Genomic DNA, 110,627 nt, shown 5'->3' with positions numbered 1-110,627 from the left:
CCATTGAATAGAGAGGAAAAAGAGTACTTAATAATAAACGGTAATAAAAGCATTTAAAACTTAATAAACTGGACTCATACTCTACCGCAGAGGTTGCGACATCTACCGCAGAGATTCAGAATTACGATTTAGACCGGACCTGGTACCAGTTTCTGTCCACACACGCATATTTAGACCAGTCCTAAATTTGGTCCAGACCTGGTTCGCTCTTTTAGACCGTGCCAAATTAGACCGGTCTAAACTAGACCGGTCTAATTTGGAACGGTATTTTTGCCCGTGTGAACACTTGGTCCGGTCTAAATTGGACTTGACCAAATTTAGACCGGTCTAAATTTCGGCGTGTGAACGCGCCTTTATATTGATTGATAGCGCTGTTACTGGTTGGTGAATTTTCAATCAGCTGGTAATTTAAGATGACCTCTGAATTCTTATTGGAGATTTGGAAATGCTCTATGTTTTCTCAATTGGGCCATTCAACTTTTTTCCGATTTATGAAAACTGACTCTATTTTTTATTATGTACCTATTCCCAAATGAACGTACATGTACATGAATTTAACTTACCATAAGGCAGACATGGTGATAGAATGAAAGAGTTGTTCGGGACAACTGTTTAATTCACATTAGTTTATTCATCTCGGAACAATTGCGGTTACTTGCCCTTTAGGCCAAAAAAGATACAGTCAAATCCGCTTAATCCCGATTTTGGTCTTAGCCAGACAATATTTACAGTCCACTTGTTAATAAATATACAAGAAAATTACTTTTTACCCGGATTTCCCGTAAACCGGATCAATTTTGTTGGTCCAAATGATCAGAATTAAGCAGATTCCACTGTACCTTGTTGCTCATTTCAGCCGTGTGCGATAATCTTAGGCTGAAAGACCCATTAAAATAAACAGCTCCTGCCAGGAGGCTGAAAATTAGTTCTTGGTTTATGAAAAATGAAATAAAAACGTCAGGGCGATGTCGAAATGTTTTTTTGTAATTTTTTTTTTCATTTTATTGGAGTTCGAACTAACCGGTACTGGGTGTCTCAAGTTAGACTACAAAGTTGAAAAGACCTGTCTGTCTGCCTTGGTCTTGGTCCTTCGTGTGAATCAACCAAGATATTGAAGGCATGTTGAAGGCTGTAAAAGACATTTTTGACAATGTTTTCAATCAGTGGGATATTCCAGATATAATGTTTATCAGTTCTGAGAATGCCCACGAACCTCTTTATGACACATTAAACTTAAGAAAAATTAAAGAAGGGTTGCTTCCAAATATATTTGTTAAAAATAAAAATACTGCCTGCCTGGTCAATATTTCCAAACATTTATGTTTCTTTTTTAAATAGATACAGATAAACACCTGCCTGCCGGGTTATTTTTAGGGATTATGAAAATGAGAAAAAAGGTTAAATTTTTTGGCCATATATTCATGCAAATGTATGTGATTTAATTCAATGTTATTGCATTTGTTTGTTATGGCATTGATTATTTATTCTTTCTTGTTTCCAGGAGAGAAGCCATTTACATGTGGCCATTGCTCAAAAAGTTATGGAGACATGAAAAATCTGAAGAAACATCTTATAAGGCATGCTGAGGATGCAAATACTGGACAGATTTTAGGTCATATAGTTATACCCACTCCACCAGAATTTCAGAAGAAAACTCGAAAGATTGCTCCAAAAATCTTGCCCGATCCACTGCCACAATCATCAGCTTCAGCTCAAGACGTTGAAGAGGATTCTGAACCTGAAATTATAGACACTGACACTGATAAATATATCAATAAGGATTATACGTCAACTCAAAGTTCTTCTTTAAAATCTAATGCCTGTGAAAATGATGAAATTGAAGAATCGCCACTTTTGGATATGGCATTTGAGCAATGCCCTGGTGACATTGTAGAACCATTTTTTTCTGAAATGCCAGGCATACCATCATCTGATGATGAAGTTTTGAATGTCTCTGGGGAAAATCAGTTTTTAGTCAGTAAAGGTTTTGGTCTTCAGGATTCTGAACGAGTACCGATGTCAAATACATCGCTAATCGATCAGGCCTGGGATTCATCTTTAAATCTTGGCGATATCACGGATAGTATGATTGAAAACAACAACTCAGAAATGCGTGAACTATTGAACACCATAAACATTTTGCCACCAGGGACGACTTCGGAGAAAATTCAAAACTCATTAAGCTCTGTTGCTACTCAGTCACCTCAGCCAGTAGTTGCTTCCGCTTTATCTCCTACTTACCAAAATGTTCTAGCACATCCAGTCATGACAACTGCTTTTAGGTCACCACATGTACCAGTTACCATGACCCCCAATCACTTTGTAATTGGCCCTGCTATTAATAATGGTACTATCCATGAAATTGCAAAACTGCAAGCAAAATCGGTTGCCAATGAAAGCAGACAAGTATGTTGTGAAAGTGATAAAAAGAAATCATCAATTGAAATAATCTCAGAAAATGGGGAAATGTGTCTACGTAGATGTACAGTGCCATCGACTGAACTCCCCAAGCATGACCAGATGAAGGGAATGAAAAGTATGAATGAAAGGAGTAAAAAAGTGATTGTTAAACGGTTAGTGATTAAAAAAGCTGATATGGTGCCATCAGAAATTACTGATGGCACAAAGCCTGAAATGATGTCTCGTGCACTTCAAACTTCATCAACAACTGATGCTAGCAAAACTGATGAGATGACTGTGCCTCAGAATGATGTCGGAGAATTGAACTCAAAATATATTGTTGATTCGCAGAACATGATGGAGAACCTGACTGAAATTGTAATCAATAATGACCATGGGAAAAATAAATCAGAATTACAGGAATTGAATCTAAATGACAACTTAATTAACATTGATTCAGTACAGGGGGGAAGCAAAGAGCATGTTTCTGATTCTATCAGAAAATGGCACGAAACTCAAGAAAATCAACAATCACATGAAGGAAATTCAAAAGAGAGTCAAAGCTTCTGTGGTGGATGTGCAGATCATGTTGAACCCACCAAGGTAACAGCTGTGAATGAGAAAACCACCTCTGGTGAAGAAAACGAAGTGGTAATGGTTAGAAACACCATACATAGTCCATCAGCATTGGTTTCTTCCAGTGTCAAGCATAAAGAAGTAATGAGTTTGATAGATGACAGGAACAATGGGAATGATGATGAAGTTGTTGATGCCAACAGTTCGGATATTCTCAGCAGTAGTGATCCTATGGTTGAAAATGAAATGGTTGAAGCAGATGGTTATCATGACATGAAACCCATATCTGGTAACAATGATAATTCAGAGAATTTTGATAAGCCAAAGCCGTACATCTGTGATATCTGCCACAAGAGTTTCCAGTTGCTCACTAATCTACATCTGCATCAGCGTTCTCATAATGGGGAGCGACCCTATGTGTGTCATGTGTGTGAGAAATCATTCACTCATAAATCAAATTTGAATCGACACTTGAGAATTCACAGTGGTTCGAAGCCATATGTTTGTGGCTACTGTGGTAAAGCTTTCGTTCAGAGTTCAGGCTGTAAAGAACACGTAAAGATCCACCTACGCGAATCTGGATCTTTGCCACCATTGTGCACTTCGAATGAACTAGCGAATAAGCCATACCAATGTTCACAGTGTCTGAAACGATTTCCAATCCAGAAACGACTTGTCAAGCATGTATCATGCGTGCATAGTGGTAAAATGCATGTCTGCAATGTTTGCGACAAATCATTTGTACGAATTGAGCACTTTCGACGCCATTACAAAACGCACACAGGTGAAAAGAATTTCAAATGTAAACATTGTGATGCAAAATTTGCAGAAAACTATGACCTTAAAGTTCACATGCGTCGACACCAGAATGTGAAACCATTTGAATGTCAGCATTGTCAAATGCGATTCTGTCGCACAGCAGATCTGCGCAAGCATGAATCACGGCATGAACGGGCTCAGAGTGGTGGCTTGCCATTCCATCCACGGATATCTACGAGAAAACGTCTACAGAATAGCAATGATAAAGAGCTCACAGATTCAACCGAAATAGCTGGGGAAATAGTTCTCACAATGCACTCCAAAATAAATCCGGAATTGCCAGAAATGCAAAAGCGAGATGTCAATAATGCGACACGCGGAAGCTCATTTCTACCAAATCATGAAACTAATGTAATTCATGCGGAAACTATTGTAAAGCCCAATGAGGAAGATATTGGTGTTTCAAATAGCGTAGAATATGTAATCCTCGATGATCATGATATTGGTCACGATAATAACAATGTTTTATTTGTTGTTGAACCAGATGAAAATAATGTTGTAATTCAGGCGCAGTGATATGTATTCGTGCCAAGTAGAATGGCCGTTGACGGGGGTCGTGGCTTTTCCTATATATGATGAACCATTTGCTGGTCGGATAAACGTTCAAGCCGAACAAAAATGTTGGGTTGTGTTTTGTCTCCTCATTTTCAAATATTCTTCTGTACCAAAGCCAGAATAAGTCGGAGACTCACTTGAATCTAGTATATTTATAGCTCAAATGATTACTTGCTACCAGATACACACTATGACATCCAGTTGTTGATACACGTAAACCATATGTATAACACGTCTTCAAATTATATCTTAATATACTGTAGTGTGTAAGTCTCACCTCAGCAATCGCTATATAAGTAAATTTACATGGTAGCAATGATATATGTAATATGACTGAACTCTGTTTCTTTCAATAGCTTGAAAATCCAACATTATACGTATGTACAGATATATTTACTTTTTACAGTTAAAATGAGGAAGCAACCGAAAACATGTACAAGGGAATTTTATTTGAAGTGCTGAGTTGCTCACAGCCAGTATACCGTGCATTTCTTGATCACTAGGGTTTGTTGGCAAAAGTATGAAAGGTTACATTGTTCATTCTGTGATAGTATGATGATGATTATTCACACTGTGATAAAGAACGTAGTAAGGTTATTATTAGTAATGCATCTTATATTTTGTATACATGAAACATGATTGTGAATGAGGAAAATAGAAATTTGAAAAGAAAACAGCAGGAAAAATATATACTAAGCTTGTAAAATGGAAAATATTTACAGGTATATACTAGTTTCACATTATGATTTTTGTGATATGATAATGTCCATTGCTGTCTGGCCTTGATTTCGTCTGTACTTGTGATATTGTTTCAACTCTCAGAAGGTGGTGCTCAGGTAAAAATTGATCAATATGACAGGGAAATAATGTGATAAAAGAATGTCTTAGGAGCCTCTTGGTATCATGGGTTAAGGTACAGTAATAACTTGTTATGTGGTAGCCATTTTTATCGTAGAATAAAGAGTGAGTTGTATATTTTTATTAAATCCTCAACTGTGTATAGAAATATTCATCCTTGGGAATTTAAAGAAAAATGTCTGCGAGTATGCCTGAACAAACTGTAGAAGAATAAATTGCTTGCACCTATAGTCCTATGCTTATATAAGTATTAAGCATGAGTATGAGTATGCGCTACAACGTGGCGTTATTGTGAGTATGCATGATTTTCATCTATCCCGGTTTATAGTGTTATCTAAGTTCATATGATTATTTTCCTATGCTTATTATAGTGTGCTTGTAAGATAAATCGACAAACCTATGTGATGAGATGTATAACCCTAGTATTATTCGCATTTATTGAATTTTCTCATTGGCAATGATCTGGACATCCAGAAGTTGGAAGGTGTTATTATGACCCAATTTCTTCACTCAAAAATCACCATATTTTTTCAAATGAATCTGTTAAGACGCTTATTCCATAACTGTTGCAGAGCAGATATTTTGGATGTTCAATTGATTAGTGCATTTGGAACACTAACTGTATGTATCGGCGACCTGACCTGAGGCTGAAAATGAGGAAATATATACATGTATATATTGTTTCTATGATGATATTTTATCAAGTTAAGCATGAATGTGTTTACAAAAGTACGTTGAATTTATATAGTTTACCATGTATGTATCAAACATTACAATACGTAAAGCTTTAAGAAGTCAGCTTAAGGAGATCAGACATTTTCTATTGGCATTATCATTTCCACACAGCCTTTTGGACCTTCATATTTATGAGTCTAACTCCGTCTTCTGATAATGTTTGATCTATCAGGCTACTATTTGTTAATTGTTCTATATTTTATCATTAAACATCAAAACTGAAAAACCTAACGTTTGTTCTAATTGTCAGTACATGTAGTTGTGGGATGCTTCGTGAGAGGACATTGAGTGGAACGGAATGTATCTGGCACGAGGAAATTTGTAAATTCCTAAGGATTTCTTCCCATGCCCTTTTTTTGCTATGATGAGGTACAACCTCGCCTCACTTGGATATACCTTATTCGTTCAGATCCCTTCCCCACTTGCTTTAAAATTATCTCGGTCCAATTTTGCCTGACCCACTTTGTCCGAGTAATGGACGAGGTTTGCTGTGCATGTTTAAAAGGCATTATCGGTAAATGCCTTTACTCCATGATGTGCTTTATCCTCGAATCCCTAACATACATTAATATATATGTATTAAATCCTTAAATTAAGCGAATGCGCTTGCCGAGCGTATAGCTTCTCAACCCGCTTGCATTCGGAGCATAAAAACCGCCCACTCCTTCACATCCGCTTCCCAGGGGTTGAACATCGATTATCACGTGAACCCGGTGTAAACTCATTGCTGGTAGGCAATACCAATATCAATAGATGTTGGTTAGATTGATGGGAAAATATCTCTGAAAGTAGAAATTTCTGTGAAAGATTTTCAAAAATGTGTGATATTAAATTTTACGAATATGTATGAAGAAAATGTTAATGTTCATGTTCTTTCTGTCTTATATTTTGAAGCCCAGGCACATACTATGGTGGCTGATTCGGGCCACGTAAAAAAATCACACACATTGCTATTCTTTTTAAAGACGCCTAAAAGTCATTTTATCGCGCAATACAACGAAAATTACCGCGTTAACACGAGAAAAAGTCGTTTCATCGCACGATAAAACGAAAATTTTTCGTTTTAATGCCAGGTTAAAACTGGAGAAAATTATCGCAATGAAACGGATTTGTTTTTGTTTTACATCGCGATAAAACGAAAAAAGTATAATTTACCGCTTTCTCCATTTTCCGTTTTAACGTGACGATAAAATAAAAAGGCTCGTTTTATCGCGCTTTTGATTACGGATGTCTACCCTATGTTCCTCAACACGTTGATTATGATTGCAACCCGTTTCATCATGTTACAATCTTTACAGGGCATAGACCCCAGACTCAATGAGCTCACTATTCGGTTTGTTTTTAGTTTAAACATTGTGGTGAGTTTATTATGATATTGGAAGACTAATCTAGAGTCAATGGTGTTTAATACCGTTCCAAAGTGGGTAAATACGGGATTACAATATTCCTTTGAGCTCTAAGTTTTGTGGTCAAATCTTTACATCCAAAGTGAGAAGTCCTGGCTTAAAATACGCTTTGTTCAATATCTTTTCTGGGTAAGCCAATTTCTTAAGAGCAGTTTTTATATGTTTGATTTCATTATCTAAAAACATTTGATCACAAATACGAAGAGCTCGAAGGAATAATCCTTGTGCTATCCCAATTTTAATGTTTTAAAGGAGTAAATGAGAAAAAATGGAGATTAGCTTCAGCGTCCGTTGGTTTTCTATAAACGGAGAATTTCAAATTGGTTTTGAAATCATGAATGAGTACATCAAGAAACGGTATGCGGTTATTTTCTCCCCACTCAAAAGTGAAATTCAAAGTCGGATATAAAGAGTTCAAATAAAGTAAGAAACCGTTTAAATCAAAATCAGGGGAAACTAAACAGAGAATATCATCGACGTAACGTCGCCAAAGTTTGGGTTTACAATCGGTGTAAAGAGGAAGAATTTCACTTTCAACGTGTTCCAAAAATAAACCAGCTAAAACAGGGGAAAGTGGATTCCCCATAGCCATACCAAAAGTCTGTTCATAAAAGTTAGAACCAAATTGGAAATATAAGTTTTTAGTACATAGTTCAATAAGACAATTAACCGGTATCTATCGAAGGCAACCTTCGCCTAAGAAAATCTAAGGTAGGTTCCATAGGAACATTAGTAAATAAACTAGTAACATCAAAAGAAATGAATTTATCATGCCCAGGAATAACATTTTTAAGACAATCTTGCAAATCCTGATTGTGACGCAAGTGAGAGTTCGAAAATGAGCCGAGAACTGGTGACAAAGTTTTTGCCAAATACTTAGAAAGTCTGTAGGATGGCGAGTCGCAATTCGATATGATCGGTCGTAGCGGAATGTCCTTTTTGTGAATGAATTTTTGGTAGTCCATGAAGATAAGGAAGCGACGGGATTTAAATTTGTCCAGCGTTTTAGAAACTTTGTCGTCTTTGAAGTTGGCGATAATGTCCGGAAGTCCTTTATTGAATTTGTTTTAAATGATTTAAAGCGGGTTCGATTTAAAAGTTTTTTGTATACTTCCTGATTGTTGAGCAGATCTTGTATTTTAGAATTGGTATCCATAATTGATACATGCGTTATTTAAGCCGGGGTGTGAGTCGTGCACTACGTCATCGATATAGGTGTTTCAAAATAACAACGACAATGTGAATTTTGTAATAACTCATAACTATGACGTAGGCCTAGTGCAAGTCCTCTCAAAAATAATCAACAAGATTTATCAAAGAGGGAATACGAGATATGAAATGTATTACATTATTCAAAAAGGACAAAATTCACACTGTTATTCAGAAACGCCAACATTGATGACAGTGCACATCAACTCGCACTGGAATACCTAAACGGCATAGTAGTAATCAATGTATAGTTTACACATTATTAACGGCTTTTGCGACGTCAAAAAGACACGAATATGATCGCCAAATTTCACCATTGCAAATTTCTTAGGAAACGTCGACAGTGTTTGACTTGCACCCATAAACTAAAAATCGCGTTTTTACGACGTAAAAATTGCCAGGCCCCTGCACGTCAAAGGGAACGATTCGAGAAAAATATGGTAGTCTGGGCCGACCGTCGTTTCCGTTATTTTCAAGTTTTTCAATAATTTAACATCCATACCTTAATTGAATAATTGGATTTATTTCATTTCTATGTGACGGGTCGTAAATTCCTGCTTGAGGTTTCTGTGTCACAAGTTAATTGGGGTCCTGTCTATGAAACCGGCCCCTGGAGATTAGAGTAGCGGACGAAACAGCTCGTCGAACATGCAGAGCAAAGAAGGACCTGCCACAACAGATATACTTGAATAAATAATCACGTTTAATTACTACAATTTAACTCCAGAGATGTCATCAGACCGATGACCAGTCTCAAACTGGATCTGTTGCCGCCAAAAATCATAATACAAAACCACACTGTAGATGGCAGCACCTAAACTCCCGGCCTATTTACTAGTGTAAGTCTTACAGTGAAAGTCTACTAAAAAACAACGTTCTCCCTCACGTATAAAATCTTCTAATAACACTCAAACTCACTCAAATTTTCCGTTGAAACAACACTCCAATACTTACACTCAAACTCACTCTTACATACTCCCACCCCCCTTTTTTTAAACAGATCGGAGCCAGATCTTACTCGCACATTTTCAAAATAGCCGCAAGAAGAGAAGGGTTACCACTAATAGACGGATCTTTACTTGCTGTCGTCAATAACTGAACTTTTTGCTCCTATGTCGGAATGATAGCACCTACATGGTAATCAGCAAACATAACAGGCAGTAAACCTGTCTAACCCTAGGCAGTACACTTTCGACCGAACTTTCTCCGTTAACGACGGAATCAACGTCGGCTTCAACGAACGATATGTTACTGTCAGAGGTAGCAGTACCCATACTAGCATCAGTACCACTAGGATCACTCTCGCCACCAGACTTCTGAGTGTCAACGACGAGTGAAACTGAGCTTTTATCACTGGACTTAGTTGTCTCAACGTCGAGAACTGTCGGCAACGCCGTCCCATCCTCAGATGGAGAATTTTCCATAAATTTCATCTTGGAATCAGTTCCCCCCGTGTTCCTTCTCCGCTAATATGAAGCCATCGACCTCGTCGTCTCCATCCGATGATGGGTCTTCCACGATCTCATGTGACGAGCCAGTCACTGAAGATTTCACATTCGACTTATAAGATATTTCCTCAGGTTTTGATTGGGAAAAAGCACAGTAGAGTAGCACTTGACGAAACAGGATCCCCTGCCTCCGACGAAGGACGCTGGCTGTACTGAAAATTGTTTACAGGTATACTAGGATTAACAGTTTCACGTTTTACATCATTTTCGCGATTCAAATTACACAGACTATCGGTATGCCCTTCCTCAATGTCCGACAAGTTTACAATCCTACGACCAGCCACCAAGTCAACACTCGTGACCGAACAAAGGACAGCACCGACCGGAACGGTTACAGCCTTCAACGTAGGGTTTTTAACACGCACAGATATTCGTCTTACTGGCGCTCCTCCAGACTCCTGGGCGGAGGGAATAACCATTTAACCTGACGGCAATTCATTGCCGAAAGAAGATGTCATAAGAAGGGACTCATAGTCGATATTTTTCAACCTTACGAGCCCACTGATGGGGGTTTCGACTCCGCTGGGAATAGAGACGGATTTAGTGGTCTTTACAACATCCCGAAGCTCCCGAATTCGATGATCGTGGGCTTTGCTCCACTCGGGTGGCAGAGAAGAAAAGTCTGTGACACGGTCCAAAACGTTGGTGCCCAAAAGTAAAGGAACCTTACGATGAAATTCAGTTGACGATACTACGAGAGCCGGAATATCAAGATTCAAAGTGTTACATTGCGCCGAAACCACCACATAACCCGTATACGACAAAGACGAGCCATCCACCGTGGTGACTTCAATTAGATCGGTTAAAGGGTATATATGTTTCTCATGAAGATAAGTATTTACTAAGTCGTGCGACACGGTAGTTACCTGGGAGCCACTATCGATCAAAGCTCTACAAGGAACGTTATCGCACTGAACCTCCACTATGTTAGCGGATCCAACAAACCGACACGAAAACTCTACACTAGGGCCTGAATTAAGGGTTTCTGCATCGGACACCCCCACGCAAAGACCTTCTCATTGCCATGAGAATTTGCGACTCGGAATAGTTGGGATCCTTCTGGAGTGCCCTAACTTCCATTTTCCACTCCTGGAAGGTTAATTCCTTTTTCGCGGTAGGGTCACCCGAAAAACTCCCAAGAGTGGGTGCCCTAACCATAACTGCAGAACCTTGAAATGTAGGAGCCGGACTGATGGGTACCGGAGCCGGTTGCAGCGGCGGGGAACTCCCCAACTCACTCTCAAGCTTTAGGTGTCTTGCTCCTTTTTGCGAGCTGGCGGAGAAGAAAATATTCTACACCCCTGTACTATTACCCCGTATTCTACACCCCTGCACTATTACTCCGTATTCTACACCCCTGCACTATTACTCCGTATTCTACACCCCTGCACTATTACTCCGTATTCTACACTCCTGCACTATAACCCCGTATTCTACACCCCTGCACTATAACCCCGTATTCTACACCCCTGCACTAAAACCCCGTATTCTACACCCCTGCACTATAACCCCGTATTCTACACCCCTGCACTATAACCCCGTATTCTACACCCCTGCATTATTACCCCGTATTCTACACCCCTGCACTATTACCCCGTATTCTACACCCTGCACTATAACCCCGTATTCTACACTCCTGCACTATAACTCCGTATTCTACACCCCTGCACTATTACCCCGTATTCTACAACCCTGCACTATAACCCCGTATTCTACACCCCTGGACTATAACCCCGTATTCTACACTCCTGCACTATTACTCCGTATTCTACACTCCTGCACTATAACCCCGTATTCTACACCCCTGCACTACAACCCCGTATTCTACACTCCTGCACTATAACCCCGTATTCTACACCCCTGCACTATAACCCCGTATTCTACACCCCTGCACTTTCACCCCGTATTCTATACCCCTGCACTATAACTCCGTATTCTACACCCCTGCACTATAACCCCGTATTCTACACCCCTGCACTATTACCCCGTATTCTACACCCCTGCACTATTACTCCGTATTCTACACCCCTGCACTATTACTCCGTATTCTACACCCCTGCACTATAACCCTGTATTCTACACCCCTGCACTATAACCCCGTATTCTACACCCCTGGACTACTACCCCGTATTCTACACCCCTGCACTATAACCCCGTATTCTACAACCCTGGACTACTACCCCGTATTCTACACTCCTGCACTATAACCCCGTATTCTACACCCCTGCACTATAACCCCCGTATTCTACACCCCTGCACTATTACTCCGTATTCTACACTCCTGCACTATTACTACGTATTCTACACCCCTGCACTATTACCCCGTATTCTACACTCCTGCACTATAACCCCGTATTCTACACTCCTGCACTATTACCCCGTATTCTACACTCCTGCACTATAACCCCGTATTCTACACCCCTGCACTATTACCCCGTATTCTATACCCCTGCACTACTACCCCGTATTCTACACTTGGGCCCAGAATCTAAGTGATCCATTAATTTGCTACTTAAAATTAGTTCGTTTTCCTATGAATTAACTAGTCGAGTCTTACAATCACAACTGTGCAACTGGGATTTGACTCGACTAAAAACCGTTGAATTTTGGATCATGATGAAACAAAAGTTAATCGTAGTTTTGGTTTCGATTTCAATTTTTCCAATTTTACCCTGACCAACCAATGCCTGACTGGAGAAAGGAGAGAAAAAAGAGAGGGGGGAATAGACAGAGAGAGCTAGAAGGGAGGAGGAGAGAGGGAGGGAAATTGTCTTAGTAGTTTTGAAGCGTCTCTATTATTTCACCATTATCATGAATGAAATGAATTAGACAGTTTTTAAATGGATAATAGGCAGCAGACAGACAGAGACAGCAAACCTGTTTTTGTGTGGGAAAAACGTTGCGTCATTTGATTTTAACCTTTTATAAATAAATTTCCTTTTAATGAGCATTTCATACATGATATAGGTCGTACACAATCAACTCAGGTCCTTATGTAGACATTCACTACTTGTTTTCATTGACTTGAATCTGAAGCTCGGTGCGCAGTGGTACCATGACGACACGTATGACGCAACCACAACTACAGGCATAACGCGTTAAATCGTCTCTCCACAACAACATAGTCAGAAGAGTTTCATTAGTTTAAAGAAGGTAAGTAAAAGAATCACCACCTGATTATACGCTGCGCAAGACATACCACATGATTTATAGCATTGCAATTGCTACCATCACTGTCGTTAATTGGGTGGACAATACCTCCCAGCCCCCAAAGATTGTAGCTCATAACATGGTCTACGATTGTGGCGAGTGTTTCTATGTGAGTAGTTGTATTCGTTCACCAGGGGCGTTATTCGTTCGCCAGGGGGCGTTGAATATTGAAATTTTCAAATTCTAAAATATTGAGATTCTCATGAATTTGACCAAGTGAGCATGGTGACCCTGAAACCCTAGTTATCTTGCATCGATCGCTCAATTTCATTTGCACTTTGTATTTTTTTTCGATAAAAATCTATGTAATGAATGATAAAAAAATAAATCATTATCATGATTATTATTAAAAATCCCAAATTTTTCTAAAGGTTTTTAACTAAACTGATTATATTTTCATTTCAAAATATTCATAAAAAACACAGGCCAGGCATTGGTTTTCAGTGTGAGCAACTTGTTTAAGCCTAGCTGGTCGATACTATAAGTATTTTATGTTTTCACTTTGTGATTCCAGTAACTCACACCAGGTGTCTCTCTATTTTCAGAGTAAATCATGGCGCTTCAAAAGTCGATGAAGAACATTGAGACGCACAAGACAATGTTAACTGATCTTGTCGCTAATATCAGTAACACAACACAGGAGAGGATGGCTGAACTACAGAATGTAGAACAAGATGTTAAACTATCTGTGGACAACATGAAAATACAACTAGATGTTTGGTATGAGGAGTACAAGTCAAAGATTGATATCAGGCGACAGGAATTACAGGAAATCTCGAAGGATGCGCTGAAGAAGGTGACGAAATGTTTGAACAAGTTGACGATGTTTGAGTCATCATTAGTTAACATGGAACAAGGTAAAATAGATATAGAGGACATAGAAGAGTTCACTAATGATCATATACAGTTAGCTGTTGGAGATGTTGATGCATTGGTTGAAGCAACTCAAGTTGAAAATGTGAATATTTGCTTCAATCCTACTGAAGTAGTACTTTCAAAATCAGTTGTTCTGGGAGAGTTGGATGAGAGCACAACTACTCGACAGGGAGCCGTGGGAGGGGTCAGAAGTGAGGCGGTAGCTGCGATAGAAGATTGTCCGCATAAAACCTTCGAAATTTCCGAATTCAGGAGAAATGAAATTTTCAAGGATTATCATCTAATGACTGCATTGCCGAATGGTAACATAATGCTTGATAGAGATTCAGTTATAGATGAACGACTTGTCAAAGTTGATACTGATTCAATATTTGTAAACATGTCGACTCTTTCTGTAGTAAGACTAGATTATGAAACTGATTCTTTGTACGCGTTCTGCAAAGATACGGATAAGATAAGCGTCCACCGGTTTAACTTAGTAACAACAGCGGCAACAGCAGCAGCAGCAACAGCAGCAGCAGCCGGGCGACAGGTTTACAAATGTACCGGGTTTGTCCCAACATTGCCAGGGATCAACAGCATCGATGCTTGTTTCATTACAAACAACCAGTTATGCATTGGCTGTGGTGATGTACTGACGTATTTCAAAATCAAACCTCTCACCGCAGAAGCAGATGCCAATACCAGGTTTATTGAGAAACAATCAAAGATGACGCTTACCGTTGATAGTAAGATCAGAGATGTTATAACAACAATGAACGCAGAAATTATTCTTGTCTGTTATAACATAATCCAGAATGGCAGCATAGAAGAAGCAGTTCTGTATCATGTTACACAAGATGATGCCCAACTAACTGTAAAACATAGAATGAACCTTTGCGAAAAGGGAACATATTCATTTGTCCGTCTGTTTTGTCCGACAAGTTCCTACATTATTGCATTTATTTCTCTCGGCAACAGTAAGACACAGGTTTGTCAGACAAGAGTTAATACTGATGGTAGTTTATCGGATCCAAGTTCTATTGGCGAAATCAACGTATCAATGTTTCGAATTTGTCGTTTGAAATCCGACCCCAACACAATTTGTGCAAGTGATTATAATACCAAGATAGTGTCGTATCGGGTCACAGAATCTGGAGCATTAGAATGAATACAACAAGACACGAATAGTACTATATAGGTTTAACTAGTTTATTTGACGCACGAGAGATTTCGTTACTAATGTATAGAAGCTTCATCATCCACCTGATAGTAATTGTAAATATGCGTATCTTGATCAAAGGTCGAAAAACTAGTAAAAAAAAAACTAGTCACCTATAAAGTACTATCCGTCTCTTCTATTCTACGCCCGGTTAACACCAGGCTAATTTAAGAATTGTTTAGGTGTAACACGATATGAGGAGAGAATCCCACAATGATAATAAAAAGTCCGAAAATGAAACTTCGAGATAGTAGTTTATTTCAACGTTTCGACTATATCCTAATAGTCATCTTCAGGAATAATGAGATACTACAGAAATTATGAGATATATATACAATCCAGAGACAAAGAGACTAATTCAAGTAATCAGAGATGATACAAACTAAAGGAAAATTAACGTAGAAACAGTTACACGCTAAAAAAGATTAAAGGGAAGCAAACTAAGGGGTAATTATAAACAACAATAGTGAGTATAAATATAAATGAAACTTATAGTCAGTAGTAAAAAGAAAGACAAACTAGGGGGCACTTAAATTAAAACTAAGGTGAATACAAGTTAAGTCAGAGACGAAATTGATGAGAGAACAAATAACAAATAATCAAAGGGGAAAACAAGTGTTGAGTTTAACCAGTTTACAGAGTAATTTTGATATAAGTTTATTATGGGGTGAAAAACCATTGTTAAGGTTTACAACGTTGTTCGAATTTTCAATAATTAATGCAGATTCCAAAATATGTCTTCTAGTTTTATCGCTGCAAGGGTAAATTAATTCAGCATTAGCAAAATCAAAATTGTGTGAAGTCTGAAAAACATGACTAGCAACTCCGCTATAGGAACTATACAAACAGTTATCACTATAGGCTTATAGGATCGTTAGGACTAGTTATCATTTATAGGATCGATGACATGTGGGACCAGTAACACAGTCATGGCTCTTGAGACGACCGGTCTAAGACCATCAGTTCTGCGGTATAACGTAACAACATGAGACCAATATCAAGATTCAAAAATATTTTTGGACTTAATAAGTCTGTGAAACTGGGACCTGGATCACTGGAACCAATTAGATGTTCCAAGGTTATTTTTGTTCCGATTTCAACAATGAATTACTTTTTGTCTTCGGAATTTAATAATGTATTAAATTAGCATTGAGAAGAAACTTGTTTTTGAAATTTTTCTACCATATATTCGACAGATACTAATGTAATTTAACTGTGCATTGTTTTCAATATAATTTTTTAAACTGTAATCATTATGTTTTGCCGTCGGTTTCTTGAACAGCTAATTCTATAAAAACACAACACACTTCGAGTAACTCACATACTTTGGCTGAGTTCACTTTATTTGCACTTTTTTCCAAAAGCTTTTCATTGACTTCTATTGAAGGTTTCTGTCAAAATCAGACACGTGACCTGTGTCTTACTGTCATTTTTATTTTCTCTTGAAGTATGTTTTCATTTATGATATCAATAATAATTTTCAAACATTTCTGTATTAGTGATTATAACAATAGTTATAGTTGTTACGATTTAGCTATTTCGGCTAAATAGTAATGCTGTTTGTAAAATATTTTTCATGTAACTTTAGGGCAGAACATCTGCTGTGTTTATAACATTTAGTGTAGATCGACATTCAAGACCCTTCAAACTGGCATCTTTAGGCTTCATTGTTCCAATTCATAGTATCCATTAGGCTTATTATTATATAAACATTGGTTAAAACCATGGTCTTGAGTGGCGATCTCTCTACTTGGAGAGATTTATAGAGTATTGTAGTTATAGTATTGTATAGAATGTTGGTGAGTTTATTTAGTAATTAACTAATGGAAAGAGATTGAGACTTGGGGTGATATTCTGGGGATAAAAAGGGCTAGTTCAGTAGATTCGGGGAGAACGAGACCGAGGAGGAAGGGAACTGGAGAACGGGACCAAGTAAGAGAGGAGAACGGGAACTAGTAGAGTAGTAGAGAGAGGAGAACCGAGAGATCAGATCGGGATCGTACGGGATATTAGCCGAGGGATTGGATCTGGATCAGACGGGTCGACTATAGGATTGTAGCCACACCATAGAAGAAATTATATATCGGGTAAACATATATCATACTATACCAGATAAAGGCAAACTACTGAGTTAAGTTAAGTATACTTTTTATATCCCGGATTCTAGAAGCTAGGGCAATCGGTTATAAATAGGTTATCGGTAGGAAGAGTTACCGATAGGTAAAATATATAACATAAGTCGTTCACTTAAGAGATATCGTAGCGAAAGCGACGACCACTAAGAGCGAACACTTAAAATCGTTTCATAGTTATGTGTTCAGAGTTTCTATCGAAAATAGAAAATTCAGGAAATTCATCACATGTTCCCAGCTTTACCACTCCACACAACTAGCCTCACATCCCCCGTTAGCTCCCACACGGATTCGTAACCTGGAAACATTGCTGACGCTGTTTGTCGTCTGAATTAACCGTACCACAAACATATATAGCCCTTATAGTTCAGGCCTAAACCATGAGGTAAAATAACCTGAATTCGAGCTGGCTTTCCGCTTGGTCAACTAGAGGAACCTAAACGTAACTGGTTGTCTGATATTATAAATCGGACCTTTGAGGTAGAATAACCCAGACTGAATGACTGGTTCAATGGGTGGTAGTGGCGATTGTGGAGATGGTGGATGAGAAGGTGGATAGGGGGATGAGAAGGTGGAAATAGTGGATAGGGATATGAGAAGTTGGAAATAGTGGACGGGGGTCGATTTGATGGTGGATAGGGGGATGCGATGGTGGAGATGACGGTGATTGAATTGTTAGTCGTAAGGGTGGTGGAGATGGCAGGGGTGATGGTGATGCAGGAGATGGTGGTGATAATGGTAACGATGGTGAGGCTGATGAAGCTGGTGGGGATGGGATGGGGTAGAGCATGGTTATGATGGTGATGCATGAGATGGTGGGGATGGGGAAGGTGGTGGTTATGCTGGAGATGATGGCGGAGATGAGGCAGATGGTGATGCTGATGGTCGTCCTGTCATCCTGTTGACAAGTCATCCAGTGTTGACCGGTCATCCAGTTGACCAGTTGTCCAGTTGACCAGTCGTCCGACCAGTATACCATGTAACCTGTACAGTCTTCGAATCACGTCAAAATAAAGAACCGAATCACAACCAACGCATCGAATATGTTCCTACACCCCTGCACCATAACCCCGCATTCTTCACTTGGGCCCAGAATTTAAGTGTTACATTAATTTGAAGCTTAAAATTAGTTCGTTTTCCAATGAATGAACTCTATTCGAGTCTAACAATCACAATTGTGCAACTGGGATTTGAATCTTGAGTCAACTTCAACTAAAAACCGTCGAATTCTGGATCATGATGATACAACGATTAATTTGCTTGAAAATAATTCAAAAGATTCGTTTCAAAAAATGTAGACACATGAAACTTGATATAAAATTTGCAAATAAACTCCGAACTGTGACTCTTCAAAAGAGAACCTCTTTCAATAAAACCACTAACAATACGAGGTGCGCAAAATTTATAACAAATGAATTTGCTTGAAAATTTAAAAGATGCTTAAAAAATGTAGACATAAAACTTGATATAAAGTCAAGGGAGGGAGTCAAGGGAGGGAGTCAAGGGAGGAGTCGAGGGAGGGAGTCGAGGGAGGGAGTCAAGGGATGGAGTCAAGGGAGGGAGTCAAGGGAGGAGTCAAGGGAGGGAGTCAAAGGAGGGAGTCAAGGGAGGAGTCAAGGCAGTTTTTTTCATATAATCCAATTTATTGACATCAAACTGAGATAAGATACAAAAAAGAACCCGTCACGCTGTAATAAGTCAAGTGAGTTCCTAGTCAGTAACCTGTCTGTACGGTGTAGTTTCACGATCGGATATTTTAACGATAGTTTGCAGTTGCTGGTCTCACCAAAGTGAACTCATGTCATGTGTTCATTTATGCTGTTTTGGTTCTTGGTTCCCAATACAGATCAGCACTTTATCTATTTTCTCTATTGCAGATTGATTGATTGACAGTGATCTGCACAATGGACCCTTCAGCCCCTTCACCCGCTTAGGGAGGGTAAATACACGGTTCTATCTTACACCTCTCTTGCTAAATATCATCGAATTCATGTTTGAATTATTTTTTCAGCCATGAAACAGCCACCAGGACCGCCAGCTATGTATTCAACTCAAGCACCTTACGGGGCTCCACCAGGGGACGCTACATATCCACCTCAACCCGGAGGTCAGTACCCCCATCTCCCCCTCCGACCCAATACGGTTCGCCTTATTCACAAACTCAGTACTCTTCTCCGTATCCACAGACACAATATTCATCCCCCCAACAATACGGGCAACCTGTGATAACGCCCCCTACTGGATACGCGGCTAATGCTGGGAATACAGTCGTTGTCGTAGGAGCTGGATGTCAAGCGTGTCAGGTACGTTTACACCGCCACCTAGTGGCTGATATGCTTACAGCGCCACCTAATGGTTGGTACATCAACAGCGCCACCTAGTGGCCGATATGCCTACATCGCCACCTAGTGATTGGTACATCAACAGCACCTGGCCCATATGCTTACAGCGCCACCTAGAGGCTGGTACATGTACAGCGCCAACTAGTGGCCGATATGCTTACAACGCCACCTATTGGTCGGTACATTTACAGCGCCACCTTGTGTCACACGTGACTGATTGATTGTTGTTTTTTTAGGCCGGCACGTACGTTGAAGAGTTCACGGCCTGCGGTATAATCCTAGCGATTCTATTTTTCCCTTGGAGAATTTTATGTTGTTTGTTAATGAGAGAACGAGTAGCTGAATGAATTTAAAGAAGATGGTGTCTCATCCTGTAGAACATTTAGCTACTGGCAACAGTACCTTGATATGGTTAGATTGCTCCTCGAATTTATTAAAGCTGAAAGAGATGCCAACTGGATGAAACATCTGCAATGTTCAGTAAATATGTAGCCATATTAATTTGTAGCGGATCATCAAAATTATACCAGGTGAATATTCTTTAACACGCTTTTATAAATATCATACTATGTTAAGTATCATCTAATATTTTTATTAATAACAATAATATAAATGATAATAATCATAGTAATGATAATGATAATAATGATATACAATAAATGATAATAATTGAATTTAGCCATTAACACGGACAACTATTTTGGTATGTACGATCTTGGTATACACTATTTCAAATGGCTTCCAGTGTATATCACCGAAATGTATAATTTACCTGAGATAGTTGAACTCTCATTTGAAAATGGACAGCATTCTGTCAGTAGGAGTGTCAGTAGGAAGTTCAGTTGTGTCTCGCCTGATATGTTACTTGAACAAACACTCAATCGCGATGCGAAAACATGTCTGATAGGGAGATCAAGGAATCCCGGAGCCATTGATAAGTGAGTCTTTAACTCTCTCGTAAATAATAATCATATCTGGAATATCGACTAAATCTATCTCGACATTTGCACAATAGAACCAAACTCCCAAACTGAAAAGACGTTTGAAGGTAATGAAATAAATATCTTTCTTTCTGGTGGATTAAGTCAGCACATATAAGGGGAGAAATGGTTTCAAAAGCAAAACAACAGATCAAATTTAGTAATTCATCACAACATTATAAAGACAGTACTGCAAGTAGAATCAGAAAGGACTCTGAAGATATAAAAAAATATCAGAAGTACTGTATCCGAAATGACGAATCCTTTCACCTTGAAAAAAGAAACAGAAACAATTGTAAACCTTTCAACAGGTAGCTAGTTAGCTAGTGCAAAAAATCAATTACATTTTCTAGAAAACCTTTATCAAATTAATATACTTGATGTTGAATATTTTAGACTAGTTCATGATAATTTGATTCACTGAAGAGTAAACATGGATGCATATTTTTGATATTTCAGGTATCTCACTTGAATTAGACGCAAGTGAAAAGCTCGCGAATATCCTTCCAATTGGGCAAACAAGGGTTGAACAGTATGTAGAGGAACGGCTGATAACGGGAAGAGTGAAGATTTCAGAAGTGATCAAAAGAACAACCTTAAAAACATTCGCAACTTCTACAAAACCACTGAATGTTGGGAAAAAGCCTTTCCGCCTGGAAACAAGTGCACACAACATATTCTCTAGGCTACTTGTTGCAGCCAGGGCTAGGGATGTTGATTTGCAAGAGGTCTTCTCCTGAATTATTATCTGTACCAATGTCCATTGTAGAAGTATACGGGTCACTCTATAAATCCCCAAAGAGCAAGCTTATGAATGTGATAATTCTGAAACTGAAGACTGTCTAGTACCCGATGCGTTGGATTCGATTTATGAAGTTGTCGACGGCATGGTGATTCTTCATTCCTTGAATGTGGCTGGCCTTCAGAACTTCGGAGAATTAGCCGATAGATTTGTTGATATACTCTGGTATAGTAATTGCCGACGTGTGCACGTCATTATGGACCAATATCGAGAAACTAGCCTAAAAAATTTGAAAGGTCAAACAGAGCAACTGTCAGTGGAATCATAATTATAAAAAACATCACCACGAGAACACCAGTCCCCAAACAGTGGCAAAAGTTTCTATCTTGCGGATCCAACAAACATCATCTGCTGCAATTCCTGTATTCGACTATGTTGAACTTGGCAAAAGATTCACTCGTTAGTGACACTGTGTTGGTCCTAGCTGGATTTATTGAAAATTGCTGCACTGCAATAACCAACGGAGGGTCGGAAAATGTTAAGTCTTTAGAGAGCACGCAGGAAGAAGCTGATACACAAATCATCCTTCACCTGATGTATCTGAGTTCGCTTTCCGACAAACCAGTTATCACAGTCAATTGCACAGACACGGATGTTTTCATTCTGATGATACATTTTTTTAGCCAGCTGAATGTAAGTGACATAAACATGAAAACAACTCAAGGGATGATATCGATGAGAAGAATTCATGAAACATTAGGAGATATGGCTAACTGTGTATTGGCATTGCATTCGTTGACTGGCTGCGATTCAGTGTCAAGTTTTAAAAAGATAGGAAAAGTGAAACCATACAAGCTGTTATCCCGGGGACTTTCAAAGTATATATGCTTGGCATCATTGGGTTCCTGCATTGGTGTTAATGAAGACTGTTTGCTTGACTGCAAAAAGCTCATAATTGCATGTTATGATAGAAGTCCTAACAACGAAGAAGAAACATCTTTGGACGTTATTAGGTATCGGCTGTTTTGTAGGAATGAGTAATAGGGAAAGTGGGCTTTCATACCAGAGGTCGAGAGGTCGAGACACCACTCATCACAGAAAGTATCAGCGAATTAAGAAATAAAAATAAGTTTAGAAAAATTAAATTTTTTTGCTTTTTTCCAAAAATAAACACACTTTTTAATATAAAAGCGCTAATAAAATGATAAAATTGTTCAATATTAAAAGTGTGAGTAAAGTGTGAGTAAAATAATTTAGATTTTCAATGTTAAAAGTGTGAGTAAAGTGTGAGTAAAATAATTTAGATTTTCAATATTAAAAGTGTGAGTAAAGTGTGAGTAATAATTTTGCTATATAAATGAAAGAAGAAATGGAATTTAAAATTGAAATAAAAGAATTGAATGAATTATTTTCACTATTTAACATTAAAAATTGTATCTCAGAAAAAAATTTAGTATATGGAAGACAATATAAAATTAATAATATTACTGTAATTAATCAAATAGTATTAAATGAAACATATTTAATAACTGAACTAATCGATACTTTAGATAAAGGCGCCAAAAATCCTAAAATATTTAATACAGTTTTAAATTATAAAGGTAATTTAGATGAAAACATAATAAATATTCTTAACTTTCCTTATTACAACTGTCAAACAATTTATCATTTCAACTGTCAAACAATTTATCATTTCAACGGTCAAACAATTTATCATTTCAACTGTCAAACAATTTATCATTTCAACAGTCGAACAATTTAACATTTTAACAGTCGAACAATTTAACATTTTAACAGTCGAACAATCTAACATTTCAACAGTCGAACAATTTATCATTTCAACTGTCAAATCATTTCAACAGTCGAACAATTTATCATTTCAACTGTCAAACAATTTATCATTTCAACTGTCAAACAATTTATCATTTCCACAGTCGAACAATTTATAATTTCAACTGTCAAACAATTTATCATTTCAACTGTCAAACAATTTATCATTTCAACTGCCGAACAATTTATCATTTCAACAGTCGAACAATTTATCATTTCAACTGTCAAACAATTTATCATTTCAACTGTCAAACAATTTATCATTTCAACTGTCAAACAATTTATCATTTCAACTGTCTTATCATTTCAACAGTCGAACAATTTATCATTTCAACTGTCAAACTATTTATCATTTCAACTGTCAAACAATTTATCATTTCAACTGTCAAACAATTTATCATTTCAACTGTCAAACAATTTATCATTTCAACTGTCAAATCATTTCAACAGTCGAACAATTTATCATTTCAACAGTCGAACAATTTATCATTTCAACTGTCGAACAATTTATCATTTCAGCTTTCAAACAATTTATCATTTCAACTGTCAAACAATTTATCATTTCAACAGTCAAACAATTTATCATTTCAACTGCCAAACAATTTATCATTTCAACTGTCAAACAATTTATCATTTCAACTGTCAAACAATTTATCATTTCAACAGTCGAACAATTTATAATTTCAACTGTCAAACAATTTATCATTTCAACTGTCAAACAATTTATCATTTCAACTGCCGAACAATTTATCATTTCAACATTCGAACAATGTATCATTTCAACTGTCAAACAATATATCATTTCAACTGTCAAACAATCTATCCTTTCAACTGTCAAACAATTTATCATTTCAACTGTCTTATCATTTCAACAGTCGAACAATTTATCATTTCAACTGTCAAACAATTTATCATTTCAACAGTCGAACAATTTATCATTTCAACTGTCAAACAATTTATCATTTCAACTGTCAAATCATTTCAACAGTCGAACAATTTATCATTTCAGCTGTCAAACAATTTATCATTTCAAATGTCAAACAATTTATCATTTCAACTGTCAAACAATTTATCATTTCAACTGTCAAACAATTTATCATTTCAACTGTCAAACAATTTATCATTTTAACAGTCAAACAATTTATCATTTCAACTGTCAAACAATTTATCATTTTAACAGTCTATTAGATATTTAAATCGTTTAACTTAATTCAATAATTATTTGACTATTTAATTTATTTTCAATGTAGAATTGTTACTCTTTACACCTGTTTTATGTTTAATTGTTTGGTAATGCTTTGATTTATGTGATTTTGAATATTTACCTCCGCAATAACAATGAATTTTTTCATTAGGATTAAATCTTTTGAATTCGTTCTCTAAATCACATTGAATTGCGATATCTTTAAAAGATTTACTATTTTCTAAATCACACTGAATTGCAATATCTTTAAAAGAATTATTGTTTTCTAAATCACATTGAATTTCAATATTTGATGTATTTTCATTATAAATAATTTGTTTATTATCAAAATTACAATAATATAATTGTCGTTTTTCAATTCTTAAGTCTATCCTATCATTACCTTTTGAAAGTATTATATCACTTTCTCTTTCATTAAAAGGAAATTTAAGAATATTTATTAGGTTTTCATCATATATCGTTGATCAGATGAGCGCGTGACAGCTGCTCTCTGAGTCTCCTGGAAAACTTCAAATTATTCATGGAATTTAAGATAATAATCCTATGTCAAGTGTTCAGATGTGTTTATGAATATGCTGTGATTATGCTCGTAACTGTAGAACGAAGAAAGTGGAAAAATCGAAATGTTACCGGACTTTTATTGGACTTATATTCTAGAATGGATTTATTTTCTGTCTGCCACCATATTTAGTGACCCTGTATATTCTATGTATACAGTAGCTGAACTGGTTGAACTTAAACTACCAAATCACGGATCTTTATTACCTAAATTGGAAGGACATTTGAGGGAGCTTAATATTTATAAACGGTGTGCGACTAGGCGTGGTAAAAGGGCAGGCAGACATAGTAGAGGTCAAGCATGTGCTAATGTGACAGTTTGGAATGCTAGATCTTTAAGAGGAAAAGTGATTCCTTTATGTGAATCAGTCTGTGAAAACAAATCTGCCCTTGCTATTGTGACTGAAACATGGCTGAGAGGGGATGATGCTGATAATATAGTTATCTCTTCTTTGAAGAATCAGATTCCCGGATGTAACTTTATTCATAGACCAAGAGTTTCAAAGACTGGTGGTGGAGTGGGATTATTGTATAGAGACGGCTTAGGTGTAGAAGCCAATGAGCGAGTGGAATTTCAGTACTTTGAACACTTGGATGTATCAGTTGCTTATCAATCAGTTACTTTGAGGGTCATTGTGATTTATAGACCTGACCCACATCCAAGATTTGTTAGTGAGTTTGTGAATGAGTTTGGTTCTCTTCTCGAGCGTGTGGTACCGGAAACAGAGCATCTCCTGATTTGTGGCGATTTCAACATCCATGTGGACAAACCAGACAATTCAGCTGTTGCTAGTTTTTTGCTGCTTTTGGAAACTTTTGGTCTGGTTCAGTTAGTACAGGAACCAACACATGTGAAGGGACATATAATAGACTTGGTGATTGTTCCATCTGCGAGTAAGAGTTTGATCTCTGATGTGCGCGTTGATCCATCTTTGCCACCGGATCATTTTGCGGTTCAGTTTAGTTTATCAGTTGATAAGCCACGCCATGCAAAGAAAACTGTCACATTCAGAAGGATTAAGGACATTGATTATAATGCTTTCAATCATGACATCAAACTCTGAACTCTTGTTAAATCCAAACGAGGACCTGGATGCATTGGTCGAACAGTACAATTTAGTGCTCGGCTGCATCTTGGATAAACATGCTCCGGAGATCACCAAATCAGTTGGAGTTAGGCCCGACACTCCGTGGTTTAATGATGAGATAAAACAGGCTAGACGTGTTAGACGGAAACTTGAACGAAAGTGGAGAAAGGACAAAACAGAGATTAACAGACAGCTGTTTCGTGCTCAGAGGCAAGCTGTTTGTAATATCATTGAAAATTCGAAACTTGAATATCACAGGTCAAAGATTTGTTCTGGAAATAGTAAAGAGCTGTTCCACTTGGTCGATAACCTTCTTGGCAAGGAAAAATGTTCACCTTTGCCTGAACACTCGGACCCAAAAAAACTTGCTGAGGAATTTTGCTCGTTTTTTATGCAGAAGATCGCAACTATTCGCGAAAGGCTTGACTTAGTTGATGCTGTATCATCCGAGGATACTTTAAATACCAATGTTCAAGTCTTCAATAGTTTTGTACCAGCTACCGGAGATGAAATAAAAAAGCTGGTGTTATCGCTTCCGTCTAAGTGTTGTTCTCTCGACCCCATTCCAACAGTTGTAATAAAGGGGTGTATCGAGTCATTACTACCTGTGTTAGTGTCCATAGTAAATAAATCGTTGGAGAGTGAGCAGTTTCCTACTGCTTTGAAATTTGCGATTGTGAAGCCACTTCTCAAAAAACCCTCAATGGACAAGGATGCCCGCGGGAGTTTCAGGCCTGTTTCTAACTTGAGCTATTTGTCCAAGCTAATCGAACGTGTTGCAGCTGTGCGTCTCATCACTCACATGACACTAAACGGTCTCTACGACCCGAACCAATCGGCGTATCGAAGAGGCCATAGTACTGAGTCGGTATTAATGAAAGTAACTGACCAGATTCTTACATCATTGGACTCTGGCCATGAAGTGCTTCTAACGTTATTGGATTTAACCGCTGCTTTTGATACCGTTGACCATACGATCATGCTTGAAAGGCTCCGAACGTGTATTGGAGTGAGTGATGTGGCATTGTGCTGGTTTGAATCCTATCTGCAGGGGAGAACTCTTTCACTCTACATCTCCGGTCAACTGTCGGAATCCGTTCCTCTCCAATTTGTTGTGCCGCAGGGATCAGTGCTAGGCCCTATATTGTTCACTTTCTACACCCTACCGCTGAGCAATGTGATGCGTGATCATTCCTTGGATTATCAACTGTTTGCTGATGATAATCAGCTTATTGATACGGTTGCGCTCGGTGATCGCACTCAGCGTGATATAATGGTGAAAAACATGGAGACCTGTATAACGGATATTAAATCATGGCTTACTGTTAATAAGCTCGCGCTGAACCCTCCAAAGACGGAGGCTGTGAATCTTGTGTCTACGAGAAAAGTTGGATCAGTGCCTGAGATTGAAGTAGACGGTGTTCCGATTACAACCTCTGAGTCTGTTAAGGACCTAGGGGCTTGGTTGGACCAGGGTGTGACTATGCAGGAGCATATTAAACGTACTTGTAAAGCTGCTTACGCGTCTTTGTATAAAATTGGTCGCATACGCCGATTCTTGGACCAAAACAGCACTATAAAATTAGTTCGTGCTTTCGTCCTGTCCCGTCTTGATTTCAACAATGGAATACTTTACGGACTACCAGCAAAAACATTAGCGCCTCTTCAGCGAGCACAAAATATGGCAGCCAGATTAGTGTGTCGTAAAAGGAAGTTTGATAGAATAACACCTATTCTCATAGATCTCCATTGGCTGCCTGTCCAGGCTAGAATCGAGTTTAAGATCTTGTCAACCGTACACCGTTGTATCCATGGATCTGCTCCAGTTTACTTGTCAAATCTGCTACGTAGGGTAGAGGGGCGCACTCGTTCTTCTTCCAGCCTTGCTTTACACGTTCCTCGTTCTAAATCCAAATATGGCGACCGTGCCTTTTCTAGCTGTGCGCCCTACCTTTGGAATAGACTACCCATTTCCATTCGTTCCACCGTTGACGAAGGATCTTTTCGCAACGCTCTAAAGACATATCTGTTTTTGCAGTATTTCCAGGAGATAGCGCTTTGAGCGTGGGATACTGCGGAAAAGCGCTTTAAAAGAACTTTTTATTATTATTTATTATTATCTAAATTACCTTTATAATTTAAAACTGTATTAAATATTTTAGGATTTTTGGCGCCATTATCTAAAGTATCGATTAGTTCAGTTATTAAATATGTTTCATTTAATACTATTTGATTAATTACAGTAACATTATTAATTTTATATTGTCTTCCATATACTAAATTTTTTGCTGAGATACAATTTTTAATGTTAAACAGTGAAAATAATTCATTCAATTCTTTTATTTCAATTTTAAATTCCATTTCTTCTTTCATTTATATAGCAAAATTATTACTCACACTTTACTCACACTTTTAACATTGAAAATCTAAATTATTTTACTCACACTTTACTCACACTTTTAACATTGAAAATCTAAATTATTTTACTCACACTTTACTCACACTTTTAACATTGAAAATCTAAATTATTTTACTCACACTTTACTCACACTTTTAATATTGAACAATTTTATCATTTTATTAGCGCTTTCATATTAAAAAGTGTGTTTATTTTTGGAAAAAAACAAAAAAAATTTAATTTTTCTAAACTTATTTTTATTTCTTAATTCGCTGATACTTTCTGTGATGAGTGGTGTCTCGACCTCTCGACCTCTGGTATGAAAGCCCACTTTCCTTATTACTGGAATGGCTGTAATAATCTTCCCCCGACAAACGACAGTTTTATGCAGCATTTGCAAAGAGCTAACTATCAAGCATTCATTTGGAGGAGTTCATTGATACCTATTCCTCAGATACCAAACCCTGTTGGAAATGGCTGGAAACTGGATCATGATAATAAACTAACTGTGAAATTTGGTGCAAAAGACTCAGCTCCAAAGTGTTTAACTGAGCTATTAGAATGTGGCTGCAAGGCAAACTGTGATAGTGGTCGATGCACTTGTTCTAGGAATAACATGTTGTGTATTGATGCACGCGGCTCCAATAAAAACTGTAAAAACAGACAATCGCCAAAACGGGATACTGATACTGATGACGAATCGTAAAATGATGTTTAGTTTACATGTAGATAAAATAAAATAACTATAAGTAACATGAAATATTTACAAATACATGATGTAAAATTACTTATTATTACTGAATAATTTATTACACAGCTCTTCTGGATAAATCATTGAAAGTTCAGGTATCTTAATGATAATATACTGACATGAACACATGGCGATCTTAGTTTTGATACTTAATTGCAGTCCGATGTCAGCAAATCTTATTTTAAATGACAGGTCGCCCTCAAAAACATAGGAATAGACACAAAAATTTTAGTCCTACCTCGATTGGTTGCAGAGACATGGTAAAAAATTGCATTTCCAGTGATGCATCTTATCATCTATTGTTGTCTATGTAACCATGGAAACGACTATTTTCATCTATTACCAACAATGGACATGAAGCTGTTATCATAGACTATCATTTAATCCATGCAAAGTTATCCTGTATTTTGAGTTAATTTTGTAGGAATAATCAATCTCACTGAACCATGGAGAAAACGCAAATTATGGAAAGAACCGCTAAGTTCAGAGGTAAATACCTATATGAAGTATTTATATTTCATAGATAATGGTTGACAGTTATCTGCAATAATATTTTATTTTGAAATTTTAAGGCTACATATCATAGTTTACCAGTTATTGCTTATTTTGTTGATGCTCAGAAATAAGGTTAAACGAAAAAAGAAAAGCACCGTCGTCACCTTGACAACCGATTATTGCAACACTGCACCTGTTGTCAGGGTGACAACACCCAGCGTCCGAAGCCCCAAGATGTTGTCCTTCCATCGGTACCAAGAAAGTCCGTATGGCTCGCCGATTGAACAAAATCTATTTTCTAGCCATCTTTTTGACAGTCATCTCCCATACTAAAATGCTGTTGTTTATCGTCCAGGTTACCATAACTGTGATACAAATTATCGAGATCGTCACAGTCCTCAATTTTTTTAGCTTTTTGGGTCTCCTCCGAAGGAAGGCTAAAAACTGTCAGCAATAACCGTTCATTTTCTTTAGTCATGATTTCACCTTTCAGACAACTACCCGAAGCATGCGATTGCTGATTGAATTTATATACAGCTGAAGAGAGCTCATCACTGGATGCAAATAACAAATAAAACCCATGGCTAAAACTACAAATGTTTTGTACCGAGTACGGTTCGAATGCCTTAATAAGGAAATCCTCAGTTATAATTTTTGAGGCGCCGATAGTACAAACATACGCTACTCTATCGCACAACGATGTCATGTTATCGAAAAATCACACACGCAATGATTATGACTACGTACGCCTGCATATGCATATAAGAAACAAACATGCAAACAAAACACGCTCACATTCCAAAATTCACCAGAATCGTTGGTAGGACACCAATCTCGGGCCCAATTACCACGAAAATAATCGGATGTCAAATTTCACAACACAAAAACAACGTACGCGAATAAAGCGTGTTACGCACGGCTAAGCCAAAAACACAAAATATAAGCAAATGAATATAAAGCACGGATGGCAACTGCCACTACACAGGATTATTCGTACAAATAACAAGAACACAAGCAAAGAAAAAAAATTATGATCATGTAAATAACTAAACAAATTAGTACAGTAAATAGAATCAATAACCGTGTCAAGCTGAGCGGACAAACTGTCGGCAAAATTTGAACAAACGCCGCGCAAATGAACTGCTCATCTTTATTCAAGTTTACTGCACCGCCGCGCCTGAGCGAACACAGGCATTCAGACTGAAACGATTTCGCGATTTGAGACAGATGACTATGGGCGGCCATCCCCGCCAAACAGACGCTAAAGTCATCACGTGAAGGATTAACCCATAACGTGAAGTACGTATAATCTCATAAGGTGAAGGATAATGCCATGACGTGAAGGATCAACCTTAATCTGAAGGGTAAACCCATAACATGAAGTATAATGTTGTAACGTGTAACGTATTTTACACTTAAACCCATTACAGGTATTAGAGGGATAAAAAATAACACAAAATTTATGGATGTTATATAAGCTTAACACTGTAGAAAATTTACGAATTCAATAACAAAATAAACTTGTTTAGATGAATAAACAGAAATAACACAGTTACTGCAAAATCTTTAGGTGAATGTGCAAAGAGATCAATCAAGATATATTCAAAATTATAATCATTTGGGACTTCAGCAAAAAAAAATTGCCTTTCGAATACAAGGGACGGACAACGAATGATAAAATGCGACTTGGAAATAAGCCACCGTAATGTGCTGCCACTGTTTTGTAACGGTAAATTCTAAAACCATACAGGAAATGATCTCACGTGTATTTTTCAATCATGGCGAACAATAACAACACTAACAACAACGATATGGTTTCACGGAAACAATGATGCCGTTAGGAGCGGTGGTTTAGCCGAATTGTGTAGGGTTACGGGATATTGATTTCACGTCTGCCGGTGTAGAATGTACGTTACGAAAAATAATGCTAGGTCGGGCAGCATCCCTCGAGATGATCAAGATCAAGATGGAGAAAACGGTTTCCAAAATTTCATTCCACCTCCGCATTTGATGACACTGACGGGAGCCGGCGGAGGAGGCCCTCCTTCATCTTACCATAATCTGAACAGTATGAAATATATTGACCCAACTTTGTCATCAGAAACCGATCGGCAGGATGTGATGCGGACTACGACGCCTGGTTTTCGGTCATATGCGGATGGCCGCTTCAAACCTGACGAGTTACCAGATGGGACATGTATGGCACCGTCGAGGATCGTACAAACGAAAGATACTGAATTTTCATCAGTTCGGAAAGCGTCAGTACGTACTTCAGGTTGTTACTGATTCAGTATAATTAGGTCGAGGCCTACTTGATCAAGAAGTGCCTCAAAAGCAACTGAAAATCAATGATCAATTATTTCATTGCCGCCCTCGCAACCAGCATGAGGTTAAGGTTTACTGTCTGTCACACATGCTCTTCGTGCGATGTTTCGTTCCATTATTTTTAACGAAGAGGCTATTCATACGGACATATACAAATAATTCCGGAGGCTATTCGTACGCACCCGTACAGATTGCTCTGGAATTATTCATACAGGAAGGGGTAGGGTTAGGGTAAGGTGAGGCTACATCTAGTTAAAACATTCGGCTGACTGTCAGCGAGCTCGGTGGTCTAGTGATATGATGCTGCGCTAGATATTTACTGGCCCGGGTTCGAGTCTCGCTTGATCCACTATATTTTTCTCTAACTCTATTCTCCACACTTTCCTTGATTTCTCTATGTCGCGCACATTTGTGTGCATGCGCGGCGTTAATCAGCCAATCGGCGACAGTTATTAGTGTACAGTCCCTAGTTTCGTACGAATAGCCTCCGGAGTAATCCGTAGGGTTCCTACGAGTAGCCACAGCATATTTTTGATCAGTCGATCCACCTTTATTATGCATGAATATGTGCAGTAAGGATTTTTTGCATTTTAGACATAAAAAACGATTTTCTGGAAAGTTGTTTATGTTTTCATGAATCAGCGATAGTATACTCAGCATACGCTGAAAAAATCACTCTGCTCGGAGATGTTGCTGTAATGTCATTACCTGTTCGTTAACATATATCACAGGCCTAGGCCTAGGTGGTGCCACATTACGGCTACGGAGGCCATTTTTAAGCTTTACGCAAGCGTATTCTAGGTAGACGATCGCTGATAGATGAAAACAATAACAAGTTGATGTGAATTCATGGTTTTTTTTTCTGAATGCAAAATCCTATTGATGTATGATTTACACAGACCAACTGATTATTAACAAAAATGAAATCTGAATATCTTGGGAGGACCCCATGCCTTTCGTGTTGCTTCACACTCGCATTGATGAATTCCACCTTAACTTAAAGTTGGACCAAATCAAATTGTTTCCGCCGGGCCTGTGCATCCACTACACTGTGATTCAGTTGATGCTGTATGTTCCGATTTTGTCGTTAGCCTAAATGGCAATCTTTTGAAAAGTGATTCATGCGTAAGGACTGGGTGTATTGATTAACGATTAATTCATTCTTACGTTTCAAGATTAATCTCATCATCAGAGAAATCGTAATGAAAAATGATAATGATAAACAGTATTTCCAGAAATATGTATTTTTCATTTTTGTTTCTTTGATGATATGAGATTCACTTTAATCTCATTAAAATCGTGTCATCAATTGTGGGATTGTTTATCAACTTCTGAAACCGCGAAGACATCTACTTATCGACAGGGATGGGGTTGGAATTCCAGAAAAATGATTTGGGATTGTTCTCTAAATGTCTGGAAAAGTAATTTAATAGTCATTAAAGGTTTTGTTCTCAATTAAAAGTGATTTTACCGGAGTAGATTATTGTGGTTTCCTCAACTTGATGTTATCCTCAAAAATCACTTGTTATAAAAAAAAATCTAGTAAAGTTTATTCTTAGTTGATATGATCTATGCTGGCGAATTAGAGAGGATATCAGTAGGGATAGAGAACCACCATGGAAAATCGATTACGATGTGCTGTTGGATATTTGTCCTAATGAGAAATTTCTTTCCCTTTTATTACCCTCATTTAATGTTGTTTTGATATTACTTTCTTTGAAGTACATTGGATCATTTATGGTTATGGGACCAGACCAGAATGCGAGAACAGAATTTGTGAGACAACAACTTCAGGAAATGAGGGTAAGTTAACGATAAAATAGTGGGGCAACATCGATGTATTCAATTCTAATTAGATTGAGCTTGGGCTTATTAAAGATAAGTCAGGCCTAGTCTTAGCTTAGGTCCCTATGTCTTTTGTCATTAGGCCTATGGAATTACTCGCAGTGTTCTCGCTGAGGGGCACTTTACCGCCACGCAAATAAAAGATAGCCATGCTTAAAAAAATTCTGCCATGCTTAAAAAAATGATTGGGAGTTTATTTACTTATCTGGCTTTCTAAGACTGTCAGGTTCACATGCTCAATTTTATTACTGGTGCATCAATAATTGTATAAACACATTCTCATTGTTACTTAGTAAAGCCTCTATACGTCAATAATTGTCTACTGAACTGCCGTGGTAGGGCCTATAAATATCCAGGGATTTCCCCGTGCGTTAAAAATAAAAGAAATCAATGCCAATAAAGGTCACACCGCATCAATTTTCCTATGAGACAAAAAATTTTATCATCATAACTTATCAAAGTCACCAAAATATTTTGCAAATCGAAATTTATAAATGCTTCCTCTAAACTGTTAATGATGAAATTGAATTATATTGACAGATATGAGAACATGGAACTATTTAATGCACGTAGGCCTAAGCCTACCAATATATGGCAGAAAAGTGCCTCGAAGTAGCCTAACTACCGACAATGGCTGCTACATGAAAATTACCGAATTTAAACTAGTTAATTATGGCCCCCGAATGCTGGGAAAACGTATCTAAGCACCTATAGATATTAAGTTTTTCCAGGGGAGTACCCCCGTTCCTGATATGGGCTGGCGCCTTAGGCGCTCGTGCCGCCATGCTTTAATTTCGAACCAGCGAGAACATTGACTCTTTAAAGAATGCTTATGCAGAGCGCTGTCAACTATCTTCATGGTAGTCGAAATCAGGATTCCTGATTTCGCCGGAATTCGTCCCCGGGCCCACTGTATTTGAAACACGTCAAATTCTCCAACTGTAGCAAACTTGGCATATTTTGTAACCACAATCAATTGCAGAATTAAGCTTGTGAAATGCTCAATGATTATGGTGAGTTTCTAGGTCATTGGTGTCTGTATATGTTCATTAGGGGGCATTGAATAATGAAAATATGGTATTTCATATATATTTCTACCTATGCATATTTTGTGACCACAATCGATAACAAAATTCTAGTTCATGACAATTTCTATGATTTGTGATTAACCTCAAGCTCATTTGTTACTGTATTTGTTCTCCAAGGGGCATTGAAGATTGAAATTGTCGAGCATTTCACCAAGTCTGTATTGTGTTCTTGGATACCTAGTTTGCAATTGTGTCCCTGCCTTTTATCAAAATGTCCCTAAAAATCATTCTTAGAAAAACCCCCCAGTGTATATTAAATGTTGGTCTGCCTCTGAATTATGGTAATATGTGACCCTGACCAATGAAGTGTCTTTAGTCCCTGACAAAACTTGAATATTCTGAAAATGTATTTATGAACCTGTTCTTTATATTGTAGAGTGTACCAAAAAGTAAACCTATTTTACTTGTGATATCATTGTCTGGGATCAAAGTTTGTAGTAGTAAAGGAGAGGTAAGACAACTGTTGTGAAGCAATTACTGCTGAGATTTTGAAGGATCAGTATAGGTCTGGCATTAGTTATTCTTCCATCTTTAGTTATATCACTTGTTGCTGAAATTTAATCAATTGAAGATTCAGTTGTTGTATGCCTAATACCTATAAACAATCAAGACACTGATGTTACACAAATGTAAATCAACATTTGAATTTATTATAATCTTACCTATTTGGTACCATAATTTGAATAGAATTAAGAGAAAACTATGCGTGAATTGATCAAATCTATTGGTGCTTTCACAAATTTAAATTGAATTTGATTCGATTTAATCATATATGAAAATCAATTCAGTAACTGTCCGTGTGGCAAAATAAAAATCATATTGCAAATTGCAAATCAGCCTCTTCCCTTTCATGATTTAGACCTTCGGAAGCAAATCATCAAATTGTGGTGTCTTCAACGAACAAAACAACAAATAAAATGTTTGTTCAGCAAAACATTAAAAAATCTTCATTGTAATGTTGAATTCTAAATTATTTCATGTATATTCGTTATATTTTTAATGAAAAAGCAGACAATTATGCAGTACTTGATAACTTCAACTAAGAAGTTCCCTAGCCTGTGAGACTCTAGTTCATTTTCCCATATGGTCTGGAGCTTTTGGTTTTCTCAGCAATGGCTCATATCAATGGACCTCTTATGTTATTTCGGCTAAAGATATTGGTTGCATTGTAAAGCATACTACTTAGTCCATTAAAAAAGCGAGGCCAACCAATTCTTAAGGCTGATATTCATCTCCCTCATGCAGGTGTGCACTGCAAAAGCCGATGTTAAGAAATTTAGTTCTTGTTAGTATGTATGGTCGTAGTGCCCCAGGCTTTAGGTTCTTATTTTCAAATACTGACAATAAAGTGAATAGACACACTTGTAGTCTACATATAGATAAGCTTCATGACAGATGAATTCTGTCTATGATTGACAATAGTCGTGCCTGTCTTATTGATATGAATTAAATCAGCAGCCTATCCTGATGAGATAATTTGTTGATAAATCAAAGATTCATTGTTTGTGACTGATAGAAATGCCATACCATATCATATATATTTAATCAAAAATTCATAAAGGCAATTCATATATCCTGTTCGATAAGGCTGTTATTTCATTCAGCAGTCATTGTCGATTTATAAAACCATGCTGAATGAGAATAATAGGAATAGATGGCCCCTTAGGTCGTCTGGGTTAGGATCAGTTTCATCAGGATCTCCTAAGGAGTAAGTTGAAATGACCGATTATGGGTCCATAGACTACAAGCCCCTGCAATATGAAATGATTGATGAGTCAGTACCACTAAGCCATTCGAAATTGTTAGATCATTCACATCAATTATGTTCATCCAGCTGTAAAAAATTAAGAAAAAGCTATTTCATTCCAACGTAAGGGAACCTGGCATAACAACTAGATATATAAAACAAGCCTTCATGCATTAGTCTTGTGACAGAAATTAATTGCACGAAAGTAATTTCACTTTAAAAATTCAAATTTCCAATATAACTGTCTATCAACAGGCTCCAAATAGAAAGCAACGCATGCCTAGGGGAATATATCTGCCAGTAAAGTTAATAAAAAACACTTAAGTGCCAATATGAAATTACCTACCTCTGCGTCAACTGTAATAAAATGCAGTTGCTAAATTTCTGTAGCTGAAGGTAAGATTGAAAGAATATCATGACGACAACCCTTGAACATAAGAGAAATTTCTAAAATTCAACAATTCAAACAAACCTGGACTCAGTTACATATTTGTGGAGATTTGACCATGAGTTGAAAATGGTTTTCAGCTCTACATTCATATTTAACTAGTAACTGTGCTACTGGATCCTGGTGTTTGACGCACCTTGCTATTTGATTTTCGTGTCCAGATCTTTCAGGGAAATGCAAAGCACCACATCACACAACTTATTCATAGGGCCCTATGCGGTCTTTAAAAGAAAATTTCTTTATGCACTGTATCTATAAATACTTTTCCTAGTTCATCGCCAGTCCTGGATCAAAACCCAAACAGTTACTTCTGAGCCAAACCTTCCTCATTGATACTGTGTTTGTGTTACCTTAGGGTGTTAAGGCTGGCTAATTTCGACAAGCAACGCAACGCCTACCAACTCCTACCGACGCAACTGAGAGCAACCGCTTTCGCAGCCCTGCTTTTGTCGACTGCGCTCCGGTTCGCAGCAACTGAGGCCGACTAGCGGGTTACGAGATCCTCCCAGTTGCTTCCCTGCTTATGTCGGTTGCGATTACCAGCAACTACAATGGCTCAAATGGCCACCTGATAAGCATTTTGTGGATAAATTTGAATTATTAGGAAATATATTTCTATTAGAAAAGCTATTTCTTTCATTTCTAGATCTTCGGTGCAGTCCTCTGCCGTGCTTATGGGTTTGGTTTACGTTTTGAAATACTTGAATTTGAAAGTTTATGACTAATAACGAATGACGTTAACTAGCGGTGATAATTTGTACTATGTATATACGGTCTCTTATTGGCTGGAACCCCTGCGCTCAGTTCTGCTGCGCCGCAGATGAGCTTATGTCAGTTGTGATCGGCAACTGGCGGCCTCTCGTAGGCCGCCAGTTGCCGCTAATCAGCGATAAACCCAGTTGTGTCGGTAGGCGTCGCGTCGCTTGTCGACATAAGCCAGCCTTAGATATAAGAAATATTGTCTGAATGGCACGCATTCCACCAGTTCCTAAGTGGATCTCTCTGGACCCTTAGTTCTACATCAATGGCATTTTGATAGTAGTTTGCAACGGAAGTTATTTTTGGTCTCTGGAGTCAGGTGATTGTGTTTTCGACTCACGTCTAGCGAGCTTATGCCATCGTCGAATTGATGATGTCATCAGCTGTATGCTTTACATGGTTCCCGCAGTACTAGGAAATCGGGAATAACTTGGGAATTTTAAAATGATTTCACGGTTGGAAATATTAGGGGATTGAACAGATTTTCCTCTAATCCGGGAAATATTCGGCAAATTCATAGAAAGCCTAGTATACACCTTAGTGATGAGGGTCTCAAAAACTTTTTTCTGCTTTTGTCATCTCATCAGCTGGTGTGTGCTTTCAGTTGGAGATGATCGTATGATAGATTTCGAAACTAGTCCAACCCCGTCCGATACAACAATCAGATTATGACTCAAAAAAATTTCATCTTTCCATTAGTTCATTACCGATCCCTCCCAAATTTACAGGATATTTATTTCCTTCAATTATGAATGTTACTCAATTCTGCATTTCTGTAGAAACTTGATCATAATTCCCATTAGGTTTTTCAGCACTAGCTAAATTGATTACAAATTTTGCATTATGAACTTATTCATATTAACTCAAAACATTCTGGCAACGTGGCGGCTTAGATTTCAGCTGGTCACTCACAGATTTAATTCACCAAGATATCATGAACAGTGCATTTTCTAGGTATCCTTTTTATGGGGAAGATGTTTGTTGAATTTCAACTAGGTAATTCAAGTTGCAAGGAAAAAAATCTAAAAAAACTATATGTAGTCCTTGAAAAAATATTGTCGCTAAACATTGAATGAAACAAATTTTGAAATTCTTTCTGTGTTCATAGAGTTACTGAAGCCCTCATCACTCTTATGCAGTTGACAAGCTGTAACTTTAATGTAAAATTTTGATTTTCAGAGTGTGTACATGGCCCATGCGATGAAGCGCATTTCTTATGCGACATGTGATCCGGAGTTTTGCCAGTTTTCATTTTTAGCCCGAGAACCTAAGGGCCAGATGAACGTGCAATACTGCCATGCATTCATCACTTCAACTCCTGAAGAGGTAAGGGTACAAATCAATCTTCAGCTACAATTTAGAAATAATTGTTTATATAGGCCTATGGATTATTTTTGAATTTGTGAAATGAAAATCTACAATATTGGTCTTCATCTGGTTTTCCAAAGCATAGCCTAGTGAGTTTATAAGATCACTGATAAGGATTATAAAGCATTCTGTCAATTATAATCATATTTCATGAACATTACGTATTGGCCTTTTTAGCCCAATTGGTACCTTAGTCTCAGTGGTCTATTGCATTCATTTATCGTCCGTGCATCCGTAGACAGAATCCAGTTATTTTGGGAAGTTTTGAAGACGCTTCAATGGATTGCCTTGATATTGGGTTTATACATGTTTATCCTCTAGGCCCATATTCAGCCCAAAAATTGACTCGGTCAGAATCAAGCGGCCATTTTAGTTCGGCAAAATCTGCACTCATTCTCCAAAATGGCCGATGACTTTCAATAGAGGCGCACATCTCACCTACCTAAACCACCTTACTAAATTTCATGAAAATCCATTAAGAATTATTGGCTGTATCGTGGTAACAAGAAATTCAAGATGGCTTTCCTGGCGGCCATATTTCACCCCTATTCAAAATCGAGGTTATCAGTAATAAAATTTGGTTGCCAGGACAGCCATCTTGAATTCCTTGATAGTGCAATATAAACATTATTTTATTAACTGTAATTGTTTTAGGCTGAGGAATTGAACACTCTTGTTGGTAATTCATTCAAAATGGCATATGCAACTCAAAAACGCGCAACAATGCAGCAGCCATCATTCAATGATGTCATACAACAACAAATAGCTGAACAGAAAAACAAGAAACGCGAAGAACTCGAAAAGGAACGCGTTGAATTGGACAAACGATTGTCTCAAATTTCGACGATTTCAACGCCAGAAAAAGCTCAGGCTCGCCGAGAATTGAGGCGCCGACAAAGCGAAGAGCTAGAACGAGAATTAATTGAAAAACGCGAACAAGAACGAATTGTTGGCAAAAATAAACTATGGGTCAGTTACAATTATGCAAGAAAAAGAATGTTTGAGTCAGTTCTTTTCATCTGTTTGTGCTTTTCTATCTACATGTGTATGTTTTTTTACAGGCTAAACAAATTGTTCACAAAACCCGTCATAGATCAGGTAATCCCCCACTGGACCATACGGATCTGAGTGCATCTCCACCAACAGTGATCAGGCATAATTACGACTTTGATATCCGCCGAACGTCCGGTTCCCCAGTTGTGGCATTGAAAGATTGTATAGATAGTCAACTTTCTGGACAAATACAGCAGCGATTGGCTGAAGCACGTTTGAATGGTCATTGTCCTCGACCAGACGTAGCCAACGATGCTGATTCCACTGTCTATCCAGTCACACGGAGAAAAGGTTCTGGATCTGAGGTAATTCATTCATTGGTGATTTTCATGCACTGTTAAATCAGTTCCTTATTCACAGAGGGCAGTGTGTATATGTATTGAGTGGAGCATTATTAGGTTCATATGCTCCCGTTACTGATAGTCATTTTTATGGGTACTACTTAATTCAATTACCTTGGTAATTGTTTTACCCGGATGAAATTTGTACCGATTAGTTTTCATGTCATTTTAAGTTTTTAAGTAAGGTAGGCCTACTATGATAGATTGGTTTTTTGGGGAGATGCTAGGCCCATATTTGTATTATTTATGCTTAGATGAAAATAAATCCTTAAGTTTCAACGTCTACTTTACATGTTATGTCTTGCTTCTAACCATGTCAGCACTGAATGTAGAAAAAATGCATCACGCTACTTCTTGATGAAATTGAATAGGGAATTGTTGCACATGTCAAATTTAGGGCCTACTAAGTTACACATTTTCAAGGTTGTTTCATACCAATTTTTACTGCTGGTGGTACTGATAATATGAAATGAACTTTTTAGAATAGTACTCTAGTTGTGACTGTCGATTTATATTGTCGTTCTAGCCTACAACAAGCACTAGTCGCAGTAATTTACCAGATATATTAAATCGGCCATTGCCTGAACCACCAAGTTGTGAATTTCAAAAACATCGTGAGGAGAGTCCTCGTCGTATGGACCAGGAGAGTCCTCGAAAACGTCATGATAGTTCGCGCAACAGTCCACGACAGAGTGAAGATAGTCATCGTTGTCTAGATAACGGCCCGTGGCTATACAGAGAAGATAGTCCACGAGATAGTCAGAATTCTTCACCTCAAAATACACAGGTTAGTGATATTCAACTTCTGCTTGATGCAATATGGTGATTTCAACTCATGATAATTTAGGATCGTAGAATTTTGTCTGATTTGAGGTCTGAATTGTCGATTGTTCATAATTCCAGTTTCAGTCCCTTCGAGTGCCAAAAACCTGTGAAATATTACCTTTTTATTTTCTTTGATATCTAGTCAATTAACCTCATGATTTTTCTTCTCTCCCCAATGCCACTGAGATCAGATTTTTCTACAGATTAAAGGGCGGATGGAAAAGATTAGTAATAAAACAATTTTCCATATTAGGGGTTCTAAAATGGAAGGGAACAGGAAAGAAATAACATTCTTTATATCAATTGAGCATTTTTTGCCTAAAATCTTGGAATGCAGAAAAAGATAAAAAGAGAAAATTGTGTATAATTGAATACAATGATAGGAGAAACAAACTTTTTTCAAATAATTTGATTGATAATTAAGACGGAAATATGAATGGAAAGTGATGATGTTTTGGGGATGGAATTCTGGGCGGTGGATCTGTACTCCCAAGTTATTAAAAAAGAATTTATATGAATACTGGTATGGGACGTGCAGTCCCAATACTGCATTTGTTAGGAAGCAGCAACTGTGGCATGGCAGATGAAGTCTTTAGCAGAGATATCTGATTTTTTACTCATTTTGGCAAGAGCACAATTGGGTACTAATATATTTTGAAACACGTTTCAGAGATACCAGAATGCTAGTCCATTATGCAACAGTGATCGCAGTCAAAGTTCACCGGATACATCCACCAGTTCAAGTTCTGCACCCCAAGTACCAGCAAGGTAGTCAAAATATTCACATTGCTCTGCTAAATTCCGATGTTTCTGTTTGCTTTATTATCTGATGTGTTTTTGGAAAACATATATACGGTGCTGGTCGAATAGCCACAATCAAACAGGGAGAGAAGACGATATGATAAAAACCCACTATTCACTGATTAAAAGTATTAAAAACCGATTATTCATTGAATCAAAAAATATATTAAAGGACATGATGTTTCGATCTTACCCTAGAGATCATCGTCTGGTGTGAGATTGAGACTAAAAACGAGGGGCAACAGGTTAATTGAGTAAATTTTGGACTGAGTATGTAATAAGTGGTTGACAAGGCATGAAGTAATATATACTTAGAAAGAAGGTAATTATGCGGAGACGTCAGAAATTCCGAACAACCACTGAGATCCCGATACACTATTTTCCTGTCATTGAAAATACACTGTAACTGATATAATGTCCTAGCGGTCACCAGTCTATATATTTAGCCAATCAGATGCGTGGTATTGATAGAACGAATCTCCGATGAAAAACTAAGACAAAGTTATCCTGTCAAATCAGATTTGATTTCCCTTATCGTAATTTACTCATCACGTGTCGTCTAATCAAATCCAATTTGCACATCAGTATAAACTTACAAGTGAAAATGCTGTCCCTGGTCATAGACTATCATTTTCTACGACACATGAGTTTCAGTTTCAGTTTGAGTTTTTGACCATTTTGATCAGTTTTCCAAAAGCTAGGGCAGATTTTATAGGGTTTTCTTTATCTGATAACACTGATTGTTGATTTTAAAAATCTCTAGTTGATGGGACATCGAGTTTTTTAAAACAGCTGAGGGCATGTTCGTTGAATGGCAGAAACTCTTGTGAAAAAGAAATAGTGAGTTCACCATCAAATTAGAAAATTAGACTGAATCAAATTTGATTGTCCCCGGATAAATACGATATTACTTAAAAGCAAATCTGATTTGACGGGAGAAATTTGCCTCTGATTGGCTTACATAAGACTGTTTCTGAAGTACATCGGGAACTTAGATTAATCTAAATCTTAGATTGCCTCAAGGTATAAGAAGTCAGAGGCTTGTTCTTTCTTATTTTTGGTTTGCCTATGCTGTCACTTTTTGGTTTGCCTTTGTCAGCAGTATGAGGTTGGCATTGAGCCAATTCATGTAAAATTGCTGTACATTTTTTAATGTTTTTCATTGGTTCTCGGGTTAAATGACGTGTAATCGATGCGATTTAAGACATGACGGACATGGTCAACTTTGTTTATATTCGACGAAAAACTGTTTTTGGCGGGAAAATTAGCTCTTGCATATAAAATTGCAATGACCTTGATTGGGGGCGTCGTCTTTACGAGCGAATGTGATTGGCTGCTTTTGGGATGTACGGGGAATAAAGAAGATTCCAGTTTCTAGGCGCCATTTTGTGGCGGTCCCTCGAGGTCCCCATTGTTGCGATAATTTGCGCTATTTTTTGAAACAAAAGTTTAGATTGAATATCATATAGCTCTACATTCCCTTGCTTGATTAACTTGATTTATACACCGCTATGAAGGAAATGGCATCTAGATTTTTCCTAGTGATTCTCAAATATTTTGACCGCAACAATTGGGAGCAGTAATGATATTAAACCAGGAACTGCATATTTTAACCGCACGTCAAAAAAATCGCAAAGTTTATACATTTTAAAATATCTAAGTATCTGTTAAAGCTATATTTCTCATTTTTTCTATGTTTAAAGAACATTATTTGCAGTTTTGGCTGCGTTGAAATTTTTCAAATATCTTTCCTGACAACTGATCTGTAACCGCTTGAGTTTGAGATTACGTGCCGCGGGAATTTTCCACTGTGCACCGCCGTGTCACTGAACATGGAAATATGCGAACGAAATCGCTAAAATTCCATTTCATATCGTTTTCATGGATACATAACGGTTGTAATGGTTATGATTTCGTAAGATTTACCGATAATGGGGAAGAAAGATAATTGCTGTGTAAATGGCTGTCAAAATAGTAGAGATAAACCAGATGAACAGAGAAAAGAAGCGCACGTAAAACGTTTGCAGTTCCATCGACCACCAGAAGGCGACAGAAGAGAATAATTGGTTAACGGAAATTAGAAAAGGACGGCCAGATTTTGAGATCAATACTTATACTTATGTATGCTCAAACCACTTCCTGAATGGGCGACCAACCGAAGAAGAGCCAATACCGACTTGTTTTATGACGAATGGGGCCAAAGCACCACGACGAAAGCTTCAAAGAACCAATTCTTGTTTTTGTGAACACGAAGAAGAAACTTTGCACACAGACGCAGCGACAAAGGCGGTTGGAATACAGACACTTGGTCCTGAACTTCGTTTTGAAGATCTTACTCGAGAGATGGATGTTCGGTTTTACACGGGCTTCGAGGGAACAGCTATATTTAATATGGTTTTCAGTTGGTTACTTCCCGAAGCTAGAATCATGAAGCACTGGCGGGGCAGAGTTCAAACCACAGTCACAGATAGCAGCAAGCGAGGACCCGGGCGGAAACTCGATATCGAGCAGGAATTCCTCTTGGTTATGATAAAGTTGCGGCTAAATCTGTTCACCGGAGATCTAGCATCTCGATTTCGAGTCAGTAAAAGCACAGTATCCAGAATATTTCACACTTGGATCTGTCTCCTCTCAAGGGAGCTGTCGTTCCTTATAATCTGGCCATCAAAAGGTGATGTGAGAATAACGCTACCAAAGGTTTTTAGGAAATGGTTTCCACGAATACGATGTGTAATTGATTGCACAGAGATTCCCACTGAAACACCTTCAGCTCTTGACATCCAAGCGTCTCTGTGGAGTGACTATAAACACGACACAACGATTAAGTTTCTGGTTTCTATATCTCCAACGGGCGCCATCACATTCGTTTCAAAATGCTACGGAGGACGTGCAAGCGATAAATATATTTTCACAGACAGTAAAGTACTGGATTTGATTGAAGCAGACGATCAGGTCTTAGCTGACCGTGGATTCAAAATTACTGAAGAACTGTTACTTCGACGTGCAACATTGGCTATACCACCGAGCGTGAAAACTGGTATTCCGCTCAGTCACGAAGAATCAGTAAAAACAACGCGAATTGCAAACACCAGGATATTCGTCGAGAAAGCTATCGGGCGTATGAAATACTACAGGATTCTCGCAGATGTGATTCCTTTAAAGTTGTTACCACTTGTTGATGACATTGTCGTGGTGTGCGCAGCATTGAGCAATCTCAGATCTCAATCTCAATTTTTTACCAATTTACCTGCAAACCAGCTCTCCGCAATTTAAATCTGCGGTGTTTTGTGGCGTAGAGTCTCATGAAGTCACTTCTGGCATTTTGTTCGTTTATAATGCCATGTTTTACAGCCGGTAGGTGGTCGATAGATTCTTCACCAAAGATGAGGTTGTGTATAATTTTTGAATTTTTAACTGGTCTTTTGTTACGCAAGAATGAATTATATTTTGTCATTATAGAGTGACACTTAGATGCCGTGATCCTTCCCCTTCTCTGATCTTGCCAAATATCTGATGACGCTTGATCTCTTGTGAAGATTTCAACGTAATTTCTCTCCTTCTCGCCTAATCTGATACTGTTTATTACACTTTCCACGGGGACATCTTTAGGTTGTAATTCCAATACTGCTTCCACTGTATTTGGCGGGAGCATACTTCGTCTAGCTTGATTTCCAGTCTGGCCTGCTATGGAAGTTAGGACGGCGCAGTTAGGGACTGTCACATGAAGTTGTTCTAGCCTGGTGCCGATTTCTTGTTCAAGCTAAAATGGTTTACAACAAGTTAATATATCAGAATGTGGAAGTCAATTTAGGGGATAACGATAGACCTAAGTCAAAAACTTACGTTTCTCTCGTGATCCCTCATTCTGGGATCGTAAGACGTATTTGCTGATCCTCTTCTTCCTTCTAGTTGGACGATATCCAACCGAAGTTGCAGCTCAGAGATCTTTTGTGGTGTTATCATTTTCACTGCGGGAATATTCCACTTGCACAGCAGATCGGTCGATGAAGGGGTCTGCAACCACATTTCGACAAGCGTCTGTGCTTTGTATAACATCGCCACAACATGATTACATGTGCGACTGTATCCCGCTGTACAGGAGCACCAAGCAGTAAGGATGAAACCATCTTTGGCAAAAGCGGCCCAAACATTTTGAGAAGCCTCGGACATTTTTTGTGACGGTTTCACTCGACAAGATATCACAACGACATTAGCAATTAAAGCAGTCGAAATAACTCCAACAAAATTACTTTTATAATACGAATACGCCTTCGCCGTTTTGTATCTTCCCATATAATCTACATCATGCTCTCTATTTCTCAGTATAAATTCGAAAACCTTACCGATGTCAAATTCTTTGGGGATTACCGAAATATCAGTCCCCCATTTGATGCTCTGCTTTAGAGGGTCAACGCCCAGTTTGGCAGCTTTCAGCCGAGCATCATATTCCCTTTTCAAAATATTTATTTTCTCGGGATCTCCAACCGTAAGCGGTAAATTCTGTTCAAAAGCACAGAAAGCTCTCGCCACGAGTTCGTTTTTGCTACCAATTACAGTAAGTCCTCTTTCTGACAAGAAATCCTTTAATTCTCCAACGCTACAAAACTCAAAGTCCTCATAACACTCAAACTCCATTTTCAACGGATATGACAATATAGATAACCATAGAAAAAAATTGGCTACAATTAAAAGTCCAGTATTATTTTCAAATATATCATTTTAGCGATTTTCTTCGCATATTTCCATGTTCAGTGACACGGCGGTGCGCAGTGGAAAATTCCCGCGGCACGTAATCTCAAACTCAAGCGGTTACAGATCAGTCGTCGAGAAAGATATTTGAAAAATTTCAACGCAATGCAAATAATGTTCTTTAAACATAGAAAAAATGAGAAAGATAGCTTAACCAGATAATTAGATATTTTAAAATGGATAAACTTTGCGATTTTTTTGACGCGTGGTTAAAATATGCGGTTCCTGGTTTAATATCATTACTGCTCCCAATTGTTGCAGTCAAAATATTTTAGAATCACTAGGAAAAATCTAGATGTCATTTCCTTCATAGCGGTGTATAAATTAAGTTAATCAAGCAAGGGACTGTTGAGCTATATGATATTCAATCTAAACTTTTGTTTCAAAAAAGAGCGCAAATTAATCGCAACAATGGGGACCTCGCGGACCGCCACAAAATGGCGCCTAGAAACTGGAAACTTCTTTATTCCGGCGCTACTAAAATGATTATGGGAAAGCCATTAATGGCGAACGTTTCATTGGACTAGGTGCCGTATATGTGCGAATTTTAAATGCTCATTGCTGGTGAGAATATAATTATTTCACATATCGCCATAGGTATTGTTTCATTTTAATACCTGGTGATTGTTTTGATTGAGATTGAAGTGAAGCGAACATTCACTATACAAGGCCTCCACGTGCGCATTAAAATAAAATTTAAGAAAGATAAAATACAATAAAAACTTCTAGAACTTTGAAGTCACGAATTAAAAAGATTGTTCAAGCAATGCCCTTACTCCAAACAACCTCTAGCTTTCAAGGTAAACCACACTTTGCCCATGGGCAATTTATTAGTGACTGTGCCTGGTTTTTTTGTGGCACAAAATGTCATTCAATAGGTGTCTGATTTTTATGAGCGCACGGTCTTATGAATGGTTCAAGAAATGCGTGGCAAAAATGATATTTTTATGGTTGATTTTGCTGATCCTTGATTTTATGGCACAAATGTATGATCATCGATGACCTACCTATGATCTTGTGATGGAGTTTCCTTGTATTGCTAAAGTTTAATAAAGATCGATTGTATTCGTATGCATCACAATATTCAATCGCCACTACTCGCACCTGCTACAACAGCTACGGAAGTGTCATTGGTAGGCCATTTAGTAAAACATTTACACTGCTTAACTAAGCTTCAGAATAAATCATCATTTTATGAATAGAAATATTCATTTGAAATATTTTGCATTCTAAAATTCATTTTGGGTGTGCCAGCGGTTTTCATGGTTAGTTTCATGAAAAAAAATAACTGATGTATGAATATGCCGATGAATTTTACGCAATACTTATTTGCATATAGAAAATACAAAAAAACTGATTCAATATTGTGTAGGATATTTAAAAACATCATTGTCACAGTAAAGGCTTTGTTTCAAGAACCAGGGCATCATAACATGATAGTTTCCTTTAAGTTGATGACCTTAACAGTGTCTGTGGCTGAGAGCGAAATCTTCTGACAAGAAATTCCTCAAATCAGGGAAATATTTGGGAAATTCATTTACATTTCATGTTTTGCATTTGCCAAGTGCAATTTTTTTCAGCAATTTCCCTTAAGAATCAGTTTTTAACAACCAGTCACAATTATACTGTTGACTGTAGCATGATGGTATCTGTTCTGGTTGGTCAGTTCTGGTCAGTCGCCCGGTCCCCCTGGCTGCTGCCGATAGGTCATGTTTCTGCTACTGCGTACTTGTTCATTTTCCTGAAAGTTATCTGGCAATGCTTAGTCTTGAATCAAGGATAGCTGCTAATCATTGCCCACAATCTATTTCTTTTTACTCTCTTGTATTGTGGACTCTATTTAATTAGCTCCACTCTCCATTTCATGAAGTAAACCACTGGGCCCATGGGCAATGATTTCTACTTACTCTCACCTACTGAAGCTCAACACATACCGTAGGGAAACATGGAAACAGGACTGAAATAATAAATAGCTGTGGCGTGTGCATTTGAGAAAAATGGTTTATTGAAACAAATGTTTTATCAATAAAAATAATGTGTCGATATGTGGAGAAGCCACCATGAGCCTGTACTTTAGAGAAATAGTATTCAAGTAAAGCAATATATTTTCGCGGAAGAAAATGCGATTTGTCCAAATATGACATGATTTCTTAATAGGGAAGTTTCCAGTTACCAGGGACCATTTTGAGGCTTTCTGACAGGTCCCGCATTGTTGGACAGATTTTAACATTTTTAAAACTAAAACCTTTAGGGCAATTGATATTGTCGTCCATCCCTCTTTAGGCACAAAATTTAAACTTATGAATCTTTAGAAAATGGACAATTTCTATTTTCTGATGGTGTTTATTTCATTTTTCTTGGCTGCCACAATCGAACACAGTTACAGTTTAAAAAAGATACGTCACTTTTGGAAGGCACCTCAAAAAAATTGGTAATTTTGTGTCATTGGCTGTAACTTTTTCATTTTTTGAGATACAAATTAGAATTTCACTGAAGATACGTATGATGCATGGATTTTGTGATAACTCAATAATCAAATTAGATGCATAAAATTCTTTGTGGCTGTTTCATGGTATGAAGAGGAACTAATAGAATTGGTGGTTGTTGCATTTGAAATATAAATTTTGGAGTTATAGATGACCCTAAATCATAAATTGTATGACATTTATCCACAATCGATAATTATGCCCTGCTCGCGATGTGTGATGAAATACATAATATTATTTTTTATTATCCTTTAGTTAATTCTGTGAAAACTATTTAAATCTACATACCTTTAGGGACTTTGATGTATTAAAAAGTCCAACTTTAGAACTACCAAAATGTATTGAATAAAGTGAAAGTTGATTGCAATATCTACCGGTACTAATGAGATTCATTACTAGATTAAAGAACGGGCCTGGAACCAGTTTCTGTTCTCACAAACAGAAATGGTTCAATCCAACAAACCGACAATCGATATTTTGAAGTTTCATGAATGTTGGCCATATTTTTTTTAGCTCCGGAGGAATGAGAGAGCTATTATGACTATGTCTGGAAATCAGTTGTGTGTGTAACTGATGCGAAGCACACACTCGTCTCTAAGACTGCGTTTGCAGAAAGGAATAGTTCTAGGATTTTGGCTAAAACTTCTTATCATTGTAGTACACTGAATGATGATGATAGTTGATCAAAATCATTTTAGAAAATATTGTGAATACAAATCTGTTGGCGAGTCATTGAAATTTGTTTATTAACGAATTTAATTAATATATGGATGACTACATCACTTAATATTATAAAGGCCTTTTAAACATTGTGTCTGTAGATCTTTTTTAGGCCAGTCTCTGCGTATAGCTGTACTTGTACTACGTGAATATAGCCAAAATGCTTTCCAAAGGAATAGCTTTGTCAATACTTGATTAGCAGAAGAGTCCTTGTACTGGTAAATTTTACCGAACACTTACTTCGGTTCTAATGTTTTAGAGAATTACCTTCTAAAAGTTGCATAATAGTGTAGCCAATTTGAAAGAAATTTAGTCCAGGTGGAATAAGATAAGCTTCAGGAAGCCAATCAGAGAGTAAAGTCTCCTCTCTGATATCAGCATCTGCGCACGTGAAACCCGCGGCCCCAGTATCATCGGGGTCATCCTTATTACCGAGATGACGTATTTTACCGAGATGAACCGAGACGAACCGAGATGAAATGAAATATAGCATATTTATTTATTCCTTATCGATTTTAACACTTGAAATCATGTTATATCAGTAATAAATACCTTCTAGAGTCATATTTTACATATTTTTTTTATTTAAAAAAATTTTGACCTCAAATACGTAAACTCGGTTAGCAATAAAATTTCATTGAATTTGATTGATCAACGATCTCATCTTGGTAAAGTTAACTTATTTTTCTACAAAAATATCCGACAAAATATGTAAAATATTACTCCAGCAGGCATTTATTACTGATATGATATGTTGTCAATTGTTAAAATCGATAAGGAATAAATAGATATGTTATACTTCATTTCATCTCGGTTCGTCTCGGTTCATCTCGGTAAAATACGTCATCTCGGTAATAAGGATGACCGGTATCATCGTATTCTAGAATACTCTATTTCATTCCGAGTTCATTTTATGAATAATTTCAAGTTTAATATCCCTGAAATCTTGAATTGATTCAGTTTATGGGAGGACTTCTTCAAATGTACAACCGAAAACTTATCTTTGATTGTGTAAGGGTTGGGTAAAATAGCATTTTCTCAAGTCGCTGCTGTAGGCGTGGATCCTGTGATATGCTCAATAGCCATGTGCTTGTAAATTCATTTATTTTTATTCAGCAAAAAGCATTGAATTCAATTCAATTTTATTCAGCAAAAAGCATTGAATTCAATTCAATTTTATTCAGATAATTAAACAAACAAATCGAATTTTATTCACGAAAACATCAATTTTAAATCAGTGGCAAATCATTGAGAGGAATAATATAAATTAAATCAAAGCAGAAAAATACAGCAATAGCCCACAAATTGCATCATATTCCTCCAACAAGTGAACTCTAACAGGCTGGCTATCGTGCCCTGTGGGGCTCTTCTAAACCATCATTGTGACTTGATTGAGTCAGTTATCAGTATTTCATGACGCATAACCAGCGCTGGTCTTTCGTCTAAATCTAAAGTCGTTGAAATCTTATGTTAGCCTAGTGGCTTATCGGTAATTGTCAATTGACAATTTTGTAACGTTTTTGATTATGGTTCTTGTCCAATGAGAGAGTGCGCGAATGTTCGAAGGGAAGAACTTCACACAAATGCCATGGGTTGGCCAAAAACTTATATAAATCCAAGCCGATTACTTCCCCAGTGCTTATCAAGTCACACTTTAAAGCAGTTTAACCCTTTAGTGCTGACTAATTAATACCCTATAGTGCTGGAGATATTTTGGAAATTTTGAAAAATTCCATCCCAGTGTGTTGAATAACGGGAATACCACTATAGTGCGTCTACACCCTGGCATGGTGTATCGTTAGTTACTAATATTTCACTATGTTTGACAGGTGCTGCCATCTTAAATAGAGATAAAAACTAATTACTAATTACATCAATACACCGCAGTGCGTTGTACTAGCAAAATTCATCACTGATTTATACACTGCACTACAGTGTAGATGCACTGAAAGGGTTAATGAGGGTGTCTCGACCGCGTTGGTAACAGTAGGCAAACTGTTCCATGGGTTCACAGAAGTTCGTTCTATATCTCAGTTTTTGAATCTTGAGGCTATGACCATGGGGTGCGAGTACTTCTCTGAAGCGGCGGAATGAGTTCATCTAAAACAGAATAGTGGTTATGAATCAGCTTATATAAAACTCAATCATCATATCTCACTTTGAAATTTTAGTAGTAGTCGAGTGACCCACTCAGTGGTGCAGATTGTGTCTTAAGGCGCGTTCACACGACGAAATTTAGACCGGTCTAAATTTGGTCCGGTCAGATTTAGACCGGACCAAGCGTTCACACGGGCAAAAATACCATTCCAAATTAGACTGGTCTAGTTTAGACTGGTCTAATTTGGCACGGTCTAAAAGAGCGAAGCAGGTCCGGACCAAATTTTGAACCGGTTTAAATATGCGTGTGTGGACCGAAACTGGTACCAGGTCCGGTCTAAATCGTAATTCTGAATCTCTGCGGTAGATGTCGCAACCTCTGCGGTAGAGTATGAGTCCAGTTTATTAAGTTTTAAATGCTTTTATTACCGTTTATGTAATTATTTTTAAGTACTGTTTTTCCTCCATATTCAATGGAAATTTTTGGTAGAGTGTGAGTCCAGTTTATTAAGTTTTAAATGCTTTTATTACCGTTTATGTAATTATTTTTAAGTACTGTTTTCCCTCTCTATTCAATGGAAATTTTTGGAGCGTAATTCGTATTCGTATATCGCGATCATCATCCGTTTTACTGCCGTGCTTTGAACCATGTTTAAACGACACTTAAAGAGTTTCAGCACGATAGAATAAAATCGAATTCGCAAAAATGTATACACCTGACAGCGGATCGAATTGGTCAAATGAAGAATGTCTTGCTCTACTTGGAATCTGAAAGCAAGTCTTCATCCAGGTGCAATTAATTATTTAGCAGATGGCGACATCTTGTGGGCCCGGTGACAAGCGATTTTTTTCGCGTGTCAAAACGCCGTGTGAACGCTCACCAAAGTTTGGTCCGGTCTAAATTTGGACCGGAGCAAGTACGGACCAGTTAAGACCGGTCTAAGTAGTTGTCGTGTGAACGCGGCTATAGAGACTTTTATGAACTATTTATAGTCATATTAATTAGATTAAATCTTGAAGGGATGGATGAGAAAATTCAAATTCATTTAACCCTTTCCGTGTTGACTAATTAATACCCTATAGTGCTTGAGAAAATGTGAAAATTTGGGAAAATTCCACTCTAGTGTGTTGAATAACGGGAATAGCACTATAATGCGTTTACACTGCGGCTGAAAGGGTTAATTGACAGAAATAAAATCAAATCCAATTCAATTTCATTCAGCAAAACTCGTAGGAAAAACAAATCAATCTTAAGTATTTGTTTGTTGAAGTATACAGGCCTATGTGTTCTAGTTGCCAAATGCGACTGCACAGTGTTAATCAAATTTAGCAGAGTTTGTATATTCACAAATTGGCAAAAATAATTCACAAAAAGTTACACGGCAAAATCGGACCTTGCCGACTATTCAGTAGTATGATGCTTGGTCCTTTCTAAATTGATGAAACAAATTTAGACTTTCTAAATATCTACAATTAATTTAACTAATTTGATTTTGCCTTGTTTTTCCTGTCTAAATTTTGTGACTTCTGACAAAGATTCATAGACTATTAAGATTTTGGTACGGATAAAAAGATAAATTTCCATTTCGGTTTGGTTACTTCTGGTATATATGGTATATATGTATATATTCCCACACTGTAGTATGTAAAACTGAACCTTTCCTTATATATTCTTGATGAAACTTGATCAGGTCTGATTATGACGTGAAGAGCAAATAATCTCTTAGACGTGCTAGTAGACTCGCTAGAAGGCTTTTGACACGTTTAGAACTCTCCAATTATAAGTGCTGTCATATGTTGCATTGAATTCGTGTTTTCCTGTTTTACATTGGCGAATTTTGAGACGCCCGGAACAATTGTTGCTTCTTAGCAGCGTTACGTGTATAACCATTGAGCAGTAAAGCTCTGTAGATCGACAGTGGGAATAACAATCCTCTCTCGAACACCTGAGTCTTCTACATACCAAGCGGTATTGTACTAATTACCTACGATGAAATAACAATTCCTGTTGCAACTTACGTCGATCTAAGCGGCTATTCATAGTTGATTTTGTTTAAGTCGATTATATTGATTTCTTCTTTCGTGCTCAAGTATTTGGTACATGAGATTTATTCGCGGAATTCTCATCATAATTGTGATATGATCAAGGTTAGGTGATTTGAGATATATTTTGCGATGAATTGGTGAGGCTGCCTCAGGTTATATATAACCTGTTCATGTGACCAGGCAAACTGTTCAGAATCTGGTGATTCAAAAACGTAGTGATTGATTTGTCAATATCAGATCAAACCCATTGAAACCGAGGTGAAAACTAGAATGGGTGGTAGTATAGAAAGCAATATGCTTCATTTGAAGTGGAGGGTTATGCACTAAAAGTCTTCTGCTTCTATCCTGCATCAGTGTTGAGCTCTTGTCAGTAAATGGCGTTTCATCAGGTATTATAACTGAACTGCTGTTTGACTGGCACGCTACGAGGGGTTAAAGTTTTCCAGTAAATTCACTTGCACTCTTTACCATGATCATCTGCTGTGCATTAAAGCTAGATGCGAGATAAGTAAGTTCTACGTAATCGTGTCTCAAAACAAAACATTTCTTCCGAGAACCGCTTTTTGTGCCATCAGTTTCCTTCACCTTTTCGACATAGATGAAGACTATCATCTATACACGCCGTATTTCAGCGTTTGTTCAGTAAATCAACAGAACGGAATATATGTAGGCTTCAAGTTCGTTGAAGTCGACATCAGTTTGGATTAATGGGTCATATCAAAATATATCAGAACTTCGTATTGCGACGACTACGTACTAGTGACTAGCAAGTGTATGTTGTACCTGTTTGGTACAGCGGGCAAAGAACATGTATGTGGAGTCTGGGCAAGCGACGCAAACGGAAATCTAAACTTCGCACAAAGAGGTAGGAAACAAGAAGTATGAAGTGTTATAAAGTGTTCAGATTTTTCTGGTTCATTATTCATGGGCATACCTGGAATTGCAGGTAAAAGGTTCTGTGAGAGCAGGAACAACAAGAAACCAAACTTAACTTAACCTAACTTAAACCTAACTTGAAAGTTTAGTCATACCTTTTATGAAAATACAACACATATATTGCCTAATGTTATCAACAATGAATAATATACTATAATACTATAATATTGAGGATCAAAGAGGTGATTTTGAATTTGAATGTATCAACGATTGATTTGAATCGACTGGCGGCTAAATCCGATATTGTTGACGTAGGGCACATCCTCTCAAAATTTAGTATGTATTTAAAAGATATAAAAGTTTTTAAAACAAAATAGGAGTGATGAAATATATTTCATCACAAAACAAATGCCAAAATTCATAGAGTCGTAATTGTTATTTTGAAATGCCAATATTGATGACGTAGTGCACATCAACTCAAACAGAACACCTTAAATAATGCATACTACTCAATGTATATTAACATGATTATAGCAGTTTTAACGGCATCAAAAGAAGTTACAAATTTTCATGCAAAATATTCTTTCTGTGGATGGTTTGGAAATTTGAAGTGGTATAACTTCAGTAAACTACGGTATGATGATGGCGATGACAGGGAGAATCTTTAGTACCAACGTAGATCCTCATAGAGTTGTTTTTGGTGCAAAAGATATGTAAACTTTGATGGCACTAGATAGCTGCATTGCTAATAATAATCAATAACAACATTAATTTATTCAGCCTAAAATCCATATGTAATATGCTCATCGATTTTACATCATATATAAAAAAAGAACAGAACAGAACTAAAATGGGTTAGATTAAAAGCTTTTTATGAACAAATTAGTTTCAGGATAAGATTCAAAAACATCAAAGGACTATATTTGATTAGACTAGGTATCATATTCCAGAGTAATGGGGCAGAATATGAGAAGACACTATGCCCGGCAGAATTTAGATTAATGCGGGGGGAGGTATGACTAGCAACGATTGATAGTTAATGGATGATTTATTTTGCACTAATGACTAGATATTGTGGGGCCGACACTGTAAGTAGTCTTCACTCAAGTTGGATCCGATCGTCTCTGATGACCGTTTTATTCTGATTTTTGTTATTATATTTTTGAGACATACTTTCGCGGTCCAAAAAGATCCGACTAGTGGAGTCTACTGCATATCTAAAAAATAGATACGCTGTACTTAGTTTCTGGTAAGTTTTTAAAAAGCGTCATTGGATTGAATTAATGCCAATTGATCCAATTTGATGTATCCGTAATCTCATTCCATGTACTATGCTTGGCTGCTGGCAGTCATATGGCTGCTTGTTTGATGTGCCGTGATATTAAAACTTTATAGATGATGAAGCGCGTTGTCGATATAAATCACAATCTCGCTCAGTTTGTTTTGCAATTCCATCATTGGTGAATCGATTTCTACAACAGTTCTCATTTTGTATTTCACGAATGATCTCCAATTCTCTAGCTGCGTTCACACTACGTTGCTAAGAACTGTATAAATTGACCTGTTCCAATTAAGTATCGACCAAGCGTTCACACTAGCAAAAAGTCTGTTCAATTTTAGACCGTTCCATTTCCTAAAAACCGACCAAGGTCTGTTCCAAATTGGAATGGACTCAAATCTCTGTGTGGTCAGAAACTGTTTTAAATAGAACTCTACAATATGAATTCAATTGTAATAAATTATGAATATTTCATCAAGCTGATTAATATAGTTTTCAGATTTCTCATGAATTCTGTATTGCATAAAACTTAATAGATAGGCTAACAGATTATTATGTATCTTAAAATCTGTCTATTGCGTGTTTCTCCTCAGAGTGTCCAGAGTGTTTTGAAAATGTCCTAGAATTTACCATAGATTTGATATGTGTCAAGATATATGATAAACTACAATCATTAAAATTTTGAAAAAACAGCCGAGGACTCATAAATCTATTATTTAGATATAAATTCCTGAGCAAAGTACCCAGCTTGCGTGGCCAGTCATAACTATATGTTGCTAATTTAGCAATGCGTGCGTGAACGCGCACTCTGATTTGGTCCGTTCCAAATTTGTTCCGTTCCCGGTGCGAACCCATTTGGAACGGTTTAGAACTAGAAGTAGTATGAATGTGGCTTCTGAGAGTTAAGCAAGCATGTTGAAGTTGTGGCAAAGTTAAATGTAGATATAAAAGTTTTGATTACAGATACAATAAAGGATGTAAATAACTTGCTATAGATTGCAAACTAAAAAAAATTCCGTCAAAATCTATTTTCAATACTAAACATCAGCAAATTAATCCTTTCAAAGTTATACAGTCGAATTGTTATTGGATAAGTCATCACATTGCTTTTAGTTAGTCCCAATTTGTATTTCAAATTCAAAAGTGTATTTCTTCATTTGCCTTATAGTAGTCAACATAATGATGGTCCCTGCTAAGATGACTTGTGCCAGTTTATAAGTATAAGTATAAGTATTTATTCACATAATAGATTGATACAAAGCATTTAAGTATAGATAGTTTGACTGTCAATAAGTTTTTGACATTCTTGTTTTCGTCATTCCATGTGGTCTTTGTTTTCTTTGCTGCACTACTCTGCACTGGCAATAATTGCGTGTGGCTGCTGGCAGAATTCAGCTTTTGCTGTATTCATCAAAAATTGTCATGAATACTGATGAGTTGCATACATCAACGAGTTGATCAAAATGACATTTATTCCATCACACGCTACCACAGCTTTTTTGTTCATTGATGGCTGTCAGGACAAGAAGTTGCCACCAAACCAACATCAAAAGCTCAATCATCTCTACATTACTTTTGAATTTTGATATAGGAATGAGAGCAGCTATTTGTCTGATTTTCTACATTATTGTGGATGAAATCACTTATCACACTGAGAAAAAATGCTTGTATCAGTATTTTTGTGAGTGGTTTAACAAAACGAACCCTACATAGGTTCTCTATATTAATGGTTTCCCCATCTGCACTTTTTTGTTTGTCAACATTTGTGTCTGCAGGTTTTTAGCCAACTTGGGGTGTAGTCATCTGTTGTTCGTAGATCTCCTAAACTACAGGATCTCTCTTCTTGTAACTTTATAACTTAATACATGTTTCTTTGGATATGAGGTTGTACACTTGCGTTTTATTTTGTGGTTGGATCCATGATGGCTGACTGGCGGCCACATTTGTTGGATTTCCATAAAATTTAGTGTGAGGATTTGAGGTTATCCATGAAACTTTATGTGATACAGCCTACAATTCTCGATTGATTTTGAAACTGTTTTAGGATCGAAGCAGGTAAGATATCCATCCCTATTGAAAATAGAGGTAATCGGGCATCAAATATGGCCGCCAGGGCAGCCATCTTGACTTGTTAGCATGATACAGCCTGCAATATGAAAGTAAAAACAAATCTGTGTGTTCGACCAATAATTCTTGCAAAGTCAAACAACAATTAAGTAAACTCACTTATTTAGCTTACCCCGTGGAGGCATACGTGGCATAGCTACGTCTAGTTACAAAGAAATGTTACAGATATGCAGCCCATGGAATTATACGCCCCTGTGCAGATTTTCAAGGTCATATGATTTTCAGGGGGTGCTGAGTACATAAAAAGAAGTACATGAATACGATTTTGTATAAACTTTCAAACAGGAAAAGATTTTTTAATCAAGATGTGTTGCATATATGTAGTCAGCAGAATGATACATCCCTTGGCAAAATTTCAAGGTCATATTCTATCCCTGCAACAAATCTGATTTCATTCGAATGATGATTATTTTTATGTCTCTGATAGCAGTATTTGAAATTTGAAAATTGTAAAGATGTGTTGCACATAAAAGTCCATTGCTTCCAGGAGGAGAGGTTATTACATAGGGTATTGTAGGCCGCAAGGCGTAAGTCTATTTTTGGAATGTTTTGAGGATACTACAATGGATTTTCTTGATATTCTTATTCATTCCTTCATATATATATATTCTTAACACATCTGCAGCTCAGAAACTGACCCAATCAATATGAAATCAGTACTTATTACATATTTTCGAAGTTATCAAGGGAAATTTTGATGATGCTTCATTCTATTATCTTCATCTTACATATGTTTATGTATCCCACTTGCGTTGGTAATGCTACTTCATGAATGCGCGTTCACAATAAGTAATTCAGTGATTGACTGAGTTTGTAATGGAGTGGATCTCTTTTTACTGCATACCAAGACAATATCTGCTAAAACCTATTTCATTTGCTCATCTTCATCTGATTGGTAGCCTTTTTTTATCGTATATCTAAAAAATAACCAACCACCTATAATCATCAGCTTATTTGTATCTTAGACGACTGCTAGAAGGCTGTACAGTACTGATTTGTTGTTGTACCTCATATGAGAACTAGGGTTTATTCCAGATTTCTTATGATTTACAAAGAGAAGACGTGATCCCAAGTGATACTCGGGACTCGACTCTGCCTGAAATATGGTCGGGAGATCGTCTGAATATAGCCGCAATCTCACAGATGATTTCGCCCAGCCAAATTGGCATTGATCAGGCCTGAGTCAAATTTGGCTTGTGCCTAATAAGAGAATTTTGGTGGAGCCAAATTTGGCCCTGGCCAAATAGACACCTGTGTGGACAATTATACTGGGCAAAAATGTTCATACGGGTGATCACAGCTTATATTAATTCGTGAATTTGAACGCGTATCAATGTGGTAACTTGGTAACTAATGTGTAATATCCTTTTTTCTTCATTAACAATCTCAGTCTATCTACTATAATTGAAAATATCATAACCATAGCATTTTCATAATGTATTGAAAATTTGTGGTTACTTTTTTTTAAGTTCAAAGTTTATCTTCTTATACATACAATATGTCATGAGATAAAAACCTTGTGAATTCCACTCTGCATCGGCTAAATCTGGATTTGCTCGAATTTGTACATGTAAATTCCACAATAGGCTAAATCTGGATTTGCTCTAATCTGGACATTTACTGTCCATAAGTCTAGCATTTAGATTATTTTTCATCTGGATTTATCTTATCAGCCCAATTGATAGATTTTCTGGGTTTTACAGTACTGAATGTAAAACTATATAACTTTGACAAATACATCCTTCAACCTGAAAGACAAGTGATCGATGGTTTTGAACCACTATACTGAGAAGAATAATTGTAGAAATTTACATGAGAACTGTGCTCTTTTGATATGACGTTTTGCTCGTTCGTTTTAAGATTACAACCGACTACGATTATATGTTTTTGACATTTTTCTCTAATTTATTAGAAAAGAATGGCATATTTTATTTGCAAGAGAATTCTTCCTGTGAGGTAAAAAAAAGGCCTAAATTACATGTATGTATATACCTAATGATTTGATTTACTCACCCGGTGAAGCGGCAATTAATATCTACCGAGTATCATGATGCTGGTTGTATTTTTACGATAAAAAATCACAGGTTCAGAAATAGCATGTGTGGTGGTACTATGATGGTGGCTTGGTATTTGGTATAAAGTTTGTTCACTGCTCGTGCAATCGTGAATTATCAGACAAAATTGATTTCATGAGAGGGGGCTTCGAAGTCATTTTCTTAACTTAAGAAAATGGTCTTCATTTGACAGGCCTAACCATTGATGGAACACACGCTCACTTAACTTACATGAACTACATACAGTAAATTTCTATATTTTCTTTATTCAATAATGTAAAATAAAGTGGAATTGGCAATCCTATGCCAACTGAATTTCTGTTTTGGTGAGTAGAGTGACTACTAAGTCCAATTTTGTGGGCTTGGTGCATGTTATATAGTAATAGAAACTCATTACATGTCACTATGTTAAGCAAATAAATAAAAAAATATTTTCTAACTTGTATTCTCTATTGTATTAGATGAGTACCCTGCGTTAGCCCTGAATTTGTTAAGTTTTTAACTGTTTTAATGTTGTATATTACTCCATGCATCACATTTTAGACCAGCCTGGCCTATTGGGTAATGTCCTCTGCACATTCTGACTGCAGCAAATACACTGTCCAATTTATCTGCAACATTGACGTAAAAAAAACAATCCCCGCACACTAGTGACAACGGCCACTGTTTTGGCGCATTGATGTTATACCCTGAATGACACACACACTCAAGTGTTTGGGTTTGTTGCAATGAAAAATGTTAGATATCTGCGCCAATTATGCCAGAAACAAATACACATACATTTTACCTGCACGGGGAATTCTGCACTGGCGTATTATATTGGTTGTTGCTAGTGTGCAGCAGGCTTAAGGCATGAATTTCACATAACAATTGAAGAAATCTGTAAGGAACTTATTGAAAATAGAGTAGAGTGGGAATAATTACATTCTCCTGGTCTATTCTAAACATATACGCATTCTATGTATTTTTTACATTTCGACTTACAAACATCTTAATGCAATTGTAATGACGAGAATGTTTCTGTCATTCATTATTATTTTTTTGTAAGATTGCTTAAGCATATCAATATAGCTGTTGGTCAGGCACTGATTCATTTTCTGCTTCCTAAAAGCAAGATATACATTCATTCGGTCAGTTTGATTGTTCAGTGCGCTGTAATATCATTGCGAGCTTACCTACCACACATCCTTTACAAGTGGAAACAATGAATATTAAGGCTGGCTTATGTTGACAAGCAACGCGACGCCTACCGACACAACTGGGTTTATCACCGATTAGCGGCATCTAGCGACCTACGAGAGGTCTATCGTTTCGACATAAGACGGCAACCCGACGCCTACTGACTCGTCGCAAGCCGTATCCGGCTTGTTGCCCATGTTCTACTCCGGCCTACGGTGGGCGGACAGTTGCTTTCGATCGCAACTGACAAAATGACGGAGTTGAGTGCAGGGGTTCCAGCCAATAAGAGACCGCATATACCTACTACAAATTATGACCACTAGTTAGCGTCATTCGTAATTAGTCAATAACTTTCAAATTCAAGTAGTTCAAAACGTAAACCAAACCTTCAGCACGGCAGATGACTGGACCGACGATCTAGAGACGAAATTGGTAGAATTGTGGTGTGAGCCACAGGGGCTCGTATCAGAGTTTTAGGTAATGAAAAAACGATAATCTGTTAATCCAATGTCTATATACTCTAGAGACATTGGACAAAAACGATAATCTGTTAACAGATTATCATTTTTACATTACCTTAAACTCTGATACAACCCCCTGTGGTGTGAGTGGCCATCTTTATAAGATGTCGCTAGCACATCGTATTCAAACCAGAACCCAGAAAGATTTTAAAGGAATGTCTTTTCTAATAGAAATATATTTCCCAATAATTCAAATTTATTCTCAAAATGCTTGTCACGTCATCATCTGAGCCGTTGCAATTGCCAGTAATCGTAACCGGCATAAGCAGGGAAGCAACTGGAAGGATCTCGTATCCCGCTAGTCGGCCTCAGTTGCTGCGAATTGGAGCGCAGTCGACATAAGCTGGGCTGCGATCGCGGTAGCTCTCAGTTACATCGGTAGGAGTTGGTAGGCGTCGCGTTGCTTGTCGACATAAGCCAGCCTTTAGGAATGGGACCAGTTATCTTCACCTGTCAAGGGATTCAAACACACTAAGCTGAAACCATTATCCGATCCCCTTCACCTTGTGAATCGTTTGAGTCGTTACCAGTAATTAACGACATTAGGCTTATGTTGAATTTCCGGTTAATGGTCCAATCAGCTAACATTTTAGCAAACTAGAAAATATTTTCACAACTTGACAAGATCGTTTACATCTTCATTATATGACGTCATGTGCAAAAGAAAATGTGCAAATGAAATCAAGCGAGTCCGGGAGCGATACTGGACCCGTGGCAAGCAAGGATGGGAACCAGTAGACATCGGTCAATGCGATTCCGCGCCGAAAATTCGATCTGAATACGGAACTGAGCTGGCCACGTATTTTCTGTAGTGTGAACGCAGATTCAGCGCTTAGCTAGCCTCGTATTTACATCTTCGTAGTACAATACACTCAGCACTATTTACACTCCCCTCTATCGGCACACCGGGTGACTACTATACTGGGCTTACTAAGTGCTGAATTGCCGACTCACCGTGTGAATGTTACTAGCTGTGTAAGCGCCATATTTTGGTGAATTCGGCACCAGGGCGGTGCGGTACTTTATAAGTATCGAATCTAGTGTGAACGCGGCTTATGCTGGTTTTTAGCACTTCTTCGCATTTCAGAGACCCAGGGTCATTATCCGTCAATCATGATTCTTGTGATAAATCGCGTATCCAGATGATGTTTGAAGTATTTAAGTCATGAGGCTGTTGAATTGATGTAGCTGTCTAAGAGACGTCTATTCATCTTAAGTAGCTTACAGAAGGCATAGAAGAATTGATTGAATTTGCCGTTCAGATTCATAACACTTGCCTGTTGTTCCAATATCGTTTGCCTGCAGTTGAACACTGTGTCACAGCTATGGTATAGCTTTCGACACTTTGATTATCTAAGATCTGAAAGTGGAAATGGTTGATGGTTACAGCATTGCTGGAGGCGGTTTAGAATATTAAGTAAAATGTTGTTTGGTCATAGAAATTTTCCACATCATTTGTGAATCTGTGAATGGGAAATTTTGGATCGTCGTGGAATTGATAGCATCGTTGTGCATGCATGATTTATCGCGTTAAGGAGGTGTTCGCTGTTGTCAGATCAAGATTCGCAGTGGATTTGTTTTGCAGCAAAAGCAATTTTTGCTAATCCTTGAACTGCATTCGTGAATTGTTTTGATACCATATGACAATACAAGAGATGACGGTAAATGTATCCATCTTCCCGAAGGAAGATAGATAAACATCTCCGCAAATGTTTGTGTTGAGCTAGACTGGTATACATAAAATGAAGTCATGGCACATGAGACCATGCCGTCATCATGTTGGATCTAGCGGAGTGTATTGTGTTCATATCATTCTTTCTATATCTAGTTTTCTTCATTTATTTCGCAATCTAACGCAGATATGAACCAATCCATTTGACTGAGGATTATGAATTTGTCGTACATTATTCTGGACGATTAAGGGTCGTCAGTGATTCGATTCTTTTTCTATAATCTAAACTGAGTATTACGTAAGACTCGATCCTCGGAATATCAAGCTTCAAATTCTTTAAATGGAAAATCGAATATATTGGAATAATCATTTTCATTAAATTCCCTGTTGTTAAAATGTTGGCTGTGGCTAAAATGGTATTTCATTATACTCATACCAGGAGATACAGGTAAGCTGGTCTAGTGATGATAGCTATTATGAATGATGTATTTCTAAAGGCTCTTTATCTCATTGTTACCCCACAACCTTCCTTTAAATATTCATCTGCCCCTAGCTTGGTGGAATTTTCTTTTCCATCGTATATGACCTATGAATGAAATGTGGTTGCGTTTAGAAACATTTTGTGTTGGTAGTTAATTCCATTGTTGCGTACTAATTTCATCACTAATAACAACATGCAGTTGACTTGCGTTATGAAATTACATGCACTGCAGTCGCAATAGTGAAGAGGGAAATAAACTCATTTTCGTATGATTATGGTATTTATATTCGGTCTAGCATTTTCGCCAAATCGCCGAAACTTTTAACATACTTATCAAACACGTAGTTTGTATGTTTGGCGTGAAAAACTGTGGTTAGTTCCATGTGTGGATAACTATAAACAGTGCAGCTTATAATGCCAATAAGGTGTGTTGTCTGTCATAATAACTACCATGATACAAAGACTAATCTTATCTCGAAACAGAGAATATGAACTCTAGTTGCGTTATGCATTATGTCGTATAAACTCATACATGGATTAGTTATTCGTCTGAGTTACTTGTGAACATGTGAATTTTAACCATCTCCAATTTTTGGTTAGATGTGGTATCATGAAATTCGCAGAATATTCTGTATGTTCTGCGAGGTGGAGACCGCTGATTGATGGCTAATGAAATTATGAATTTTACATTATTTGAACATTGGTAGTGCGTTATGATTAACTCTTTATGACTGTGAATACTGTCGACTTGTCTAGTCATGACATAAGGTTATGGCTTAATTGGACGACATTAAGTTCTTAATCCCGAGATGACACAATATGACAAGTTGGATTTACTAGTCAATTTGACTTACGTAATGAGGTGATGTATTTTTTGTTTGTTATACAGAATTGTCAGGGGTCGATCCAGAGCCATTCTGTGTGATAAGGGAAAGGAATTTGGTTACAAAACAGTGATTGTGCCGCCAAGTAATAGGGACATTTGAAAAAATCAATAATATCGGGAGAGAAATTCAATATCAATGCATCTGATGCTGCACTGTAGTACGTTTGCTTCTGTAGAAGAAAATGTAGGGACAATGAAATAATTTCAATGTGATAGGTTCACAGTGCGGATCCAGGACCAGTTTTCCATTGTATTTCAAATTCAGAATAGCATTTTATATTCTAGATTAAGGCACCTTTTTATGGCCACTGACCAATTGACAGGAGCCTTTGTGGTATCATAGCCCCGCATGAAATGTTGTATATATGAACTGTTTTTCAGGGTATAACGGACAGAAACTGTTTTGTAGAATTGTTCACAATTGCCACGATCACACAGACATGGTTTGGCCTGGGCCAAATTGGCACGGATCAGACTCTGGCCAAATTTTGCCAGTACCTAATTAGAGAGCGCGTTCACACGCAAAAAATTCACTCGATACTAAACAATGCTCAAACAAAGCTACGCGGATCATTTCCAGTGCCAGTTGCAATTCAAACGCAATCATTTGTCTGGTGCTAAAATTTGGCTCAGGCCTTGGGCGACGTTTTTGGTCGGGCCAAAAATGCTCGTGAGATCGCGGCTTAAGAGATCAGTGATAAGGGCACTTTTCCAATCACCACTGCATACACGGAATATAGCCTGGAAACGCGCCTGGGTGATGTTCCTGCCCTGGATACATTTTCAATTTATTATGCCTGCTTTGTTTCAATGTGATGTTTGTCCTCTTGTCATTATGATCAACTATCTGCCTATTTAAAGCAATTTATCACATGCACGTATCATACTTTATTGATGAATTAGACAAATAATCATCTATCTTCCTGCAATTCTGCAAACATAGTTTTCTCTAACCCAGCTTCCTCGTGCTTCCAATGCTTGTTTGTATTTAGAAGTTTTCTGATCAGGGGAACAGTACAAGGCATTAGTTAAATTAGTTCTTTATTGCAAAAGCTAATAAAAAAGTCCATAAAAAATGAGGCCGATTTTAAGCAAAATTTGCCAAATTTTCTGGTATTAGATTTGAGAGTAAAAATGAGAGTATCCTAAAAAGCTTCCGACATAAAATTCACCATACTCAGCACTCTATGCATGTTTTTGACTTTTCGAGGGAAATTTTTAAGACTTTCATCTTGATGTTTGATATAAGTATTCCTCTAGGGCATATCATAAACTGAGAAAGGGTTTCAGGCTTGAATCCCTGGCGGGGGGTTTCAATCAGTCAATTGTTACATAATTAGCTGCGATCTCTGTTCTTGGCAGTCATCATTCATGAGCTGCGACCACGCAGAGACGATTCGGCCCAGACCAAATTGCCACGGTTCAATTGGTCAGCGCCTAATTGTAGAGTGCGTTCACACATAAACCACTCACTCCATACTATACAAAGCGAAGTGACTCACTTCCTGTACCTGTAGCAATACATACGCTAAAATTTGGCTCAGCTCAGGTCTGGTCTTTTTTGGTTGGGCCAAAACGGGCCTGGTCCCATTTGGCACCCGTGTGAACAGTTGTTCCGGGCCAAAAATGTTCATGTGATCTGTATTGTAGATGAAAATGCTTTTTGCCGAATGTTTATGACAAGTAGAATTTCCATAATCAAGAAATTCTGAGAAAATCATTCGCTAGTAAATTTAGTAGTAGATTTATCTGACAAATTGTGTAAGGCTAGCTTTTTCTACCTTCATACCTAATCATACCCACCTGCTATCATTTATGAATTTTGAATGGTCACGAAAGGGTAAATTACCTGTTATTTGTCAATCAAATTCAATTTAAGGTTTATCGTCTGCTAAATGTTAAATTAATTTCAAAATAAGACTGAATTCGAACTAGAAAAATATCCTGACATATTTCTATCACTAGTCACCAATGCCTAGGTTGGTGTTAGATGGCATAGCCTACTCATTGAAAAAGGTTGGCACAAAAATTCCTAAAAACTGACTGCGCCTGCTATTACTATGTAAGATTATAAGAATAAAGATCATTTTTTATTCCACCGTATTGAATTTAACGAATATAGAAAGACATAAAGCCTTGAAATCTGGGTACACATGTCTTTGAATGATTGAAATATTCAACTCGACATCTGGCTATCGCAATATCCAGATATCATTGTATGTCCCAACTGCTGTTAATTGAATATCACTGTATCTATCATTACCTGTACATAACCTAAACATATCTGCCTGTCTCTTATTACATCAAAAATGCATGTGGTTTCTGCTACTTCACAAAACCCTTTTGTTTGTCAATTTTATTCAGAAATCGCACTAATTAATGGAAAAATCTGAGTATTTGTTTCTGGTAACTGTCTGTGTTACAAACAAAAAACCGTTCCGTCTCAATTCAGAAAGTGTATTTTGGCATACAAATGATGCACATATCATTTTGAAGATTGGTTACATTAATACAGTTTAGCTTCAGGCTGATTTGGCTGTTGTGTATAAGAATTATTATGAATCTATGACTTCATCATGATCAATCCTACAGGTTAACCAGAATTGATATATGGGTTAATGCCCTCTTGCCTTTCCTGAATATTTTGGTTATTTCATCATTATTTAGCTTTATATCCACCCCCCTGAAGTCAGCACCTGTGGTGTATGGTAGCTGCCAGCTCGTGAATCTGTTTCTCTGGTGACAACATTATGGAATACTAATTATTTCTGTGAACTTTGTATACTGTTGTATTATTCATTACGTGTGCGATAGTTTATCACGGATGCCGAATATGAATGACAAAACCAACATTTATCAGTCGATCAAACATGCTAATAGCACATCCATTTATACCTTAAGCTTTTGCTTTAGCATTCAAACCATCTTATATTATTCATTCTGTCTATGTATATAGATACATGTATTGATCCGTACATGTGCCAGTACATGTACCAGTTAATGAATGGAATGCGAGTCATTAGTTGGTTGCGATTGCTCCAATCAGTCCACCCGACCACTTGTTTAGGGCAATTTCCTTGATGGTGGGGGTATGGTAACATCTATCGCTATATTATAGGCGAAGCCCCGGCTTATAATTAAGCTCAATGGATTTCTTATCTTAGGTTTAAAAGTTAGTTCTGTGACTGGGAATTTCTCGCTGCTGTTTTCCGCAGTGATCTTTAAGTAATCTGGTTATTGATCGCGCTGTGTATCGGAGAATCATGACGTCTACATCGATCAACCCATCACTAGTCCGATAACTAACCTGATTAAACCTCATAGGGAAAAATCTGTAGGTTCAGATTGGCATTTGATTGACAAGTGACTTTAATTTACCGGTAGGTTATATTTCCTTTCCGCAGTGGAGTCACTTTTCATGATTATGTCAACATGATGAAAAATCTAATGCATCTGGCTTCACTCTTTAGTAACTTTCTAAATGCGTCAAATTTTTCAAAGCCAAGCAGAGCATATTTGGATGAAAAGTTGAAAATCCATAGAAGCAAAACCAGTACAAATCTCATTTTCTAATGAGTATATGAATTTATTCTAGCAAACATTTTCGGGAGTTACATTTTCCCCTCTTCAGGCATAACGCAAGTGATAATATTTTCATATACTGGTATTTATATGAAATAAGACAAAGCTTATTACAAACAATATTAAATCACTGAGTGACAGATAAAAGATGAAAGATGTCTAAATGCAGCTATCGATCCCTATTGACTTTGGTTATCATTGCAAATGTGATTATGAGCTCTATTTGAACGTCGAAATGTTATATTGCATTGAATATCATTAGAAGACGTATTGTAATAGTGAAGGATGTGTGATTAAATCAGAAGCGGCAGGCATAAATAGAAATGATAAGTAAATATCGGATGATTCGGTCAAAATGGCGGATGTATTCACGATTTGGAAGCCTGATATAAAAGTAAGACCCTGACATGGGGATGCTAGTGGAATGACGAAGCTATCTACGATCTGAGTGGGGCTGGCGTGAATTTCATCGGCGGCTACAAGGGGTCAATATAAAAATATGTAAACATATAATTTCAATATTCAAATGTTTTAGAAAATATGTTCGATATTAGGGGTATGCAGGTTTCATGAGATTAGCAATTTATAATAACATAGCTATCATATACGGCTCCGCTTCCTCTGATGGCTGGCATGTGTATTAGGTGACAATTCAATTCAATTCTTTATTGATCCTTATTATATATAAAATTCCGGGATAAAATTCCCAAATTCAATAAAGTTACAAATTTCATGCGTAATTCATACAGAATAACATAAACAAGTTATTTTAAATGACTGTCAACTTCAACCCAGACTCAAGAGGATATCGAGTGACAACCAAACCGGCCGGACCGGGCCGGCTGGCTAGGTCACACGATATGCTCAAAAGTCATGATAAAGCAGACATCAGAAGAGCTCTTTCCTCAACCATGGAGGCAATGAAGTTGCCAGCTTTCAGGCCAAAGTGAATGAATTCGGTCGCAAGTAATCAATTGATAACAATTTTCAATAGTAAAATTAAACCACTACTACAGTCGAAAACCTGTATCACCTACGCAATCGCCAAATCTCATAATTCCTCAAATTTCGTAAAACTTCGATTTCAAATTGGCAATTCAACATTAGCTTATCCCAAAAATTCTAAAAATTTTTCGCAGGCTTCAAATAATTTATTAAAATTAATTTTCTTCTTATTATTTTCGCTATCCATTTGCCATCTATTTTTGTCGAACATTTTCATCGCCAAAGAGGTATTGCTGGCAGAGCTCTAGTTATATTTGTCACAGTTATATTTGATGTCACTAGTAGAATATAAAGTGGACGGTCATCAGTTTTGAAATGCAAGGGTTTACGTACTGTAATGTGCATTTTGTTGGATTTATCAATAATTTTCTTTGACCCGTTCATTACCTGCCATCAACATTTTCTGGCCATGTGACATCCGGTGATTCATGCTTTTTGAGAATTTGGAAACGGGGCAATGAGTGAAGCCCTGGTTGGCAATATGCACTGACTTATTGCAATAAGCAACATATTTAACCGCTATTACATTCGCGATAACTTCTCAGATCTGAACGTGCTATAACCTGAGCAAGGTTTTTGAAGTTTTCACTTCGGCTAACGAGGTTTGGATAGTTTTCTAGTGGAATGTGAACAAGTCATCTGAATAGTCATAGTCTTGCACTTAACAGCTGATCTCTGTCAATCAAATCTGTTGAGCTTTGACAGTTGAATTGCTACTGCTGATTCTCAATCTGGCATTCACTCAATCTCTAATCGGCCATTATCTGATTTATAGGCAAAACAATTTCAGGGAGATCGTTTATAGGCAATACAATTTCAGGGAGATCGGTATGATCCTGTGGCACATGCAAATGAAATCTGGAACAGTACTTTATTTCCGTGTTAAAAACAAAGAATATCGGTAATGCTAGTTAGTTATTTTCAACTTTTACTTAGCTGTAACTCATGCACATTTCATGAAAAATATTGAATGAAATATTCAACTCTCTACGCTCTGACAGGTCAGAAGAATGCAGTGCGTATGGAATTTATTGGTCCTCGGGAACACATCTTGAAGAGCCAATTTCATTCACCATAAGCCTCGAGCTACAAATGTGCTCGATTTGTTTTGCAGATTGTTTTTAACCATCCCAATGTGGCAATTCTAAATCCGTGTTGTAAGATTCAGTTCACCCAATCCTGTAAACTGATAGTGGTTTCTGATAGTGATAGTGGTTTTGAATTTTTCATTCACCATTGAGTAAGTTAGGAAGGAAAGAGGGTTCATTAAGGCTTTCTAAACTTGGGTCTAGGTTTTACAAAAATGATTTAACTGATGTTAAACCTATTCAATGTGAAAACATCAACATTGAACTATTATGAAACTAAAGATATTTCCTGAAATCTTTACACAGTTATTTGATGCCTTTATTGTAGAAGAGATTATACACAGGTTTTAAGGGTTCTGAGTTAAAACACTAGTATCACAGTAGCCGAGTAATTCTTCAGGAAAGGGTTAAAAGCAAATCGCAATCAGTACGCATCAAGATTATTAGATTACGCGACATGAAGGTTTCTTCAATGATTATTTTCATGATTTGCTGGCACAAATGCACGTATGCATACACGAATGCGCTGGGCGAATTCTAAGCATGTCCGACAGCATCGAGTAAATTTGTCGTCCTGACAACGCGGGCTAGAAAAATACCTCAAAACAGAATATATTTAAGTGAAAAATACGTGCTCATTAAATCAATGGGAAATCGGTGGATTAGATGGGCGTGATCCCCTGCCCCAAATAACCTAAAAGATTCACCATTCCCTAAAAAAATGCCATCAAGGTATGAAAAATAAGAGATCGTAGTGAGGGGTGAGGTTACATTGTTTTCATTCTCTATCAATGAACCATCGCCTGAAACCAAATCAATTCCTGAATGAATAGTTTTAAGCGGAATGACACTTGATCTTAGTGGTTTTGGTTGGATGAAGGCACTCATTTTCAAGATTTTTTAGCTGAACGTACGTGTACCTTAAAGCGGTGAAAACTAGAAATTCTCGGACGTCATAATTTTTCAGTATAACATTTATCGAGGCATTGTAATGGGCTATAAACGATGTAGTTACAAGTTACAAGTTATTTTATTCATCATAATCAAATGACATGAACGTCAATGAACACCGAAACATTAGAAAAAGAAAACAGTATATACATAATATACAATACCAGAATTACAAAAATGTTTACAAGAAAAAGTACATGAGACAAGCAAGTACCGTACAGTAAAAATATAACTTCAAGCATCAAATTGAATATAGTATTCAAATTCTGATTGAATATACTTCCCCAAATTTACCAATTCCGATTGAAAACCTATATCATTAAAGATTATATTTATTTCATTTACACCAACATTAACCAAATTAAATTTCTTCCTGAGATTATTGAATTTGCTACACGTTAAGATGAAGTGCAGCCCATCTTCTACTCAGTTACACGTATCACAAATCCTGTTTTCTCTACTCAACCCTGGTGTCTGCCTTTTTCTATCATCACTCGGTGAGATGAGGTACAGAGTTTGGCAATTGCACTTCTAATACTAAAATTCTTTACAATCGATAAATAGTTTTCTAGCTGGTGAGACTGTTTAATTGTATTATAAAAAGATAACTTGCTAGGACTTGCAGCTTGTTCACTCCAAAAATAAATGAAATTGTCATGTTATTTGGATTTGATGCTAATAAAAATATATCCAGGATTCGATTGCAACAGGCACCTAGATTTTCCAGAATTACGATGTACATAGTGTTACATAGTAAATAATGATTATGAAAGGGTTACATGGTAATATTTTAGTTAGCCTCTTCGATAGCTATGCTACAGAAAATAGATATGATGATAATGAATTCATTTCATTTTTTCTTGTAGGTTTGATTCCCTGAATAGATATGATAGCCCTACAAATTTAGATGACCAAAATTTGCATCAATGTTCCTGGTATCAAGCAGGAATTCCAAGGTAAATATATCTGTCATGGATTCTCATAGCTGACCAGGTGTCTAGTGTAATGAATGTAGAAATGGATTTTACAAGAATTCCCTGATTATTGACCTCTACCAAAATCAGGTCAAGGACACTTGAATTTGACCTTAACCCTTTTTTTGTTTGATACACTTTCAGACACATAGCACGTCATGGTCTGGCTTAATTGACTCGTAATATGCATAATCTAGTCAAAACAAATTGATGATACAGTTTGAAATATTACAATTTTATTGGAGTTGATTTAGCCTTTATCCATTATCATAGGCAGCCTCTTTATTTGCGTCATTTCACTGTTAAGCGCTTAGGTCAATTCCCGTCCATCAGCGCTAATGACATCTAAGTATAGAGCAATCAGTGGTAGATCTGTGAGATGCAGATTGTCACTTAAACTCTTTTTCTCTCATTCATCTGCCTTATTTCCTTTATCTGTCCAATTAATTTGGTCAATTCTTGAAAGCAGTACTCGATGTATGTACAAAATATTTTCAAAGCAGGTACTGCTCTGTGTACACTCAATGGTAGATAAAAACTCATTGGCAGATTTAACTTCACTCTCCTGCTAAACAAGCATTTGCCATCGTAATTTTACCAAATTACTTTGGTAACACACTGAAATAAACATTTAATGTAAAGAAGACATTGCTCTGACTTGGTACTGTGAATCAGCGCTGTGTTTTACTGTTTGTGCGGTTCAGTAGAGTGGTTTAGTGAAGTGAGCAGATGTACATATGAGGTGTCTGCTGCAGAGACTGATCACACAACCTGAGATTCTGTTGCTGTTCTGTTTTAGGGCTTATAGAAATACAGCAGTACGTAACAATCCTAAATATTCATGAAACATTCTTCCCAGTCTATTTCACTTCTTAATGATGCCAATTTAGAAATGATAGATATTGTATGCGATTAAATGAAGTAAGCTGTTGTTAGATATACACTGTTGTTTAATAAATCAGTTGACATCATGATGGCCCAAATGAAAGAGGGAGGATATTGTCTTGAACTACTTGTTAGCCATGATATCATGGAGATGATAGGCACGGATAAGACTCGAGCCAAATAAGGCCTGTGCCTAATTAGAGAGGGGCGTATTTCAGTACGGAACTGAATAAGCCGCGAATAGGCCTCGAATAATTTCTAAGTGTGAATGCTTAGTACCGTACTGAAATCCTAGAGTGAACGCAGCTTATATTGATAAATGACATTGAATGCACCAACACTACTTACTGAGATGACATTTCTATTATGTCTGGTGTAAGTTTTATGAATTTATACACTACTAAATGGCCCAGATCATTCTTCGGTTCAATCAATTAAGCCTTTCGCTTACCACTTAGCGCCCTTATCATGTATTTCTTACACTTTAGACATTTTTTCCCTAGGGCACCATCATTTCTTTGAAAATAATTTTCATTTTTATTCTTTATTAGGACAGGTTTCAGGGATTTGATCCACTTTAATCTATTCGATAGGAGTTATTATAGGATTGTGAATTTAATTTTCTCACTTGTTCGATGACGCCATCAATCGTTTGCATCAGCACGAGTGCCAAAACCTAACTCTACTTATCTCCAGATTTAAACTAGATTGATGAATAAAACTGATTCTTAGCTCACTTGGGCTTTAGTCCCAGAGAGCTAGTTCATTCACTTTTCGTCTTTCATCTCTCCATCCGCCTGTAGGCAAGATCTAGTTTTCTTCGGGAGTTTCTGATATGCTTTGATTTATGTTCTTGATATATGGTTCATGTATCTACTCTAGCTGTATCTTGCAGCCCAAAAATCGTTACAACAGAATCAAGACAGCTGACTTGTTTGTAGCCATTGTTGTTCAGCAAAATCAGCACATTTTTAGAATTTTTATGATACTTGGTATTTATATGTATCTCTTATTAGTTACAACTGATGATAATGTATAACTTTGTATCATGCAGCTCGGACTATTGGTCAAAAGCCCTTGACTGTCGAGACTTCGATGAATAATGAGTTAATTTTTGAATTTTTTGCAACAGAGAGATTGCATTAGAGATATTATCACAAGAAGATGTTGGTTCATTCATTGTGCGTGACAGTACTACGCATCCCAACTGCTATGCACTGTCAGTTAAAGTGCCGAAGTTTGAGAATCCGTCTGGTATTTCTCATTATCTTATCACACAAACTTCTAAAGGAGGATACAGACTTAAGGTATGTGAAATGATGGGAAAAAAAGTGCAAGTTAGTTTGTATGAAATAAGAATATTAGTTTTGTACATTGTATGGTTTTGCATCGACTCGTTATTTATTACGAATGCTTGATATCACTGCGAAATTCCATTTTCACTTTCCAGGGTTTGATTGCCTCCCACCAAAGCTCATGCATACAATAAACCCTCGCTGCAAACCCTTCATTGCCCAAGATTTCTTGGGTGGACAGGTTGCCACTAAGCGGCCACCAGTCTATGTATCTAGCCAATCAGATTGTAGCGTTGCGAATCTGCTGGTTAAAAAACAAAGCATTTGATGGCTTAATACATGGTGGCCGCTTAGCTTTGGCAGGAGGCAATCAAACTGTGGCAAGCGAGGATCCATGACAGGACTCGTGATGTATGTCATTAAGCTGAACTAACAGCAAAAGCATTGTATTTTATTGAAGAAAATTCTTTACTTGAAGAAAAAATCATTATTATGATGCCAAATGGATATAAGATAGATATTAACAATTACCAAAATAATAGCGTATTCTGTCGAATGGACAGAAATTATAAATACCGTCTACATTTGTATTCATAGAATATACTTTTTATCAGAAAACAAATGCTTTTGATGAGATTATCAAAAAGTGATGGTGGAGTTTTAATTCAATGATTTCAGGGTTTGGATAAAGAATGGCCTAGTTTGACGGCGCTAGTCACGCATCATACAGTAATGAGAGAAATGCTTCCGTGCACGTTGAAACTTCCGCGTAATGCGAGTAACCCATCGTACCGTGAACACAAGCAGGAAAACAGTCGTGATGACGACGATGATGATGATGACGATGACGATGATGAAGATTATCAGAGACTCTCGGACTTTTCGTCGATGATGGCAGATTTAACTGTAGCCAAGCAGCAATAGTCGATCATGTGTGTCAGCGTACAGGCATGTGGCTTGCTTAAAATAACTCCTGATATTAAGACTGCATCTGAGTAAATGTTGGTCACTCTTAAAACAGCATGCTAATTTATATTTTTTTCAAGCACCAAACATTTTTTAATATGGTGCAGGTAGCTCAAGACGTATCAATATTATTTGAAATATTCAAATGCTTGAAGAAAAAGGTGTGTACCACGTTCATTTCGTAGCCAGGGTTTATGATTTAAGTGAATTCCATATTTTGCTTTACACACAATCGCAATAAGCCAAACTTTGGGATAGCATTTCCCTGACCTATGAGCTTTATAAAAAGGACTCGTGCACAACTGCCATCTTTCAGAAAATTGGACTTCGAAGGAGAAATGTGTCTTAATGGATACAATAATCTGTTTTAGCTAAAGCAGCAGCACACTTGCTATTGTTTGAGGAAAAGAATTTACCTTGTGAGACTTGAGAGTTAAATAATCAACATGTTTGATAATGCCCTCATGAGGAAACGCCTTACCTAGTGTGAGGGTGTGACCAATTAGCTGAGCTGACTTCATACATTATTATTTGAAAATTGTTTGTCATTGAGGCATGATATGAAAATAGTTACTTTTCTATGAAGAGAACATAGGAACTGTCACACCTTAACGATTTAGCGAGCGTATCAAAATTTTCTGAGCCACTTGTTAATTTCTTAACAAAATTTTGTGTATGCACACAATTTTTCAACTGCCTTGCTGTACTACTACCAGCATACTTCATCATGCTCTTTTACTTAGACTAAACTAACCCGTAACTCTTAGTGACTTACCTGTAGTGTATTTGTCAAATTTTTCTAGATAAATCATATGCTAGATAAATCATCAAGGTGTGACATGCTCTTCAGCATGAGAGAACATGGTGAAATGCCACCTAGGAAAACTGTGAGCTATCAACTGAACACATTGTTCATAGTCAGTTCTGATATGAGTCCAGCTGGCATTTTTCGTCATGCAGAATCGGGAGTTCGGCATTGGTTAAACTTCAAGCACCTAAATGTTTAAGCTGTAAATTTGATTGTAAATAATATGAAGCATTTGGTTATTACACATTTATATGATTAGTAAATTATGTTCCTAAACTGTGCATATTATGAAGTATAATCTGTATCGGAGTGGATGCAATCATGTCCTGTGGCCACGTACTAAGCCTCAGGCTAAATGAACATTTACCTTATTTTATTCCAAAATAGGACAGGATCCCGAATATTTTATCCACGTTTACAGCTACGGTAAAGTTTGCTTGTGTTGGATCTGATTGGAAACAATGATATGTGATAATATGAAATTCTATGAATAGGTGAAGTTTTCAAAGGGTTATTGTCATTTAAACAAATACACAATGACTGTATGGCCGGAGAATCCGCGAGTGATCAATAGCCGCGTTCACACGACAACTAGTTAGACCAGTCTAAATCGGTCCGTACATGGTCCGGTCCAAATTTAGACCGGACCAAATTTTGGTTAGCGTTCACACAGTGTTTTGACACGCGTTGATGAAATTGCTTGTAGCGGGGGCAAGATGTCGCCATCTGCTAAATAATTAACTGGGCCTGGATGAAGTCTTGCTTCTAGATTCCAAGTAGAGCAAGACATTCTTCATTTGACCAATCCGATCCTCTGTCTGGTTTAGACATTTTTGCGAATTCGATTTTATTCTTTCACGCTGGAACTCTTAGTGTCGTTTAAACACGAATCAAAACATGGAAGTAAAACGGATGATGATCGCGACATACAAACATACATATTTGTTACGCTCCAAACATTTCCATGGTATAGGGAGGAAAAAACCGACTACTACCCCAGAGATTCAGAATTACGATTTAGACCGGACCTGGTACCAGTTTCTGTCCACACACATTGTTTTAGAATGGTCCAAAATTTGGTCCGGACCTGGTTCGCTCTTTTAGACCGTGCCAAATTATACCGGTCTAAACTAGACTGGTCTAATATGGAACGGTATTTTTGCCTGTGTGACGCTTGGTCCGGTCTAAATTGGACCAGACCAAATTTAGACCGGTCTAGATTTCGTCGTGTGAACGCGCCTTATGATATGCTGACAGTTGATAAGTTTATCTAGAGCAGCTAGAAATCTCACCCAAATCAAACCATCAGACTAGAATTTATCTAATACAATCGTTCAAACAAATGAATGGATACTGAACATTTGGACCATGATCCAAAATATCGAAAACCTACTTTTTTTACCACTTAAGTGTAAATATTCATGGGCTTTATTGAAATGGAATGAATGATGGGTCAATTAGTTATCATTCAACATAGTCAAAATCTGACGAACGGAAAGCAGGCTTAGCTGTACTGACTTCAACATGTATCTGCTTTGGCGTTTCATGGTTTTTCGACCATTATTGGTGTCAACATGCTTAATGATTCAATGACTTGAGGACCATTAGATTATATACTCAGATTCTTGGGTAGACTCGTCTAACTTATACTTTAATATTAGATCTGAATAGGATCAATCATCATGCCAGTAAATGATGTACATTTATCGCGGTTATTCTTTTGTCAGTATCTACCTCTAGTTTTTGCACCTCGTTTTTGTAGATGTGATATTTTCATACACTAAGGGTTGTCTATCTATTATATATGTGCCCACGTATTAGATCCATTCTCATACCTTAATGAAAGTAAATAATTGATTAAATTCATGATTGAATTCATTTCATGTGCATTCAATCCATAGCCTACTTGCTTCTAGCGTAGCCCCGTGTCTATTGTGTTTGCTTTTCCTCCATTAATTTGTTCATTCGGTGTAATCCATTTGTTTGGGAAGTTTTGAAGATGCTTTGATGAGGCCTAAAAATGAAAAAAAAAACTTGGGGCCATTTACACACAGCAACAATTTTTAGTGACTTTGAGGTTTTCAATTTAGTATGATTGCACTAAGTTACCAATTTTGTACCAACAGTTCCTTACCATATGGATCTATGTTATTGTTTTGACTAAACCAAAGGCTTGTGTGACGCCTTTTAGCCCACCCCTGATGGCATTTACTTTTTGTCTATAGGTTCATCTGTAGATGGAATTCAGTTATTTGGGGAAGTTTTTAAATGGCTATCTATCTTTGTGAAACTGGCTCCAGCCCGTCTCTATTTGGATAATAAATGGTAAACATTTCTAGGGTGACAATTTGCCCCCAAAGAAAATCATATGCAGGCATCGCTGCTGCTGTTTTGCGGATGTTGCAAATTTTCTAGCGAAATCAAACTAACTCCACTTTATACATATATCACACGACATTATCTTATATTCTGTGGAACCCTGATTTTTACATTTTCTGGGTGAACGCTTTACAGGTAATGTACTGGGTCCAGTTCCACAGTTCTGCGTTAAGATTTTACCCTGGGTTAAAACATTGAAAATGAACTAACTTAAACTCAAGAGTTAACTCTAACTCACCACTGTGGAACTGGGTCATGGTAACTGCTACAGCTGCATCTTTCTCCTACATTTTCTGGCATAGAAACTTGAAATAGATCAGAAAAGGATTATACATGTATATATATCAATAGTTTGATTGATGTGGCTGTTCTGCGTCTGGCCATATGAATTAAGAATATAGACTTGAATACGAGGCCTATTCCTATCACATTGACGTAATATGGTGAAAACTCTGATGGGAAGTCATTAAAACCTGTCATTGATAACCACTTTAGACTTGTACTTTGACTTAGTCCTTATGTCATTATCTTTTATCCTTGCATATGGGCATGCTTAACCCTTTCAATCCCACTACCGTATGGCATACGGTACAAATTGACAAGCTAGCATACCCGTACTGTATGTGATACGGTATCACTTAACCCTTCTTCTAGAAGGGCATATCTATCAGTATCAGCCGGTGCTGCCATCTGCATAAAATCCAAGATGGTAACAGCCATGAAAAAAACAATTTGGCTGGATGAAACGGTTCAGCAGCTCCTATATGATGCTGACAGTGACTTGGAATTTGGTAGTGAACAAATTGAGAGTGACAACGAATATGACAGCAGCAGTTCAGATGATGTGACTTAGTCAGAAAGTAGGTTTATAGTGCCAGCAATGATTTTGATGATGAAAATGAAATCAGTTACAATTTTTTTAGACCCTGTTGATATGGTTTTCATGGCAACGGACACCAATAACAATAATGAAGAACCAGAAACTGTCCATCTTCAAGGTCACATATATTCAAATAATTTGTCTTATTTGTAAGCCCAATGGTTATCAACACCATGGTATACAATGTATCAGTGTCAAATACAAAGGTAAAAATTTTCTGAGGCCTGAAATTATACCCCAATGAAACCCCTTACATCCGGCCTTCCGACATATCGGTGAAGAAGTTGGTAAATGAGTGGAAAAATACATTTTTCTAGTTGTTCTATTGCTTTGAAATTTTTACTACATAAAGTAAGGATATATGGCATACAATTTCAGTTGGAATTGAATAGATCAGTGCATTTTTCTGGGAGACAGAGCAGTTTATCTGAAACTTTTTCGTGAATTTTTTTCATGGCGGCCATCTTGGAGTATGTGACCTTGACCTCAAGTTCACTTATATCCAAATTATTTATGTCTAAATTGTTGGCCCAAAAGTTATCAACAACATGCTATATAAATTTTCTGTGTCAGATACCTTGGTAACTATCCTATGAAGTTTCAAATATAACCCTATAAACCCAGAAATTCCCTCCGGTACAGCAGTGGAGACACTATGTGGTATTGAAAGGGTTAACTGTTTCTGGAGTGCATTACGTGACTATTTATTGAACAGAAAACCATTCATGAGCTATCTTTCTACCTTCATAAGCCGCATTCCATCTGTCCAGTAAATACAGCTTTAATCCTGAGAAAGACATTTGAAAATATAGCAATGTTTTTGATTTATTGCATTTTGAAAGTAGATTTGTCATGGGAATTGAATTTCTTGTGAATGAAGTCTTGGGAATGACGTTCTTGTTGGAATTACAGCAAATCAAATAAGTGTCTGTACATGTTTATTTGTTAACATATTCTATACCTATTGTTCAAGTATCATACAACTGTTTGCGGACAGACCCTGGAATCATTCCATCTACCTAGTATTTGGTAGTACAATATATTGAAAGCATAAGAGAAGCTTGCAATCATTAATTTTTCACGCCAATGTCTGAGTAATATTTTGCATTCATGTTTGCTTCATTTATGTAAAATATGTTAATGTCTTTCACCAAAAAACATCCCTCGTTTCTCATTCACCGAGCTTTTAAGTCCTCACTCTCCGTCTGGATTTAGTAAATGAAAATTGGAAATTCCTGAAATCATCTCTGTATGTATCATAGACACCAACAATCCAGCCCAAGCGCAAAATAAAAGGTAAAAATTCTCATTAAGCCAGAGTAACAACTCCACCAAATTTTTTAACTTATCATTTTTAAATTCGGTACTACTAAATTGAATTCGCCTGCCCTTTTTTTGATTCTACCCAATGTTTGACCACCGGTTGGTGAGAAATTTGATATGGTATGTTTTTTGCCGCGTATCATGTATGTTATACTTCCTCTGTTAGATTTTGAGGCTATTATGAATGATGTATACATGTAAGACAATATGATCAATGATTGCTCGCATTATGCAGTTTGAAATTCAGTTGATTTCCTATGTTTTAGCCCTAATTAAAGAACTAAGAACTATGGAACTTGCTTCGGACTTCAAGAGTAAAATGCACCTAATATCGGCGTGTTCTGAAAAAAACCGTAACTTACAGAAGTTCACATTTTGCCTGTACCTGTAATATGAAGTGCTGAGACAAGTTTCAATTGTCTAATGCAGATGAGACTATGAATTACAATAATTGTTTTACACATTAATTCATAGTTTATCGATGCATTAACTTTTTGGTGTAGCTCATGTTTTGATTGATAAATTGAGAAATATACAGAAACAACAACTTGCTGTTTTGGCAATATACGCAGTTACTTGGTACAACATTATATGCTTATTATATTGACCTTATTGATTCAAGGTTGAATCTCTTTGCTTGAAGTATACCGTTTAGGAGGAAATATCCAGTGTAGGCCTTCCAGTGTCTGATTGGAAAAAGATTTAATATTCATTTTCATAGCATTGAAAGGAAGGTTTAGTTATGAATTAAAATAATCTTAAAACATGCTTTTTCGCATGAAAAAGCATGATTCTCAACTGTTTAGCCAGAGCCTTGATGTGATAGCATGACAATGATCTCTATTTATAGTCTTATAATCAAAACCAAAATAAATCTGTGTTTAAACCTTATAAAACGACACATCCACCTTGAGTGAGTGTGGGCTTTGAAAGGAGGGTTTTTTGTGGAACTTTAGGAGTTTCTTCTGTAATCTGGGCCTAGTTCCAAAGTCAACAGAGTTACGATAAATTCGAGCCGGCTTGGATCCAGAGTCTATTTTTGATTTGTTAGATTTGTTATACAGTCAGCCTCGCTTTTGGGACCATCAATATAATGATGAGTTACATACAGATAAAAACGGCTTTATCCTGATGTACTCGGTGATGACTTAAGCTAGTCTGACTGCGCAACCAAAATGATCTTAGTTTTGAGTAATTTTTCGAGTTTCGTTCATTGGAACCTGGTATTTTAGTTGGTTACCAGAACCATGGTGATGTATTGCTTGATTAACGGGACCCAGTTCGACAGTTCTCACTTTAAAGTTGACTCATTGGAAATGAACAAATTTTACAATAAATTTTACAACTTAACCGTCTACTCTGGAACTGTTTCCAAGTTTGTTTTTTTTTTGGAGACGCTTATGATTTAATTCATGAAGATTTAAGCTATATCTTACGTGGCAATGTCTAGCCATCCTACTTATGTCGGAAATTAGGTTAGTCTTTGCATGATTAATTGATTATTTGCTAGAATGTATTAATTAAAGAGGTATGTTAATTTTAAGCGATAGCTGGTAATTTATTTCAAGTATCTACTATTTATTATCAATATGAGGTCAATTAGATATGAGCAATATGATGATCATTGAAACCACTGGGGCGTAATTTCAAGTATTGGGTTAGCTGATGATCAGAGAAAATATATGTAAATGCATGTAATTTTTAGCTCAATGATTGCCACACATTTTGGTTCAGCTATTCATTTGATTATCTCAGTAGATAGATAGAAAAGGTTGGGGGTTTTTAGCCGTTGTGAAGAAAAAACAGGGCGGATTTGAGGGGTTCCAGTGGGTGTCAATTTCAAAATGCCACGGAAAATTGAACCTAAATTTTTGGTTCTTAAGTTTTTTCTGGTTCTAACATAATAATTTTTTTTCGACAAAAATGGTGATTGACATCTGCAAGGTGTTTGAGGGCCAGGTGCAATCTAAAATGTTCAATTTTTCACACTTTTTCGACCATTTGAATTACTGATTAGCTTCCTGAACATTTCTTCCGATGCTTTCACCTCGTAACTAAAAATACACTGCCATGAATTCTCGATCCGCCCTGACGTACATTTTGATATGAAACATCTATTAATGTGAAACAATGTGCTTATCAGTCTCCTCGAGTACATATTTTGTGTCGTGGTAATGAAGAGAGCAGTAGTTTTAAAAACTGTCTTACCTCGCTAAAGGGCAGATCCCGAATGAGGGGATTCCCATTGAGGTTGTCAATATATTAGAAAATGTTGGTGAATCACGGGTCTTTTGGAACCCATTTTTGGCAATCCCCACAGGCATGGTTCCTTTTTTATATCATATAGATCCGCCCTTGTTCAGTTTTTTCTTGGCTCAGATTGTGTCAACAAGCTATTAACCTCCGCTCTTTATGTCTACATACTATGGCCAATAATCATTCGTTTGCATTTGATTAAAATGTATTGTGACAGTACATGGGTATAAGGCACCAGTATAAATGTAGCCGAAAGTGGATATCTAGTTAATTGGTTAATTGATAAACTTCGCTGCTATCTGTGTAGGCTGGAAAGTCCAAGTTATTTTACTGCGAACGAGTTATTGTTAAGTTCAATTATTGTGTAATGTCGGCCTTGTGGCTGTTTACCTCTCGAATACCAATATTAAACGCCTCTTGCTACTAGTCTTTATTTGCAATTATTTTTGATTTAACTACATGTACGAACATTAGTCGTGTATTTTTGTGGCATGAATTATTGTGATAAAATGCCTAAGATGACGAATGAATAAATGAAAAACTTCACTTGTATTTATTGTTTGTTGTTAACTTTTCGCTGTACCCGTCCATATTACAGTAGTTCTAGAATTTGCCCTTCAACGTTTCTGAAATTAGTAATTGCCAACGCTTCAAAAGGGCCTTGTGTGTCGGTTTGGTTCGTTTTCATTTCACTTCGAGACGACTGTAAGGGACGTAAATCGAGTGCAAAATCGCACTTGCAATAAATGAAAACAGATCGCGGAAATCAAACCATGTGCCATAAGTGAATCACCTCTGGAACCAGTTGCAATTCACACGCAATAATTTGACCCGCGCTAAAATTTGCACAAATTTTGCACTGGCCAAAAACACTCGTACGATCGCGGCTATGCACTCGTATCTGTCGCATCTTGATATCGGTCCCTATCTAATGAGTACGTGAATTTGCTGCCCCTAACCGCGCCGGAATTAAAACGAGAACGCACCAAAGTATCTTGTAATAAAAACGGTGCGACGCGTATTCTCCGATAGATGTCGAAGAGTCAGCTATCTTTTCTCCGAAAGGATGTTCATATGTAATAATTGCCAAACTTGAAGCCTAATTATTGTAACTAATCTTGTTACGACTGTTGTGATATTTCGATCAGCTTGGAAAACTTAGGAAAAACAGTGTCTCTACTCTCGCATTTTACACAGTAACCACTGACGAACCCGTTGAATAGTGCTGGAGAGGTAAAATTGATCTTCACCGGAATCCAAATCTTCTCCGAAGAAAAACTAATTCACATTCCATAAAACAATCTCTCAAAGTATCCATTCTGGTCAAAGATTGTACCGTTTTGTATGTGTGTATGATTCTAAACTAGGGGTCCAGGGACACCATGCCCACTTGGGAAATGGTTTCAAATGCTCAACAATCTAACAATTTCAATATTCAACGCCCCCTGGTGACCATTTACAAAAACCAACGACCTTGAAACTCACCAAAATCATAGAACATGTCAGCAGCTATGATTTTGTAATTGATTGTGATAACAAAATATGCCTCGTTACCAATTTAATATGGAAATACTAAGTCTTTCTACTATTCAACGCCCCCTGGTGACCATATTCAAAACCCAATGACCTCGAAACTCACCACAATCATAGAACATGTCATGAACTACAAGTTTGCAATTGATCATGGTAACAAAATATGCCTAGGTACCAATATAATAAGGAAATACTAAGTTATTCTACTATTCAACGCCCCCTGGTGATCATATAGAAAAACTAATGTCCTTAAAACTCACAACAATCATAGATGATGTCATGAGCTACAACTTTCCAATTGATTGTGGTTACAAAATATGCATAGGTACGAATATAATAAAGAAATGCTAAGATATTGTATTATTCAACGCCCCCTGGTGGCCATATACGAAATCCAATTACCTTGAAACTCACCACAATCATAGAACACGTTATGAGCCACAACTTTCTAATTGATTGTGGTAGCAAAATACGCTTGGGTATCAATATAATGTGGAAAAACTTTTTCCCACTTACGAATGAGTACTGGTGACACCAAGATGGCCGCCAATTGCGTCATAATTGACTGATGAAAAATACCTGTCTGAGGTATAAAACATCCCTTTCCAAAGAATACCCATCACAAATTGCAATGAGAAATGGTAAACCAGTAGGAAGCTACAGGACTCAGAATTCGGGCAAAAATTAACATTTCTGGGCACTAAAAAGGTCATAGGACGGCCATCTTGAGTCCGACCGACCCAACTTTTGTTTCGTTGATGGGTCCTGGGGGGATTCATAGATATCCGAAAGATCAAGGTAATTGATCGAAGCGTCTTCAAAATTTCCCTCAAAAAGTTCAAAAATGTGTAAAAAGTGCTGATTTTGGCGAACAACAATGGCTGCCAGTCAGCCATCTTGATTCTGACAGGGCCAGTTTTTGGGCTAAAGATGTGTCTAGGGTAGATACACGTGTAACCCAAATATCAAGACGTTACCTTGAAGCATCTTCAAAACTTCCCAAAATAACTGGATTCCGTCTACGGACGGACGAACGGACGGACGGACGGACGACGGACGAAAAGTGAACGCAATAGCCCGCTGGGACTAAAGTCCCAAGTGGGCTAAAAATGATGTAACATAAGAGCCTGGAACTAAAAACAAAATTACAGTAGGGCGGATCTATGGTAGATCGGAAGGAGTCCTGAAGGAGAGCAAAGACATTTCTCGGATCAAGCAGCCATGTACAAGATTTCCGAGAGGATGAGGTCAAATCTGAGAGTTTACGATCTCTGTCTTGACGAAAAGGGCGTCCTCGATCATGCAGTACTCTGGACTCACGAAACGACCCCTAAATCCACCCCTCTCTTTTTCCCTCTCTTATTCAAAGAAATTCATATTCCTAAGTCGGATTTTATCAGTCGGAAACGGGCCTATGCCGTACTTTTTTCTTGGTTCCAAAATAAAAAATTAGTTGAAATAACTCACCGAAAGTCGAATGGTTATTTTCCTCCAATTGCAGTTCGAATTCTTCCCTGTTGCCACATCATGCATATCAACAATCGTTATCTTAGTTAGAATAAAAGAATAAACTTGAAATATTTCAGTGTTTTTAAATCATTTCTTGTACGTAGATGTTGATCTAATCTATCCGTTTAAAGAAATATGAACCCTTTTATAATATTGGAATTCTAAATCAGTAAGGTTTTTCTGGTGTTTTCCAGCAAGAAGGTTGAGATTCAGTAAAATCATCGTATGATCCCAGAATGAGGGATTACCAGATAGATTTATGTGATTAATATGTTAAAAGCATCTAAATTGACTGCATCATTTCACCATGGACTCAAAAATGTTCTAGGACCAATTATTTCACCGAGGCTGGACGGGCTGCATACGACGATTCCCCCACTGCGCCCTCCAAACTTCAATATCGGGGCAAACCGGATCCCAAAACCAGCTAAGCGAATTGCTCCCGCCAAAAAAAGTACAAACAAGATATGGATAATAATCACGAAATATGTGTATGGAAAATGTGAAGAAATAAAATGGCATGTAAAGATTTCTTGTTGCAAATCTCAATGTTCAGTGAAATTGCAAAGCACAGTGGCGCGCCCTTTGGCGCGTAATCTCAAATTCAAGCGGTTAAGATAATCAAAACACTTTAACGCAGGCCCAAACTGCTAATAACCCTCTTTAAAGGCCGACTCAAATGGAGGTCCAAAAACCCACCGGTTGGTACTTGAGATTTGCAGTGCAGGCCACATCCCACTAGCTACTAGCAAGCGGTAGTTTGTTTATTGTGTTTACTGGAACACATCTGGCTCACACCAGTATCACACAGTATCACAGTGACACATAAAAAAAAAACTTTTTTCGTATACGTTTGATATCATTTTGGTCATAGTAATCTTCTTAATTAGAATTCGCTGATTTTGTAGATGTTTTTTTTGTAAGAATTCCTCCAGTAATAATGGAGTTGAACATAAAATCTGTATTTTCAATTTATTAAATTTTTGTCCGATTTTGATGAAATTTTCACACATTGTTACTGATGAGGAGTTAAGATGATATATAAATTTTCAGTTTGATACAACTTTCACGTCAAAAGTTTTCTAACCCCCAAAATTACGCACTAGAGAGCTGCAACTGTTTTGTTTATATAGGTTTATGACTACAGGTCACTGTGCTCTCTGTGGTGAGGTGAATAACTCCTCCCAGCTTGTCATTCAAAGATTTGAAAATTTGAAGAATGCGCTAAGTAAATTGCTAATTTATGCATGAAGGAGGGCTTAAACTAAATTTTAAGCCATAGATATGACTATATAACATGTTTACACATATCCCTGACAAAAAGGAGGGTCCAAATCGGTTAACTGACAGAGATATTACGGAAATTCCAGTTTCAACGGCGGAGCTCTTGACTGCTCCATGGGTTCACAGATACTGCCATGTCTGACAGATGATGAGCCTTTTATACTTGAAGTCAGCCTTTAACCTCTGTGAAAATTGGAAATATAGCTTTAATCGATACTTAGATATTTAAAAATTAACAATTATCGCGATTTTTTTTTACGCGAGGATAAGATATGCGGTCCCTGGTTCTCAATTGTTGCGTTCAAAAAATCCAAAAATCACCAGCAAATATCCGCATTTCATTTTCTTTTAAATGGTGTGTAATTTAAGTTAAACTTATGTTTTAAAATAAGGGCAAATTATGGCAACAACGGGGACCTCTCGAGGGACCGCCACAAAATGGCGCCCAGAAACTGGGAACTTCTTTATTGCTACAGCTGGTGCATAATAACCTTTTATCATCTTCCATTGTTTTATCTATCCATCATTTCACCTAATCGTCGTTTCACCTTTCCATCGTTTCACCTTTTTATCTTTTTATCACGCACTTCATCATTGTTGAACAATCTTTAGACTTATCACATTCTTTCGCTATCTTTTTATCATTATTTCATCCCGGTATTTCATCATATTTTTATCATCCTTCAAAGTACGTAATATTACATTTTGGTGGTTTTCGCCCACCAAATTCCCCAATGATTGTCTGATGAGGGGAAACTTACTCACATGTACGTCCGATCTGCGATCCTGTAGCCAGGGATCCTAGTGTATTTTTTAGCGTGGAAGCACCTCTGTCCGATCAAGTGATGGAGTCAGATTAACCATAAGCTTATGCATTCAGATGTAACAGACTTTCCTTGTCTGTCCTGTCGATACAGGGTCCGCGTTGTCTATAATGTGGGTTGACGACCTCCCCGAAAAACATCAGTGCTTTATTCCAATATATATCATGTGATTGTTCGAGGTTCTTAAGAACACCGGTTCGGTGAGACATCGATCCGATGTACGTAGCATGTAGTGATGGATCAGAGCTCAAGGGTGTTGCGATCAGACCTGTTGTCCGTGGTCTTCCTTTGAATTGATTTGATTAAATTTGATAAATTTCTATCTTTACAGATCCAGGTAAAACATTAAGTCCTTCCGATTGTCCTATATTTTCTAGTAGAAAATCTGCCCATACAGATCAACTGAAATATTGGGGATTGTAGTCCATGTGCTCGCATAACTGAGTGATGCGGTCAGAGTTTAAAAATTCCAGAATTGCGACCTATTTTACTATTACTATTGGTACTGCCAACGAGTACTACTAGTCGACAATGTCGACATCGACATTCGTTCTGAATTACTGCCGACCAGTACTACTGGGCGACAATGTTGACGTTAATATTCGTTCCGCATTTCACAAGATACGAGACGATTTACACAATATAAGTGACGAGTACAGATCTGATTCCAGTTCAGACAGTGAGAGTGGCCTATATCTAATTCCTGAATGTCGTCCTTTTGTGGATAAAAAATACATCATGTCGCATAAGCCTTTTTGTCCTATAGGGCCTACTGTTAACATTATTTACTGTTAACATAGACCATATCGGACCAAGATGAATTAATTCGTTAGCAATCAAGAAATTACTGGAATAATTTGTTTACGCTTGATTTATCCTCCATATCCATTAAAATTCATTCTGGTGGGACAGTTCCGGTGCACTCAATGGCCTTTTGAAAATATGCCTAAAAGTGATTCAAAAATCATTCTTTGGTTTTATTATCATTCATCCAATCTTCAAGAATAGCGGAATAGAGAACGCACTGCTCTCAAACAAGAAAAATGTGAAATTTGAAACAAATCTATGTCTATTATAGCCTAAACCACGGCTAAATCGCGAAGTATTACTGCAAATATGTTAGCGTTGCAGCCATTTCCAAATCTGTATCGATAAGCGAACTCATCTAATATTTTGGGAATCTTTTCATGTCTCACTCCCTTCATTCTTTTGATTCTTCCTTTTATTTGTCCCCACATTCCTTCAACTGAGTTAGTATGCGTTCCATCTGGTGCTTTGAACTCTTTTGAATGGTTGACAGTGCTATGATGGTACCCTTCTTGCTCCAAACAGTGATAGGAACTCCACATGTCCGACAATATACTTGCATTTGAATTCGGAACAACAACATTCTTAGTTATTGGTAACAGAGTTTGTTTTTGGCGATCTGCGACGACTTCCAGATGATCGTTATATGTTCCTCTCTCTACTAAACCTTGCGTCCTATTTTTTCATGCACCATTACCCGTGGGTGCCCATTATAATAAGAATTATTTGTCAAAACGGTCAATTCCAAGAGATATTCGCAGATTTAATTCTTTCAGTGATCGTCACAGACCTACATGAATATCTTTCACGGCCATATTTGTTATGCCTGAAAAATAGTTCATGATTACATACTATCCATATATACATGTGGTTCCCATCGTCGATTAATTGGCACGTCAATAAACGACTACGATATTTTAAGTGCGATTACTGATGATAATATACCCAGAAGGAAAAACCACTTAAAGATCTAAAGAGATAAAGTTAATTTTCAAACATGAATCATCTTCGGAATTTGTTAGGTCATCACCAATCACTGACTGATTCCAGTCTACATGCAATCCAGCCTATTTGATAAGTCCATCGTTGTCAGTTTAAGGCAATGACAAAACATTGTTGTACTATTTCGTAATGTTTGGAATAAGTTGGACCAAAAAGGTTTAATTGCCTTTATATCTGGAACTACGACTATTTTTTTTAGAGAATTTGTAAACGATTCGATGTCACAACCATGGTGTGGTGCTCTATGTTTTGCACCATACATTCAAAAGTTTTACTATCTAAACGATTTAATTGTAATTTTCGATTGGTTGACAGCCTTTGCACAGTTTCCAGGCGCCATTATTTTGGGTACCCGCTGGGTCCGCATTGTTGAATTTTTTGTCCCTATTTTTCCCCCGTTTAATTTTTTCATTTCGTTCACATCTCTGGATTGGATTAAGATAGAAACAAAGTAAAAATATCGATGAACTCAGCTGATAATTAACTATTCTTATGATATTACCCAATCATAAAGTTAATGCGAAAAATGGGCGCTGGTGAAGTTATAAACATTGATATCGTCTTTCCGATAATCTAACTTGAATTATTGCTCCTCCCATTCAAAAGTTCGTAATTCTTACAAATTTTAATCTAAATTTTTCGAATTTTCAGTATCAATATATATTCATATGTGGTCTTATATATATTTTACCGTTTTCAAGTAATCTTTATTGGTTTTTAAGTAATTGCGAGTCAAACTTCCAAAACACGTTTTCTAGAGTATCATGTTTGCATTTTTATATTTCTTGTAGAAAAGAAATTACATCTACCTCCTATTGATTGCGTTATTAAGTCAATCCACTTCAGTATCGACGTGAATTTTTGCAAAATGATTGTCCCATTAGCTATTTCATTAGTTTAAGACATTAACGTGGTCCCAATAAACCCTGAAACAGATTCCTTTCATCTGCTACAATAGCCAGTTATACATAAATGTAAGGCAATGGTAAAAATACGCACTGTAAGCACTGTAGATTAGTGATTCACATTCCGCTGGGGATTTTCTCCTACAAATTTCTTTAATTCAAAAAATCATTCAAATTTAAAAGCTTCTCATCCATGGACGCTGAACATAGAAACAAAAATACCGGTATCTTTATTTTCTATGTTCTTAAAATGATGGGTAAGGAATCAACAGGCGCGAAGCTCTACGCTGAAATACTCGGGTACACGACTAAAATACCTGTGGTTTCGTGGTTCCAATATCGCTTGGGAGACCCGAGGTCACCTACGAGGGTATTTATTTTTCTTTTTCTATATTTTTCAATTTCTCACACGTTTTCTACTTAGGCTGACTCATCAAAATCATTGCCCCTAAAATACTTGTGCATGGTTTCCACGGGTAGGCGTAATTAGAGAGTAAAACATTATTTACAAATTGTTGTGATGTTAGATTTTTCCCATTTAAGCAGTTTTCATGAGAAATGTTTGAGACTATCCTATGACCCAATGGGTCATCATCTGATTCGAAATGGGTGGCTAAAATTTTGTTTCTGTATTAGATATGACTGTCACTTAGTGCCTGAATTATTAGGATTATATCTAACTAGTGGTATTAGGCTTATTAATACTGGATATCCGTCTCCCGCTTGAAGATGAATAAAGCAACATATGCCAGAACACAAATAAGCGACACTGACCCAGCCTGTTCTTCCAACTTCTACTCATCAATAACAAAAAATGATATGTATACTTGAGTTGAAAAAATGCTTCATTAATCGGCCCTTATTGGCCTGCGCATTCCATCGCTGCAAGACCTTCAGATACCGAATGCTGAAACGTCTAATAATAACATTGTGATAAGGGTCGCTAGATTGTAACTGCATTCCAAAACGACGTACGCACGCAATTACAATACCATGAAGATACGGGGCTCGTATCTCAGAAGGAAGGGCGTGGATCTCAGAATAACCGCTGCAACAGTCACGCTGCATCCCGTGTATTGTTTATATCATCACCAGGCATAGAATAATTGTTCCCATAACTTAGTTGACAACAGCGAATAGGCGGACCCAATCGAGGTGTTTTCATCACATACGTGATTTCATCACTTAATCTTCATCTTCACGCTTTATAAAAGTTTGAACTCTGTCCAAAGAGGAATATATGCTAGTGCTAGTTGGTCGATAAATCACGGCTGTATTGATAATTGAAGTAGTATAAACATTGAATCGCAAATAGCAGGAAAATGGAGAACGCATGTAAAGTGGGATTATTTGTCGTGTTGATTGTTTCGTTTCATCCGACGATTGGGCAAAGCGTCAACTCTACTGCAGCACCTGTGGCCCGTGAGTATATGATATATAGATACCTATAATTTGTCTAAACATCACTTAATACACCCTAATTTCACCAATCAGAAATGAAACAACATGCTATTGAATGCATTTTATATTTGTCGGTTCAAAAGATGACCAGGCCTTTGTTGTCCATGTATTCTTACGTCCAACTTTGAAATGTAGATGAAAAAATTTGTCTTAGACTGAATAGTCAATAGCTTTTATAGGACACTCAATGTGGACCTGTCGAAGTGAATTATCCACAATCACGAAATAATCAGTCTATCTTATGATAAGCAACTATAGTAGCTATAAAACACGTTCACACGACGCTGGGAAATATTGTTTGCCTGCAGTTCATGAAGGGTATCGCTCAAATCGGATCTTTTAGGACCGTAAAAATGTGTCCGACTTAAGTGATATTCGAGTTGGATGTTATGTATTTCATATATTGTCACAAAAATATCTAAATGAACATCTGAGTTGAACGGTTATCCGAGTTGATCGGATCGGAGTTGGGCAGAGTCTACTGGTACGTCGAATAAAAAGTCTTTTTGGAAGTTTTTAACACACTTTGATGGATTTTTGTGATATTTCGTTAATAAATGCATTCATGCTAATACCAAAATTCTTAGAAAAAATCAATGAATCAAATCAATCATATTAAACAAATCATGATCACAATGCCGGCAGTATATTTTGCCAGAAGTTTTCATAGGACGCATGAATGTTGATTGTCGCATTGTAGCAAAAGTTGGGTGTTCAATAATCAGATTCAATATTCAAGATAGCTCGTCTTAGTTTCACAACGCCCTTAAAAACTATAATGCTGTTAGCGCTGACATATAACGTTACTTAAGTTCGCACTCGCAATCGGTGTTATCTAGTGCTATCAACCTTGCATTGACATTTGGAGAAAATTATTTTTCCTGTTGATAATCATACAACTGCATATTTTTTTAACCATATATTGCGTATTTGTAGCTCATGACATGTTCGGTGATTGTTTCAAGTTTTAGGTTTTACGTATCCATTCACCAGAGGCATTAATTGCAGTTAATTCACCAATTCACTAGTGCGCATTCTGGAATCGTCTTCTAGAAAGTAAGAAATTGATAAATTCTATTCTGTTCTAGCATCAACTTCTGCAATACCGGCAGTTGCGACTTCCGCTTTGGTACCAAATAAACCACTGATCGTAACGAGTATCATGGTAAGTCGACAGAGAGTTTTATCTCGGCATATGTTTTGCCTTACTTTCAAAACCTATTAAAATAAAAGAACATGTGGTATGTAAAAGAATGTCAAGATTGAAACAGAATAACGTAGAAAGAATGCGATGCTTTGATGTTTTCAATTAATACATTTTCGTTGATTCTCAAATCATTTGCGTTCATTTTCGAATAATGTTAGAATCATTAAATTCTATAACGTAAAGTATACTTTCTTATATGTTTTGGTGAAAAAATGACTATCATTTGTAAATTTGAAAACCAACAGTATATTATGAGCACGCCATTGATACATACACCACAAACAATGTGAATCGTTCAATAAATCATTTTTGGTTAGGAAACGCCTTTTCTGAAGATGAGAGACGGGTATCTGAACTATAATGGTAACCGTAGGTACGAAGGATTCATCGTAGATCTAATGGAAGCTCTTGCCAAAGAAGGCAAATTCAGATACATCATGACAACGGTTAAAGATGATAGATATGGCAGCCGTGATGGTAGGGTATAACTCAAAAATTTAACTTAAAAACAAAATGAGCAAACCCATATCGTTTAAATGCATAAAATAGTGGAAGCAGGTCTGCATACATATATCAAAATATATTTTTAGATCACGGTAACTGGAATGGAATGATAGGAGAAGTCAATGATATGGTGATTATACATTTTTTGCTGGGTTAACATTTAACCTAAATGCTTTTAGCATTTCATTCGCTGATACGATTCAATGTCATGACTATCTAGTCCACGAATAGGACAGAGTTTTAAATACGAAAAGTAACGATACTACATGTATCAACTTAATCAGAGTTAGAGTTTCTACGTTTCTGTGGAAGCTCAATTGTTATTCCCTTCGTTTTCTTCCACACGAGAATCTTAGAAAATATCAATTTCTCCGATCGACGGATTTTCATGAAATTCTTTAGGAAGTTTTCAGGTCCTTAAATGTCACAAATGACATGTGGAAATATCTGAATAAGATCAGGGGAATCTTATTTATGTTTTACAATTTTAGGTGCGAACGTCTATTAGTTTTTGAGTTCAGCTTGACGTCAGTGGGACAGTTGTAGTTAACAACTTGAAGTTAATTTTTGTCACCGGTGATACCTTTTTAGGGCCAACCTTTTTGACGCTGGGGAGCAGTATGTGGAAAAATGAGGGTTTTGGCGCTTGCTCTAAAAATATAACAGGAGTTTCCTTAAGCGACCTTTGTGTAGTCCTCGGGGATACGTACGCATCAATATGTATAATTTGACTTCGTGCGTCCTCTGGTTCTCTGGTAGTGCCGTCTAGAAATAAAACAATAGCAAGGAAAATGAGAACGGCATGTCTCGAATTCAGTGAGTTGTGGTCGCTACGAATGCTTGAGTAGGGTATCGGTCACGGAAGAGTGTGGGGCCCTAGATCAAATCTCAAAATTTATTTTCATAGAAATGTCTTCGTTGTATTTCAAAGTCAGAAGACATTTAACATATTGCAGTGGTTTATTTTTCAAATAATGAAAAAGTTCTTAGGTCGTGCCTCCTACAATATATAGAAAAAGATTTCAATTAATACATTACGGATGCAGCCATTTATTCTATTAAACATGGTTGTTGTTGTTGTTGTTGGAATCTCTCATCGCTATGATGAATGAGCAGCAGCCTTTCTAGCTTTGCGTTTGTCCTTGAGCTTGTTGATGCGTTCGGCTTCGAAGGATACGACAGCATTATGACAGTGGGTGCGCCAGAGCAATCTGTCCTGGGCAGAACGTTCCCATGTCTCAGTGTCCATACCACTGGCTTTGAGTTGACGCTTGAGTGAGTCCTTGAAGCGGAGGCGTGGGCGGCATGGTACCCTATGTAAAAAACATGGTACCCTATGTAAAAAAGCAGAGATTCGCAGTGGCTGAGTGGTTTAAGCCGCCGATCACTGGTCTCGTCATTCCAGGGTTTATGGGTTCAAACCCTGGTGGCGATAGAGTTTCTTGGCCGAAGGTTCTTCTCTGGTCTCTCCCCCATTGGGAAAAAAGAAACATCGAACCCGCTTATAATGCCCTGCGTGGCGCTAGGTTGAGGGTTTAAAAAAAACGTAAAAAAGCAATCAATTACCCATTAAATTAGTTCATATTCCGTGCGATAGGTGGCAAAATAGTAAAACGTCTGTATTTCTGTTGAACAGCAGTGTCATTACAAAAATATATTAATATCTTGCGTCCGGGGCATGAGGTAAATAGATTTATATCTGATTTGTGAATTAAAAACAGAAATTCAGGAGCTTATGGTGAGAAATAACTGGTCAGAAACTCCGAATTAGCAATAAGAATAATTTTATCTCCATTTTTTGACGAGACATACGTATCTCGTCAAAAATCAAAATCTTTTAGCCCACTTGGTAATTCAGTCCCAGCGGGCTATTGCGTTCACCTTTTGTCCGTCGTCCATTCGTGTGTCCGTAGACGGAATCCAGTTATTCTGGGAAGTTTTGAAGACGCTTCAATGGATTGTCTTGATCTTTGGTTTATACATGGTATCTACCCTAGATACATCTTCTGCCCATCAAAAACTTGCCCGATCAGAATCAAAATGGCCAACTGGCAGCCATTGCTCTTTCCCAAAATCTGCACTTTTTATACATTTGTGACGTTTTCAAGGGAAATTTTTAAAACGCTTTAATTATCAGTTATCTTGCTCTTTCACATATTTTTGTATCCCCCATGGCGAATTAGCACGAGAAAAATGTGGTCCATCTGACACAAGATGGCCGTCATGTGACCATTTTAGTGCTAAAAAGGTCATTCCGAAATCTGTAGCTTCCGAATGGTGTTCCATTTTTCCTTGAAATTATTGATGGTTGTACTTTGAGAAGGGCTAAACATATCAGATGTATCAACATATCTCGCTCGAGAAAACAGAAACTTTTTGGGTTCTCGTGAGAGAAAACATTATTTTGTAATAACATGCATCTTGAATTAATTTTGACATTGTCTTATAGAAAGCTGATTTGGCTGCGGCTGCATTGACTGTGACTGACCTACGTAAAAAAGTTGTAGATTTCAGTGACACGATCATGGAAAACGGAGTAACGATAATGGCCAATAAAAAAGACATCAACCCGTACGGATCAGGGGTGAAAGGCTTAGCATATTTCCTTTCTCCGTTCACTGTAGGATCATGGCTGCTTATCTTAGTGTCTTTTCTTTTAGTAAGTTCATAAAATGAAAGAAGATAACATCCTTTTGTATTCAGTGTTTCAAATATTATCCATTATTGTAAACAGGCTTTGAAACGCGGTATGAAAATTAGAATAATAATCATTATTACTATTATTACTATTTATAATTACTATTAAAGAATTAATGTCACACTTTCTAACACGAGGAACAGCTGGTTTGATTAGTCCTTTCACTTAAAGGTGGCCGCCCTTCTAACAGCATTCAACTACTTTCATCCATACGAATATCGTGCCAGATCCAGACGAGGAGAAGTAGAGGATAAAACCAATCCTGGCAAAGCCATCAAGGATAGTCTATGGTTTGCGATTAGTACCATGTTTTTACAAGGTAAAGTACAACAACAATTCGAAATGTTAAGAACTTTATGATACTAGGCTCATTCCCTGATAAGCCATTCTCGCCTTACCAGGGTTTGCCTGCCGCCCGCAGCTGGAGCTCACGCCAACACAAACTCTGGCCGCAAACCCTCATTGGTTATTACATCGCCCACGATTCCTTGGGCGGACGGGTTCCCGCTCAGCGCCACCAGTCACCAGCGGGTGGCAATCAAAACCTGGCAAGCGAGGATGTGATAAGCCGACAGGGACCTTCTTATCTTTGTATATCGTCTTTTTTTAACAGGTTTCTATAGATCCCCGCTGTCAATAGCATCGCGTACAGCAGCTGCGTTTTGGTTTTTTTTCGTTCTTGTGACCATAGCTACGTATCTCGCCGGTCTCGTCTATTTCTTCTCAAACGTATCGCAAGAGGCATCATTCACAAAGCTGGAGGACCTCGTTCACGAAAATGATATCAAGCAAGTGAAACCACGCAGCTAAATTGTAAAAGTTATTAAAATGTTCATTTGTATAAATGTTACCAAGGATGACTTGAAGTGATTTAGTTTTCTCAATACTATGCGGTTCATCCATCCGGGTTGCAGTGATCAACGAATCTAAATCTCCAATCGATTTCTGATCTAATCATTGGTTTTATCATCTTGAAAACTTGATAATACCCATCAACTTTTAATCTGATAACATACACACTTCGTCGACTTGCTTCATGTAGAAGAGCTAATAGATAAAAATTGTAACCTGACTAGATGAACACATATGTAACCCAAAAATTGGGTAGATCAAATTAGCAGGCTTTTTTCAAACCTGCCATTTTCTTCCCGGTCTAGTTTAATTTAAAATCAATAAATTTCAAAAAATGGGAGCAAAGCTGATTGGATATAATGGTTTAATCATATATGATATTGATGCTGATGGCTCTCAGAGAAAAGAATACATAATAAAATACCGTATTTTTGAAGTGAAACCAGGCAAAAACAGCTACGGTTAACCATTATTTTTCTAAGCATCGAATGTTTTACTTTATTAGGATCGGTACGATTTATGGTGGTTCGACCATATCGTTTTTCAAAAATTCTCCGGACAAGGATAGCATTAATTTCAAGGCATATATGAAAATCATCGCCGATGGAAAATCCAATTTCGTCAACAATGCCCACGAAGCAGTCAGTAAGGTAAAACAAGGTGGATACGCATTTATTGGGGAATCTAGCTACATCGATTACAGCGTAGCAAGAGATCCAGATTGCAGTCTAGTAGAGGTAAATTGACTGTTGTTCTTGTTAAACGGTCCGCATCTGTAAAATATCTCATTGAAAACTTGTTACCATTAAAAATTGCAGGTTGGAGGAATCATTCAGCCGCGCAATCATGCCATCGCCTTCAAACAAGGGTCACCTTATGTGGCTCTGTTCAATAAGGCGATCCGGGCGGTTAAAGCGAGTGGAGAACTCGAACGACTACATGATAAATGGTGGCATGCAGGTCAACCGTGCGCGGACACCAAAATAATGCCAGTTGCAGACTCTGCAAAATCAAAATCACCAGAGAAACGAAAGCCGCTGTTTGCGGTAAGCATTGCCATTTTCGTGCAATAAATTCGTTAAAAAGGCTACTTCTATGTTGACTATGTTATGATTTTCATCCCTCGGCCGGTAGGCGTGCAGACGTGTATCGAACGCGATTCATACAAAAAGACATTACCTCATGTCTCATGTTCCGACCGTAGTATGATATTTCAGTTATTTTGTAACACCGTAGTCTATTTTTGATCAAAACATCCACATTTGAACTCCCTCCCACTTTTCATTTCAATCCATCATCTCTGAACCCTCCTTGTGTTCATTCAAATTATAAACATTTTCATCGGTCGATTGGTTGCCAGCGTAGCTCCATTTGCACATTGCTTTGTCGTCTGGAAAGTTGAAAGTGTTAAACATTAATCCGATTAATGTTTAGGTTTGAGCTCGAATTTTGGGTAAATGGTTGTACAGAAAAGGCTCACACGGAGATAGTACCCACCTCAACATGTCTACATAGCCCGTTTGAGCCACGATCATCAAAATATATCCTGTATCACAAGATTATTCGATATTTCAAACAATTTAAGCAATTGTCTTCTAAACAGTTCTATTAGAAATGTATATACGTACATTGTCACTGAGAATTACATTTCTATCTTCAGGTGCCTGTTCCCCTTGATGTGTTTGGTGGTCCTCTTATATTATTATTGTCTGGGTTGATTCTGTCGGTAACGATAGCTGTATTTGAAATCGTCTACTACAAACTACGTGGGCAGGTTCGTTATGAAACACAGGAACTCGACAATAATGCACTACAGAACAGGAAATATCTATATGGCGGCAGGAACGCTATTTTTGCAATTTTAAAGATATCCTAAAGATTTATACTTATAGAATATTGCTAGTACATGAAACAGCTTATGATTGTAGAAAGTGGTCTATGGAAATGTAACTGGCTATTCACTCATTGTTTAAGCCCGTAAGATCTATTCGACTCACATCGGGATGTAAAACGACTGTACTTTCATTTTATATTTTCAGAAAACGCCTCGTAGGAAACCGCTTTCCGTTTACAACGAAGAAAACTCGAATGAAAAGGAAGCGAAAATTTAGAACTTATCGCACAATTAACTGAACTTTGAATCATTGAAAAAAAACATTAAATTTTGTGTAGTATCTTTTATAGAATTCATCATTGTACATGTACATAAAGAAACTTGCATAAACGATGTGACAACCTCGATTTTCACATCGGTTGCTAGACATGTAATTTCTGCTAATAGTAATATTCTCATGAATCATTTAGAATCAACTCAGCCGCAAATTATCTATTGTGCTTCATCTCCACGTATGTATATATACATAATTGCGTATGATATCTGTACAAATTTAAAAGCAAGATTTATTATTCAAAGACTAAAAATGAAAAAAATGGAGGACAAACCTTTTCGAACTGGTGTGTATGAATAACTAAAAACAGGGGATTTGTAAACAGGGTAGGTCAAGTTAAGTAAATTTCTGAGTGGGTAGATGATCATCCTCCCTCTGCAGGGACTCGAACCTGATGGCATCGCTACACTCAGCCACGACACGAACCCCTGCATCAGTAGACCGGGTGCGCAGTTTTCCGAACGAAAACTGGCGGCACCAATCAGATTGCTCGTTGTATAATCGTTGAGGCAAATTTCAAGGAAGAACTATAAATGGGAAAACCCGGGCTAAAATAAAACGGGATTTCTGATTGGCTAAAAATCACATCATCTGAACTGCGCATGTATCTGCGCACACGGTCGATTATGGCAGGGTTTCGTGCCGTGGCAATCTCGATGCCATCAGGTTCGAATCCCTGCCGGGGGAGGATGGTAGATGATTGGCGGTTATCGAGGCAAAAAGTAATATGCTTTGAAAGAAGAAAATTATGCGGAGAAAAACCATTGTTTCAATTGGTGCTAACAGTGAAGTGACTAGTAATTAAAGCTGCAGACTGGCCTTTTTCTAATTTCTTGGAGCGCGGATTTTTTCAAAGAAAATGGGAGGGCGTAGGGAAAAGAATCAAAACAAAAAATCTATGCGTCTAAAAGCAAGAAACAGGAAGAACAGGAAAGAAAATAAAAATAATGTTTTTTTGTAGCTGTGATTTGAAAAATTGGAGAAATGAACGGAATCTAACTTTTCTTGCATAAATAACGAGATTGAAATTAAAATGAGCAAATTCTGATGAAAACACCAAGGAGGACTGACAACATCTCTAATTTGACGATTGTTGCAGAATTCTGGCCGCCGGATCCGTGCTACACGTAATTGAAAAAGACCATAGTGTAATTACTAGATATATAGATATTCATAACTTTATGGGTTTTAGTTTAAGTTAAATTCGAATTTGAATCGATGACTAGTGTTTCAAACATAATAAGCTATGCCACTGCCCAGTTTTGTGTTTAATATATATATCTATCATGTGATCTTCTCCATCTCGCATATGAACGCGTTCAGATGGATAGTAAGAGGTGGGCATCAACCACACCGACAATTTGACTGTGAAGAAGCTGAATGCTTCCTCAATTCAATTAACGTCTTAATCAGAATCACGGGGAAATTGATTCTGACAATCGGTTCATTACGCGCCGAACATAAGATCGATTGAAAAAGTGTTGATGATACCGACCCCGTGTTTTCAAAAAATTGAAACGGCTTGATTCAGAAACCTCGAATCGCATCGTATAAAATCTTCAAGACGAAGATGATATTATAATTTGTTTCCCAAAACAAAAATAAGAACATTTGTATCTCATGTGGTAATGATGGCTTCCAAAATACATTACCTCCCTTTTACAAATTTCGAAGTCATGGAATTTTAATCAAATTTGAGGATTAGTGAATTTTTTAACGAAATTATGGTAAAATAAACTTACATAAGATAACATAAAAGATTACATAATATTACATAAAATAACATACATAATTATGCGCATCGGGGATGGTAACAATTCATCGATCCTCAATTGACAATCATGGAAAAAGTTATGAAAAAACTTTTGTGTATGGTCATTTAGCTTATTTGGATTCAAAATTGGAGAAAATTGTCGATGTTTGTCATATGTATGATGGTTTACTATCGAATTACGAGATTTTTAAATACAATGTCAAACCTCATCTTGTAGCTTTCTAAAACAGTTTTGTTTAATCTTATACCTGATGCAACATTCCGACTTGACAAATCGGACTGCCCGGTCAAAGGTGTCAGTAGAAATTCTTCACCAGGGGATTTTGGAAAAGCCAAGAACTATATTCAAAGCAAGGGCCGTCCGTATAGAGGACCTGTCAGACCTATACATTTGAAGCTCCCTTTTGACCAACTTAAAGTTTGAGATTTTGAATACTGGTGAGAACTATCAGATCTACTGCAACAGTTTTGTTTCGTGAGAAAAAGTCCAGGCAGATAGAACTGAACGTAAATATGACGGTTCCTCCCGAAAAAAAAGTTGAAACTCGCATCGCAAACCTGTGTACGTGAATAGATAGCGTTTTACCCTGCAACGGCATGTACAGTAGCGTTCGGAACGCTGGAGATGTCCAGAGATAGGAGTTACAACGACCAATCAATCTGGACCGAGTAGGTTCTTTTCTTACGAAAGACCCAAAATTAAAAAAACACCCATCAAACGAGTCTCGGGTCTGTACTGCGCTACAGCGTATTACTGAGGAATGATTCCGCAGCAATTGGTACCAAATTCACGAACGGGCATCGCCATTCGACCCAGAAGTGACGTAATAAAACGGTTAACTCTCCGTCCCTCGCCAGGTATTCGAACCTGGTATCTAGACAGCCACGGCTCAAAATCCTGCTTGATTTGCCCGTTTGCGCGGCTCAGGTGATGTCATTATTAGCTAATCAGAAATTACGTCTTATTTTGGGCCGGGTTTTTATAATTTATCCGTGAAATTTATCATCTTGAACCCTCAAATGAAACAATTTTTGAACCCCCAATTGAGAAAACCTCTCAACTTTATAGAAATGTAGTATATAGATGAAGTATCTATCCCCTATCGTCAATTATACATGCATTTTCGCTAAGCTACGTCGTTGCGGAAAATGGACCCAAAATGTTCACACAGAAAAATATGAATCGTTAATGATTTTCACGGACCCACATTTAAAGGATAAGATTTCTTTCTACCGGATGGTCAAGTTGAAAATGAATTGATATGTTTTCAGGATGTCTTGGTTGATATGGTCACACAAGAGCACCGCGCCATAGGCGTCGCATTTAGATCGGCGAGAATGGCCGGATCTCGATCAACTAGAGATTATCTATTGGAGCTAATAATCGAACGCACATTATTTCGGCCTTACGCATTTCATAGTGCTGGCCATCTTGTAACTCCGAACCCCTATCGCAGTGAGGACCTGTTCCTTTGTAATCAAATTGAAGATGAAAGACATTTTCTCCTTGTCTGTTCCGCTCATTCATATATCCACAATGCATTTCTTGGCCGCATCTGCGAAATTATTGTATCCTTAATAGGCAATACATTTATAATCTACCATTTCTAGTATCTTATTCTGTATGTTCACTTTATACGTATTTCTCCAATAATATGTAGTTTATTGATATGCCAATCCATTTTTTCTTTTTTTCATTTTGATTAATTTGATAGCTTTTTGTCGTTTTATCCTGTATTAAACTTCATTACTGTGTTTTACCGATGATAAGCTATGTTAGAGGGGTATTTTTAAGAGAGGTTAAGTTGAATTTACATACACAAAATTGTGCTACATTTCGAATCGGTGTCAGATCTTTAGTGTGTTTATAAGTGCGACGGCTATACATGCAGTGAATCTACGTGTACAAGATGGGTCGTCAACTTTTATCTGCATTAAAGTTTGAGGTAACAATAACATGTACGTAGTAGTAGACGTCGAATGTGGCAGGATACGTTGACAAATTACACAGGCAGTTCTTAATGAAGACCTACGCATTCAGACGGAGTTTCTGCGGTACCTCTATTTACATGATGTGCACGTTGTCGTGTGTAGTCAATTTCTGTTTCTCATTAAGTCGATGTAGTCAACGACATCAGATAACAAAATTAGAAGGGATGTGCGTCAGCGCCATGCGCTATACTCACCTATATCCTACTTGGGCCAAACAGATCCTTGATTTCTTGCTTTTAAATTCTTTTTATCGTTCCTGATGTTTCCTTCACAGCCGGCCCAGGAAAATTGAATCGACAGCATTTGACTTGACTTACTTCGATATCGTTCGAGCTGTTTATCTGGGTTCCATCATTCGTGTTAAGACAGGTCATGTCGTCGTGGTCCTGTTCAATGGGTGTCGATATAGGCCCAATACATCATTTTGAACGGCAATTGGCGTTAAATATTGAGACTACCACGTTTTATCTATGGGCCAGTAGCAACATACGTATTTGGTACCAATAGACGGGTAGGTTATATAAGTATTAAGTATACAGTTGTTAACTGACAGTAGCTAATTGCGATAATCATATATCCTATAAAAATAACAAACCTTGCGTCTTAAAGTTGCTGTTGGAATTTAATTAACACAAAAGTAGTTATCTATATTTCTTTTATTACGCAGCGGTATGAACCTGTTCCTGGCAAATAACCACGCGGGGTGAAGGTCAAAAAAACATTTGGGAAATTGCATTACCACCTACATCGGGCGTCGACAAGAGAAGATCTACAAAATATAAGTATGTGCTACTTGTAAAAAACATTGATTCCAATAACTCATGCCAGCTACTATACAAGGATGATGTTTAATATCATAATTTACGCTGTCTGTTAGTATTGATTGCATCGTGATTATCAACGTTTCCATTCTTAGGTAGTTTTTTAAGATTTGAAACCGTCAACCTGGCTTAATTCTTCATCGGGATAGTCGCATTTACGTGTATTTTGTATTTCGATACATTCAGTTCGCATTACCATTTGGATGTCACCAAACATAATGATGGTGCCAGGGTATATATCACGACTTGGGCAATGTCTCAAACTTCCTACCGATACCTACGTACCTCCTGCAGCATCAAATCCAGTTTTCTTCGCAAAAGCCGCCAGACATCTACCTTGACAAACCAATTTTCTCCTAGAACCTTTTGATTCACACTTCTCTCTGTGACACTTGAGCATCCATAGACACGCCTTTGGACAGGATTTGATGTTTCTAAACTCATCAACGGCACAAAACCCTTCACACGTACGTTCTTCGTCCCGATACGGTCTGGGACCACAGTTACCCAGTCCCAGTGCTGAAATATAATTATTAAAAGAATTTAAAAAAGATTAAATTATGAAAAAGATAAACGAATCGTGAGAGAAAGCATGGAGCCATTACTCCATATTTCCTACCTATAACGACCAATATTACGGTCACTTCTTTTCTATGCAGTACTGTCATATTTTCGATTCTACTTCGAGCTCAGCATATGACCGATTCCTCGTAACGCAACGATAGCCCTCAATTTGGTGAACACAATTTATCTTGTTATCCATGATAAACACGTTCCTGAAAGTGTTTGCGAATAGAAAACGGTATCCGGTCATATGTTGCTTCGCATGACTTTTCATCGAACTCACGTATTAAATGATTGATTATGTTGGAGGCTTTTAGAAAGAAGCTCATAATCGAGCAACCGTTTTCTTCCAAGAAGCAAAATTATGAATCATTTTACAATACGTTATAATACAGCCCATAGCCTCGATGAGTTACTTTGCTTTATCAAGTGGAATGCAGAAATCCATTAAGGCATTTTAAATCTAAGTAAGTGAAAATGGTTTAGGTTTGCCATTTATACGTATCCGAAAACCAGTATTTGCGAGGTGATAAAACAAACGATATTGTTTAAGGAAGCGACTTGGCGGCATTATCGCCAATACAGTATGTGATATTACATGTATGGAGGCTGTATAAGGGTCATACAAATATTTCTTGATTTTTTCGTCATTTCGTCATAAAAGATATTTCCAGCAAAATATATTTGCAAGTCAAAAAAGATTACGTCATAAAGAAGTTCCAGCAATAAATGCAAAAACAATTCCTCCGTGATGAATAAATCGCATTAGCATCTAAAAATAATTTCATTATGAAAAAAGTAATCACCTTTAAAACATTTTCGTGAGTAAAAATAATTCCCCAATTTGTCACCAAGTTGGATTTGAGACAGTCGTACGCTCTCAAGGTAAATACAAGTGGGAAGAAATGAGATTTATCATTCGTCTATTGTTTCAGCAAAATGCCGATAATTTATCAATCTGCTGATATTTTCATGTTTAACTTAGTATTACAGACTTGACCATTCATTCAAAAATAGTAGGAGACTATCAAATCTTGAGAAATTACGATTTTCAGCAAAACAAGTGATATGTGAATTTGTATTCGTATCTTTTCGTTCGTTTTCATCCTCAAAATGTCTGTGAAACCAAAATAATCATCTTTTAAGGTTTGTATGATATATCTTATATTTTTCCGTTTTATAGTTGTCTTTGATTGAAAAATAGAAATCTATAGTGAATCATTGACAGTAAAAATGGGAAATCATTTCTATTACTAAAGGAAAGCCCGTGGAAACCACGGGCGATTTTTAAACGTAGAAATCCGAGTTATTAATTCATTGCACATGAATTGAATAGGAGCATATTAAAGTGGCCCATTAAGTGGTGTGATCACTTGGGCCCATAGAGACCATATTGGATCTCGGGACCGACTTGACCTGTGCCCGAGGGTCTCAAGTCAGTGGCTATGCCAGTAGACCCATGCGCACTTTGTGAACAGTAGGAGAAACTACGAAAATTTGGTAACTGGCCCACCGCATAAATCCAAAAATACACTTTCAATGGAAACCATGCCTAAGCGATAAAACACGTCCAGTAACGACGGAGCAATCGGACGACAATTCGGTATTATTATGTCGGGATGTGGTACTATGAAGTGGGACTGAACTGGCCATTGAACTCTGCTGTATTTGTGTATTCAATGCTATATATATTTGTTATTAAAATATATTCGGTGACCGTCATATTTGCAGCAATGTATTAATATACGTGTGAGAGTAAGTCGGGAGGCATTGGTAAGGTCAAGCTGATCGTTGTTATACTGAATTTCGTTTCTGGTCTCTCGTCGAACACTACAATTGATCCAAAAATATGCAACCTACCGATGCGAAAGATATGTTAAATCATTTTAAGACGTTACAACTCAAACAACGATTCTGATCACAACTCTTTTATTAGGCATTCAATTCATATTCATGGAATGTATTAGTTTTTGCAGCATTTTCCAATACCCCAGCTGCAACAGTTGCTGCTAGGTCCACCAATCAGCCAGTAGGTTCCCTGACCGAGACCGAATCTACCTGGGCAGAAACATGGTACACCTCTCTTGGCAATATGTACTTCATCTGTAATTCAAAAAGATCACGTTAGCAAATCTAAAAACTGTACGAAAATTTTATACATCAGACGAAACTATTTTGATTATTAAAAAAATTAATAAAAAAATACCTGCTGCGTTGGCGGCTCCGAGGACCATGAAAATGGCCAAAGCCACGATCAAAGTTTTAGTAAACATTCTGAAAATAGATTTTCGATAAAATCATTTGACGATTGAGCGTTCGTTTTGGTATTATTTTTTTTCATAGAAACGTGCTTACCTGGTTGTTATTGGTGTCTGTGTTGATACAACAGTAAATTTCAATTGCCAAAATCCTGCATTTATTGTCTCAAATAAGCAACAGCCTGTGGTGGGATTTGCATCCGATATTAAATGCCTCTTGGATTATTCAAAAAATTATTCATGATTTTTCATCGTGACATGTGTGAAAATAAGTATTCAAAAGTTTGGTTGTTTTTTTCATGTGTGTTTGCAAAAATGGGATACCTGGCTTAATATCATCGATCAAAAGTGTTGGTTTGATAACTTATGACTTATACGTAGGTTGACTCATTGGAACACTCATTCTCATCTTTCAACCATTCCAGAATGCATTACTATACGATCCCAACGAAGTTGGCTTGGTTGGTTTTAGAGTCTACATTGAGGCCCCTCCTGTCAAAATTGTGTTGGGAGATGAATGGGACGTTGAGATAGAAATATCTGGTGTATTTCAGACGTTTTTTGACGCCTTATAAAACGTTACCATTATGAAACCTAAACAATGCTAACCATTCAGCGTCATTTTACAAACGACAGCCGTAAATCGATGTGCAAAACGTCACAGGTTTATGTGTACACAAACAAGCTATCTGGCAAAATATTATTGACATAGATGTAGAATGGCTTCCTGTGATTATATAATGACCTATATTTGAACGTTGAAATGTTATATTGCATTGAATATCATTAGAAGACGTATTGTAATAGTAAAGGATGTATGATTATATCAGAAGCGGCAGGCATAAATAGAAATGATAAGTAAATCGGATTATTCGGTTAAATGGCGGATGTATACACGATGCGGAAGTTTGATATAAAAGGTAGACCCTGACGTGGGCATGCCGGTGGAATGACGAAGCTATCTACGATGTGTGTAGGGCCGGCGTGAATTTCATCAGCGGCTACAAGCGGTCAATATGAAAATGTGTAAACATATAATTTCAATATTCAATCGTTTGTGAAAATATGTTTGATATTAGGAGTATGCAAGTTTTGTGAGATTAGCAATTTATAATAGCATAGCTGTCATATACGGCTCCGTGTCCTCTGACGGCATGTGTATTAGGTGACAATTCAATCCAATTCTTTATTGATCCTTATTACATTGAAATTCCGGGATAAAATTCCGAAATTCAATAAATACAAATTTTAAAATAAATTAATACAACATACATGACACACGGGTAATTCATACAGAACAACATAAGCATGTTATTTTTAATGACAATGTCTACTTCAACCCACCCAGACTCAAGACTCTAGGATATCGAGTGACAGCCAAACCCGTGGCCCGGGCCCGGGGACCGGGCCGGCTGGCTAGGCCACACGATATGCTCGAAGTCATGATGAAGCAGACATCAGAAGAGCTCTTTCTTCATCCATGGAGGCAATGAAGTTGCAGACCAGCTTAGAGGCATAAGTAAATGAAGTCGGTCGCAAGTTCGCGATCAATTATTGAGAATTTTCAATAAAAATATTTAAACCACTACTAGAGTCGAAGACCTGTATCATCTACCCAATCGCCAAATCTCATCATTCCCCAAAATTTCTTAAAACTTCGATTTCAAATTTGCAATTCCACATTAGCTTAGCCCAGAAATTCTACATTTTTTTCCCAGGAGTCAAATAATTTGGCTAATACTGGCTACATACAGTATTTAGAATTCGTTACTATATTACTATCTTGTTTTGCAGTCTCGAAAGAATCTGACCCTTAATTTGAAAACGCCCATTAATTCGGCACTTGTTCAACCCATGGAAGATGATCGTTTGTTTGTCTATCTGCTAAACGTCGACCACACCTTGATTTCTCGAGAGAAAACCTATGAGCAGTCACCGCAAGATGATCCTTCTTAGTATCAGTTTGAAAAAGTGAAAAAAGTCGCTCATCTTAAAACCCGAACCAATGTCGATTTCCTTGAAACCCATATAAATATTGCTAAAAAGCGGTGGAGTTGAATAAATTTGAGTGACATAAAATTGCAAGCTGTGGCTTAGGTGTTTATTTTAGTAACATTGAAAATACATGAAAATATCTTCATCGAAAATGCAAAGCTTTTGTTTTTATGCATACGTGATAAGTATCATCTGAAAAGCCGATTTCATGTAAATAGGCCCTATATCGCTATAAAAGAAATTATTTTTACCAGTTTTGGTTGTTGGATTGTCTACGCATTCATACACCTACTCATTCAGGTAAGTTTCTCAATAATCTAAATTCATTTGCATTTTTTACTCAGATACCTTTATACGTGATAATTCATTTTGTTTCATACAATTTTCAGAATGTTTACCAAAACTCTTTTCGTTGCCTTGGCCGTTTTCAT

At 37.2% G+C, this 110,627-nt stretch overlaps 5 protein-coding genes and 1 long non-coding RNA gene across 8 annotated transcripts; 5 read left to right on the top strand and 1 right to left on the bottom strand.

Moving 5' to 3' along the window:
* Positions 1-1,035: 1,035 nt before the first annotated feature.
* On the top strand, positions 1,036-6,775 carry LOC141909305 (uncharacterized). The gene is made up of 2 exons (XM_074799711.1): positions 1,036-1,117; positions 1,502-6,775. Exon 2 carries the CDS (start codon positions 1,549-1,551, stop codon positions 4,309-4,311), a length of 2,763 nt encoding a protein of 920 aa, XP_074655812.1. The 5' UTR covers positions 1,036-1,117; positions 1,502-1,548; the 3' UTR covers positions 4,312-6,775.
* Positions 6,776-13,160: 6,385 nt separating this feature from the next.
* Positions 13,161-16,408, top strand: LOC141908765 (uncharacterized). Its single transcript, XM_074798957.1, has 2 exons — positions 13,161-13,219; positions 13,822-16,408. The coding sequence occupies exon 2, from the start codon at positions 13,830-13,832 to the stop codon at positions 15,300-15,302; it is 1,473 nt and encodes a 490-aa protein (XP_074655058.1). The 5' UTR covers positions 13,161-13,219; positions 13,822-13,829; the 3' UTR covers positions 15,303-16,408.
* A 15,370-nt stretch (positions 16,409-31,778) lies between these two features.
* On the top strand, positions 31,779-77,541 carry LOC141908624 (uncharacterized). Its single transcript, XM_074798731.1, has 11 exons — positions 31,779-32,135; positions 33,921-34,001; positions 35,508-35,582; positions 39,265-39,411; positions 40,108-40,422; positions 40,515-40,811; positions 41,374-41,634; positions 42,343-42,440; positions 73,139-73,228; positions 75,264-75,438; positions 76,105-77,541. Exons 1-11 carry the CDS (start codon positions 31,779-31,781, stop codon positions 76,348-76,350), a joined length of 2,142 nt encoding a protein of 713 aa, XP_074654832.1. The 3' UTR covers positions 76,351-77,541.
* LOC141908365 (uncharacterized) lies at positions 44,658-45,746 on the top strand. The gene has a single exon (XM_074798390.1). The coding sequence runs from the start codon at positions 44,658-44,660 to the stop codon at positions 45,744-45,746; it is 1,089 nt and encodes a 362-aa protein (XP_074654491.1).
* Positions 77,542-92,949: 15,408 nt separating the features above from the next.
* Positions 92,950-102,768, top strand: LOC141908973 (glutamate receptor ionotropic, kainate 3-like). 3 transcript variants are annotated; one of them, XM_074799278.1, is made up of 11 exons: positions 92,950-93,324; positions 94,452-94,528; positions 94,888-95,047; positions 95,161-95,204; positions 97,524-97,733; positions 97,944-98,091; positions 98,386-98,560; positions 99,130-99,361; positions 99,443-99,670; positions 100,285-100,398; positions 100,664-102,768. In XM_074799278.1, exons 1-11 carry the CDS (start codon positions 93,225-93,227, stop codon positions 100,733-100,735), a joined length of 1,560 nt encoding a protein of 519 aa, XP_074655379.1. In that variant the 5' UTR covers positions 92,950-93,224; the 3' UTR covers positions 100,736-102,768. The 3 variants fall into 3 exon arrangements, with proteins under 3 accessions (XP_074655379.1, XP_074655381.1, XP_074655380.1); XM_074799280.1 differs by lacking the exon at positions 92,950-93,324 and adding an exon at positions 93,640-93,847; XM_074799279.1 differs by lacking the exon at positions 92,950-93,324 and adding an exon at positions 94,268-94,334.
* Positions 102,769-107,948: 5,180 nt separating this feature from the next.
* On the bottom strand, positions 107,949-108,324 carry LOC141908005 (uncharacterized). The gene is made up of 3 exons (XR_012619570.1): positions 108,299-108,324; positions 108,150-108,217; positions 107,949-108,046 (listed from the first exon to the last, which is right to left on the bottom strand). It is a non-coding gene; the product is annotated as an uncharacterized LOC141908005 (long non-coding RNA).
* Between the last annotated feature and the right edge of the window lie 2,303 nt (positions 108,325-110,627).

Source organism: Tubulanus polymorphus, chromosome 7 (assembly GCF_964204645.1).
Source record: "Tubulanus polymorphus chromosome 7, tnTubPoly1.2, whole genome shotgun sequence".
In the NCBI taxonomy this organism is placed as follows: domain Eukaryota; kingdom Metazoa; phylum Nemertea; class Palaeonemertea; order Tubulaniformes; family Tubulanidae; genus Tubulanus; species Tubulanus polymorphus.
Note: the sequence above shows the minus strand (reverse complement) of the source record. Positions and strands in the feature narration are given on the sequence as shown.

Coding starts and splice junctions, on each gene's coding strand:
- LOC141908973 (XM_074799278.1), top strand. CDS start 93,225: ATGGAGAACGCATGTAAAGTGGGATTATTTGTCGTGTTGATTGTTTCG. Junction 97,734..97,943: donor TCTTAGTGTCTTTTCTTTTA/GTAAGTTCATAA, acceptor TTTCACTTAAAG/GTGGCCGCCCTTCTAACAGC. Junction 98,561..99,129: donor GTTCACGAAAATGATATCAA/GCAAGTGAAACC, acceptor TTACTTTATTAG/GATCGGTACGATTTATGGTG.
- LOC141908624 (XM_074798731.1), top strand. CDS start 31,779: ATGTACGTTACGAAAAATAATGCTAGGTCGGGCAGCATCCCTCGAGAT. Junction 40,423..40,514: donor TTGGCAAAAATAAACTATGG/GTCAGTTACAAT, acceptor GTTTTTTTACAG/GCTAAACAAATTGTTCACAA. Junction 41,635..42,342: donor CTTCACCTCAAAATACACAG/GTTAGTGATATT, acceptor AACACGTTTCAG/AGATACCAGAATGCTAGTCC.
- LOC141908365 (XM_074798390.1), top strand. CDS start 44,658: ATGACGAATGGGGCCAAAGCACCACGACGAAAGCTTCAAAGAACCAAT.
- LOC141908765 (XM_074798957.1), top strand. CDS start 13,830: ATGGCGCTTCAAAAGTCGATGAAGAACATTGAGACGCACAAGACAATG.
- LOC141909305 (XM_074799711.1), top strand. CDS start 1,549: ATGAAAAATCTGAAGAAACATCTTATAAGGCATGCTGAGGATGCAAAT.